The following is a 144,179-nucleotide window of genomic DNA, read 5'->3' as shown; positions in this document are numbered from 1 at the left end:
ACTTTAGAAATGGGGTTTTAACCACCTCCAACTTTAATGTTGCACAGGAAAACTGAGGTTTAGAAAGATCAGATTACATAACCGAGGCTGTCAAATTATATATGAAAAATTGTCAACATTGTGTGAAAATATATCATCATGTGGAAACATTATGTGAAAGCTAAGTCATGAGAATATTAGGAATGTACACACACGCATATGCTCACACGCGCGCACGCGCACACAGTGATGAGTTGAAAACACTGACTACTAGATAGTTTTAAACATCCTGAAAAAGTTTTTTCTCCTATGATTCACTTCAAATTCCTCTGCCTGGAACCACCATTATCCTCATCATTAAAACATGGTAAGGAATGCACAGTGAGGAGTGTCTTTATAGCACTCTTAAATATTTTCATAGCAGTCCTAATATGTTAATGCACTTATCCCTAAATTTAGCACTACTAAGAGATGGTATTATAGTCACATTAAGATGCAAAGTGTCTGAATAAAAGCAGGATCTCTGGAGCCTAGCCAAGACATTTTATATTAGAACTACTGAGAAACACCTCCCAAAACACAGAAGTCCTAATAATGGATCTTACTGCTTATGAAGAGAAAATGGAAACCTCACGAGGTATTGTTGTTGCTGTGGGGGGTGTGTGTGTGTGTATAATACATATTTATTTATTTTTAAGAGAAAAGACGGGGAAAAGGAGAAGACCTGAATATTTTCTTAAAGTGATATTCAAGGTTTTCCTTTTTTTTTTCTTATTCAATTACTTTGCTAAATTATAAATCAATTGCAGGGGGAATGAGTGCTCTCATAGTCTCTATTTCTCTTCATGAGCAAGATAATTCTTGGTCTAATTAATCAATGAAACACCACAGCATATGACTGTTTTGTAAGGGTGAATTAAAAAGCCTGCTCTACATATCACTCTTTGAGATTAATCCTACAATTGCAAAGAATGGAGATAGCAGTGGCTAATAGTTATTATTTGATTTTTGAGTTTAAAGATGAACGTGTTCCTAAATGTACTATAAGAAATAGATATACCCGACAGAATTTATATTGGAATATGCTAAACTCACTACAGTTTATGTATTATTAATAGAGTATCCAACGCATAATGGACTTTTCCTTCATATTTACTTGAAACAGGATGTTAGGGAAGTCATAAAAAACAAGGGACAATATTTATAGGAAGGAAGTATAATAAGGATGACAACAATGTATAGCATAACAATGTGTAATCTAAGCAAATAAACACCAATAGTTCACTTCCTATGATAAAAGACATCATTTAAATCATACTGCTTTTATAAACTAGGCCATCAATCCTAAAAGTTTTCAAAGGGGGTTTTCCCCCAGACAAGTAATTTCTTTATCATCTATTTTTTTCTACCAAACAGGTTAAATAATTTAATGTAATTGCACAAAATATTTTTCAAAATATTCACATTTATGTGTTATAAATACTTCACAATGCAAAGAATATATCAGAAATCTAAGAAACTCAAATCTCTTTTTCACTCTTTTAAGCCACAGATGAAACACTGGAGAAAACTTACAGGACAAATTACAAAGTAACATCTACATATCTATATCTTCAGGTATTTATCTATACATCTGCATCCATACGTATTTCTGTATATCTGTATCTACAGGTAGATCTGTAAGTGTGTGTATGTACCCAAAAAATATATATGGAAAATAGAAAGGAATAACACAATCAATTATTTCAATGTATAAATTAATTATAGCCTTTAAATTGTTACAATGGTGTAACATTAGACACTAAGAATCTATTTTGTCAGGCAGTTATGGATATTATATTATGAACAAATAGCAATTAAAACTATTTTTAAATTTTGGAAAAATTTAAACTCAAAGTTCGTGTGTTATGGCTGATTTGGATAATTTTTTGAATAGGGAGAATTAGACTTGCATTTTTTAAAAGTGTAACTAGAAATAATCATTCTCCATTGAATGTCTAAAAGTCTTGACCTCATAAAATTATAATCTCTTTACCCACTCTTATGGTGGGTGGGAAAGTAAAGTAGGAATCATAATGCTATCTCAAACCATATTAGGTAAAAATTAGATTATTATTATCAGAAAATAAGATCTTTATTATTTTTTATTTGTTATATAAAATACAGAGAGAGCACATTACATGATGGAATTTTATTTATTTGGTCATTTTCCATAGCCGAGGGTCAGTCAATAGGCATTTTATATTTCTTGTATTGTTGGGTAAGTTAATTATTTGCTTAATTCCAAATTTTCTTTATATTAAAAATATACTAAGATTAAATAGCATTGCTTTATGTCTAATAACATATATATAATAATTTAATAAAACAGTCAAGGATAAATATTTGTATTACTTCCACGCACCAGGTAAATGTTATAACTTATTAGTACATTATAAATCAACTATGCATGTACTGAGAGGGATTGAAATAGGTTTAACTATTAGAAGAGAAATAATATTTTTTCTTCTCCCCCTAATCGTGCCAGTTTAACTAGATGATGTGACATTTTATATATAGTTTCAATTCAGTTATGCTTTTTGGTACAAGAGCATTAAATAAGATTCAGATTTGTATTTCTGACAATATTACTCTTCCAAGGACTAAATAATTAATACACTATTATAATAATATATATGGTTTTGTATGCAAATCATATTTGTCTGTCTTTTATGTTTAGCTTAGAATTGAGGTCCCTGATACAATCATTAACAGTGAAGAAAGTTATTATCATACCGGGAATAAATATATTTTTCTTTATAATTAAAATTAACTTTGGTCAGTTTACAATAGGGAGTTCTAATGAAATACAAATAGTGAATACCAATAATAAGCTTACAGTTTTAAATATTGCAGTTATTTTAGTTCCTTACAATGAAGACTTTTTAAACAGTGCTGTCTGTATCTATATATTTATCTCTCTATATCTATTACAGATAGACAGATATATATATATATACACATATATGTATGAGGTGTCTCAAGCTCACTACTTTGGACTTGAGACCTGTGTTAAATTTTGCTTTCAATGGATAAATAGGGAAGACTATTTTATTTAAATAAGAAAGAAACTTCCAATTTTGGAAATTTTTTTGTGATTTTAGAAAGTTAAGAGGATAATTGTTCTAATAGAATTTTTTAAAAATAAATATATATCAGGAAACTGCTTGAGTTTATAATTCCTTATACCCAAAGATGAATACTGAAACTGACAGAGACCAAATGACAGAATGGAGACTAAGAAAGTAGTGAGATTCAATTGCAGACTCAGTAGCAGAGTCACACAATAATTTAATAATAATGCTATCATGGATGTCTGGTGTCTCCCCAGATCTATGCTTCTTGTGGTTTGCTGCTGACAAATGAAGCATTGCTTTGGGATCACTGCAACCCTTTATTTAAACACAAGCATGGAGATTGCGCTCCATTTTACCCAAGACTAAACTGTGTTTATCGAAGTCTTACATTGAAATTGAGCTTTAAACATATTCAGGGAGGAATAAAATTTTATTTCAGGATAAATATGTCACTTGTATATGTCTTGCATTATATTTCAATGACCATATTTTTAAATTGCACTCTTCTAAAATTACAAGAAAATGTAGGTAAACAGCCCCTATGGAAAGAGCGTTGAGGAAATTCTACCCCAGAATGAAAATTTTATTTAGATTGTGGGTTTGGACAAACATATCCTTAAGTGTTTATAAATAACGTTTTGTTATATAAAATATGGAACTGAAAGCAGATTTTAGAAAATAAGTAATCATTATAGAGTTCTATACATAGTCATACATTACAGTGGCTTTCTACAAATAAGAGATGTTTTATAAACTATCAGGGATATATATTTTATTAAAATTACAGTTTTATATCATTTTTCTAAATGTAATTATTTGATGTTTTTATTACCTTTCATCCAGTATTTTTACGTATGTCAACAGGAACCCATTTGAAACTAATCTTTATCTCCATGGTGAGAAAAATTTTTAAGTATTAAATAGTCAATTTGCTAAAAGTAGATTTTTAACCAATTTACTATCTAAGAAAGTAAGCATACAGTAAGATTATGGAAGGAATTTTTAGTCTTTAACATGTGATTAAAAAGTTCTCAATAACAAATATACTGATAAGATATATCAAATGATATACTAATAAGTATATAACTGTATATAATTCATTAATAAGTTACTATTTCTAATATGCTAGGTGACATGTATTGTGCTGAAAGTGTTAAATGTTATTTTCTCCTTTAACTATAACTATAATCTACGAGGAAAGAAATTATCCACATCCATCTTCTTTTATCCTTTCCCTTCTGCTTGAATTCTGAATTGTTTGGTGGCTAAAACAGACCTAAGTTATACGTTGCCCACTGACTTCTACCAAATTGAATGTAAATCTATAGTGATTCACAGAAAGCAGATTTTTTTCCCATGCAATGAACTGTGATAATTTATTTCTCTTGCTACTTTTAACTACTTGTGCTTTCTTACCTTCACTGCAGCTTTAGCTTTGCTGCTACTTCTGTTTCCATACTTATGGCTTTGCTTCTAACTCCTTATCAGTTTTCCCTACCCCCACTCCTCCTCTACATCCAAGACAGAATATATTTAAATACAAGTGCTTTTCCTCCTTAATTTGGCTTGCACTTTGGGGAGATGATTCAGTGAACTGTAATAAAAAGTAGCTTTTCTAACATGAGAAACTCCTTAGATGAGGCGCTAATAAAAATTGGTCAATATATTCGTGGGCGATTTTAGAAACTCTTCGCCTCTGTTCCACCTCTCCCAACTTTTACTTCCTAATTGACTGAAAATGGGCCTTATAGGGAGTTGAATATTACCAAGGTCACAATTCATTAAGAAGAGATAAGTAGAACAAGGAGACGTGGTACTACTGACAAGTGGGTTTGACTGCAGGTCCAGGAATGGAGCCCTGCCATGTATACAGCTGCATGAGGATTTTGGAGAATCGTTAAGAAAAAGCGGAACTTGAAAATCTAAGGCTATCCTTGTATCCTTGTATGTTAATACTCATAAGGTGTGTGTGTGAGGGGACAAGCTGGCAGAGTGTTTTGATATTGACTGCTTGGCCTCAGGAATCCCAAAATCGATGCACACAAACTTTTTACATTAAGAAGCTGATTTTGTGTTCCATTTTCATGTAGTAGAAACGACAGTCCATCTTACAGTTTGCAGGTGTTGGTAGAAGCAGTGCTTCTCATAACATCAGTAGCATAATGTAGTGTCCTAAATGTGTGCAGGTTTATTGAGAAGTCTGTTCAGAATCCTATATGCACTCTTTGTATTCTTTTCTTTTAAGCTCACTATCAGGAAAAAGATCTTCAGATTATTTGTAGTAGTTAATTAATTTATCCGTTGGCTGATTATTTCATTTTCTTACCTTTGAATTTACTCATTATTGAACACCTGCTACACGTCCTAGGCTCTACGCTGTTGTGGAACATGTGCTGAGAAGACCTTCACGTGGAAACCACTCTTATTTCCAAACAGCTTCAGTTGTTAGAGATTCTCCTTTTGCCATAAGTGACAACATTTATCTGTTTGTAAGTTCTCTATTTTGTCTTAGTTTTGCTTGGTACTAATCTTTATTTCACCCCTATGTAATAGTATTAAAAGAAAAGCATTCAAAGAAAACTTTGTCCAGCCTATATTTTTTCTTCAGTACAAACAACCCTCATTACTTCAATTTTAAAATAAGTAACATTTTACAGACTGCTCTACCATTCTAGTTGCCCTGTGTGAACTGAACTCTTGTTTGATATTGTCCCTAAAATTGAAATCAATAATCCTAATATGAAACAGGGAGCACACAATAAGTAGGACTATAACTCCCTTTTAAAAGCTACTTTTCAAATTAATCCAAGACCGTTTTTCTATTCCTCTTCACTGCTTCCAAAAGACATACATAGAAAAAAAAAAAGTCTTTATGATTTGTAATTCTGTCTTATAAGATAAAATGCCAAATCCTGACAGATATAACACTAGTCACATCTTACATTGGTCTTTTACTATCTAGTCCTTCAACCACTCTTCTTATAAAAACCTTAATATCTCTTTGCTGTATTGTTATAATAACCTTTTAGTTGCTCACCTAGCCAACAGTATACTTAATTAATAATACATTCCACAAAGTATAATTTTATAAATTAAGAATACACCTCAGTAACACTTTCTCCCGTATCTCACCTAGCCAACAGTATACTTAATTAATAATACATTCCACAAAGTATAATTTTATAAATTAAGAATACACCTCAGTAACACTTTCTCCCGTATCTCCAATCCAACACATCTAGAAATACATCAGTACATCTCAGCCTTGGATCCAAGTCTTCAGCCATTGGTTTTTATCTTATATTTTAATGTTTTCCTGCTAAATTATGAATCTTAAAAATATGACCACATACTTAAAGGGCCCAAAGTATACATTTCATGATCAAAACTATCCTGAAATCTTTTTTTTTTTTAAACATCTTTATTGGAGTATAATTGCTTTACAATGGTGTGTTAGTTTCTGCTTTATAACAAAGTGAATTAGCTATACATATACACATATCCCCATATCTCTTCCCTCTTGCGTCTCCCTCTCTCCCACTCTCCCTTTCCCACCCCTCTGGGTGGTCACAAAGCGCCGAGCTGATCTCCCTGTGCTATGTGGCTGCTTCCCACTAGCTATTGGTTTTACATTTGGTAGTGTATATATGTCCATTCCACTCTCTCACTTTGTCCCAGCTTACTCTTCCCCCTTCCCATGTCCTCAGTCCATTCTCTAGTAGGTCTGCGTCTTTATTCCTGTCCTGCCCATAGGTTCTTCAGAACCATTTTTTTTTTTAGATTCCATATGTATGTGTTAGCATATGGTATTTGTTTTTCTCTTTCTGACTTACTTCACTCTGTATGACAGACTCTAGGTCCATCCACATCACTACAAATAACTCAATTTCGTTTCTTTTTATGGCTGAGTAATATTCCATTGTATATATGTGCCCCATCTTCTTTATCCATTCATCTGTTGATGGACACTCAGGTTGCTTCCATGTCCTGGCTATTGTAAATAGAGCTGCAGTGAACATTGTGGTACATGACTCTTTTTGAATTATGGTTTTCTCAGGGTATATGCCCAGTAGTGGGATTGCTGGGTCGTATGGTAGTTCTATTTTTAGTTCTTTAAGGAAGCTCCATACTGTTCCCCATAGTGGCTGTATCAATTTACATTCCCACCAAGAGTGCAAAAGGGTTCCCTTTTCTCCACAACCTCTCCAGCATTTATTGTTTGTAGATTTTTTGATGATGGCCATTCTGACTGGTGTGAGATGATATCTCATTGTAGTTCTGATTTGCATTTCTCTAATGATTAATGATGTTGAGCATTCTTTCATGTGTTTGCTGGCAATCTATATATCTTCTTTGCAGAAATGTCTATTTAGGTCTTCTGCCCATTTTTGGATTGGGTTGTTTGTTTCTTTGATATTGAGCTGCATGAGCTGCTTGTAAATTTTGGAGATTAATCCTTTGTCAGTTGCTTCATTTGCAAATATTTTCTCCCATTCTGAGGGTTGTCTTTTATCTTGTTTTTGGTTTCATTTGCTGTGCAAAAGCTTTGAAGTTTCATTAGGTCCCATTTGTTTATTTTTGTTTTTATTTCCATTTCTCTAGGAGGTGGGTCAAAAAGGATCTTGCTGTGATTTATGTCACAGAGTGTTCTGCTTATGTTTTCCTCTAAGAGTTTGATAGTGTCTGGCCTTACATTTAGGTCTTTAATCCATTTTGAGTTTATTTTTGTGTATGGTGTTAGGGAGTGTTCTAACTTCATTCTTTTACATGTAGCTGTCCAGTTTTCCCAGCACCGCTTATTGAAGAGGCTGTCTTTTCTCCATTGTATATTCTTGCCTCCTTTATCAAACATAAGGTGACCATATGTGTGTGGGTTTATCTCTGGGCTTTCTATCCTATTCCATTGATCTATATTTCTGTTTTTGTGCCAGTACCATACTGTCTTGATTACTGTAGCTTTGTAGTATAGCCTGAAGTCCGGGAGCCTGATTCCTCCAGCTCCATTTTTCTTTCTCAAGATTGCTTTGGCTATTCGGGGTCTTCTGTGTTGCCATCCAAATTGTGAAATTATTTTTTCTACTTCTGTGAAAAATGCCATTGGTAGTTTGATAGGGATTGCATTGAATCTGTAGATTGCTTTGGGTAGTATAGTCATTTTCACAATGTTGATTCTTCCAATCCAAGAACATGGTATATCTCTCCATCTGTTTGTATCATCTTTAATTTCTTTCATCAGTGTCTTATAGTTTTCTGCACACAGGTCCTTTGTCTCCTTAGGTAGGTTTATTCCTAGGTATTTTACTCTTTTTGTTGCAATGGTAAATGGGAGTGTTTCCTTAATTTCACTTTCAGATTTTTTCATCATTAGTGTATAGGAATGCAAGAGATTTCTGTGCATTAATTTTGTATCATGCTACTTCACCAAATTCATTGATTAGCTCTAGTAGTTTTCTGGTAGCATCCTTAGGATTCTCTATGTGTAGTATCATGTCATCTGCAAACAGTTACAGCTTTACTTCTTCTTTTCCAATTTGGAGTCCTTTTCTCTCTTTTTCTTCTCTGACTGCTGTGGCTAAAACTTCCAAAACAATGTTGAATAATAGTGGTGAGAGTGGGCAACCTTGTCTTGTTCCTGGTCTTAGTGGAAATGGTTTCAGTTTTTCACCATTGAGGACAATGTTGGCTGTGGGTTTATCATATATGCCCTTTATTATGTTGAGGTAGGTTCCCTCTCTGCCTACTTTCTGGAGGGTTTTTACCATAAATGAGTGTTGAATTTTGTCAAAAGCTTTTCTGCATCTATTGAGATATCATATGGTTTTTATTCTCCAATTTGTTAATATAGTGTATCACATTGATTGATTTGCGTATATTGAAGAATCCTTGCATTCCTGGGATAAACCCCACTTGATCATGGTGTATGATCCTTTTAATGTGTTGTTGGATTCTGTTTGCTATATTTTGTTGAGGATTTTTGCATCTATGTTGATCAGTGATATTGGCCTGTAAAAACTATCCTGAAATCTTTATAAAAATATTTTAGTTATGATTTAGTGTAAGTTCCCTGGAAGAAAGGCCAAAGCTTTCATGATATTTATGGAGTTTTCGTATCATCCTGAAAAAGTATGGACTGCTTAACAGTTTATAAGTTGAAATATTTGTACTTAAGTATATCAAAATAATAGTAAAAATGCACATGGCTGGTGGTGTCAGTAGACATACAATCTCTTCCCAGCTCTATATACTAGCTGTCTTATTAGTAGTTTATCTTCATTTCTGGGTGCAAATTGTCTCATGTATAATAAAATGCAATGAACAGGAAGCTTAGATAGGTAATATTTTATGGTTGTAAGGACAAGCAAAGTCCTGGAGTCATACATTCAAAGTAGAAAAGCCGGTTTTACTATCTACTTCATGTATGAGTTTGAGAAAGTCTTTTAATGCTTCAGAGCTCTTGAAGCTTCCTGAGAAACGATATGAACAATATCTACATTATAGTGTATTATGAAGAGACACTTCTGATCCTATAATAACTGCTCTTATTATTATTAAGAATGTTATTGCTCAGGTTCATTATAACTAGGTAAAGTGCATTGAAACTTTTCATGTAGCATAAGAGACACTTAGCTTAATTTGATGACTATTTCATTGTTCTTGAAACTAGATAAAGTAAATCTGGAAGTCAGTTACAACATTATGAATATAAATATTCATACATATCATGTGGTTCCTTAAGTTGACATAGCATACAATGAAAATATTTTATATTTTGAAAAATTTTGTGGTGTAAATTTATACCATATTGAAATTAATATAGAATATTTACAATCATAGATAGAATACTATAAAGTTTATTGCTTTAAGTTAGAATGAGTACATTACACATGGATCTTGGAGATATGAATGAGTTATGAAAGTCTTTTAAATCAATGGTAATAAAATGTCATAGTATCTCATATCATCACATATTTTAATGTCGGGTATTTAACTTTCCTTTTCTATCATTTTTATGGTTTTTTCCCTTTTATTTTTTGAATTACATTAATAACTAAAGTGAATGATATTCTTGAACTTAAAGTGAATAGAGCTTATAAAGATGGTTTATTTGTACAAGAATTTTACTGTGGTTTGAAAAATGTAGTTCAAACAAAAATGGTAATAATGATTGCATGCTTTTAACATTCACTAAAATTAACTTGGAAGTTATATTTGTGGTGAATGTTAATGATTTGATTGTTTATTCCTAATCTTTGTAAAATGGAGTTAGTATTCATAAAATATAGAAACTATTTTAAGTTATATTTAGTAAATATTTACTATGCATATAGCATTTTTCTGGGTGCTGAGGTTATAGCAGTGAACATGATACAAAGTGTTTCTAATCACCAGAAGATACTTTCTCGGGGAGTAATACAAATAACAAATAAGATAAATATGGTACTGATGAATGCTGAGAAAATAGGTGGTGGGGTGGAGAGTTTCTGAAGGGGTGGGTGGAACTTTATCAAGGTAGTTGGGGGGGTTTTTTGAGAAGGTGATATTTAAATTGGTTCTGAATGGAGAGAGGGAAATATCATCAAAAGCATCATTTTAGGTAGAAGAAATAGCAAGTTCAAAAGCTCTGGCATGTTAATAAATTTTGTTCTTTTTCTATATAATATTCTAATTAAAAGTAATTTAATTTATAAAAACTAGATTGTTATATTATGCTTACTTACTTATAAACTTATTAATAAAAATGTGAACTGGACACTTTCCATTTCTCACCTTAATGTTAACAACAATATGCATTCTTGCATTTTTTCTTGCTTCATGAAACAAGTGGTTCTAATATAATATTCATCTTTGTACGTATATAAAGTTAGCCTTTTATTAAATGTTACTGTTTATATAGCGGTGGGAATTTCAGACAGCTACTATAGAATATTTAGATATTAACTCTTAGTGTCCAAGATTTTTAGTTTTCTAGTTTCTCCTGGTTATAAGTTGAAGACTCACTGAAGCTAAGGCAGGAAAAGAGTATCTTATTGTAAGGAGGACATATATACCTGTATATATCTCTGTATATTTCTGTATCATTATCTATAATGATTAAGGGACAGTTAGTCTTACAACCCTCCAAAGGAAAAAATGAAAAAGAATTCCTCCTTTATCCTGAATGTTGAGGGAGGTTCTATCCTTCTTGAAGGCACTAGGGACAGCAGGATCTGTTCTAGAATTGTCTCTAATGTCTCCAAATGTTGATTCCTTCCTATCTGTGTGATTATATTTTGAACATAATTTTCATACTTTTTTATAGTTTCCAAAAGGAGGAGTCTAATTACGTGATTGCAGTTCTTCTCTACTTCTGAGGATCTGCTGTCCTACCAGTTCCACTTTCATCATTTTGTCTGTCATGCCTACCTTTATCTTCTGGCACTTTTACGGCTTCTCTTTCTTTTTTATGGATTTCCTCTTTTCGATGATCTTTGGTTAAATTTTCAGAGACATTTGTATTAGTCTAACTGTTATCTCTTTGTCCCAGGACTGTAGACAGTCTTTTTGTTGGTGTTCAATATTTTCCTTACCATATCTGAATTAGGTGACCCTAGTCATATTCTCTTAGGTCCTTATATACAATGTATTTGCTGGAAAAGTGACCTTTGACCTCACAAGGACTGGTTGGACACCCTTCTTTAAAAGCACCTGTCAGCACAGTACTCAATGTACATTGATAGGACTACACCATTTGTGCAAAATAAACAATTATAATGACAATTTTCTCACCCCAAGTAACATGTAGATAATATGCTTCTTATCCTACCAAATTGTGTTCATTTTGGCTAAAATGTAATTTACAGTTATAAAACAAAAATGAAAATATGCCCAATTTGGAGTTTTAAGATTATATCATAAATAGTTATTGGTTATTGGATGTTTTCAATAAGGAAACACAATGGTCTAAGTGTTTTGGGTGAATCATGCTTTGGTAAATAATTCTTTCAGTAAGTTCTACACTGCTTAATTGTGAAACTGATTCATACACCACATTGGAAGATGTGGTGTTTATAACTTTTGATCTGATGCTAACTCTGTATCTCCTAACTCCCTCCTTCTCCCCTTCCCAGTGTTAAATCTGCCTGCCGTTCTTTTGAGCTACAGAGAAGGGAAGAAATCATGTTTACTTAAATACTAACTGTAATGGTTAAAAGCTTGGATTCTTGAGCCAGAAACACCAGCTTTATCTCTTGCCTCCAGTGTGGTCTCAATGAATTTATTTCATCTTCCTAAATTTCTATTTCCTGAAAATGTGGATAATTGTAATATTAGGGTTGTTGCAAGATTGATTATGATAATACATATATCAAAGTGCTTATTATAATAGCCATTTAATAAATACTAATTTTGCAACTATTCTTATTATATTCAGAATGTACTCAAACTGTCAGTTTCTAATACTGTTTTTAGGGAATTTTACCAGGAATTTTACCAGTGTATTTGGGAAAAAGTAGTTATAATATTCTGTACATGTTTCAGGACTTTTCTTTGTCTAAACTTTTTTTTTTTTAACTCATTATTTATTTTTGGCTGCATTTTGGTCTTTGTTTCTGCGGGTGGGCTTTCTCTAGTTGCGGCGAGCGGGGGCTACTCTTCGTTGCAGTGCACGGGCTTCTCATTGTGGTGGCTTCTCTTGTTGCAGAGCACGGGCTCTAGGTGCACAGGCTTCAGTAGTTGTGACACACGGGCTCAGTAGTTGTGGCTCGCGGGCTTACTTGCTCCGCGGCATGTGGGATCCTCCCGGACCAGGGCTCGAACCCATGTCCCCTGCATTGGCAAGCAGATTCTTAACCACTGCACCACCAGGGAAGTCCCCTGTCTAAGCTTTTAAAAGAAGGCAGAAAATGAAATATAATTATACTTCCAAATAATTGATTGAAAAAGATGTTTTTGCTCAATGCTAGGATTTTACTTGATTAGGCAACATATTTTCTCCAAAGAAATCTTCACTGGCTTTTAAAAATACCATATGATCAATCATGAATGCAGAGAGTAGGAGTAACAATAAGAACATATTGGAAACATTAAAGAAATGTTGTTTAAAATTATGTAAACAATCACACTTTGAAAAGGCACAGAGCACTAAAAAAGCTCCCAATTATCAGAGGATGAAAAATATGTTTGAAAATTTATGAAAAATACATTGATCTTAGAAAAACATTTGCCCAGTTTTCATTATTAATAAAAATAGGGCCAAGTTGTCATAATGATTTCTAATGCTATTTTTAAATGAAAAAGTTTACCTTTAAAGTGTGATCTCTCTCTTGGATGGAAGATTTTAAATTAAGAAAAGGATGATTCAATGCAATCAGGGATTATTACAGCAAGAAGGAACCTAACTGACATTTCATTTAACTGACTGATTTTTTACAGGTAGGGATACCAAGACCCTGAAAAATTTCCTTAAACTGATCCTAGAGGAGAAAACCAAGAGTAGAAGCTAGGTCTCCAGGAATAAGTTATGTGATTAAGAATGCCTTATCAATGTAAATCATTATATTTTTTAAAATCGGTTTTGATTCATACCTTTGCATGGAAAAAACAGCATCATAGTAAGCATGAATAGCCAGAGGCAAAAAATGACTGCCATTTAATTCACCACTGTGACTGGGCCTGGCTTTCTCTACAACCCTTACAGAAAGAATAAGATGAACCAACTCAACTCTGCATGTAGAGAAGGAAAAATAGCTTTATGCCAAAAATAGCTTTATGCTATCTGAAAGAACGCAAGTGGAGTTAACTAATTATTTCCAAAAATTTACATGGTGGAATTACATTCCAATCTGGTTTAGTAAAGAGAACAAGTGATGGGACTAAAAGACTAGACATAGGGGCTTTGTATTCATTTACCACTCTGGGATTTCATTTCTTCATTTTAAAAATGATGGAGGGATATAAGCAGACATCTAAGGGCTTTTTCAGTTCTGAGGTCAATTAAGTTTGTGAAAATAGTTATATTAAACTATTGTTTCCATTGTTTCTCTAACAAGCTTCCATCTTGTGAGGAAAAAACAGAAAAATGGAAATAAAACAATTTGGAAGTATCCAAAGACCTGGATTATGCTCTTATACCTGGTCTTTTTGAAGGCCTTTTCTGAGATGTGGATCCCTGCCTGTTGATGTCCACTCTAGTATTAGATCAATTGCATCTGTTCAATTGACCTTCTCCATATTGCCTAAATTTCCTGCATTGATATCAGAATTTCTGTGCATTACAAAATATATGAGTTTGAATTTTATTATTGTCACAAATATTCAGAAATGTATTAATTTATCATGTTTACAGCACCAAGCATTCTGTTCTGTTTCACACATTCTGTTGGCATATTCACAACAATTATAACACATTTAAACATCAACCACTTAAAAGAAATACAGTTTTCTAAAGAAATGATTTATCTTAAATCGTTTTTTGTTCAGATAATTCAAATTGTGTAATCTCATTTGACTGAATTTATATATATATATATATTTCTGCAGTTATAAAACTGTGCTCTTTAACACTATTTATGTGTATAAATAATTTCTATATTATAGCAAAGATTGCATGAAATGGAACAATTTGCTAATACAACTGCTCAGTCTTTGGGGAAAAAAAAGTATGTCAGTTTGCCAGTTTTAAAGACAACAACTGGATTCATTTGAAGAATGCATAATTCTAATATCAAATGAATTCCTAAAAAACACTCAATTTGTAGTAGACTAGATTTTTTTTTAAAAAGAGGAATATAGGTTAGTTATTTCTTTGAGACATTTATATATTGGTGTCTTTCAATAATTCTGTCCTTGGATATCATGTCACTGGTTTATGTCAAAAAATAATCTCTCAGGTACTTCAGGTGTTAGAGCCCTCAGTTAAACCTAGAAGAAATTACTATCCCTAACCATGTTTTTTCTATAGTGTTATGAGAGTAATAAATGTATGAGTGTGTAAGATAAGTTCTCCCAGATCACAAAAGAGCAACACCCTCTGTTTCAATGTAATGTCTTGAGGAAACATAACAATACAAGTATCTGGCAGTCAATTAAATATTTTGTTTTCACAATCTATTTACGTGAAAATTAATTATTTATAGGTAAATTATCTCCTCTCCTTTAGATTTCCTACTGGAGTTATAGATTTCCTTACGATGTTTTGAAGAAGGAAATTAAACTATTCACTAATTAAATTAATCTCATTGTAGAATAACATTTTGTAATAAGGAACTACAGATTCTATTTTTCTTTGGCAATGAACCTTTATTTATAATGGTATCTTGCCCAAGTCTACAGGGAAAATGGGTAGCAGCTGTGCTGGATAAACCACACATAATTATCACATAGGATCTCTTTGCCAATGATATCGCTGGTTATGTAAAATATACATTCTTGGTGTGTATTTTATAAATGCGTCATATTTCATATTACTTTAATTGTATTTATGTACATGGAAACAGCCTCAATATTATTAGCCCTATTTACACAAGTGTAGAGAAAAATTATGTGATTCAAGTTACTTGAGGCTTATGTGATTCCTCTCCTTCCTTCCTTTGTAAGACTCAATTTTAAGAGATTTTACTTAATATTCCTTCTGTCTTTTGTACTTTATTTTTATAATTTTATGATGCCTGAAAAAATAATTTTCTTTTGGGGGAATATACAGTTTTAAGACCATAAGTTAAGTATTGTCCATAATATGTCAATGTTAATAAGTCAATATCAGACACAGTTAAATTTACATCTTAACACATTGTGCAATTCATATGTGAAATCGATCCATTTATAAAATCAAGCTACCTAGTACAATACTTTAGCTCCCTCTTTTGGTTGGCCCAGATTGTAATATGAAAATACAAGGAAATGCCCTAAAATGCTTTCATTTCTACTGGCATTTTATGATATTTGAGACAATATTTATTTCATTATTACTGCATAAAATTAATCTAAATCACTTTTCTAATAAAAATAAGTCAAATCTACATCTGGACTTTTTTTTACCAGTTGAATGCTAAATTACTGAACACTTCATTTTAAAGTTAAAGATGTATTTTGACACAGTTTTACTACATATTATTTAAAATAAATTAGTATTTACTTAATTTTATGAGGATTTTCAAATATGATTTCTCCAAATAAAGTATGAGCATATATGTCACATATATCTGTTTCTCACACTCTATCAATATCTGTATCTCTGAATCTATATTCTCAACTGTAGTAGCAGATTTTTCCAGCCTAATTTTTCCAGTCTTCAAATTTGTTCTTTCCTTTCGTAACCAAATACTTAATCCTAGTTCCAGTTTGCATGATAAAACAAACTAAGTCCACCCCTCCAAATATTTTGTTAAAATTTCTAGGAGTGTTTCCAAAATTCTGGGTTTCACCTGTTACTACTTGCTTAGGATTCCTCTGCAAGTTTCTCAATTGTTCTCAGTGCTCAACCGTAATAGGTTCCTGCTTGTTTCCCTGAGCCCTACTAACTCTAGGACAGAATAGCAGTTAATAATAATAATAATAATAACATTGAACACCCTTTACAGAAGGATAAAAGAATACAAATGATGTTAGGGAACAGAAGACATCAGGAAAGAAATTTACAATACAGTATTTCACTGCTAAATCTAAATAGTCCAGGCAGTTTCCCAGGACTTGACTCTTGGATATCTCCATCCTTTGCTCTCAGCTTGCTGCCATGAAGCTGGAGGGCTCTTCCCTAACCAACAGGTGTTACCTTGACACTAATTGTTATTTGGGAGCCCAGAATCCTCAATTTTTCTCAGACTATAGGAAGAGATTAACAAAAAATAAAATAATTTACTCTGATAACATTATCCCAGAGATGCCAACATTTAAAAAAATTTACATTATTAAAGAGGAAGCTTAATATACCTGCATGACACATGAGCACTTGGATTTTTCCATTAGAAATCACAAGACCATTACTTAACCTATATCTACATGATTTATAGGGCCCCCTGAGAACAGAAAGCGCTTTCATGAGGACAAATCACACCTTCTAATTATAGAATCTAAAATATAATTCTATTAACTTTGTCAATAATATTTTGTCACTAATAACTACCCATGGGTCAGAAATATTTTATACTATCTCTTCTAATTTTGGGTAGATATAAAAATACTTAACTTTTTTTATGTTTAATATGTAGTTAAGTGAAGGTGATACATATCTGATAAATTTTCTATGTATAATATGTGAAAACCGAATTTCTTTTGTTCTTCCTGTAAATAAACAAAAGCCCAAATCAGTCTGAATAGCTTCCCTTTCTTTTTCGGTTACCCCTGTTTATGAAATATTCCATTTGTAACACAGGAATTGATTCAAATAATTTTGAGAAAGATAATGGGTCTTAAACTGTTTCTTTTAAAAAATGAATAAAAATTAGAATTAGGGGCTTCCCAGGTGGCCAGAGGCTAGTCTAGCAAGTAAATGAGAATTTACAAAAATGTGCTCTGAAATGAGATCATATGGTTTCATATTCCAACCTAGTCATGTTCTAACTCCAGTCCTAGAGGAGTGATTTGATCCTTCTGAGCCCTAATTTATTTCTCTATAAGAGACCCATACTAATTTTTCATATATGTTCATTTGTGAGGCTCAATGAAATATTCCTAAAAAAGTGTCTATTATGATAAAAGAAATATTAGGCAGAAAAATATTTTAAGAAAAGTACTTTGACATATGTATGTCAGAAATCAAAGAAAAAAGGAAGAATAGAAAGAAGACATGAACAGTTTTGAGGTAATGAGTTCCTGTATTTATTAAGCTTGAAGCTTCTCATGTTGAAGAACAGGAGACAAAGAAAAAAAAAATAATGAAAGAACTTGATAACACCCTGGTACTCAAACTCCAAATGATCTTAATGCAACCCTTTCAAAAACTATCAGGGATTAATTTAAATGAATAAAAATATGTCTTTTCTCTCCGTGGATTAAGGAATGATGTGTTCTTTGTAACTTTCTGCTTCCTTAATTTTCTCTCAATTTCACCAAAAATTTCGTAAATAAAAGTTATCATATCCTAAGTTTTATACTCTTAAAAGCATTTTTAACAGTTGGTTGAAGAAAACAGAATTTTATTTCATGAGTAATTTCCACATTGGACTTAATTTACTCTTGGATTTAAAACTACTACTCAGGAGAAAATTATGTGGCCAATCATGACACACAAACTTTCTCCCAAAATGGATAGAACCAAATCCTCAGATTTTTTAATGCAACCACTGAAAAATTCAAAGTTCATAAATGGCTAAACCTTAGATAAGCATTCTTATAAGGTAAATAGCATATAGGTTTTAAGTCTCCTGGCCAAATGAATTCCCTTTCTGAATTGATGGCAGACTCAGAAATGCACAATGATTATACTTTTTGTATACAAATCCTCTAATTGTTTGTGTTCACATAGTGGCATTTTGTGATGAGTGCTGTATTTTTTCATCGAACAACAATCTTTCTCACCTGCATCCCTCTCCTCAGCCTAGTACAGTCTACTGATTTCAGCACTGTATTGTAGAAATGACTTGTGAATGCATGGCCAAAACCCATACCTGATATTCTATCAGTGTTCTGGAAAATCCAAGATAAAGTTTGTAAATAATGGGTACTCATATGCCAGTACTGTCTGTTAGAGATATATTGAAATGTTACAGTATCAATTTCTGAGGATGGTTATAATTAAGGAAAAATTAAACTGTTCAAAACCAGTAAGATATGTAGAAATGTTAAAGGATAGATTATCTCACTAATAAAAATTATATAAAATGTCAGTACACATTGCATTTGTCTTTATCTATTCAGTCCCTCTATTTACCTACGTTAGTTCTGATGATGATGATGTCTTGTTAGATCAGGATGACAAAATCATGAACTAGAAATATTTGTTGACTAAGTTATTATTAGGAGATAATGACATACTGGATGTTCTGAGTTGCAGCGTTGACACAGGTGACCCTTATATGCTTAATGAGCAGAATCCTTTTAGAAAAGACATCTGTGTCAAGTGTTTGGCAGGGAATATGGTTATAATATTATGCAATGGAAACATGAATTAAAGAATTCTGGGAATCACTATTAATGTTTAGGAAACCAGAGCATATATTCTAGAATTTATGTGTAAATTCTAAATGTGTAAGAGGTATCTTCCTAAGAAGCAAACATTTGAGGGTTTTTTGGCTTTAATATATTACATTTAGTATTTTGTATCTCTGATGCTTAATGATGCTAGTTAAGCAGCAATCATCTGTTCCCTTGGCAAATATATAGAGAAAAAAATTAAAATTAACTGATCTTATCCTATTGCAGACTTAAAAGAGTTTCCTACAGAGAAGGATCCATAGCAAGAGGTGTAAGGAACCTCAATAAGGCCTGATTTTAGAAGGTTAATTATGATGCATTTTTACTTCTTAGATTTCCTCTTACAGCAAAGAAGAGATATCCTAATGAAGATTAATAGTGAGAGCATGATAATTTAAAATGAAAATAGTAAATACTCTCCCTTTGGAATTCAGTGGGTTAATAGAGATATTTCAAACCTTTATTAATCTCGTTGGCTGTGCAGTATTTCTAACTAAATTTTAAGCATTTTTAATGTTACAGTTCCTTAAAAAAGAGATCCGATTATGTGTAATATGTGTAAAGTGAAAGATAACATGTTCAAATGTTTGAAACTGTCTGCTACACTTAGGTGTTCCATTATGTCCCATATTTTAATGCACAGACAGTGTAATGAGTCCTTTGATCTCTTGGTCCTTTAGTCCTCCTCCAAATCAGACCATAATTCTATACTAACCTCTGGGTACATGATGCAGATAATTAATTTTATTGTAAAACACTTTTGATTCACAGGTTCTTATTTATTGAAAAATCCTTAGGAAAACTGGGGGACCTGAGAGTGGCAGATGGGGATAAAATAAAAATAAATCAAGAAACAAGAGAAGGTCCTTTTATGACCCAACAATTATTACAACCCATGAGCTGGGAGTATAATTGATTCAACCCTCTGCACATGAGGTTGGGCAGTGGGGTGGGAACTGCGCCTATTCCTTAACAAATTTCCTTATAAATTCATAAGTGTGTGTTCACACACAGACACACACACTCACACACACACCAATAAGTCATATCAGTGCCAATTTTACTACAGTTCTTTGACATATTGTTTAAATCATATCCCTTGTTTTGTTCAGTAAAAACTGTCTATCATGGAATTACTTTAAGAAAGGAACTAATTTATGTTAACTAATCTTATTAATTCTCGAAATTCACACTGCTTTATTTGGATTACAGTATAGTGGTTGTATTATCACTGAAAAAGCCCAATGCCCAAAAGATGACCAAGAACACAGTTTTAGTCAAAGTTAGGTGTATTAACTTCCTGCAACAAGGCATACTGCCCATCATGGGGAAATTGGAGATATTTTGGTTGGAGGGAGTTAAGATAGGTTTATTATAGAGTTTGGGAATATGCTGGGGCATTTGGGAAGTGCTTCTAAGAGCAGGACTCAGCACTTGATTGGGTAATATCAGGAAATTGGGGCAATTCTGTACAGGTATGTTAATTTCTATATGGAAGCTGGAAAAACAGTTTGAAGTTGTCTTTGATAAAGACATAGTAAGAGAGGAAGATATTTGGTCACTTTGGGGGTGCCTAGTGGCCATGATTTTTGCCTTGTTCACTCATAGAGGGAGCTCGTCTAATGACGATATTCTGTTAAATTGTTTGTGCTCAGCAGAAGAAACAATAACCTAGCTCTTAGTTGCCAGGCCAGGTACCAGCTGTCAGCTCTCAGAGCTGATTTTTATTTTCTCCCTTATCACCTAATGGATGCTTATCTTGGGCAATTTATTTAAGCACTCTAAACTTTCATTTTTTTTTTTTGTATATAAAATGGGAATAATATAGCATTTCATCAAGAGGATGTTGACACTGTTATGTGATTTAAGGTAGATACATCAGTCCTAAAGGACTAGGGTGTTCAGGGAGCTTAAAACAAACCAACAAAAAGTTTAATTTCCTCTCCCCCTATATATTCATTATGGAAGCCTAGTGGGGGTATCAGGGAGCTTCTTGTGGTCTTCATTTTGGGTCTTTGGGAAGACTTGATACTTGGTATGGCAAAGGGAAAAAAGATAGTGGCAGGATTATTTAGCAGTTTGTAAGTCTTCTTCCCCAAAAGAACACAGATCACATCCACTCAAACTTCACTGGCTAAATAGCTATAGGGAACTTCAAGATGGCAGTGAAGCACAATCCCAGTAGGCTAGAAGAGGGATACATGGGCTGTTTGTGAACAGAACAGATGATTACCAAAACTGCAAGGCACTTAGAACAGTGCTTGGTCTGTAAGATGTGCTTCATAAATGCTAGCTATAACAATAATAAATGACATTATTATCATCTCCATTTTCCTTCCCTCCATAAGATTTAATAATAATGACTTATCTATCATATGTGAGCTTATTTGCAGATGAACTTTCCAGATGAAATAAACACTGGATTTTTAATATCTGTTAATGAGATATGAAGCAATTTCTTTGTAACTGTGTTGTGTTTGAATAGGTGATTTGCAAAGGTAACCATGCTAATATATTCTTACACTAGACTATTTGTAAAGTTTAGATAGAGAGTATTTGAAATTTAAAACTAAGGATAGTTCATGGTTGATGCTTTTTTCATTTTTTGGGCTAGTTTAGATTTTATTTGATTGGTAAAATTAAATAATCTGTAGATCCATTATGAAATTGCCAAATGGTACACTAGACTCACATTATGCTGTGACTGTGAACACTAATTGAAAGCATTACCATGGTGATTGCTATAGTAACATTTAAATTGGCATCAGTGCCAAGAAATCTTTATTATTGATCTGATAGAGATTTTTTCACAGTAAATTTCAAGAATACAAATGAAATTTTGCTGGTATTTTCATTTGTATAGACTGAAAAAAGGAGCAAGTATATATGTTTTAAAGTAATAATAGATTTTTAATAAAAATTCATTAAATGCAAATGTTCATGCTTTATATATGATTTTAATGATATCAGAGTACCTCATGCAGTTTTCTTCCATATCACATTATATTTTCAGCTTGAATTCTACAAGAAATTAAGATATATACTATGTAATTCAATATACTAAATATTAAGTATTTAAGTCTATTAAGTTATTTAGTCCCTCAATGTATATTTCTAATCTGCTCTGTGCAAGATGATTTAATATAAAGACAAAAAAAAAAAGCTTATTCTGATTTTGAATAATAGTCTGGAAAAGAGAGAGTCATAAGTAATTTAAAGATAGCTAACCTTAATTGAGCATTTTTCTAAGCCTTTTATGAGAATTAGCAACAAGCTCATGAGTATTATTATTATTGTAAGTTTTACAAATTAAGCAACTAAGAAATAGAGAGAGGTTAGTGTCTTGCCCAAAGTTATACAACTAGTAGAGAGCACAGCTTTCTGAAACATTTCCAAGTTTGTGGTCTTAAAAATACTTCATGTTAACTCCCTGACCTAAATATTATGTAGTCAATGATGCTGAAGCATGAAAAAGAATCTCTTATCTTTACCAGGTACAGTCAAGAAAATATTACAAATTGGTAATAAATATTAATATTTAATTAGCACTGTATTAGTTTCCTAGGGCTGCTATAACAAAGTACAGCAAACTGGGTGGCTTAAAACAACTGAAATTTATTATCTTACAGTTATGGAGCCTAGCTGTCTGAAATCAAGGTGTTGGCAGGTCGCTGGTCTCTCCATAGACTCTTCCAGCTTCTGGGAGGTTAATTTGTGGCAGCATAACTCCAGTCTGTACATCCGCCTTCACATGGCTGTCTTCACTCTACATTTGTTTCTTTTCTTCTTATAATCCAGTAATATCAGATTAAGGCCCACACTAATTCAGAATGACTTCATCTTAACCTGATTACATCTTCACAGACCCTATTTCCAAATAAACTCACATTCATATGTACCAGGGGTGAGGAGTTCAATATATCTTTTGGGGGACACAATTCAACACGTAACAAGTACTCTCATATACTAATTAAGTAATCATCCAAACTGTTGACTGAATATTTCTGGATTTCTTTCTTCCAAATATATCATAAGACTGTTTATCCTTCTTCCCAACATCTGAATTTAGACATAACCATGGGATGTGCTTTGCACATTAAAATATGAGTGCAAATGAGTATGTCTCTTCTGTGTGGACAGCATAAGGGCCAGCCTGAGGTGCTCCATGTTCCTTCTGTCTTCTCTTGACAATCCTGGGAGCACAAAGATGGGATTTAACTTGCCTTGGGTTCCTGGTGATAAGATTTATCACAGCCTCCCAGGAAAACCACAGTGGTTATATACCCTGAGCAAGAATAAGCATTTGTTTCCAAAGCCACTGAGAATTTGAGAGTTTTATGTTACCATGGAACAATGTGACTGGTGCATAAATATCTACTAGAAGTCATATGCTGTCCTAACAACAACAACAAAATCCACAAAATTTGTAGCATTGACTTAAGGCCTGGCCATCCAGCAGTCAAGAAAGCCTTGTCAGAATCTCAAAAGATGGAAATTCATTTCATACAGGGGTGTAATATTTGGTAAAATTATCACCTGTGATAACTTGGAAGGCAGATTCTGGGACCAATGAGCTTGTAGCTGTAGGGGAAAATGTGGAAAAACAGACTATCAGTAGGGTGTACTTGTCACTATGGCTGTGTCATCAAAGTACTATAAAAAAGATAAATTCAGAGAGCTATTGCCCGTTTGTTAGCAGGAATATAAGGAAAAGGAGATGGCATGAATGGGGTACCGGCAGGGTGAGAGGAAGAGGCAACTTTTTTGATGCTTTTTCATAAAAGAGAAATAATATCTGGTGTGAAAATGTCTGATTAAAACTTTTGCAGCAAAAAGCAAATCAAGAGAATGGTCATCACTTCTATTTTTAAACTTCTGAATGGATTATATCAGCAAGTGTTGGGCTGCACCCTGCAGGCCTACAAGGCCTGTACATGCCCAGCTTCAACACCAAAGAAAGAGCCCGGAGTCAGCAACAGAGACATCAATGGTTTAATGGATGAGGGATCTTACATGTCTGAAGCAAGGTCCTGGAGGACACCACGTGTTGCAGAAGGCGGGCAGGACACTACTGCATGCTATCCCCCTTGTACAATCCCTCAATTTGAACTTGATGACAAGTCTGCATGTGACCTGTGAGTTGTATTTTGGTATATTTTTCTCCAGGAGGAAGAATCAGCCTTATATTTGGTAGCTAGGGCTTTAATTATAATGATCATCCTTGTTATTTACCAAATATTTCTGAGTGTTTTGTAGGAAGGTGCTTCACCAATACCTTTGAAGTTAGACAGAGCAACCTGATTTGGTCAATGAAAAGTTAATGGAATTGACCGAATGCCAAAGTTATTTTTTTCCTGCCTTGGCAAAGGTAGAAGCAGAGATTGGAGCATGTCTCCCTCAGCCTGAAATTCTGATAAAGATGAGGTAGAACAACCTTCACTAGCTGACCTATGATAAACTTGCTGTGTGTGTGAGAAATATACATTATTGTTTTAATATAATGTTATCATTGTATTAACTAACCCATTCAAACTAGTATAGTCAGGCACTATTCCATTTAGTTTATGTGTATCAACCAGTTTAACTCAAAACACTAAAAAAAGCAACAATAATACAACAGGCACATCAAGGCAACCAGGGAACCAAAGATTAAATAACACGTTCAGGGTCACCTAGCTAGGACTTGAAACCAGGCATCTGGGAGCCAGAGGTCATGCCTCAAACAATGACCTGTAAGAATCCGAATCTTAATATTTGAACAGTTTTCAAGGCTGACTCTACAGAAAAATGAAATCATGACAGATATTAGAACATTTGCAAATGTATTCGTCACTAAGAGAGACTGTGGCATCTTCTAGGAATTAAAAGCTAGACCATTTGATTTTTTGAACATTTAGAGACCACTTGAATAATCCAGGTAAAAGACAGTCTATATTTGTTCATAAAAGCATTGCAATATATTAATTACATAGTGAAGGTTATGGTTTCAATCCAATGGTCAACTTCCAGTCCCCATAGTTTTGATCACTTGGCTTGATGTCACTACCTCCTCCTTCACACACTTTCCTCTCTGGGCTACAAGAACCCTCCCCACCCCCAACTCCTTCAGTTGCTCTGTCCTGCTTCTCCTATACTCTCTCCCTCACTTACTTCTATCAGATAGACACAACTGAAACAAACCAGGCACTCTACTGCTGTAGGACCCTTGATCTAGCTTTTACTATGACTGAAAGAACATCCCCCACATATCTAATTGGATGGCTCCCCTTTCTTCACGTATTTGCTCAACGCTTTCTCAATGAGACCAACCTGGGATTTCACTTCCCTTCCCCTGCCCAGCCCCTATATTCATATCCCACTGTATCGCTCTGTTTTTTTCCAATAGCACTGAATACTTTCTACTATATGTTCTTCATATTTATTGTGTTTATTGGATAGTGTTTCTCTTTCTGCATGTTTTGTTTGTATCCCAAGCGCCTAAAGTGTGCTATATGCCTGGCAATAGTAGGCACCAGACAAATATTTGAAGAATAGGTGAATGGCTCCCTTCTAACAGACCAAATGCTCATTCGGACCATATAGATAATCTTAGGTAGTTCCCTAGAATCAGTCTGAGACTTGGATTTAAGTACAGGTGATTGATTGAAAACGTGCTTCTCAGGAGGAAACTGTAAATAGGGAATGAATCAGGAGAGAGAAAGAGGAAGAAAACACCCTAGTTTAGTGGTTCTCATCAGTCCAGAAAAATTCTCAGAAGGGAGAGGCTGTAGGCACTCAGCAGGCAAACCTCAGAGCAGCTGGCTGGTAAGTAGATTGACATGGTAAATGAGATCAGCATGGAACACAATAGAGTCTACTACTACAGATTCCAGATTAGCACTTAGGGTAAACCAAGGATGTGCTTATGCCTGTAAAATGGTTAATGTAATAGTTTACAACCCTCTCAAATCTCACTTACAGTTTTCTAGGCAAATGCATAATGTTTTATTGCACATTAATAGAATATAATTATATAATGACCTAATCAATAGGTTAGTTTGAAGGAAAGGAAGACTTTAATTATGTGTCATGGATCTACTATATTTCAAATTCTTTTTATACACATGATTTTATTTAATTATTATATCTCCTGTTAAGGTAAGCTTATGATTCCCATTCTAGATACGATGAAAATAAAGTCTAGTTAATAAACTCACCTAAGCTCATTAAAACAGTGACACACTCAGGATATTAACCCCTATCCTCTCTCCATATTTACTGTTCATTCCACTCTTCTGTCTACATCTACAATGTCAATGTAAATACATTTTTTTTTTCAAATTTTAAGTCCCTTTTATTTTGAAACATGGAGTCCATAAATTTAAACTGAGAAACATTACATTAATATCTGTACTAATCTCTAATTGAAGTTTAACATATCCCCAAATTATGTTTATGGGTATCCATCTACAGAAGTATTAGAGCTATCTGTGACTTTATCATTAGCAGAAATAAAATATCATACTCAATATCTTGTTTGCTCATTTTTTCTTTGCAATTTTGGAACTAATCAGATCTGCTACTAGGTCTTGTTATTTATTGCATTACTTAAGAAGCATAGGTATTATTTTATAACAACCAGTTTCTAAAAATAATTTGATAGCTATATTTTAATAAAATTGATTTCCTTTTTAATACTATACATCTTATTTCTTAATTCATGCATTAAAAATATTATTCTGTCATCAGACTGACAGAAAGGTTCATGAAACAAAAAAGTTAAAATTCTTGTTTAAAATCCATAATACTCTCTTGATTTTTGATAATAATATTAACTTGTCATCTGGACTGTGGTAATTATTATAAATGCTTATGTATTTGTTTTGTAATTTGATCTTTCATAGCTATTTAATTTACCCTCCGCTCCTCGGTACTGCCAAGCACATCCTACAACCCACCCACTTGTTCCCATTCTCTCCTGCTCCACCCTAAGACATAAGCTGGCCAACAGTTTGGTCTGAACTATTGCTTTCTAGAGCTAACTCAGGAAAAAAGCTATGTCAAATCAAATACAGTTTTAAATATGGACTATTTTTAGCACTATGTGCTCTCTGTTAAATGAGAAACAGTGTAGGCTGATGCATGTGGGACACTCATTAAGTTGCATCTGACAGGCTCTGATGCTCATTTTTGACACTGGAAGCTGACATGAAACCACAGGTAGAAAATCCATTTACACCTTTCTCCACTGATTAAAAATTTGAAATATAAATTTTTCTTTCATTTTCCTGATAGATTAAATATTATTCAATAAATGACTTCTAATGTCAGTAACCTATTCAGGGATGTGGCATAAACACACTCTCTCTTGTTATACATGTAGAACATATTCCTAGAATATAAACTCCTTAAGGAAACTGCTATTCTGTTCACCTAGAAAAATGTCTAGAAAAAGAGTAGGCACTTTATATATATCTGGTGAAAGAATTACTACATGGATTTTTTTGTTGACTTCATGATATGTCCTCATATTACATGTAAATTGCATGATTTATTTACCCTTTTCCTAGTCTTAGACATTTAGTTCATTTTTACCTTTTCCCTAGTGTTTCTGTCAGGATATTTTCAGGAAACAGATGACATACTGAATGATTGGGAAGGACTTAATGGAGAGTGTGGGCAGGGTTAAAGGGATGGTGTAGTGTTTTAGGGGTGTGTGTGTGTGTGTGTGTGTGTGTGTGTGTGTGAGTTAAGCACTGCTTCACTGCTTCTGGCACTATAAGATGCTACTGCCTCATCTTGTATATTTCCTGCTCTAGTTCTAGAATCAGACATTTCTCCAAGGAGCCCTGGTTCCTTTCATTAGAAAATGGTATTAGAAACAAAGATCTGGACGCTAGGTGAGTTCACTCGTACTGGATGGTATTGCTGCTAGGCCATCTCAGCTAAAAGAGCAAGAAATACACATGTGTGTAGACTACCTTGTACGTATACACATATCTATAAATATTTCAATATATAGCCATCTGTAATAATATTAAAGTACATGAGTTTTCATTGACTTCTCCAACTCTAATCCATTACCACATGGATCAGGCTGTCTTCCTCCCCTTGCTTATCTGTAAATTCTCACAACAGTAAGAAATGTAACTCCCAATATCTGCCATCCATTTACTTAATTATTCAATTTCAGTATAAATGTAGAACAGCATAATTGTTAACCTATACCCTCAGAAGAAACAACTTTATTAACTAGAATGCAGTGCATATATGTAATTTCTTCCCATTTAGTCTTAGAGACTTGACTCATTTCCAGAGTTATTTAGGGCAGTACCTTTCCCTCCCCCTCCTTTCACTCAGGTTGTGTCATACAATTTTAAAGTTAGATTATCTTGTAGTAGTCTGCACTCCTTCTTGGACCTCACCTCTCCAGTTCCCAATTCCTAAATGATTTTTTCTTTTAATGTGCATATATTAAAGTTTATTCTGTGCTGTAACGCTGTATGGGTTTTGGCAAATGTATAATGTCATGTAACTACTGTTGCAGTATCATACAGAATTCACTGCTTTAAAGTTCACCTTTGTTCACCTATTCATCCCTACTATCTTCCTCCCAAACCACTGCAACCACTGATCTTTCTATTGTCTCTATACTTTTGCCTTTTCCAGATTGTCATAGTGTTTGAATCATTCAGTATCTAGCTTTATCGAACTTGAAATATGCATTTTAGTTTTTCACTTAGCACTATGCATTTTAGTTTCCTCATTTTTGTGTGTGTGTGACTTGACAGCTCATTTCTTTTTATCGCTGAATAATATTATATAGGTATACCACAATTTGTTTACCCATTGACCTACATTTTGTGCTAGTCTGAGCCTACTGATAAGCAATGTCATGGCTAGACCAGCCCTTGTGGTTCTTATGATTGCAAAACACCCTCAGCAATAACCATCAGAAAACTCTGGGGAAAAAACCCCAAAGGTTTATTACTCACAACTCCTGGAAAGCACATGGCACACCTAGGAGCACACATGTAGGTCTTGGGGAGGAAGAGTTGGAGAGAGACAGAGAGAGAGAGAGAGAGCGATAGCTAGTGCATGGGTCTGGGGTTCTATTTTTATTGGGGTCGAGAGTGGGGGCCTAGGGTTTCTCACTCTTTATTGGTGAATTTAAAAAGAGCAGAAATTTAAGGTGCAGGAAGAGAAAAACAAGTGTCTCACAGACTGCAAGAGGTGTTGAGACTGGGAAATTTTAACTTCTATACTAGCTTAATTATTTTTTCCTGTGGAAAGCCTTCTCTTTATCTGATTTCCTACATCTTCATAGACTCTCTGCTGTGTTTCGTTTTTTGTTTTTTCCCTCAGATGAAAGTGTTATTGCATGTGCTTATGCTAATAAAATGGTGTGCAGTCCCCTTAGTTTTATTATAGCCCAATTTCATGCTGCATATTATGTCATTTTGCCACACCAACTTGAAAAACTTTTTGTCCAGTTTCCAGGGTTTAAGAACACACAGACTAAAAATATCCCCATTTGTGATAATATCAAATTCCACTTGTTCCCTACATCAATAATGCCTTGACAGCCAACCTTCTTAAAGAAATTGTGAACATAGCTCTCTCCTAAAAGTTTTTCCATCGCTGACCCTAACTAAGATGATTCACTTATAAGGCATATCTCCAAATTAAAATATGTCCAAAATAATACCCCTTAATGTGTCCCATTTTTTCTTTGTCCTGTTGTATTATAGGGGGTGCCTTAATTGTATAGATATAGTAGTATCTTGGCCAACTACAAAGGGGGCATCTTTGTAATAGAGGGTCATATGTAAGTTTTCATTCCTTGATCCCCATTCAGGGGACTGATACTGGGAAAAAACCTGCTTGCCTATCTCCTTTTGTTTGAAAGTGATATGTTTTCCATAAATCATAGAGAATCATCCACCATTATTTATTGTTTAATCTAGCTCCACTTTTCTTACAGTGTTTATTATTCTCAGATGCTCGCAATAAGTTGTTTACATGTCTTTATATTCTATAATCCTATACGTATATATTTATATCCTGTTATGTATAATGTTATTATTGTTATTTTGGTAGGATATTGGCAAAACCTGTTGTAGAGCTTCTCTTCTGACACTGGTTTATACTCTCAGATTTCTAGAGAAGACCTTAAGCTAAATTTTTAAAGTTTAGTTTAGTGATGGAAACTATTAAGGATGCTTATAGAAAGCTGGCAGCTCATATTTATTCCATTAATGTCTGTTTTTCTTGAAATAGTTTTATCACATTTAGTTAGATAAAGATAGAATCCCAAATTATAATGGGATAATAATTGGACATGAAATTCTTCCAAAAAATCAGTGAATTATTTTAGCAAACATATATAAATTAAATAAATATAACAAAAAATGATCAATTTCATATATATACACATATATTTATATAATAAATGTAAGAATTATCAATTACTATGAAAAATAGATATGTTAAAACATATATCCCTAAATAGTTCCTTGATTACAAGACTTAAAAGACTTGTAATTTTGGTGTCTGTTCATATTCACAGAATTGATTCTTTGTATATGTGTCATTTAACTAGCTGAAATTTCAGACTTATCTTACCAAATAGTATAAAAAAATACAATAGTGTGTTGGAAAGATCAAACAACATATGTACGCCTTTTGCCAAATCCACAAAATAACTGCGTAATCACAAATAGCTTTCTTTATCTCTCCAAACCTTATATATCTCATCTGGAAAAGGATTCAGAAAATATGCCTATAGCCCAGAAGTTTTTTTTTTTTTTTTTGATAAATACGTTAATGTATGTGGAAGTACTTTGTTGACTACAAATCTTAAAATGATAATATACTAAAATCAATCACATACACTTGTTTTGTATGTACATTTTATCTGAGAAACTTTGCCTGAAAAACATGATTGGGGTAATGAAAATACTTTATCTGAGTTTAAATTATAGTGATAAGAAATAATGATATAATTCAATTTTGGATGTGGATTTTATATATGCTGAACATCCTATTTAATTACAATAATTTACATTTTTTTCTTGGTTCACAAATAGCCAACAGCCATTTTTCACAAATGCAATTGAAATATAATTAAGAGAACAAGGGAATTATAATAAAATAATTTTCAGTTTTTAAAGTTAACAAGATTCAAGTGAATTCCCTGATTACAAAATCAAAATTAAACCAAACTTAAAATATTATACTTCATAATGCATCTGATGGTATTTATTTATCAACAAAAAATGTGATTAAAATGCAGAGCATTTAAGGCTGATAGAGATAATTAACCGTAGAAAAATTTAGTAATCAGCTTGTTGCTATTGAATAAATAAAGGATATGAAGAATTTTTAATAAACCCTATGGGATAAGAGCTTGCTAACTTTAAAAACAAATGCAACAAAAATCCTTTATAATGTGCACTTTTGTCTAAGAGCTGAGGAATGTATAGGTGTTAAATTGGCCCAGGAGGGGTACACTAATTTTTCCTAAAGGTGAAAGAATTATGCCTAGAATTATGAGGAAAATGAAGAAGGTATTTAATAAAAGGGCTTCACTGTTCAAACACTCTATAATTTATACCAATCACTTTGTGAAGTTCATACTTAATCCCATGTTATGCAAACTTCTATGTTTATTACTCTTACTTCACTGCAGACTGGATTTCATTTGTTAGAAAAAACATCAGAACTCTTTTAAAAGGCACATTTCCTCCCAGTTAAACTCTTTCCATATCTCTAACAGCTTGCTTTGGCAATTGAATATTGTCAATCTCATATGTGATCCCAGGCTCAAATTAGGATTATCCATTTTAGGCATGAATCAACTAACCAATTAATTTTACAAATATATTTTTAATTACCTATGGCATGTCAATAATTGTTTCATGTAGGACACAGTGATTTACAAAATATCTCACCACCATACAAGTTACATTATAACTAAAGGAAACAGTCAACAAACATAATCCACTAAATGAAAGGTATAATTAAAATCATTGTAAATTATATGAAGGAAATAAATGGATGGTATGAAATAAATCAGTAGAGACTGAAGTTGGGTAAGCTCTTTTTGAAAATGTTGTTATGGAAGACTTTGCAAGAAAGCAAAATATGATATAGAAACTGAAAATAATGAGAAGGAGTTGACTATGGATGAGCCAGGTAAGATTGTTCAAGGTCAGAGTATAAGTAAGGCAAAAAACTTGATTTGGGCAAGCACGTAAAGCTCCTGAAGGAGGCTTCCAGGTGAGTGAATATGGAGCAATATTACTTAACAGCAGTACAATTAATATCAGGAGCATTGACATCAGTCTGACAGAATTCAAATCCTGGACGCCTTTCACTTTCCCACAGGTGCCTGCCATTCTGTGATTTTAGCAAGTTACTTCAACCCCAGTTTACCCCTCTTTCTAATATGGTCATGCATTCCTTATAATATTGTTACAAGGAGTGTTAAAGAAACGGTGTCTGAAAAAAGACTTAGCACAGTGCCTACAACACAGAAGGCAAGTTAGAATAAATGTTGGTTGCCAGCATCACAGATGTTAGTAGGCTATTTCTAGAGCAGTAGAGCCCAAGTGCAAGGGAGTGCCTAGATTTAATTTTCAATCTTTCTGTTGCTATTTATATGAACTTGTGCAGTCATTTAACCTCTCTGTGCCTCAGTTTCCTTATAATAATATGAGGGATATAAGGGATTATAAAAGGGTCTATTTTAAAAGGTTGCCATAAATATATAAATTAAATTACATAAAATCAGTAGACCAGTGGATCACTTGGCTTCCTATTGTTAATTATCTGAAATGTTAGTAGTAGCAGTATAAAAATGACTTCATTTTGACCAAAAACAAGAAGAAAAATGATTCTTTATTTTTCTAATAGATCTTCTTTTCCCCTGATATAAATGACACAAAAATAACTCAATCATCTACCTAGTTCACAAACTAATAATCTAGGAGTTATATTTTATTTCTCCTTTATTTAATCCTTTATAATCAATACATGAGAAAGTAGTATTTTCTTTTCTGAATATTGACTATGAAGATCTTACTCTGGTCTTCGGTCTGGTTCCTCAGAAACAGACCTTGAGGCAAGGATTTGGGTGCAAGTGATAGGTTAACAGATTGCTTCTAGGTCAGGAAGTGAGGGAGAGAGTGGGAAAGCAAGACAGGAAGAAGAATCCAAGTGAGAGTATAGTTTCAGTCAGTTCCAGCCTCAGCATGATGTTTTTTCTTTTTTTTTTATAAATTTATTTACTTATTTACTTTATTTTTTGCTGCATTGAGTCTTCGTTGCTGCATGCGGGCTTTCTCTAGTTGCGGAGAGTGGGGGCTACTCTTCATTGCCGTGCACGGGCTTCTTATTGTGGTGGCTTCTCTTGTTGAGGAGCATGGACTCCAGGTGTGCGGGTTTCAGTAGTTGTGGCACATGGCCTCAGCAGTTGTGGCACGCGGGCTCTAGAGTGCAGGCTCAGTAGTTGTGGCACACGGGCTTAGTTGCTCCATGGCATGTGGGATCTTCCCAAACCAGGAATCGAACCCATGTCCCCTGCATTGGCAGGAGGATTCTCAATCACTGCGCCACCAGGGAAGCCCAGCATGATTCTTTAGGGGAGCTCTGGGATGCAAATAACATGTTGGTTTTAATACTTCTGTACCTGTTAGACAATGGCTCAGGGATTCCATGGGAGACAACTGTAAACCTGCAGGCATTCAGGCTCCCTGTGCCTGTGAGCAAAGTGGCTCCAGTAGCCAAGGGAAGTCCTTCAAAGAGTTGCAGGTGCAGGCCATTAGAAGCAAAGCATACAAAAATTGTAGTGCATGCAGTGTGTGTGTGTGTGTGTGTGTGTGTGTGTGTGTTGCCCATATTAAAGAATCAAAGGAAACCTGAGTAGAGTAACAGTGTCCACTTCAAACTTCTCTATGAGCCATCATCATCTCTTTCTGCACTAGAGTGATGACTTTAACTGTCTCCCCCTTAACCAAAGCCTTTCCTATCCTCTAACCTGTTTTCTAATCTGTAGCCAGATTGATCTTTTCTAAACATGGCATGTTAAAGTCTTCCAACTGCTTGCACTGGAAATGAAAACAAATTTCTTACTATATCTTATAGTGGCCTATGGGATCCTGGCCTCTGCCTAAGTCTCTGGCTCCATCTAATATACAGCTGAACTTTTCTGCTTAAAGGTTTACATTCTACCCAAAGTGGGCATCATAGAACAGGCCACAGGAAATGAAGAATGCTCTTCAATTTCTCTTCCAAGTGTCATCAGCAAGGACGATGGCCAAAGGAAATTTCCCAGTGGGAAGAAACCAGGTTACCCAGTGTAGTCAACTAAGGAATTTGTTGTATTTCATCAAAGTGAATTAACAGCTATTCTTGAGATTCTCTGGCTGCTCATTTTTTACTGCACCATCCCTGATCAATAAAATGCAGGCATATTCTAATCTACTGGGCATTAGATATTACGTTTCCATTACACTTTTTGTAAGCATTATTTGACATTGTAGTGTTCTGACATTTATTTCAGAGTTTTACAGGTTGTGGTTAAATTTACCAGTTTCCAGTAGTTTACAGGATTGGTAATAGCCACGTAAAGTTGATGGAAATAATCAATAAACAATCTAAAATAAGGATGTTGATGGAAAAATCAATAAACAATCTATAATAAGAATAAAAAGAGTTTTATTTGGGCCAAGCTGAGGACTTTAGCCCGAAAGACACAGATTCAAGAACTTGAATTGTGTTCCGCCGGACTACGAAATGAAGGAGGCTTATAAGGGCAAAAACCTTTATATGTTAAAAAATTACATAAGCTGTTTGTCAAGAATTAGGATTGGAGCTAGCAAGAAGAACAATCCTTGTTAAGCAAGGATTGGTTGGGGTCCAAAATGGTTGTATAATTTCAAGGGGAGACCTTGAGATCATAATGTTGCAGCTGCTAGGAGATGTTGTTTAGAGAATGCGGGTGGTGTCCTTGAGTCTGATACAGTTTAGGAAGTTCAAGTTCTCAGTGATGCAGGAAAGTGTCTAAAACCATGTCCTCAATGGCCACCCATCTCCATTTTGGATGACTGAACCACAATTACTCCATTTTGGTTTTTAAATGCACTCTTTTCTTAAATGGTTAAAGCAGATGTACAATGCATGTTCAATAAGCCATGGATACGCTCTTTTAGTTAGCATAAAGTTCAAGTTAAACCATGTATAAGCCAGAATGACTTCCTCATACCTCAATATGTGAAAATTTCTCCCATCAAGAATAATTATCATTGCCCAAGATTTCAGAGTAAAAGACAATAATGTGACTTTGATTTCTCTCATTCCGAATGAGAGATTTGTGGCCACATATGTGTATTTTGTTAAGTAAGAACATTTTTTTAAATAATAGGTATGGAAACTAGGGTACATATAGCTGGACAAGCTAATAGCTCTGTACCAATAGCAAGCATCCATTCTTTACTCTGCTATGCTGGTGACAGATTAATACATATATATGACTATATTGGAAGCAAACATGGCTGATAATGGCAATGATGGTGTTGCTAATGAAAACACTAACATGTTGAGAATTTGCATGCTAGCACCATGCTAACTTACTATAAGCTACATGTATTATCTTATGTAAAAAATATTGTTTAAAGCTGTGGATCTAAAAACTAGCTCCAACACTTACTATCTGTATGATCTTTGTCAAATTACTTAAATTCCTCACACCTCAGTTTTCTCATAGGTATATGCTGCTGTAAAAATTAAATAAATCTTTGTATTACAAATAACTATGACTTTGTGATAAAAGTTCAAATAAAATTAATAACAATACCTTGTGAATCAGGAACTGATTATTCTCTTTTTATACAAGTAGTTGAAACATAGTGATGTGGGTAAATATCCAAAAGTCTTAGATAATAAGGGATAAAGTCAAGCTAGATGCTTATATTTGACCTTTATGACTTGATAACTGCAACTGAATCCACAGATATATGGTCCAGCATTGGACATCTGGCCTAAGCCATGTAAATTAGAGTCCATTTCCAGAATTTTTTAAAGATAGAAAAGACCATCAGTTGCTTTCTGGATTGGATGATGTTAAATCTGAACTTCATATATTTGTATTTCATCAGGTTGAGAAGGCTTAGGTCAAAGCCAGAGAGAAAAGAGAGAGAGAGAGAGAGCTCAAGTACTCAAGCCCCTAATTCTAGTTTTCATAAGCAGGAAATGCCCAGTTGATTCTTTACTCCTTTCATTCTTTCCTTTCCACAACTTGATATTGTAATCCAATGAATTCTTTTTTTTTTTTTTTGCCTACACTAGTTGGAGATGGGTTTTTATTGCTTATCAAATCATTAGCAGCAGCAATATCTCACATCTTCTAGATTAAATCCCTTACTAATTAAACAAATTTACTAATAAATAAAATTAATTTTGAAATACCAAATGAATTATTTTTACTTCAAGAAGAATCAACTTACCATCTCAATAGAAAAACATTGTTTATTTCAAAATTCTGGATTATCCCATAGGTAAGACCTCATATCTAATTTTGCAATACCAATTTTGTATGCTCTGTTTTTTTTTATTATTTTAGGAAATATATGTGGTGTTGTCTTTAATTATCAGATAAAATGTTCCTGAACATGAGGAGAGCATGTTCTCCTCAGTCTCAAATAAATTTGAGTGACTTACTCAACTGATTTTTGGGAAAAAAAGTTATTGATTGTAAAGGATCAACATGGTACAGTGCTAGGTAATGCTAGACACAATCCAAAGTATATTTGTTATCATTTAATTTGCCTTGAGGCAACATCTCAACGTATTAGAGAAGAGTAAGGAGGAGGAGAAGAAGAGGAAGAGGTGGAGGAGGAGAACAGCTTGTAAAAGTTGGTAGATTGTGAACAGAAAACAGTGTTCTTATCCATATATATGTATATATTAATAAATATTCTACTTTTATTAGCCTTGAGGACTTTAGGAACACTTGATATGATCTTTGGTGTATTATGGAGCTTATCTTTTCAAAATAATGAATATTTAAATTACTAATATATTCACATTTACATGCTGTAATACAGTGGTAGTAAAGTCAGCTGTTAAATTCCTATTTATTTGTATTATATATGTCTCCCTACTTATCTGTATGATATATGAGTTTTTAATGACAGTTCACTTATGTAACATGGAAAAATAATGTATTAATGATATATTATTTATAACATTTAAATAACATTCAGAAAAGTTTTATAGTTTACAGGTTATGTGAAAATGAAACACAACCTAATAAACCATTTTTCTCCCACTACTTTTCAGGGGAAACAGACAGTACATTGAATTTGATTTCCTGCTGAAGCTGCAGATAATGAGGACTTATCATTGCCTACCGCTATTCATCTGGACCTGTATGTTTCATACAATTGATGCTATCCCATTTCAAGAAAAAGCTAACAGTGAAAGGATAGTGGGTCTGACACAAGATGATGGTAAAACGCTACATCGCACCAAGCGTGGCTGGATGTGGAATCAATTCTTCTTGTTGGAAGAGTACACAGGTACAGACACACAATATGTAGGCAAGGTAAGAATTTTTATATAAGTCTAGAAGCTGAAAGTGATAGTTTTTTTTTACAGCAGCTTTCCACATCACTAATGATTATTTTAAAATATTTGACAAATGGCGATGTGCAGAAGGCATCATGTTGTAAATTCTTTCTGTAGGATAGTGTGGGGAATGTGATTTATTCAGGTAGTTAGTTTAGGTCAGTATCCATAGTAAGCCTCAAAATAAAATAACTAATTTGTGGACTTAATTCCTTATTAATCAGTTAGATATGAGTTAATATTATGTGTGTGCATCTAAACGATTAAAAAAAACTTTCTTTGAAATTTAAAGTTATGGGTAAATAATAACTCAGTGTGTTATATGAAGCAAAGCAAAATGCAATTGCAATATACCAAAAGTTACTAAAATGTATTGGTCTCTGCTGATGAATAATTTATCAAAAAAGTTAAATTAAAATGTCATTAAGATTTCTTAACTCCATATTTCTGATATTTTCTAGGATTGTGGAGGGAGCTGGGTCTGTAGATAGGAAGTGCTAGTAAAAAAGTTAAAAATTGTACGTGGATAAATCCAAGGTGGTAGGATTGCATATGGCAAGATAAAAGAAACACAAACACACATGCGAACACACATGCACACATCTACACAAACGTTAGTCTAATGGGATGAAGTTAGACCACTACTATGAAACGCCCAAACACATGTGTGTTTTTACACACAGCATGGGATGTGAATCTGTGTTAAACTATCTTGTACAAATTCACTGTGGGTGGAGCACAAATCTGGGATGATCAATTTGCTTTCAGTGTCAGGGTGTACCAAAGGACCAAGAGGATGAATTATGAGGATTTTTTATAAGGAAATACTGTAGAATATTTTATGTCATTTCAGATGTTTGCAATATAAGAGAGAAAAGTCAGAAGTGTTGAAATTAAGAGCAACTTTTGTTTTCACAATAATGCAAACTGAAGTTTACTAATTCTGTTTTCTATAATAAGGGACACCTTTGGTTCTTACTCAGGAAGATTACAAAGTAATAACAATTGCCATGTAGTTTCACTGTAATTTGAATAGACACATGTGACTGAATTACTTGGGCAGAATAGAATACTGCTCAAGAGAAGAATTAAATTTAACAAGAAGCATAGCAAAGTCTCCTACTATTCTGTTAGAGAAACTTCATATGCAATTGATTTTTTACACATTAGATCTAGATCTTGAAAAATCCATAGCTATCATGGATTAATAATCAATTGCTCACTTGTTTATAATTATTGAGAACTGAGCAGATTTAAGTATTTTAATATCTGGTTGTTAAAACATATTTATTGCATGAAGAGATAAACTTAAGGAGATAGTATTTATTATTTCTAAAGGAAACAGTATTCATACAATAATTCTGAAATATCAACTTAATTGACCAATACATTTTAGTTAAAAGATATGTATTTTTTTAAAATTATTTGGCCGCTCCGCGCGGCATGTGGGATCTTAGTTCCCTGACCAGGGATCAAACCTGCGCCCCCTGCTTTGAAAGCACAGAATCTTAACCACTGGACCGCGAGGGAAGTCCCAGAGATATGTATTTGTACTTGATTTGCTAAGTGTAATTGTCGAACTGCCTATAAATAGTCACCATTTAAATTCAATAAGGTATCTTTTTTACAGAATTAGCTCTCATTTTTTCATAGTTTTAATTCCAAAACGTTTACTATTCCATAGCTGAAATTATCCAAAGTATAATCATAGAATTCTGAACTGGAAGGGAATTCTAACATTCATGAAACTCTTGGTTACAACTGGATACTACTGGTGTAGGTGTTAACTAAAATGATGAGAAACAGAAACACCAGCTGTCAAATCGTTAGGAGTCTGGTTTATATTCGACTGAGTATCAAACGGTGGGATGACTCTCTCTCTTGCACTTTCATATGTTAATGTGTGCACTAAATATGGATATTTTCCCCAAGCATATATAAAATGATGTTCTTGGATAGGCGATTTTCTCTTAGGCTTTTAGAGTATGGCAGTATGATTTGTACAGAGACAGAAATAAAGTCTGAAATTTCCTGAAGGATATTTAATAAATTTTTATAGCACATTATAGTGTTTTTCAGAATCTAAATAAATGATCTTTATAAAGGTTTTAGAATGTCATTACTTATGGTGCAGTACATGTACCAGCTGCTTTATGGGCACATTGTATCCCAAAACACTCTTTACAGTTTCATTGTTTAAAACTAAGAACATATGAGAAAAATATTAAGCATTAAAGCTAGGTGCTCAGGACAGTCTACAAAAGCTTATTTCATACTGAATTCTACAAAATCTACTTTTACAATAGAGTGCTATCATTTCATTCTTACTGCCAATCCCCTCACTGCCAGTACTGTAATACCACATCTCTGCACCATTGCATCAGCACACTAAATATAGTCTTTTCACTTGACTTTAATTTTTAATTCTCAAAAATATATTACACACTGTTTCTTGAATGATATCAATCTCTTGGACAAAATGTATATAGAAAAATAACCTAAATTTACTTAGGTAGATTTCAGTGTTCAGTATCATTGTGTATTCCTGCCTATGTTCTATATTCCCATAATTAGGTAGCCTTGGCTCCTAAAAAAGTGAAAGCTTTCCTTTTCCAAATACTTGACCTCTATCTGATCATGTTCACAGGCCCTTTTCCACAGAGTATCTAACATCCTTTTCCATAATCTCATCTCTTCTCTTTGCTTTAAGTCCTACATCAAGTACATCCTCCTACATAAAGCCCATCTTCATTCTCCCCAGCTAGAATTTCCTCTCAAAGTTATGAAATCATCTATCAAAACCTTATTTATGGCACAATTTCAATTATCTTGGTCTAGTAATTTATCTCCTAGAATCTGTGACATTTGGGATTTGAATTAGTGTTAGATTTAAGGTATTTTTCTTTCTCAAAATATTTGACATAATATATTTACTCAAAATTAATATTTAGTTGATATCTCAATAGATCTTTACTGAGTATTTATTAATCTGGGTCCTGAGAGATCGACACTATAAAGCACAGAAAGAGCAAAATTAAAAGAAATATATTTCCTGTTCTTGACACATGTTACACCAAAGTTGATTCCCTTTCTATATTTCTGTTATACTCGAGGGCCCTAATTGTAACTAAGCCCCTCCCATTTTGCTCTAGGACCTCAAAACAGCACATACAGTTTAGAATCATTTCACTCCAAAATAACTACCACAGGTATTTAGAATTAAAAGTTAAATAAGTGCTGATGGAATCAGGAATTATAACTACTTCTAGAAAAATTTTCATTTAAAATATATTAGTGAGCATATTTTTTCTGGAATATAAGTAAAAAACCGTTCAAAAAATATTAGAATGTGGTAGAAAATGTTTATTAGTATGATTGCCAATTATATGTGTGATTTTTCCTGATATCTTCCACCTATTTCGCTGCTTTTGAACTGTTTCAATACTCCAACATTCTCTTCCTCTACTTCCAAACTTTCAGAGGATCAAATGCACCCTTACATACTCATCAGTGTTAAAAAAAGAAGAAAACAAAAGAAAAAAGAAAGAAATAGAAGTAGTAGATTCTTCAGGAGGGTACAGGGAGAGCGACAGGGGAAAGTATTTAAGCACAAGCATCATTAATTATAATTATTAGTAATAATTATCATTATTATCATTATCATAAAAGGAATTTGTGCTACCTACAAAAAAACAGGTCTAGAAAATTAAAAATTAATTTAAAAAATCAAAGATAACTATAAGCATACCAAGACAAGGTAAATTGTTTACATATTTCTACTTATTTACTAGTTATATTTTCTTAACATTCTTGATTTTCTATTGTTTATGAATATTTTATTATTGCCTTTCTCATTCAATGTTGTGTTTTTGGATATTGTTAAAATGTCAATATTAGTCATGTCATATTATGTCATATACACAATCATAATCATTTAAAAAATTTCCAAATGTTCTATTTAGACTGTCTGGTTTTATACGTGCATGTGCGCGCACACACACACACACACACACACACTCACGTCTCTCTGGGATAAAAATTTTGTACCTGATAATTTTTAGTGTGTTTTAAATTATCTTTAGGATGAACTGGGAGATTGGGATTGACATATATACACTAATATGTATAAAATGGATAACTAATAAGAACATGCTGTATAAAAAAATAAATAAAATAGAATTCAAAAATTCAAAAAATATTATCTTTATTTAGGATAAATTATTGAAAGTGAATTTCGCAGAATCAAAGATATGAATGAGTTTAAGGTTCTGGATGTATATTAGTCAATTGCATTTCAGAAAATTTATACGACTATGTATAAATGTAAAGTCATTTACATACGACTATGTAAACTATCCTATGTTTCAACAACATAGGATATTTGTATGTTGGATATTTATTTGTAAATTTATCACTTTATTTTAATGTGGATGTTAACCCTGTGCATTACTGTTCAATTAGCTTGAAAAACTGAACACCTACAATGTGGGACACTATGCTGAGTCCTAAAAATAGGAGTCAATAAGATGAACTGGTCCTTATCTTCGAAATAGACAGAAATAGCTTATTGTAGATAGGAAATTCTCTATCTACAGTAAGCAAAATGCTATTATTGCTGGCCTGCTAGGAGAAAGACCCAATAGAAGTCTCAATTTAGTCTCATTGTTTTTCTTACCCAATGGACTGAATTCCTAATACCTAAACTTTCACCTAAACTGGAATCATTCTCTAAATTAATAATGTTTGTTTATTTGGTAATTTAGGAACTGCCATATTTCCCTATTCCAGTGAACACAGACATTTTTACCAGATAATCACAAATATTCAAACTTTCCTCGTGCAAACATTTTGTAATTTGTCCACAATAAATCCTAATAACTCACGTTAAGGGTCTTATAGCTATGCTGGTGGTGTTCATGGGAAAGGTGTTAGAAAGTTATTCTAAAAATTGTCCAGCCTTCTTTACACTGATTTAAATCATAAAGTAATTGTGGTCACTCTAGATATGCTATTAAATTTATAATTAGTGGAATTTCCTCAGTAAATATTCTATTTCTCAGCCAGAATTTCCTAGTGATGTGATTGCTATAAATCATCATAGTTAGAACTATACATTAAAAAATAGAGGCAAAAACAAGGGTTCAAGGTTAATGAATAAGTAACTTGGCAAATCTAAGGGGAAAGAGGCCTTCTTCTCCTACAGTGGGAAGTGATATGTTTGTGTGTTGTTATTTTGTGAAAGTTTCAACTCTCTCGGTACTTTCTAACAACAAAAGTTTTTTTTTTAAATTAAAATTACATTCTCCCCCAGTGTATATTCTATTTTTCCTCTATGAATACAATCAAGATTTGTTGCTATTGTGTGTTATTGGTTTTAGAAAAAAACTTCATTTTAAAAACTATTTTGGTAAATGTGTCTTAATACTTGAAAAAACTGTGTATTGCTTAGTTACAGGGTATAGTATTCTGCAATCTTAGGTAAAGATGATGATGGTATTGTTCAGTTCTCTGTCATTACAATTTGTGTATCTCCTTTTTCCAATTCTTACTGTTAGAAGAATATTAAACAGTTCCATTTAAAAAGTTCTCTTCTTACATTTGTTGATTTTTTCATTTATTTCTATGCAAGTATTAGGTGCATGGCCAATTATCTTTTATGTTTCTGATTAATTGATGTTTCATTATTAAGAAACATCACCTTTATCTTTGATAATACTACTTGCTTGAAGTGTACTTTGCCTGATCCAAATTTATCCATGCCAACTCACTTATGTTTGTGTTTTTGTTGTTTATCTTTTTCCATCCTTTTGTTTTCAGTCTTTCTGTGTAATTATAGTAAAAATGCAGCTCTTGTAAACAGCTCAGGGTTGGTTTACGCTTTTTTATCCAGTCTGATAATCTTTAACATTTAATTGGAATGTTAAGTCCATTCATATAAAATGCAATTATTGATATACTTGGATTTGAGTCTGCCATTTTCTTATTTTCTTTTGCCCCATTTATTTTCATACCTTTGTTTCTGCTTTCCTACCATCTTTTTTGTTAATTGCATATTTTTTAAATATCTGAATTTATGTCCTTTATAATTCATCCTTAACCTATTATACTGTGAATTGAATTAACATTATATATTTTATAATTGTTTATAACATGTTTACAATTATTACAGTCATCTTTCAACAATATAATTTCTCTTGCCTGTAGGACTTCATTCTATTTTTGTCATATATTTTCCTTCCGTATATATTAATAAAGTGCATCATACATTGCTAATGTTTATTATTTAGGCATTTTATTATTTATTTAAAAGCAAAAAATTTAAAAAAATATTATGTTATATTACATGATTACCACTTCCAGTCATGCTTTTCATTCTTTCATGTACATCTTAATTTCTGTATGCTATCATTTCCCTTCAAACTGAAGACTTCCTTTAGCATTACTTGTAGTGTGAGTTTGCTGGAAGCAAATTTTCTTAGCTCTTTTTAATCTGAAAATATCACTATTTGACTTTTAATTTTGAAAAATATTTTAATTGGTTATAGAAATACATACTGATTTGACAGTTTTTTTTTTTTTTCCTTTCAGCACTTTAAATTTTTGTTACATTGCATTGTGGATTCTATTACTTTTAATAAGTCAGTCATTATTCTTACCATTGTTGCTCTGTATATAATGAGTATTTGTCTCTGGTTGCTTTTAAAGTTCTGCCTATATCATCGGCTCTCAACAGTTTGTCTTAGCAAGTATCTTACTTTGATACCTAAATGTGTTTTATTAATCCTGCTTGGTATTCACTGGCCTTCTTAGACCAGCAGATCTTTTTTCACTAAATTTTAAAATGTACGATCATTTTATTTTTGTGGCCAGTTCTACAAAATTAATAAACAGCATGGACATGTAGATTTAAACCACTCAAACACCAGAAAGACCAAGAGTAAAAAGACAGAAAATCCCAAGTGAATGTGATATGAACAAGCTGGAACTCTCATGAATTCAAGTTGAACTATGAATGCTAGAAACATTAAAGGAGACCAAAATGGAGAAATACAATATGCTTAGGGATTAGAAGATTAAAAAATAATCTAAAGATTAAATGCCATCATAATCAATATCCCCGTGTATTTCTTTTATTTTGAATTAATTTCAAACATTCTGAGGGTCGTTCAAATTGTACAAAGAACTATACAGCATTCAGCAAGATTTACCAATTATCAACATCTCACCCATTTTGTTTTATCACTCTTTTTATTTATACAGATTTTATATTGTGGCTGAACCATTTCAGTTTTGTCATTACTTCTAGGACTTGTCTCTTTCTGAGCTCTATAGGAGTAGTTGCAAACCCACAATAACTTGGCAAGATTGAACTCTAATTTCTGTTTCCTGCTGATGAAATCCACAACTGCTTAGCCTTCTTGCTGACATTTTCTACTAAGTTTCCTGGAGTCAGATATTGTGCATGTGAAGTTTAGACATCAACCTGGAGATGTTGACGGAGACTTGAGGGTTCCATTCTCTGTGACCCTCTCCTCCCTAAGATTGTGCTCTCCAGTTTCTATCTACCCTGGCAAACCCAAACTCCAATCAGTGTCTCCTCAGCCCAGTAATACTGCTTCTTCCTGCTTGGGCTCTAATTATATGTTCCTAACTGTATCTGGAAAGTACCCTTAGAGGAAAAGTCTGGTAATGATATTAGGCCACAAAAATTTAACTCAAGGTCATAGGCTTTGCAACACCGCCTCTTTTGATTGGTGTTCCGTGTCATCAAGCAGTTTTGTCTGTCTGTATATCCTTTGTTTGGGTCATGCTTTCATAATTATTCTCAGTGGATATATTTGTCCGGTGAAATTACCTGTGAGGATAAAAACCTAAATATCAAAATTGCTTTTGAGAAAACACATCATGATGTGACTATGCACATTTCATGAATCAGTAAGGCTTATTATAATATTGTAAGATTTAAAAATGTTTCAAATGTGCTAAGTCAAAATAAGCTCTATTTTTTTCCCCAAAGGTATACTTATTATTTCTGTTTCATGGTTTATTATATTAGGTAGGACTTTCAGAGTGTTTTATATCATAAGTGGTAGTGTGAGTTAGTTCCTTACTGTGATATGTTACTCTAAACAATACGATCCTTGGTATTTTAAGGTTCTCTGGCATGTTAAGAAACATGATGGCTCACTGTTTTCTTCCTGGCAAAGAACTCAGACCTTCAAATGGAAATTTGCTGTGGCCATTTGTAAATGTTTTCTATTCACTTCTTGTCTGGACCAGCAAGCATATTTTAGAGTCACATTTCTGCTTTTCCATTCTTATCTCAAATGCCCAGTGAGAACAATGATAGATGTCCCTTCTTTCCAGGGCAGTTTTGAACACCACCACTCAATCTACCAGTACATCAGTGAGAGCATGAGGGCAGAAGTCAGGTGTCACTAGTTAGCCTGCCTGTTTTGAACTATCTACTCTTCTACTGTGTACATAACAGGGTTATATAAAATAAAGAACATTTTGTAAAAATACTTCCGTTATGTCCATTGAGACTGGCTTATTCTTTGAAAATATAGATTTTCCCCCCTAGTTCAGTGTCTGGCATTTATTAGCACTCAATTCAATGTTGAAAAGTAATCTAGGTTTTTGAGCACAGGAGTGTGATGTTATCATCACTATTATAATCACTGCACTGATTAAGCACAAGATAGAAGTGAAAATGAACAGGCGGATGGCTTCCAAACTCACTGAACTGCTTTAATGGAGTTTTGCAAAAGGAAAGAAATATCACATATCATGATGTTTTACTTATTAATTTTCATAAGTACAAAAATCATTATTTTGCTCATTAAAGATGGCCTTTTTTTAACATCAAGACGTGATTTTAACAAAATGGAGCAGAAGAGGGAAAAACTGTCTTAAAATATATTATGCAAAATAAGTTGGTAAAATTGAGCCACATTAAATATTATAAACAATACATGTTACTTTGTTAATTTTTAATGTGATTTAAAAAGTAAAGATGCATTATAAACACTGTTTTAACCTTAAATTCATTCATGATATTAAAGCAGAAAATGAAATCACAGTACAAAAATGAAAGTCCATACAAAGAAATATTTATTAACACATGTTTCTGAAGATATATTATGGTAGAGAGACAGACACTCAAATCAGTGAAACTTTTTGCTGTTGGTGTTGCTGTTAGAATTACTTGAAAAGCCTTGGTCATGGAAGGAGTTGCAATTGGATATTGTTTTACAGTTATATGTTTGTGATAAATTTAAATTCAGTCTCAAATGTATATCAATAGTTAATATGATTTGCACTGCTAATCTTCAAGGAAACTTTGAAGTAAAGAATACAAACTAAAATAGAGGCCATAAAGGTGACTGCAAGCTAAAGTACAAAAGCAAGTGATGTAATTATGTAATCAGATATCTAGCAGGACTTTCCACAGGCTACACTGAACTTAGTAACTTAGGTTTTCCAATTTCTTAGGCCATTAACTGAAGTCATAGTATAGAACTAATATGGAAAGCACATCGAGTAATTAATCTTAAAGCCCCATCTCATTATTAGGTATCACTTCAAAGATAGATAAAAATATAAACTTTTTTTAACTTAAAAAAAAAATTTTAACATCTTTATTGGAGTATAATTGCTTTACAATGGTGTGTTACCCTCTGCTGTATAACAAAGTGAATCAGCTATATGTATACGTATATCCCCATTTCCCCTACCTCTTGCGTCTCCCTCCCACCCTCCCTATCCCACCCCTCTAGGTGGTCACAAAGCACCGAGCTGATCTCCCTGTGCTATGTAGCTGCTTCCCATTAGCTATCTATTTTACATTTGGTAGTGTATATATGTCAAAGCTACTCTCTTACTTCGTCCCAGCTTACCCTTCCCCCTCCCCGTGTCCTCAAGTCCATTCTCTACGTCTGTGTCTTTATTCTTCTTCTGCCACTAGGTACATCAGAAACATTGTTTTGTTTTTTAAGATTCCATATATATGTGTTAGCATACGGTATTTGTTTTTCTCTTTCTGACTTACTTCACTCTGTATGACAGACTCTAGGTCTATCCACCAAACTACAAATAACTCAATTTTGTTTCTTTTTATGGCTGAGTAATATTCCATTGTATATATGTAACACATCTTCTTTATCCATTCATCTGTTGATGGACACCTAGGTTGCTTCCATGTTCTGGCTATTGTAAATAGAGCTGCAATGAACATTGTGTGACATGACCAGTTTTGAATTATGGTTTTCTCAGGGTATATGCCCAGTAGTGGGATTGCTGGGTCATATGGTAGTTCTATTTTTAGTTTTTCAAGGAGTCTCCATACTGTTCTCCATGGTGGCTGTATCAATTTACATTCCCATTAACAGTGCAAGACAGTTCCCTTTTCTCCACACCCTCTCCAGCATTTATTGTTTGTAGATTTTTTGATGATGGCCATTCTGACTGGTGTGAGGTGATACCTCATTGTAGTTTTGATTTGCCTTTCTCTAATGATTAGTGATGTTGAGCATCTTTTCATGTGTTTGTTGGCAATCTGTATATCTTCTTTGGAGAAATGTCTATTTAGTTCTTTGGGCCATTTTCGGATTGGGTTGTTTGTTTTTTGATATTGAGCTGCATGAGCTGATTGTATATTTTGGAGATTAACCCTTTGTCAGTTGCTTCGTTTGCAAATATTTTCTCCCATTCTGAGGGTAGTCTTTTTGTCTTTTTTATGGCTTCCTTTTCTGTGCAAAAGCTTTTAAGTTTCATTAGGTCCCATTTGTTTATTTCTGTTTTTATTTCCATTTCTCTAGGAGGTGGGTCAAAAAGGATCTTACTGTGATTTATGACAAAGAGTGTTCTTCCTATGTTTTCCTCTAAGAGTTTTACAGTGTCCGGTCTTACATTTAGGTCTTTAATCCATTTTGAGTTTATATTTGTATATGGTGTTAGGGAATGTTCTAATTTCATTCTTTTACATGAAGCTGTCCAGTTTTCCCAGCAACACTTACTGAAGAGACTGTCTTTTCTCCATTGTATATCCTTGCCTCCTTTGTGATAGATTAGTTGACAATAGGTGCGTGGGTTTATCTCTGGACTTTCTATCCTGTTCCATCAATCTATATTTCTGTGTTTGTGCCACTACCATATTGTCTTGATTACTGTAGCTTTGTACTATACTCTGAAGTCAGTGAGTCTGATTCTTCCAGCTCTGTTTTTTACCCTCAATTTTGCTTTGGCTATTTGGGGTCTTTTGTGTCTCATACAAATTTTAAGATTTTTGTCCTAGTTCTGTAAAAAATGCTACTGGTAATTTGACAGGGATTGCATTTAATCTGTAGATTGCTTTGGGTACTAGAGTCATTTTGACAGTATTGAGTCTTCCAATGTAAGAACATGGTATATCCCTCCATCTGTTGTGTTACCTTTGATTTCTTTCATCAGTGTCTTATAGTTTTCTGAGTACAGGTCTTTTAGGTAGTTTTATTCCTAGGTATTTTATTCTTTTTTGTTGCAGTGGTGAATGGGATTGTTCCCTTAATTTCTCTTTCTGATATTATGTTGTTAGTCTATAGGAATGCAAGAGATTTCTTTGCATTAACTTTGTATCCTGCAACTTTACCAAAATCACTGATTAGCTCTAGTAGTTTTCTGGTGGCATCTTTAGAATTACGTATGTATAGTATCATGTCATCTGCAAACAGTGACATTTTTACGTCTTTTCCAATTTGTATTCATTTTATTTCTTTTTCTTCTCTGATTGCCATGGCTGGGATTTCCAAAACTATGTTGCAAAATAGTGGCGAGAGTGGACATCTTTGTCTCATTCCTGATCTTAGAGGAATGCTTTCAGTTTTTCACCACTGAGAATGATGTTTGCTGTGGGTTTGTTGTATATGGCCTTTATTATGTTGAGGTAGGGTCCCTCTATGCCCACTTTCTGGAGAGTTTTTATCATAAAGGGGTGCTAAATTTTTTCAAAGGCTTTTTCTGCATCTATTAAGATGATCATATGGTTTTTATTCTTCAATTTATTAATATGGTGTATCACATTGATTGATTTGCATATGTTGAAGTATCCTTGAATCCCTGGGATAAATCCCACTTGATCATGGTGTATGATCCTTTTAATGTGTTGATGGATTCTGTTTGTTAGTATTTTGTTCAGAATTTTTGCATCTATGTTTTTCAGTGATACTAGTCTGTAATTTTCTTTTTTTGTAATATCTATGTCTGGTTTTGGTATCAGGGTGATGGTGGCCTCATGGAATGAGTTTGGGAGTTTCCCTTCCCCTACAATTTTCTGGAAGAGTTTAAGAAGGATGGGTGTTAGCTCTTCTCTAAATGTTTGATAGAATTCACCTGTGAACCCATCGGGTCCTGGACTTTTGTTTGTTGGAAGATTTTTAATCACAGTTTCAATTTTGTTACTTGTGATTGGTCTGTTCATATTTTCTTTCTTCCTGGTTCAGTCTTGGAAGGTTATACCTTTCTAAGAATTTGTCCATTTCTTCCAGGTTGTCCAATTTATTGGCACAGAGTTGCTTGCAGTAGTCTTTTATGATGCTTTGTATTTCTGCGGTGTCCGTTGTAAGTTTTCCTTTTTCATTTCTAATTTTATTGATTTGAGTCCTCTCCCTCTTTTTCTAGATGAGTCTGACTAAAGGTTTATCAATCTCTCTTATCTTCTCAAAGAACCAGCTTTTAGTTTTATTGATCTCTGCCATTGTTTTCTTTGTTTCTATTTCATTTATTTCTGCTCTGATCTTTATGATTTCTTTACTTCTACTAACTTTGGGTTTTGTTTGTTCTTCTTTCTCTAGTTCCTTTAGGTGTAAGCCTAGATTGTTTATTTGAGATTTTTCTTGTTTCTTGAGGTAGGATTGTATTGCTATAAACTTCCCTCTTAGAACTGCTTTTGCTGTATCCCATAGGTTTTGGATCATCATGTTTTCATTGTCATTTGTTTCTAGGTATTTTTTGATTTCCTCCTTGATTTCTTCAGTGATGTCTTGATTATTTAGTAACGTATTGTTTAGCCTCCATGTGTTTGTGTTTTTTACATTTTTTTCCCTGTAATTGATTTCTAATCTCATAGGATTGTGGTCAGAAAAGATGCTTGATATGATTTCAGTTTTCTTAAATTTACAGAGGCTTAATTTGCGACCCAAGATGTGATCTATCCTGGAGAATGTTCTGTGTGCACTTGTGAACAAAGTGTAATCTGCTGTTTTCAGATGGAATGTCCTATAAATATCAATTAAATCTATCTGGTCTATTGTGTCATTTAAAGCTTGTGTTTCCTTATTAATTTTCTGTCTGGATGATCTGTCCATTGGTATAAGTGAGGTGTTAAAGTCCCCCACTGTTATTGTGTTACTGTTGATTTCCTCTTTTATAGCTGTTAGCATTTGCCTTATATATTGAGGTGTTCCTATGTTGGGTGCATATATATTTATAATTGTTATATCTTCTTCTTGGATTGCTCCCTTGATCATTATGTAGTGTCCTTCCTTGTCCCTTATAACATTCTTTATTTAAAGTCTATTTTATCTGATATGAGTATTGCTACTCCAGCTTTATTTTGATTTCCATTTGCATGGAATATTTTTTTCCATCCCCTCACTTTCAGTCTGTGTGTGTCCCTAGGTCTGAAGTGGGTCTATTGTAGACAGCATATATATGGGTCTTGTTTTTGTATCCATTTAGCGAGCCTGTGTCTTTTGGTTGGAACTTTTAATCCATTCACACTTTAGGTAATTATCGATATGTATGTTCCTATTACCATTTTCTTCATTGTTTTGGGTTTGTTTTTGTAGATCTTTTCCTTCTCTTGTGTATTCTGCCTAGAAAAGTTCCTTTAGCATTTGTTGTAGAGCTCGTTTGTTGGTGCTGAATTCTTTTAGCTTTTGCTTGTCTGTAAAGCTTTGATTTCTCCATCAAATCTGAATCAGATCATTGCCAGGTAGAGTAATCTTGGTTGTAGATTCTTCCCTTTCATCACTTTAAGTATCGTTCCACTCCCTTCTGGCTTGTAGAGTTTCTGCTGAGAAATCAGCTGTTAACCTTATGGGAGTTCCCTTGTATGTTATTTGTCATTTTTCCCTTGTTGCTTTTAATAATTTTTCTTTGTCTTTAATTTTTGTCAATTTGATTAATGGCATGTTTCTCCTTGGGTTTATCCTGCCTTGGACTCTCTGCTCTTCCTGGAGTTGGGTGGCTATTTCCTTTCCCATGTTAGGGAAGTGTTCAACTGTACTCTCTTCAAGCATGTTCTCGGGTCCTTTCTCTCTTCTCCTTCTGGGACTCCTATAATGTGAATGTTGGTGTGTTTAATGTTGTCCCAAATGTCTCTTAGGCTGTCTTCATTTCTTTTCATTCTTTTTTCTTTATTCTGTTCCGCAGCAGTGAATTCCACCATTCTATCTTCCAGGTCACTTATCCATTCTTCTGCCTCAGTTATTCTGCTATTGATTCCTTCTAGTGTATTTTTCATGTCAGTTATTGTATTGTTCATCTCTGTTTGTTTGTTCTTTAATTCTTCTAGGTCTTTTATAAACATTTCTTGCATCTTCTTGATCTTTGCCTACATTCTTTTTCTGAGGTCCTGGGTCACCTTCACTGTCATTATTCTGAATTCTTTTTCTAGAAGGTTGCCTATCTCAACTTCGCTTAGTTGTTTTTCTGGGGTTTTATCTTGTTCCTTCATCTGGTACATAGACCTCTGCCTTTTCGTTTTGTCTATCTTTCTGTGAATGTGGTTTTCGTTCCATAGGCTGCAGGATTGTAGTTCTTCTTGCTTCGCCTGTCTACCCTCTGGTGGATGAGGCTATCTTAGAGGCTTGCGCAAGCTTCCTGATGGGAGAGACTGGTGGTGGGTAGAGCTGGGTGTTGCTCTGCTGGGAAGAGCTCAGTAAAATTTTAATCTGCTTGTCTGCTCATGGGTGGGGTTGAGTTCCCTCCCTGTTGGTTGTTTCCCTTGAGGCGACCCCTTACTGGAGCCTTCAGGCCCTTTGGTGGTGCTAATGGCAGACTCTGGGAGGGCTAATGCCATGGAGTACTTCCCAGAACTTCTGCTGCCAGTGTCCTTGTTCCCACGGTGAGCCACAGCTGCCCCCTGCCTCTGCAGGAGACCCTCCAACACTAGCAGGTAGGTCTGGTTCAGTCTCCTATGGGGTCACTGCTCCTTCTCCCTGGGTCCTGATGTGCACACTACTTTGTGTGTGCCCTCCAAGAGTGGAGTCTCTGTTTCCCCCAGTCCTGTGGAAGTCCTGCAATCAAATCCTCCTAGCCTTCAAAGTCTGATTCTCTGAGAATTCCTCCTCCTGTTGCTGGACCCCCAGGTTGGGAAGCCTGATGTGGGGCTCAGAACCTTCACTCCAGTGGGTGGACTTCTGTGGTATAATTGTTCTCCAGTTTGTGAGTCACCCACCCAGTGGTTATGCGATTTGATTTTATTGTGACTGTGCCCCTCCTACAGTCTCATTGCAGTTTCTCCTTTGTCTTTTTCTGTGGGGTATCTTTTTTGGTGAGTTCCAGTGTCTTCCTTTTGATGACTGTTCAGCGTAAAAATATAAACTTACTATTACGTTGCTGCAGTTAGCAATCCTACGAATAAGACTCAGTGTTCTCACTCCTCAGTTTTTTCCTCCTACCTGCAACCTGCATCTCAAGCACAGTCCCAGAAGACATTTTTAAATGTTTGGCCATATGCTGCGATTCCTCATAAGAATTTTTTTTGATACTTTTCCTTACATGGATGCTGAAAAGCATCCAGTAGAAAAAGTATACAAAATAGTTTGGAGAAACACCAATGCACTGAGTTTATCTTTGATGTCATCTCTCTTTATTCCTCTTTTGTGATTGATCTTGTTCTATTGATTTATCTTCCAAATTCATAAGTGTGGTGACATATCTGTTGCTTCTGTCTGTCATCAGTGTCTCAATGTCTCTTGTCAGCTTTCTTATAGTACTGAATTCCTAACTAGCTGTATTACCCCTGATTTTATTTTCTGTTTACAAATTACTTTTCTGTACCCTATCAGAGTACTTTTTCTAAATTATGTATCACAGTGTTATCCACTCCAAACATTTTAAATGGTTCTTGCTTAGGGAAAATGCTCAAATGTTGAGATTACAATTCTTTTAAAACTCTTAACAGTTGAATATTCACTATTATTCACAGCATAATCACACTATATTTAAAGTGCCATTTAACCCCCATCTCTCCACAGTTTATTTATCCTCTCCAATCAATTCTCTGACTATTAAATCTTGTTCAATTTAAAAGGTCTACATTTAATATCACTCTTTATGATTCATTTACCCATCTGCCAGGTAGCAGTTGCTGTTTTCTCTGTGATGTTACTGTATATTTTATAGGGTTTTTAAATCTTCTTATCACACAGTTGTATCTGTGTTTGTGTGTATGCAGTTGTGTGCATGCTGTGAATTAAAACAAAAACAAAGTCCTTTTCAAATTCAATGCCCCTAGTACAGTGCAGGCATATGTACACACACACATCAGAGCAATAAGAATAGCTTTCTTTGTAAGGAGATTAAACTTTGCAAGCAAATATTCTAAGACAAATACTGTTGTTAAAGTACGTTTCAACCATGTAGTTGATTTTAGCAACATATACAAATAATATGATGCATGATAATGATTCACTCTAAACTCCCTTCTTTTTGACTTGCAGGTTTTTATATTTAATGAATTTTGTGCATTGAGATCACAATGGATAATATTATTTAAAGTTGTTCCTACTAAACAGTTATTTCTCTAAAGTTGGAATAAAATAGTGAGAGTGATAATACATTGCCGTAGTTAGCACTCACCAGAGTATAAAAATTGACTTTTTTAAATGGATGTGTTCAAGGCTATAACCTTCGTTTGTATTCTATGAGATATAATATGACTGATGAATGAATCCTAATTTTCTCTCATGTCATTTCACTCCTGGTAATATGTGCTTCATCTTGACCATTTTTATGGTGAACAATGCTGGAATCATACAGTATACATTGTCTTTTCTGACTTTTGGTCAAAGCTAGAAATAGAGGCTCCCTTTTTTAGCTTTGCATAAAGCTGAAAAGAAGCAGAGTTTGCATTTATGTTACAAGGAATTTCATAGAATAAAAGGTAGCTGAAATGTGTGAATTGTGATAAGAATGTCCTCTTCTGTGTCAGAAGCCTTTTTGAGTTTTTTACTGCTAACATTCTTTTCCTCACTATGGATCAGAAAAGTTAGAGGAAATGAAAGTTTATGTTGGTATTCAGTTTGAATTATATGTGAAGATCCCAGGACTGTTCTTACTGTATTCACAGTAGACATTTGAATTACTGTAGGACTTGCAACATTTATGAGAAATATCATCTTATTTATATGTATACAAGACAAGGTCAAATTTGCAAAGTGAGTTTTTTCTCAAATAAATAAGATCTAGTCTATGTAAATATATGGAAAAATTCAGTGAAGGCAGAGAAATGAAGATTACTAATGAAAAACCTTCAAGGTATACTCAATTATTCTGTCACACTTCTTTGGATTGTAATGATTTAGTTATTTTCTATGTTTATTTTAGCTAACTAGCCAAGTAAATATGACATAACTTGAAAAGTGAAGCTTGGTCATAAATATCCAAGCAACACAATATTGGGAAGATCATGTATATGACATGTGGAACCATGTACATCATGTATATGTATATATATTGATGTAGTGAGTTTATTTTTTCTCATATATTTCTAAGGTTAGGTAATTTGTTAGAAAAACTATAAATAAATCTATAAATATTATTCTTTACAATAAAATAATGTGCCTTATAGTCACTCACCTGGCTACTTGAAAAAGTTTAATTGATTACACAGAACAGTAATTTAAGGTCAGTAACTATATAATTTCAATTATATGTATAAAGAAAAAGTCAATGACTACTTAATTTTGTGACATTTCCATAAAAACAAAAACCTGACATCTCTCAAAATATTAGAATTCAGGATTTACTACTATATTTTAAACATTCATTTTAATTTAAAAATTCAAAGTGTCATTAAAAATGCTCAAGAACTTAAAATTGGTTTTGTTATGAAGAAAGTTTTAGACCTATGACTTACCTTGAAAAAGATATATACATAACTTCACATATATATATAAATTTTTAACCCACCCATCAGTAGAAGACAAGAAAAATAAAAATGTAGAATTGTTGATGTCAGTTAGCAATAAAACAAGAAAAAGGGAATTAAAAGAAATAATAAGCATATATATCAGGCAAAGGAAATTTTGAATTTTTAAGTATTAATACAGTATAATTAAACGCTACAACTATATATTGTTAGTTCTAGGCACTACGCTATATGACATCTAAGGTTTACAATGAATGTTTACAAAAATCTTGTAGCCCATTGGCATGGGGATCAGGAGCATACACCCAAGGGAAAAAGCTAAATTTTTTTTAACAACCCACTTAATTGGAATCTCTGCTTTTGCTTACTTCCATGCTCTAATTTATCACAATGTTATTTCCAAAATTTAAAATGATAATCATCCCGAAAATCTTTTTCTGGCCAATTAACATAAGAACAGATTCTCTACTTCACTCACAATAACAAAAATAATATCCAAACAATTATTAAATGTAGTTCTTTTCCAATGAGCCTTGTAGAAACGAAAAAGTTTGAGACTTGGCAAGGGATTTTGAAGTGTATTTTAGCTATAAGTATCCAAAAATGACAAAAGATAAAATAATAGTTAATAGTTGATACTGTGACTCTCCCACCAGAAATGTACCCATTAGATACAAGCTCAGAAATATTTGAAGATATATGTACGCGAGTATTTATTATTCAATATATCACTCTATACTATAACCAATAACAACAACAAAAACTATTTAAACAACCATTCACTGAAAATTGCTTAAATAAGAATGAACAATACCTTCACAGAGAAAAATGAGTATAGGAAACTACTTAAAATGATATGAGAAGCTATCCGAGGAAAATTATTTAGTAAAAAAAAAAGAAAAAGAAGAAAAGGAAAGAAAAAGAAAAAGTACAGGACACCAAATTTTAGTAGGACAGACAACACCAGTTAATATTGCATATATATACCTCTGATATATTAGACTGAATTTCAGGTCAATGAGGTGAGGACAGGTGGGATCTTTATATACACTTTGCTTTATATGTTCGTAGGCTATCTTAACTATCATTGTCACATATTGCTTTCATAGTAAGGAAAAGTACTAACACTTAAATTCAACTTTGCCTGGCATGAGATCCTGTCCAGACTTGGCCTCATCATTCTCTTTAAATTCTAGGCTCTTCCCCTACCAAAGGTTAGACTGCCTAATGATACCAAAATCATTATTGTCTTTAGATGGGATTATGCTTCTTATACCTCCAGCATTTTATAAATGGTTTGTTCTTTTTTAAGTGTCCTGAACCATCTCTCACCTCTTTTGTTTGCCATCAACTGGATATAACACCTATTCATCTTTCAAAATTTACCTCACGTATCACCAATTCCAGAAAAGTTACCTCAAATCTTCCCTGGGTTTCCTCTCTTCTCTGAACATATTTCTATACATACTTTAGTAACACCATTTTATATTTCCTTTGTTTGGATGTTTCACATTCCACTAAAATGTAAATCCATTAAATTAATGTTTATGTTTTTTACCTCTGCAGATATAATGCATTGCATAGTTGCTGGTACACAGTAGGGTCTATAATTTGCATCTAATGAAAAAGTAAAAGAAGACTATAAGAAATAACAAATAGAGGTTTAAACGGCTGGGTGTAATTTAAAAAAGATAGTGTACCTTTCACTGTTTCACCATTTCTCTCTATAGAATGTAAACTCCAGTCAGCAGGCATTTTCACTCATGTATTTCACTGTTATATTCCTAACGCCTAAAAAAGTGCCTGAAATATATATATATATATATATATATATATTCCAGTGATCTCTGGGGATCACTTCACAGTGTCCAGTGAAATACTATATTATTTTAAAAAGGAATAATTACCAATCTGCACTAATGTTCATATGATATATGGTTAAGGTCAACTTGCATTTGTGCCCATCACTCTAGAATAATATCTACAATAATGAAGTAAAAGCTCCTGGGTTTTTCTATTTCAGGAACTTTTAGAAGAAGGCTAATGGTGGCTATTGATTGATTGATTGGTGATTGATTTGGTGCTCATTTCACATCTTTGTAGCAAGCTATAAAGTATTAATCTGTAATGCTCTAGTTGGGCTCAAATGTCAGCAATGAACAGTTGCTGTCACCACAAACAAGGAAAGACAGAATTGACATTCTTTGTACTTTGCCTTATTTTCTCTATATATTTTGAGAGAGTCTAAGACCTAATTGGCTTATCCAAAATAGATTTAAAAGTAGTCTATCAGAGAGCACCCCAAAGTGGACTGGAGCTAGAAGCTCGATTAGCTGCTATCCTACAAAGGAATGTAAATTATTTGGGTACTGTTTTATGCTCTACATTTTCCTCTAGACAAAAGAAGCACTATTCCTTTAAAAGGACAAAAGTCTAAATGCTGTAGATTGAAGATTATATCATTACCAGTAGTTCTAAATGATCAATTCTAATATGATTTAGTGAGTTCTGATCAATTATTATTCAGTACTCATATGTATCATAGTAACTGTATTTGCAAATAATAGTAACATGGGTGGTTTTTTAATTTTTATATCCTCATGAAATCACTACAGATTAACTTGTTGAAAGAGAATAGATTTTTTTTTTGTAGGAAAATATATTGTCTTAGTTTTTAGGAGGGTTATTTATATTAAGAAAATAATTCTTATTTAGAAAAAAACTGTTAAACAGATTAGACAGTGAGCTCTTTAGAGCAAAATCAAACCCAACACAAAAAATAGTAAAATGAGAAAGTCTAGGGCTTTTTGCTCCTATTGGTGGGTAGTACAACGGAAGAGGACATAGGTAAGTAGACTACTGGCGACAGGAGGCTAACTGCTTTGATGAAAGGTCAATAAAAGTTAGTAATAACACCATGCATTTGATAGCAGAAGGGCTCTAAGATAAAGAACACATAATGCTAAATTTCTGTATAGTGGTCAAGGTGATGCTGTGCTAGGGCTTTCATATAATAAATAAAATCTCCTACAACAAAATTAAAATTATGTATGGATCCATTAGTAGTTATGTTGGTTGGTTCATTGATTAGCTTGGATAGAAATTAAGTCGATTAAATTTCTTTTTTCTCGTTTTCTTTACTTAAAAAATATTATAAATGGGATGTTCTGGAAAACAAACAGGAGAAGAAGAGTCAAAGTGATAGAATATAGGCATCCTTGATAATTGTTCAGCTAAATGGAGAGGACTCTGAATTTTAGTAGGACATTAAAAGGGGTTAGTGCAGTTCTATCTAAAATTTCAAAAGGTCAGAATATGCCAAATGATACCCCAGTTTACAACTGGGAGCTATAATGTATGTTTGAAAATTAATGTCACTTAAATGACAAATGAAAATACGCAAAGCTTCAAGATCATATGAATTTTCTCCTCAATGTCTACTAGTCATTAAAATCATGCTACTCTTTAGTTTCTTTGTTTCTTAATTAAACTATTGATATTTTACAGAGAATTTATTTTTTTGAGGTAACTGGTTGTCTTTTTTATGTTGACAAAATGTATGAATACCATTCTCAACAGAAAGCCTCCAGTGCCATAACAATATTATTAATTGGAAAGTCTAATGTGATGTCTAAACTCTTCAGTTGTTTGATAATGGCATATGGAAGGTAAACTCTGTGTCCATGAATGAATTGTCTTGATTTTATTCTCACGTTTAACTAATAACTTTACTGAGTATAGAATTAATTTTCAAAATTATTTCAACATGAACATGAGTGGCACTGATCACTCCTTTGTCTTTTAATGTCCAAAGCTGTTGATGAGAATATTCCTGGGCTGGTGATCTCCTCATTGGAAGCATCTAGGATGCCTTCTCTTTATGTAGTGTTGTAAAACTTCATGATAACAGGAGAGAAAGAAACTCAAAAGTAAAAGGATCAAAATTCTTATGTTTCATCACTTTATCATTTTTTAAACTGTTTTTGAAATATTACTAATATAAAATTAATCATTTTGAAGTATATAATTCAATGGAATTTCATACATTTTCAGTGTGCAACCATCACTCCTAGTTCCAAAACATTTTATCACTCCTCATATAAACCCTATATTCACTAAGCAATCATTACCCAGTCCCCCTACCTCCAGCCCTGTCAACTACTAACCTTTTTTCTATCTTTAAGTATTTACGTATTTTGGATATTTCATATAAATGGAATCTATACAGTATCATCTTTTATTTCTGGCTTCTTTAATTTAGCATAATATTTCTGATGTTCATACACACTGTAGCATATATCTGTCCTTAGTTTCTTTTTATAGTTGAGTAATATTCATTATATGAATACACCACATTTTGTTTATCCATTTATCCAGTAATGGATCTCTGGTTCCACTTTTTTGCTATTGTGAATAGTGTTGCTATGAACATTCAGGTACAAGTATTTGTTTCAATACATGTTTTCAATTTTGGAGGGTATACAATTAGGAGTGAAAATGCTGGGGCATATGATAATTATATTTTTCACTTATTGATGTTGCAAAAACCTTTTCATGTTTTATTGATCTTTTGTATATCATCTTTGGGAAAAAACTATTCAAGTCCTTTAACCAATTTTTAATTGTATTGTCTTTGGTGTTAAGTTGTAAGAATTCTTTATGTATTCTAGATACTGGACACTTATCAGATATATGTTTTGAAAATATTTCCTCCCATTATTTAGGTTACTTTTTTACTTTCCTGATAGTGTCTTTTGATGCACAACAGTTTTTGTTTGTTTGTTTTTGTTATTTCTATGACATCCAATTTATCTAAGTCTTCTTTTGTTACTTGTAAGTTTGGTGTCATATGTAAGAATCCACTGCCAAATCCAAGGTCATGGAGATTTACCTTTATGTTTTCTTCTAAGAGTTTTATATTTTTTAGCTCTTAAACTTAGGTCATTGATCTATCTTAATTTTTGACACCATGTTATTTTTATCCCTACTTTCGACCAGTCACTCTTATTAATATTTTTGCATAGGTTCTTATTACATAGGTTCCTTCTGGATTTCTAATTGCCCTTCTTTTAGAGTGAAATATTTACTAGGGTGAATGTAAGTTCTTCCTGGATATAATAAACATACAATTTAGAAATTTTTTAAAGTAAATTTGCCTTCACTGTACTGATGCGCTATCTTCTGGGTGCAGTTTTTTAATTTTAACTTACTTACTTTCAAGTCACCAGTTTTCTTCAAACCAATCATAAGCATTTTTGTCTGTTCATATCTATGTCTATTATTATACCCCCTATTCCATAATTTGTAGGTCACCTTTCCCTTTGTGCATATGAGCGATCTCTACAGAATAACAGACTTTATCTCAGGAAGCACATATGGGAATCATGCAGGCAAACAAGGAGGACATTCTTTCCTTAAATAAACAAGGGAGACTAGCGTAAGAAAGATTTCTGATTTTTTAGAGAGCCTCGTTTCAATCTCTTGTTTAGATCTCTTGTTTCAATCTGAAGGTAAACTGCCTCTTTCCCCCATGTTGGTTAGGGAAAAAGGGTAACAAAAATCAATCAACCAATGATGTGATTGCTTAAACCATTCTTGGATTAACTTCTTCAATGTTCATCTTTCTTCTCATTTTCACTTTCCTTTTCTGTTAATCTCAGGATTTAGTATGTAAAAAATAAACAAAACAAACTTCTCCATTCCTCTCTAGAGTATTCTTCGTTGTTGCTCTCTGAGTTTTGTGTCTCTTTTCTCAGAATCATGTGTTAGTAAATCCCACCCATTTGCTCCACTCCAGGAATTGGCTAGAATTAATTAGTGTATTCATCTTTGTTCTCAACATTATTCTAAATTCATTCACTTGAGTTTTTTTTTTCATATTTCATTTGGCTTGAGAGAAAGAACAGAAAACTAAATTTGTTTCCTTAATCTGTCTTTTTAAATTAGAAGTCTCAATGACTCTGAGGTAAGCTTTAAATAGAATTCACATATAAAATAATGGTAATTTGCTTAAAATAAGAGAAGTGCCAGAATGCATTCATTAATTTAAAGAAAGCATAAAGTTGTATAGCATGGAATCTGCAGCATGCCTATTGTTGTGCATCAAATTTGCCACCACCAAACCTGATTACAAATTTCAGAGACGTTTATTTAATATTTGATATGTGATATTAAAATCCACTAAATATAAATAATGCAATATTAAAATTCAACTAAATAAATGGATATTTTTGAAGGAATAAGTTAATGAAATTTAAAAATCAGATGTACAGAAATTATTCAATTAATCCCACTATAATATTTTAAGGAAATATTAAAAGCTAAGTACTAAGGATAGAAAGGTCATTAAATGTCTTCAGATAAGTGAAAAAAGCACATGGAAGGACAACTTCATTGAATTATGCTAATGATTATGTCTAATGTTCATTGAGCACTAACCATGGTCTAGGAATTTTTCTAAGTTTTTTATATATTTTAACAAATTTATTCCTCAATTCTAACAATGATTGCTATTATTAGGATGATTTTATGGAGATACAAAAAGGTTAAATCACTTGCTCAGGTCACATAATATCAATTTGCAGATCTAGGATTTGGATCCAGTCAGTCTGCCTCTAAGAAACATACTTTAAAAACCACTACATTATACTGGTGCTCAGTTTAGCTTAGTGTATGGTATATAACTAGTGTATCTGCTAACTGTAGAACAATTAGTGTAAGAAACTGTATCTGAAAATATATGACAAGCAGAATGATGGTCCCAAATATGCCTACATTCTAATACCCAGAATCTGTGACTTTGGTACATTATATGGCAAAAGAAAATTGAGGTTGCTAATCAGCTAATCCCTCTGATGGCCAGAGGGAGAGGGAGAGACAAAGAGAGAGAGAGAGATGCAACCACAAAAGGAAGTTCAGAGAGATACCATGCGAAAATCATTTGACTTGCTATTGCGGGTTTTGAAGGTGGAGGAAGGGGTTTATGAGCCAAGGAATCAGGCAGTCCTTAGAAACTTAAAAAGGCAAGAAAGTGCATTCTCCCTTAAAGCTTCCAGAAAGGAAAGCACCCCTGATGAAATCTTGATTTTAGCCTAGTTAGACCTGTCAGACTTCTGACCTAGAGAACTGTAAGGACTGGAAGATAGTTACTCTGTGTCACTTTAGGCCATTAAGATTGTGGTAAATTGTTACAGCAGCAACAGAAAACTAATACAGGGTATAACTACGGGCTTCTCAATCGTGTAACGTTTAACCTGAGCCTTGAAGAACAGTCAGAAGTTAACGCTTCAAGGAAGTGGGGAGAAGACATTCCAGATAGTGGAAGCTAATGTGTGTAAAGAGAGAGCCAACAGCTAAAAAGGAACAGAATTGTGGAATGATAGACTAGTGATGTTTGGTTTTAGTTTACAGTGACTGTTTAACAGCTTGTTATGATAATATTCTAACAGTCCATTTTAAGTTGTTATTTAAATTGAAGTTTATAATGACATACATAACACAGTCAGCATTTGATTTTATGAAGCTTTGTCAAAGTTATTATAATTTGAAAATTGTCATTTCTTTCTAAATTATCATTGTATTTTTCTACCTTCACTTCAGGAGGTGGGTTTTTAAGATCCAAAGAGTGGTGATTTAGTTTTTCAAGAATGGGAAAAATTGGGTAGTTACCAAAAAGAAAACGCTCTAAATTTCTAGAAATCTAGTTAGGTAGAGAATTAAGTTCATTGATAATTAATCAGAAATGAAGGAAGCTGTGGAAAGTGTTGTTGTTAATTAGAATTTACATATTTACAAAAAGGAGTGAACAATGATGAGTCAGGAAATCTTGGTTTAAATATGTTTCTGCAATAAAATGCTAGCATGACCTTGGACACAGTAATTCATCTGTCACTCTCAATTGAAGGGGTTGTGCTCAATTATATTGAGATCCATGGTGAATAAAAAGCAAGCTAATACGGTTATAGTTTAGTGAGCAAGGAGGAAAATAATGCCTAGATAAATTTGGAGAGGTAGAAAGAATCAAGGCCACGCAGGCTCTTGGAAGCCATGGTAAGCTTTCGCCTTTGTGTGTGCATGTATGTGTGTGTGTGTGTATATGTGTGTGACTTAGCACAATGAAAAGATGAAAAGCCATGGATGTGTTTTAACCAAGTGACTTTTACATAAATTGATTCTATTTTGGAAAGAATCAGTCTGGTTGTTGTGTGGAACACAGTTTCTAAAAGTGACAGAGATTCAGGGAGACTGATTAGGAGTCCACTGATTACTTATAGGTCATCAACAGTGGTAGCTGGAACTAAGATGTTAACAGAAGAAATGTGATGATAGGACTTGCAGATAGATTGGATAAAGGTGATGAGAAAAAGAGAGGAAATACTTTTGATGTGATCAGTTGAACAATGGGTAGCACTACTGACCACAATGGAGTCTACTGGAAAAGGCAAGGTGAGGGGATGAGGAGTGGATGACTCAGAGAGAAACAGAGAATTCTTTTGGGACTATATAAAGTTTTAAATGGCTTATCTGACACATTGATGGGTATGAAAGGCAGGCATTTAAATGTCAGATTTGAAAAGACAGTGGAAAAATTAGCATGGAGATGTCACATGTGATATCATTCACAAAAAAAATTGTATGTAGACATCTGAATAGGTGAACTACTTAGAGAGAAAGTGTAAATAGAAGACAGGGATAAGGGCTCTTCTTATTGTATAATAATAAATTCTTTAAGGCAGTATCCATGGAAAAGTCTAGGAGAAAATGCTTTATGAGCACACTTGCAGTGCACTAGTGCGTAAGTTTTATTTTAAAAAATATTCTTGAAGTATAATAGAGAAAAATTTAATAGAATGATAGTCAAATTTTCAAATTCACTCTGTAATAATTGAATCAAAGTTATGTAATGTCTGTATATGTCAAATTACTGTCTCATTAGGTTTTTTAAGGAAGCATGATATATTACTAAATATGAACTTTGTTTTCCAATAAAAATGAGGAAATGTGTAGCAGAATTATAAAAGATTCTATAAACACTGAGGTTACACTGAAGTTGGTGTGAAGAATCCACCACAGGCAGTCTGTTTTATGCTGATACCACATACAATATTAATTATATAACATGTTTCCTAATTACATATTTATTTTAGTTTCCTTTACTGTTTTGAAAACAGCCTCACTGTTCAACTTTGACTATTCTTTCTTAAACTGTTTGTTCCTTAAGGAATGGAAACATTTTGGATTAATTCCATGAACATTAGTTTTAGCACAGCAAAATTCCTAAGGACAATTGTTTTCTTTTGTTTTTTTTTTTTTTTTTACTGGACCTATGTGTTGAAGATGGAAGTTTTGTAGGCACATTTGAATCAATAAAAGTGGAATCTGTGAGAACAGCATTGTGATGTCACTGATTAAGAAATGAAAAATGATTGTCCTTTCCTTCCGAGCTAAGACAAATGATAGAGAATTGTCAGATCAGACTCACATAGATCAGAGATTATTGCCCAGCAGTAGGCTTTACTAATGGTTTCAAGGACACATACAATCAATGGAAAAATAGGAAGGAGGGAGAGGTGCAGGGTATTTAGTGCAGCTTCCCAGATCCCTACTTGGTGCATCTCAAGCCCACATCTAAAGAATAGGTCTAAGTAAGAAGGGCAGTCACTTGCTTTATAAAACATGGTGTATTTAGGTTATGAAGCATCTCCATTTTATACTCATATAACTTACATGATATTTTCCAGAGAGCATGCCTCATTAATCACAGATTCTTGATTTAATTACCAAAGGCAACCCTAAACAAGGTATAGTCTACTAAAGCATTTTGAAGGTAAGTATTCTCCTCCTACTAAATACCATTAGTTTTTTTTTAGGACATCTATTCTTAGCATGTTTGCAATGAGATTCGATCATGTTCACCTGTCTTCTTTCAACCTAAGGAGTGTCTCTTCAGTAATGCAAAGAAAACATTTTATAGGTGAACTATTTCCTAGTTTATCCTCTGTCCTCAGTCCGTATTCCATACTGTATGCTTCATAGGCATATTTTCATTTTCTGTCTTATATTTTGTGTTATATTTTCTACAAAGTTTAATCTTACTAACATGATGACAATGAACTGGATTTTTTAGTCATACACTAATAGGAATTTCCTTTGCAAAACTTGTTGTACATGATGATATGTCTTCAGAGTTGTTTTAGTATTCTTTTGTCAGTGCAATTACTCTTATTCCTTCAGTGACCAAAATCATGTGAACTTTTTATATGTGTTAACGTAAGCATTTACTGAATGTTTAATTTTCATAAGGCCAACTTTACTTCCTTTTCTGGACAAACAGTTTTCAGAGGACTTTCATCAAGTGGCGGCTTCAATTCAGATCATAAAATATTTTCTCATCCTGATGAATTATCATTTACAGAAGTCTGGTTTTAATTTAATTCTATAAATCAATTTTCAAAGCATTTGTTCATTGTATAGCTTTGTCAGAGAGATTAATGTAGTAATATCCTTATGTACCATACTTTTTGACTGACTGAGATGGTAACCGAAGAACATTATACTGTGAATTCTGGGTTTCACTTGGTTTGTGAACGTAACATATTCCAGTGATAATAGGAAAAGGTTTAGGACACTGGAGTCCAGGTGTTAGTGTTTTTACACAGTCCATCTATATATACCCAGTAGGGATGACACAGTTTTGCTCCTCTATTTATTCAAACCCAATGAACTGAATCGTTGTAATTTTTTTATTTATGATATTCAGGCCATTAGAAAACAATGATAAAAGCCACACTTCTTTGCAATGATCCACTATTCCTTTAAGTTTAATATGGTATTCATACAATTGAACTTCCTTTGCTTGGCTCTCTAAGACACACAGTTACTGACCTTTAAAGCCATCAGGGATTATATCTGATTCCCTATGCTTGTAATGAATAAGCCCTCTGTCACCACTGTTGACAGCTCTGCTAAAGTTATTATTAAATTAATCCATATAATTAGAGCTTTGTTTTCTTGTAAGACCAATTTCCAGCCATTCCTAGTCTCCTGGAAAATAGCTTTTCTAATGCCTTTATTTGTGTAAAGACTTTTTCATCATCTTGACAACATTCTAGGAATATTATTTCAATCCTACTGAGAATCTCCAGACAAGTTCCTAACATACCCACAGTATATTTGAAACAATGGGGCTGGTGCTTATCAAGCCACTACATATGTTGTTGCCATGGAATAATGAGCAGGAGTTCAATATTTCTTCTGTGGGGATAACAAGTCCTGTGGTTTCTCCCTTTACTTGCCATTGGTCATCGTTAGATATGAGGGGAATAACTAAGAGTATTATTCTCTTGTGCTGAGATGCTCATTTGGAAATTGCATAGTTGCATCCCTCCCTAGTATTTTAGTCCTTTTATGAGTATCTTTTTCATTTGTTATGTCTCCCATTTCTATTTATTACTTTTTTTTCCACCCAAGAATGACTTTTAAGCTTAGCAGGCTTATGTACACATAGAGCTGGTAATAAAAGCAGCCTTATTAATACTTGACTTCTCCCACCCTTATCTCTAGACAGATGAGGGATTTGAAAGGTAGAGAATATAGGACAAGCCCTGCTGCTTGGTAATGGAACCGCATTTATAGGTAGGCATAATTAGGCCACAAGGATTGATATTATGACTCATCCCAAAATACCTTTAGAAATATGCACAGTAAATTTAATGACATCTAAATCAAGCCTTAGGCATTCTTTAGATATACAACATTTTTAAATGGGTCTGGCATCACTGGAGAAGGAATAATGGAAGAAAAGTGTTCTTAGATGGAAAGATGGGAGTGTTTCATAATTGCATTCCTCCACTCCTCAATTCCTACCTCTAGATTCTATAAACAATTCCAGTGAGGATCTCACATTACTTCCTCTCATACTCAAACTTAGGACATATTCATTTAAATGATTAAGACAAACCAGTCTTTTTAGCCACACATTTTTAATAACAAGTGTTTCTATTGTCTATTGAATAGAGTTCTCTGCGTGTAATAAGTGTTGTGATATGTTCATAAAATGTGTTTCCCTGATTCTTTCAGTATGGTAATAACAGTGTAAAAAAAATGTGTAACTTGAATAGAAGAATTATACCCATGTGGGCCACACTGACAGAAAATTGCCATTCTAAACCTCTCCATGTATTTTTTGATATATATCTACTACGTGATTAGCAAAACTGAAATAAGAATTGGTGTCAGGCCTGGATAACACATATTTGTAATCCTTAGGGCTACCAGTAGAGGTCATGTGTTATGAGCTATGTCATGTCCTAGTTCTTAGGAACTTTAGCCACAGCCATTCTCAAGCAATTCCTTTTCTGTTGATATTGGATGAACTTCTGGACACAGAAGATATTTTGCAGGGTACTAGGAGAATTTGTTATCTCTCAACCCATCAGTGATTGGCTGAGCCCCAACATGTCCTTTCATTTCATTAACCCAAATAGCTAGCTCTATAAATCTAACTAGGGCACTGCCCTAGCATTCCATTGCCTTTCTGAGCTGTCATCTGTTTTTAATGTTGTTTAAAGAACATCATTTTATAGTGACTATAAGTCACAATTTACATACAACAATAAACTATTCAACTATTCTTAAGAGCTTGATGATGTCATATATGTTTGTATGTACTCACACACACACATACACACACATTTGTGACCACTTCTCAGAACAAGGTATAGAGTCTCCATCATTTCTGAAAGTGCCATTTTGACCTTTCCAATCGATATACTGATATTGTGATTTATTATCCTCTAAATAAGTTTTGCTTGTTTTTGACCTTTATATAAATAAAATCATACAGGCTGTTCATTTGTATGTTTGATTTTTTTAGTCACTGTACTGTATTTGAAATGCATACATGTTGCTGAATGCATCAGCATTTTGTTTTATAATGCTGAGTAGTGTTTAATTGTATGGATATACATAATTTATCAATTCTCCTATTAATTGTCAGATTATTTTGCATAAAATTTATATGAACAATTTGATACAATAAAACTTAATATGAATAATTCAATATAAAATTTTTATACAGGTGTTTAAGTGTGCATTGTCATATATGGGTACATACTAAGTGCTTATAGTTGGTCTTTGGATAATTAGTATATAATTGATTTTATTAAAAACTGCAAAATAGTGTATCAGATCTGTAAAATAAGTTACCCTTCAAACTGGACAGTGTTTTGCGCAGCCTATCTTTGTCAATTTAGTTTTCAATTTCAGGTATTCTGGAAGATGTGTAGTACTTCCCATTGAGCTTTCAAGGTTGAAGCAGTTTGATGAAGAATAGCATCGTTGAGAACGTTTTTATGTTTATTGACTATTCAAGTATCTACTTCTATGAAATGCCTGTTGTTCTTTTACCCATCTTGTATTGGTTGGATTCTTTTTCTTTTGTTTACTGATTTTTCATATTTTCATATTTATAGAGATGAGGCCTGTCCTAATATGTGTACTCTGCAAATATTTTATTCCAGTCTATGGCTTGATTTTCACTTTCTTTACATTGACTTTTTTGTGATTTTGCATTTTTTGTTTTGTTTTTAATTAACAGCCTTTATTTTTTAAAGCAGTTTTATATTTACCAAAAAATGGATCTAAAAGAAGAGTTCCCTCTCCATATAGCTTCCCCTATTATTGACTCCATATAGCTTCATATAGTTTTCCCTATTATTGACAACATGCAATGGTGCCATACATTTGTTAAAATTGATGTAACAAATATTGTAACAATGTAATTAACTAAAGTTCATAGTTTAGAGTTTACTCTTTGTGTCATACAGTCCTATGGGTTTTGAAAAGTGGATAATGTCTTGGATCCACCATTACTGTGTCATACAGAGTAGTGGGCCCTAAAAATCCCATGTGCTCCCTCTATTCATCTTTCCCTTACTCCCCCCAAGGCCCTGGCACCATTGATATATTTTTATCTCTAAAGTTTTGCCTTTTCCAGAATATGGAATATATTTAAATCACACAGTGTGTAGTCTTTTCAGACTAGCTTCTTTCACTTAGTAATATGAATTTAAATTTCTTTTATGTCTCTTTTTTTAAAGAATTATAATTTATTTGCCAAGAGTAGAGAGAAAATGTAATCTAGAAAATGTTTAATAAAACCAGAAAAGGCAGAAAAAAGATTAAACAAATAAAAGAAACAAAGAACCAGGGTGATGAATAAAAATAATTACAAATATGGTAGATATTAAACCAACTATATCAATAAAGCCTTTAAGTGTGAATGGTTTAAATACACCAATGATAGAGAATGGATAAATAATACAAAACTTCACTAGATGTTGTCTAAAATGGACTCACTTTAAATATAAAGATACAGGAAGATTAAAAGTGAAGAGATAAAGATATTCCAAGCTAGGAGTAATCGAATGTTGAAGGATCTACATTAATTTCAGTCACAGCCAATATCAGATCAAGAACACTTATCAGGAATAAATAGGAACAATACATAATGATAAAAAGGTCTGTTCTCCAAAGAGGCAAAACAGCACTTAATGTGTATGCACCAAACCATATAACATCAAAATTCCTTGTCGTTTGATGAGTATATTTTAATTTTTATTAAATCAAAAATATTGTTTCATTTTCTTTATTGTTAGTGCTTACTGGTTTTGTATAAGAAATATTTGCCTACCTTTGTATCATGAAGTCATTTTTTTCCCAAAATGCTTTTTTTGTTCCTGCTATCACATTTAAGTCAGTAATACATCTCAAATTAATTTTTGTGAATGATGTGAGGTATGGATGAAGTTTCTTCATTTTTAAAATACTGATATCAAGTTGCTTCAGCAGGATTTACTAAGAATTCTTTCAAAATGAAATTGCACTGGCAGTTTTTTCTAAACTCAAGTGACTGTATACCTGTGAGTTTATTTCTAGATTTTCTGTTTGTCCTTCTTTGTGTTCCTAAGACCTCACTGGCTTCATTATTGTAGGCATACAATAAGTTTTGGAATATAGAATGTAAGTTCTCTTTGTTTTTCTTCGAGATTGTCTAGGCTACTCTAGGCCATTTGTATTTTCATGTTAATTTTAATTTTAGGTTGTCAATGTATTATTAAAAATACTTCCTGGAATTTTGATAGAGTTTGCATTGACTCCATATATGATATAAAATGTTAAATATATATTTTTGGGAAGGGAGAGGAAAGACGTAATACAGATCATATGTAAACAGGCTGTGGGCCAGATTTTTGGTCAATCCCAGCCCAATTTAGTACAGAGCACATTGTGGTGAATGTTTCATGTTTAATTGAAAAATATGTGTGTTGTGCAGATGTTAGTTTTTGTGCTATAGAAATATTATTGGGATTGATTTAGTTAATAGCATTGTCCAAATATTTTATAACTTTACTAGTATTTGTCTTTTTGTTCTATAATTATTAAAATTAGTATATTAAAATATCCAAGTATAAATATAGAATGAACTTTATATTGATACAGCTACTTTCATATAGATATATGTATATACATGGATTAGTATATATCCACATATAATTTCATGGCTCTATCAGTGAACTGCTGAGCGGTTCTAAAAGCAATACTCCAGTAGAAATTCCCAGTAGCAACCTAGCATCCAGATCTTGGTTTCTAATGCCATTCTTCCATAAAAGGAACCAAGGCTTCCTGAAGAAATGGCTGATTCTAGGACGGGGAAAGGAAATATATAAGATGGTCCTGGAATATCTCGTATTGCTAGAAATTGAGAAAATGCACACATACAAAAACACACAGTGAAGATGAGGTTGTGTCAAAAGGACACAAGAACTGACTGTGAGGGTTCCCAAAGGGCAAAGATGGAAACATTGGAGCAATAAAATAAAAATCCAAAGAGACCATACTGATATTAATACATAATCATAAATAAGTAAATGGAAGAGAATAAACAAATATTCCACGTAGAGCAAATCCAAATAATTTAGGAAGATACTCCTCCTTCAAGGAGGTGAAGCATAACTCCTCACTCCTTAAATGTTGGTAGAACATAATGACTTCCTTACAAGAATATACTAAGGGAAGGGAGAAAACAGAGTAACTTTACAGTGGAGACACTGGGCAAACACTAAATCAACTAAGTTAGCATCAACAGTAATACATCATGTTGAAAATAAATACCCTTGATATGATGTAATGAAATGGCACTTTACCCCTGTGGTCTTTCTTCCCAAAACACATAATCCTAGTATAATCTTGAGAAAGAACATCAGATAAATCCTATTAGAAGGACATACTACTAAATACACAACATACACACCTCATAACTTTGGAGGTAATAAATAACACAGAGAGTCTGAGAAACCATCACAGTATAGAGAAGCCTAAGGAATATGAGGACTAAACGTAATGTGGAACAGATAAAAGATATTAGGTTAAAAGTAAGGGACTCCAAATAAAATACAGACTTTACTTAATAATAATATTTGTCAATATTGGCCCATTAATTGTAGGAAATATGCTATAATAACGTAAGAGGTTAATAAAAGAGAAACTTTTGTGAGGTGTGTGGGAACTAACTGTAGTTATCTTTGTATTTTTCCTGTAAATCAAAAAATATTCTAAAAACATTATTAATATGCACATACAGTATTAAGTGAACCTATCTGTTTTTTGTACCTAAATTGTTAATTTGCTGTTTTAATTACATGTGGATAGTATAATGACTCACTGTGATCTATTCTAAAATCTCATAATTTCAGTTATATATCTAATGTATTAGTTTCTTATAAGAAATAAAAGCTAATCATCTCCATAATAAAATTCAACTGTGATTTGGATTTGTCTACTACTTCTTTTAGTTTTATGAAATGTGCTTCATGTATTTTAAAATTTATTATTGTTCCATCCACAATAATATCAATAATTGTTATATCTTTCTGAGATAATGCCCCTTTTATCTTTATAAAACATTCCTCTTTATCATTTCTCAAAGTTTATTTTGTCTGATATTAATATAGCCCCACATGCTTCCTTACAATTATTATTTCCTATGTTTTTTATTTCTTTACTTCAGATGTATTTGTGTTCTTGGCTATATTTAAATCATGGCTCTTGTAATCTACATGTAGTTAAGTATTTTTTAGTGTATTCTCAAAATCTCTTTATTACTTGAGGTTTTAGTCCATTAATATATACTGGACTATTTACTTGTATTACATTTGTTCTACTTATTCTTGTTTTAATCCTTTTTTTGTTTTTTGCCTTTCTTTATGGAACAGTGTTTCAATTTCCCCATTTTTCTTTCTCCCCTAATTAGTATTCCATTTTACTTTTACTATGATCTTTTCAGCTTTATCTTCCTGTAATATTTACTAGCTGTGCTAAGAATTATGGAAGGATTATAAAGATAAACATCCACACTTAATTTACTTAAGTCCAACTGGAATATGATGCCATAATTGCAAAATGTTATAACTTTGCAAGAAGTACAATCCATTTACCTTTTACACACTTGGCGATTATTGCTATATAATTTACTTTTACTGTGTTGTATAAACCTCATAATATATTGATATTATACTAGATTTAAACAGTCAATTGTCTTTAAGGAATATTTTTAAAATCTCTTATATTTAGCAACTGTTTTGCCCTTTCCATGGCTCCTCATTTCTTTCTTTATGTCAAGGATTCAATCTAGGATTATTTCTATGCAGCCTAAAGATATTCATTTAGTATTTTTTGAAATGAAAGTCCTATTACAGTGGATTCTCTCACCATTTTTTTTTTCTCAAAATGTTATTATTTCTTCATTTTTGAAGGTTATTTTACTGAACAATTCTGGGTTTTATTACTTCTAATGTGAATTCAGCGTCTTTATTGTTATATTTTTTCCCTGAATATATGTTTATTCCTTGGATGCTTTAAAGATCTCTTTGTTCACAATAGAATCAGATTGAAAACTGATCAAAAAATAACTAGAAAACATTAAAATTTTTGAAAATTAATAGTACACTTCTAGATAATCGAAGAGGAAATCACAAAAAATTAAGAAATATGAATATTTTCTCTAAATCATAGTTTTCATCGATTTGACTATGATGTGCCCAGATTTACATTTTTTGTAATTATTTTGATTGAAATTCACTAAAATTGGATATATGGCCTGATGCCCTTCACTAACTTGGAGAATGATCACCATTATCTCTTTAAAAAATTATTCTCTGCAATACTTTTTCCTCCCTTTTGTAACTACATGTATATTAATTGGTTCTCTAATTACACATACGTTTGTTAGTTCACATATCTGAGTTGTTTGCTTCCATTGAGATGTATACACACACACATAATATTATTCTCCTGATACTTTAGTAATTAATTTATATTAATATATTCTGGGGATTGTAGATGATACAATGTCCTGTTAAGCCTTGATTCTAGAAACTGTTTGAATGGGTCTATGTTAGTCTTTTTTCTTAGGATGTAGTTTTTACTCATAGAACACAGTCCTTTTTTCCTAAGGCGTGGCTTTTCTCAAGTCTTAACTTAATGCCCAGGATATTCACTTAAGACGAACTATTCTGGTTGTTTCGAAACTCCTACCTCTTCGCATTCTTTGCAATGGCTAAAATTCTGTTAAAATCTTAGATCCCCAGAAGTGTCCTATGCTGGGCCTGCCTCCCTGTACATGTATAGTATATGATTTTACTGTAAATTTTAGCAGAAATCTTACACAGCTACCTTGATTGGGCTCCTCTGTGGTTCTCTGGTTCTCTCCTCTTCGTACCCTCTCCAGCAAATTCGTGCCACAATAGCAACCCTGAATTCTGATCTCTGTTTCCTCTGCCCAGCAGAATCACTAATCTCTGTATAGGCTCCACTTCTCTGCAGTAAAACTCTTCGCAGGCAGAATGTAGAGTGAACTTATAGTTCATCTTGTTGCTTCCCCTCTGTTATTCAGTTCCTGAAAACATTGGCTTCATATATTTTGTCCAGATTTGTAGTTGCTTACTATGAGAGGGTAAGCCCAGCTAACCCAGGTTAGCCCAAACTGGAAATGTTTATGGTGTAAATATATTGCATATTAGTGGCCTTCTATTTAGGTTTTATTTACCATAAAACTCGATATTAATATAATAGTCATGAAGCCAATACCTAATATAAGTAAACTTAAAGATAATAAATTGTTTTATCTGAAACACAAAAAATATACTGTTAAGACTGACACAGAATATATTTCCAAATATATTGGAAATGCATTTTAACATTACTAAAACATCAGAAATATATTGTAATTGTTATTAATGGTTATTTTTAGCAACTGTCAGCAACAGCTCTATGGCTTTCCTCATTAAAAATTGAGCAAGATGTTAGAAAATTCCAAATATAATTTTAAGGATGTGTAATGATTGTTCATAATAAGAGTTGGGTAATGTGGCATACTTTTGCAATTAAAAACACTTTAAACAAAAATTAAAATAAGCAAACAAAAGACCCTTATTTCTAATTTTTAAAGAAAGATTGATTAGAGATGAATTTACTTTGATTTTGCAAACTTTACTCTGAGTTCTGCAGAGAAACAGAACACATATAACATGTTGAATAGGTTATATATATGTTAACATATTTATATATTTATGTACACACACACGTATATATACATGCACTGCTGAAAGTTCTGTCCACTGAGAGGATTTCTCTTCAGCACTGTCCTTCAAGGATGTCCCAGAAAGGGACTGTAGTATTGTAGTCCAGTTTTGAGTGATGCCTGAAAATCATGCAGAACTCTTTTTAAACCAGACCCAAGACTTTTCTTCTTCCATCACCTGAAGAAGAAACTCCTCATGAGGCTACAGGTGCAGACTGGGGAGAGAGGGCAGTGTAGCAGGAGTGGGGACCATGGGCATTTGGGCCACTACTTCCTGTAACTTAACTTGTGTTTTCAGGGCATGTCCAGGCCTGATCACATATGTACCAGTTCCATTTGACGATGGAATGCTGTTGTGCACACTCAACTTTATGGCTTGATAGGTCAGATAACATGCAGTTCATGAGGAGCATCTCAGGCTGCATGGTAACTTGGTACCCACGGTTAAGCAATCAGTTTGTAGGCCAAGAGGTTTTTCTCAGAAGGAGATTAGTTATCCACAAAGGATATCAGGGCTTTGCTCCAGAATTAGGAGGGTCTGCACTGCAATTCACCTATAGGGACCTGTCACAGGCTCCAACCAGCATCTCTATCTGCCACTGACACTTTAAGCACCTCTGGATCTGTTGGATTATATGGTCAAAGTGATACAGTAGCTCGTATACCAGCCCAGACTTGTTGCAGAGACTTCTCAAGTTCTGAGTCCAGCTCAAAGCCAGAAGCTTTTCAGGTGACGTGGTAAATGGAGAGGGATAAAACACCCAAATGAGGAATATGCTGCCTCCAAAGTCCAAAGAGGCCCACTAGCCATTGTGCCTGTTTTTTGGTTGTAGGATGGGCCAGAAGTGACAATTTATTATTTACCACAGGATGGGTTTAGGGACCCACTGAGCCCAGTATGAGATGAACCTCAGGTAAAACTCCATCTGTCACCTGACTTTCATATGCCTCTACTCGGGTAGGCAGATCACATTGATATTTTAGATCTTCTGGAATCAATATTAGTTCAGAGTCAGTGTCCAGTAATACCAAAATGTCCAATTATTTTCTTTTCCCCACTGCACAGTTATCCTGGTAAAAGGCATAGGTTTTTTGGGGAATGCTGGGAAAAAGACTAAGAGTACAAATTTTTGGTGTGTACTGGGGTCCTTCCTCAAGAGGACTTGGCATCCTCTTTATTCAAGAGATTCTGAGTCTGTAAACTGGCTCAGGCCTGGGAACTGATTGACTCTGTTTTTATGATTTATGTTGGTGTTTTGCTCTCTTGACCTTGAACTTTTCTGCTTTTACGGGTTAAGTATGAATTTAGTAGCCTTCCTATCTACTTCTAGGAACACCGTAATCAATTAGCCAATGCCATAGGTCTGTGTGAGTCAGACTATTCTGACTGCTGCTTTGACTCTGCTGTCCATTATGATAATCCTGCCACCTATCTTTTGGCAGGTGAGTGCTGAACTTAGCCTCTGTCACTCTGGGATCCAATTACTCCCATTGCATATAGGTTTCCCAATTCATTGATAGCAGTTCCCACTATAAGATCTGGCCTACAGAAAAGAGTGATCACAAAGCTCTTCAAGGATGCCTGGGCTCTCTCACTATTTGTTTCTCACCATAGTGGTGAAAGATGTCTTCTGGACCCTCTCAGTGTGGGTGAGTAGATCTTAAACGACAAAGCTACTCTAACATTCCAATCTCCCTAAAGACTATTGGTTTTCTTTCTCTGGAAAACCCAGACTAATACAGATTTTATTTTGATAAATTATAATATATATCTATATATCTATATATCTATATATATATATCTATATATATATATATAGATATTTATTTATATATACATTATGTATATATATTATAGATACACACAAAATTAATTCTGTTTCTCTGGAAAATATATATACATATCCATTACATTATTATATACCAATATACATTTATATTATATTATTATATAAACATATATATGTAAAGAATTGGCTCCCATGATTATGGAGACGGGAAAGTCCTAAGATCTGCAGTTGGCAAGCTGGAGACCCAGAATGCTGATGCAATAGTTCAAGTCCAAGTCCAAATGCTTGAGAACCAGAGAGTCAGTGGTGTAACTTCCAGTCTGAATCACAGACAGCAGGCAGAAAGAGTGAATTCTCCCATTTTCAGTCTTTTTGTATTCTGGCCTTTAAAGGATTAGATGAGGCCCACCCACTTTAGGAAAGGACAATCTACTTTACACAGTCTACAGACTGAGTTGTGAATCTCTTCCAGAAGTATCCCCATAGACACATTCAAAATAACATTTAACCAAATATTTGGACATTCTGTGGCCCAGTTAAATTGACATATAAAATTAACCATCACAGTTTAAATTTTTAGCCTATTTTGCATGTACATATTTACTTTTTCAAAATTTCTAAAAACAAAAAAAACTGTAGCAGAGTAAAACTAAAAATGTAATGTTGGAAAATAACAGTTAGCATTTAAAATATTTATCCATGATTTATTTTGCTTTCAGTGTATTTATTCAAGTTCAGAAGAGGCAACTAAGTTATGACCAGGAGGTGAAGACTATTTGGTTTATTGATGTCTGAAGAAAATAATTACTTTTTGGTACTCTTATTTCTTAAGGGATTTTATGTGGCTTTCTTCTATAATAGATAAACAATATTTTCAAGATTTCTAATTTTTTATGATCTTACAAAATGTTGAATTTTGGGTTTATTTTTAAGACTTTTGTTTATATTTAAGTTAATGTATAGTAGGTTTTACTATCAATTTCTATCAATTCTAAATGTATAATTCAAAATTAATAATGTACATAATAGAGAAATTTAGTATTTTAAGATAGTAGTTTTCATTTTTGTTATATTGCACCAGAAAGTAACTATTGGGAGCTTTTGTTCTTAAAATTAAATTGTGAATTAAAGACAATGCTTTAAAATGTGTTTGATTTTGTGTAAAATAATACTTTTAAAATGGCATTTTAAATTAACAGAATAAAGAATATATATGAAATATTGGGACAGGGTTTAAAACAGGTAGAAATAGAATAATAAATCTAAATTACAATGATTTCAATATATGAATGACTAAAATAATATTACTGTTTTGTTGCAAAGATTTATTTAGTAACTAAAATTTCATATATTCAGACAACATACTTATTCTGAAAGTCTTGTAATTCCATAAATATTTTAATTTCCCTTTGGACATCATCCTCAGTCCAAACAGCATGATATTATAATACTGAATTTTCCTTGAAACTTTAAATATTGAATATAAAACCATTCAGAGGAAAGTATAGTTACTAGGATTATTATTATGTTTGACTAAATACTTTTGTAGACTTCAACATATTTTGAATGAGTAGAAAATCTCTGAGAAGTAAATTGTTTCCATAAGTGTTTGAATCCAACATGTAGAATCGTATATAATTTAGTGTGATAGACACAGATTCAGTTTCCTGCACATTTTAATAATCACAATAGAATGTTAAATCTTTATTAAATGCAAAAAATAAAGATATAACACAATATTTATTACAATGTTATTATGTTAAATATATGGAAAGATAGTGGGGAAGGATATAGAAAATTTAAAACTAATTTTCATTTGTGTATACATACGTAAATTTCCACAGAAATTCTATAACAGTATAAACTCGTTCCTGCCTTTTATTTTGGCTACTTATTAATAATTTCCATAATATAAGCATGGGATAGGGATCCCTGACAATACACAATCTTTACCCCACCATATTTAATATTCCACAATTTTCAGTAAATTGCAGCATTATCCCTGGATTATATTTGTTTCAGTCTGACAATATATTTGACAATATTGATAACTGATTAATCTCTCATGTTTCTTTTTCTGTGTATAAATGTGAGAACACTAGAGTACACGCTGTGGGAGACATCATATAGTTTATTTCCTATATCTCTCCAGACAACTTTTATTTAGTTTTCCTTTATTTTATGGAGAAATTAATACAAATTTATTCATAAAAATGTATAAAACATGTACAACTTAAAAACAAAGGAAAACATTTTAAAACTATACAACTACTTGCAATATTATGTATATGTTAAGAGTATTTTTATGAAAAAAAAGATATAAAAAGTTGAAATTATACTCTATACATTGTATTTTAACATAATATCTCATTTAAATATTTACATCCAACAGTATATATGCAGACCATAATTTTAATGACTATAAATAATAGCATTGTACACATTCTAACCACATTAATAAGGTGAACATTTTAGTTGTCTCAACATTTTTTGCCAAATTAAATAGAGCTTCTAATACATATAAATAATCTATCTATACATCTATCTTTTTCATCTTTTCCTAATTATTTCCTTTCATTAAAAGTATCTTCTTTTTCTCCTCTCAGAATAAAAGTACTAGCAATACAAAGATAAATGTACAAAAATATTTATTATAAAGTAGCTTGAAAAAACTATTTGAAAAATGCAATCATTAAAATAATTTTATTTACATACAGAGATTTCTAAGATGTAATTTTAGTAAAAAAAAGGCAAGTTTTATGTTATTTATAATCTGATTTTTCTGATAATCACTGACAACTAAACCTGTTTTATATATGTAAAAACATATTGTTAAAAAAAGAGGAAATATTTGGTTTTTAAGAAATATGTGTTGAGGTCCTAGAAATTTTTTATATATATATCAATCTTTCTTTTTTGGATTTTACAGTTTAGTGGGCACAACAAACAATTTTACCAAATGGGGTGAGTATCATGATAGGAAAGTGAAATGTGCTTTATAATTACAGAGCAGGCATATTTATTCTAGTCTAGAGGGTTAGGGAAAGCATCCTTAAGAAAAAAAATTTTTAATGAGATTTGATAAATATTTAGTTAGGGGAAAATACAGAGAAGAGAAAGGGTGTTAAAGGGTGAGAGAAACATCTGCAAACATCAGGTATGAAAGCTGGAACAGGCCTTCTGAGAAATGAAGAAAACAAAACAGGCAAAACAAAACAATTGGTATGTACAGAGTGTATAGCAAAGTGGATAAAGGTGACAGAAACACATCTGGAGATGAGAACAAGATTATGGATAATGCATAAATAAGGCTATAGAGTCCAAGGAAATAGAATAACAATAAAAGTAATGATTCTTTTAAAAAAGAATATTATCCTCTTTTAATAGAAGTGGCTTAGATTAAACACACACACACACACACAATTTGCCCAATATAACAGAAATTTGCATGAGACCAGGCCTGGTTTATAAGACTTTAGATTCATGGTTCTTATGCACTGTACCTGGTTGAAGATTTTTAAGCTAAGAAGTAATATGACTCGATTTGTGATGTAGAAAAAATCAGCTTCTTTAGTATGGAAAATTGTTTGGAGTAGAACAAGAGGGAGGTAGGCATCAATTAGAAGATTGTTGCAGTGGTACAGATAAGATATGATGAACAAAACCCGGGTGGTAGCCATAGAGATGGAGACAGATGGATGGGTGGGGGAGATATTTCAGAGAAGAAAAGGCTACATATGGTTATTTTAACATTGGGTAAAGGAGGAGTAAAGTATGAATCTCAAGTCTGTAATTCTGGCTACCATAAAAAATAGATTCAAATAGTCAAATTGTTCAAAGATGGAATGGGACACTAAAGAAATAGATGGAGTAAGAATGTATTGGGAATTGTGAAGTATATGATGGAAGACAACAGAGCAGGCATAGGCTAGTAAAGACTCAAGTTTCAGAATAGTGTTAGGTTTGCAAAAACATTAGGATTTTTTCCAACTCAAAATTTCTGTAAATACATGATCCATTTGTCTGTTTTAAATACTCAGTGAAAAATCTTCTATACTAAGAAGTTTACTTTTAAGATGGGAATGAATAGAAGGAAGATAATTTATGAAAAAAATCCTAATATTTTCATCAAATTATTTATATGACCAATGGAAAAGCCCTGTGTGTTTTATATCACTTGAAATTTCAAATGTCTATAAAATACACCAATTTCCAAAAAGTGAGAACATCCTGGTTGAAAGAGTACTCTCCCAAAGTCATGTAGAGAATAATCTATGAGATTAATATTCTGTCTCTGGTTGGTCTCTGATGACAGAGCCTGTGCATCTGCAAGCGATATTATACTGAAGGGAGGTTAAAATCATTTAAAATTATGGTATATATCCTAAACTTATCATCATAATAAGGTCAGAAATTTCTCACATCACCTCTTGAGTTTAGCAATTTTAGATGTAATCGAGTATATTAATATTTTACACTTAAGGTTTATTAGACCAATGGATTTTTTTCTTGTTAATGTACTAGACATTTAAATATTGGTAGCATTCTATTCAAAAATGTCTTGGAAACACTGTGTTTTGAGAAATATATATATATATATTTTATTTTATTTTAAATGTACTCTCTTATATAAATATATGTTTAAAAATTTTGAGAATGATAAAACTAAAATGTTTAATCTCTCCACAGTGAAAATTAAGATAACCATTGCAATCATTGTTCCAGTGATGTCATGTAGAGATAAATTAATATTTACCAAAATTATTTTTTCTGTAATAACAATGCATATATTTATAGAACTCTTCTTTTCTACCTCTCTGAAGCTTCACACTGACCAAGATAAAGGAGATGGAAATTTAAAATACATATTAACAGGAGATGGGGCTGGCAGTCTGTTCGTAATAGATGAAAACACAGGAGATATTCATGCGGCAAAGAAATTAGACAGAGAAGAAAAGTCCCTGTACGTTCTTCGTGCCAAGGCTATAGACAGAAAGACCGGGCGGCAGGTGGAGCCTGAATCTGAATTTATAATTAAAATCCATGATATCAATGACAATGAACCAAAATTCACAAAAGACTTGTACACTGCCAGTGTTCCTGAAATGTCTGGAGTCGGTAGGTATATGTTAATCCATGTAAACTAAGTTTTTTATTTTATTTTATTTTTTGCTAAGGTAGTTATTATGGACATACAGTTATGAGATGTGATCTCTTTCAAGATAAGAACTATAACTGAAACTACTATTTAGTGTTAGCTATCTCACTTCTTATGATTTTCGGTTGTATGTTTCTTAATGTTTCCTGCTATTTTGTAACTGACATCTAAGATGATTACTGAGAACAATTATTCCATTGCATTTCAACAAACGTCTTTACCTTTACTCAAATGCCATTCAAATGGCAGTCAAGTTAAATGTATTTTGGCCTGAAATGAAAGGAATATCAAATAGTGTCAGAAGTTTTAGACAGTTTTGTTTGCATTATTTTGCATTAAAACAATGAATGCTTGCATTTGACAAATTTCTTTTGATCATCTCATTTGATCATTGAAACAACTTGATGCAGGCATGGGAAACAGAACTTTAAATCCCCATTCTGTTAATTAGGAACCCTGGATTCAGAAAGATTAAGTAACTGAATTAAGATCAAATAACCTGGTAGCATAACAACAATATTCCAAGTCTTTTTAATGTTATTTTAGCTATGTTCCATCCAGCAATGGTTTATCCTGAAAACTGAAAATAATCATTTCATTTTTTAAGGCTGCCCATAATTTTAAATGCCATTTGTTATTATGCAATGTTTTTATCTGTATATGTAACTACATTTAGCTATAATTATATGAAAGGTTTAGATTTGTTACTGAGATGATAAGAGCTGACTGTTAAATCATATTTCTAAAAAAATAAGTGATATAAACTTATTATAATATCCCAAACATGTAACTGATTTTGAAAAATTGATATTTAGTTGAATATTATTTCAAAATCAGTTATAAGTATATAACTTTGACATTATTGTAATTAATACATGGGTAAGTCTAAAATAATTTCTTAAAGAAGAAAAACAAACATATCCACCTTTACTGAGTGATTGATATTAAATATTTCTTAACTGTGTGTACCATCTAGCTAGAATGGCATTTTTGGTTATTTTCTAGAATAACCAAAAATTTGTAAAGAAGTTATTTTCTCTAAACTCAGATGAAATCTCATCTGAGAAAAGTGCAGTTCTTCTGCCTTTTCAGGTATTCATTCCAATAATATGAAAAGCACTTATCAAATTAGACAAGACTCCTATGAAATCTTAAAGCCTAGGATGAAATATGAGTGCTTGCGTTTTCTTTAATATTTTAAAATATGTGTTAGCCTGGTACAGTTCCATGGAAAGTACTGGATTGGTCCATATAGGTCGACCAGTGGGCTAATGTAGATATACATCATGTCTCTTTGTGGGCTTAGATTTGAGATAAAGATACATCTAAAATTATGCTCTCCATTGCAGCTTCCTATTCTTGAGCATTCTATAGTTTGGCTTTCCAATTAACACCTTTTAACCATTGTAAAACATATATTTTTTTTCTTGTATGCATGTTATTTTGCCAGATATTTTAACACTTAATAGTACAAAGACTTTCATTTATCCTTCTCCAAAAAGATTTGACATACCTATAAGAGTAAAAAGTATAATTAAGATGACAGAGATAGTTGAATATGATAAATTTGGATAATTGATTTAAATTTGAATAACTTTTTAAATTTTCAAAGCATTACCTCATTTTTAAGAACAGAATATTTATCAGAGACTTTATATTTAACGTCAAATTACTTGTATTTTCTCCTATATTATTTTGGGTTATTTAATGGGATATTATCTTCCACTCAGTATAGTCTTATAATTTATCTACCTAATTCAAATATAGTCTTTCTCTGACTATATCTGATTATATTAGTATTTATCTGAAATACTAATATAATCTAGATTCTTTTAATATTTATCAAGTGTGTAATAAGATCAGAACTAGACTAAGTACTTCTCTATTTTATTTTTTAAAAACTTTTCACTTGTTCAATACCTATATTAAAATATAGAATATATAAGTTTATACATAGGAGAAGCCTTGCAGATTATCTTGTCCAAAAAGCCCTTTATGTAAGGCAATATGTATTTCGTTTATATAAGCTTTAAATTGTGGGCAGTACAATTTCTGATTACTGTAGACCTTAAATATGAGAATTTGGGTCAATGCCAATTACATTTCCTGCATGTCTACAATTACAAAAAAAACAAGAAAAGCGTATAGGAGACAGCTGTATGGCTCCAGCTGCAGATTTTGGTACTAATAAACAAATATTTAAGAACTACAGGTAAATCTTGATCCTATTTATAGAGGATAGTTATTATTCTTTATTACTAATATTGACATTACTGCACTAATTGATCCCTCCTTAGCCCACTCATATACTTTGTACGTATACCTATTTTTAAACAGAAACGCACATATTATAAATACTGGGTTGGCCAAAAAGTTCATTTGGTTAGTGAATACATTGTTCAATAAAGTTCTTAGTGAAAATGAAAAATGTGTCTTTTATTTCTACTTAAAACTGAATGAACTTCTTGGCCAACCCAATACTATATGCATATGTGGAAGATACTATACTTGGTTTAATTACCTCTTTTAATAAATAAGTAAAAATGAGCCCAAAAGCGTTAAACTGGCTTGCTCAAAAACATACAGAGATGACTTATTACTATACTAGATTTAAAAAGAAAAAAAGTTAATAAAATGCAGAGATAGCTGGATAATTTTAATACCTTACTATTTTTCTCCACTGTAAAATAGTTATGGTTATTATGCAAAATGTAGTTTGGAAAACTTCTAATTTTATTAGATTCTTAGTGACTCCTTGAGTGTAGAATTTTTCTTATTTTCTTATTTTAATTCAAATTTCTCAATAAAAGTAAATCCAAATAAGTGTAAGGAAAGAGGAAACTGCATTTTATAATAAGATTTTATATATATGTGTACATATATATGTATATACATAAAATATATGCCTAAATAAAAAGTATATGTATTTATATCCTGAAAATGTATTGTTCTTTTATAACTCTCCTACCTGATTTAAAGGAAAATAAACTTATTATAGTTTTATAGATGTGATTGTCTCTGCTTTTACCTATACAAATAACCATTTACATAGAAATGTAAAGGGTGATACTTGGGAACTTTATCAGGCTATGTGTAACCCACATATTAACAGCTAAAGCCTGGGCATAATCACATAATAAAGAATGCCTCCTCTCTAAATGAAGTAATGCACAATTATGGAATTCTAATCTTATTTTCATTATATTAGTGATTTTAATTTAAATCAAACACTTGAAAAACTACTATTATTAAGTTTGAGGGTAAATGAAGTCTAATGGAATAAAATATAAAAATTCTTTATTCTCATTTTATCCTTCTTTCCAACACTGTAGTCCAATGTTCTCCTTTATACTATCCCCCCTACGTGATTATTTTTGTCTTAATATATTTGTCTCTTCTTTTTCTCTCTCACCAAATCCTCGCCTTGCTTTTTCCCTCTGCCTTTGCTTCTTTCTATCAAATATGCCATATTTCATTTTGGTTCTCAGACTTGTGCCTCCCCATCCCTTTTACTGGTAGTTAAAATCAAATGACTCCAATTGACTCTTTAAATCTGAAATACATTAGCATATTCTGATCAGAGCACTTAATCTGGATGATACATGAGGATATATAGTGAAAGAAAATGAGATACACTTTGAATTAGGTATTTGTAGCAGATTCCTACATTTTGTTTTCCATTTTTTGTGGTCATTATACTTTGATTAAAGATTATCTATTATTTTTCTATATTTGCATGCATTCATCTCCCTCAAGGCAAATTCCTATTGTGCAATTTTGGAGGTTTCTCATTGACTGGGTAGGTCGCTCAAAAACTGATCCAGTTCCCCTCCCACACTGTCCGCCCAACAAGGAATCTATCTGTAGTTTTTCACAGATCACACAAGTAACTCATCATTGAATGCTTCATGTCCTAAACTAGGCCCTTTCTTAGAGGTACACTGCCTGTAGATTCAAATATGTGTCTAATCATATGTCTAGACAGGCCATTTAATACAGTATTTAGAATGAAGCTTCTTCATACTGGCTAGATCGAATCCCATCCTATCACCTATACTAGCTGTGTAATCATCAGCAACCTCTATATGCTCCAAGGCCTGCATCCCATGTTTATCATGAGGATAAAATAATAATACAAATCAAGTGCTGAGAACTCTGCCTAGTCTACGTTAAGCAATTTGTAAATGTTAGATCTTGTTATGACTTTGAACTAGAAACTCTGCTGGGCTTTAGAGATAAAATGTTGAACAAAAGCAGACATAGCCCTTTCCTTTGGAGAGTTTACATCACACAAAACCTACATATAACAAATGACATAAATTTGTCATTCAGGCTTCACTATATTTTACTTAATATTTGTTTAATAAAAAAGTAAATATTTTAAATTATTTGAGAATAAATGAAGCATATATAGCTCAGAAAATTTAGAGGGATATAAAAATCAAAGCAGTGTATTTCCTTTTATTTTGTCTTTATAAGCAAATATTTATAAAATTAGTACAAAACACATCAACCACTTTCTATCTAATTTTATTACTAAATAGTATGAGCTGTAAAATGTCCTTATATTTACGGAAAAACAAAAATCTATCCATTCCCTAGAGTTCAACACACTACATAGTTTTCTTTTTCTCATTTTGCTATTATAAATAACGTATCAGTGATATGCTACCAGTGTTTATTAGTGTTTAACAACATTCTAATTATTACCATGATTCTGAGAGGGGGAACAGCATTTTATATGGATGTTTGTAGCATTTTAGCCACATTATAGGATTGATTTCCATTCTTTAATTTCTTTATTATTTTTAGGTCAAGTATTTTCAGGTAGGTTCAAAGATCATATATCCATGATAAAGAGCAAATGATCAAAACCAAATTTAACAAAAATATTATTAAAAGTGTCAAAAAAGTATAAAGGTGTGTTTTTACCTGTGCCCATTATGAAATGACAGCCACAGCCAAAGAAAAATGAGTCTGGTAGCAAAAGAAATATCATGAAATCAATGAATTAACTACTTGCATTTAGCATCTTGGTTATGCTTAATAATTCATATTTCAAATAACCCTCAAGTATGAAAACAATTATTAATCTAACATATGTTCACATAGGGTTATATAAAAATAAATATAAATCTGAAAACCACTCTAGTTGAACATTTGAACATTATTGTGGGATGGAAATCTCTTTATGATTTCTGCTTTGGTCTAACTCGGACATGAGTGGATGTTTTTTAAATGATAAAAGAGTACACCTGAGAATGACTAAGTAAATTGTACTGTGTCCTCTCACAGGACATATCAATTCCATTGCAGCTGAGGAAACAGAGGCTTCAAGAGGAAGAGCTCAAGTTCTCACCTTACGCTAATTAATTTTGAGAATACATAAAAATACTTCCTAAATTCATATATTAAAATATACTGATGGAAAATAAAGCTGTTAGTTTAATCTTAATGCTCAATATATTAATTTCTAGAATCTGCATAAGCAAATATATGCAAATTTTGAGAAACATTCACTACAACTCAATTAGACAAGCTATGCGTGTGTAAGGTATGCTGGATATTAAAGTAGGTTACAGAGCCAATGTGGAACTCACTTTTTCTAAAGAATTTTAAAATCTATGTAAGTATCAGAGTCAACATTTTGAAAAGTTGCATGTAATATACTAGAAAATGTCCTACAAACTCATTTTGCTCAAGGAATACATGGTAGGCTTTAGTTAATGGTAGTTTTAGAATCATGCCTTGAATCTTTATAGAGTTCTAGAAAATATAAGAAAAGTCTATCAATATATTACATTATCTTTAGCCCCTAAAACTAGCTCCTTTAAAGCTCTTTTATCTTTTAAAACATAATTATGTGTGACAAAGTTAAGAGAAAATAATTTAATTTTTGTAAAATAAAATTAAACTGAGAGTATTGGTAAATTATATGCATGTGAGACAATTATACACTTCCTTAACTCTGGAGGGGTATATCTGCTGATTTACATATGTGTAGCAAATAATACATAGCATATCAATAGGTATAATTATATATGACTATGTTAACTACATTACAAAGAGAGGCACAGACAATAATCATATATATCTTGCATACCAAAAATTTTGGCAATTTTACGTCTTTTGTGTCTTGATAAAAACAGGGCCTCTTTATTTTCAATTTACAATATTTAGTTAATTTATCAGAATAAAAAGCAGCAGGAGTGCTTTCAATGTTGGATTTATCTTTAAATTCACATTTCCAGTTAGCAATAAATGTATTAATTGAAAATTGTATGTGCACTGTATTCAGTGAAAACTTGTTTTCTGTCACAGTATTTTCAATCAATTAGTGCACATTCATCTTTATGATAAATTTTGCTTTTGACTTTTTTAGATAGCTCAATAATAGTAACAATATTATTAAGGAATATTTAAATTTAAAAAATGAAAGATAAGTGATTTTTTTTTTAGCAGCATAATTCAAACAAATTTCTTGAAACATGTACCATGGTCTAACACACCACATTCCCAGTAATATGGTTTCATAAACATAGCTTCAAATTTCTAAGTACTTAAGTGTCTGTGTTTGGGTGGGGATTCATGTAGGTACATCTGTTATACAAGTGACTGCAACAGATGCAGATGACGCCAACTATGGAAATAGTGCCAAAGTGGTCTATAGCATATTGCAAGGACAGCCATATTTTTCAGTGGACCCAGAATCAGGTAACAACATCTAATACTTGGTCTCTTTCTCATTATGCAATAACATCTGGATGCACATTTATAGATTTTTCTATACTTAAAAAGCTATTAAGTGTCATGTTTTTATTTATTCCTTATATTGATAGTTATTCCATGGATACAGAAGCAGAATTCCTATTATTTAAAAAGATTTGAATCCTTAGCCCTTTAGACTAGTATTTATTGAGCTTAAATTTATTACATTAAATACAAAATTTCACAGAGATTCAACACATTACATGTCTTAGGAAATACTCAAAACCAAAAAAAATGTGACAATCATCAAAATTAAGCTTATTCATCTAAAGACTTTTGACTAAAGTTAGTTTTTCTAGTCAAAAGGATAATTAAATTGATTAGCAAAAATTTCTTCCTGAACAACAGCCCATGAAAGAATTTTTTTCTGTTCTGTGAATTATGTTAAATTGGTTATGTATGGATTGAAAGACTTATCTAGGTACACTGACATCTTATCATCTGTTTGTTTTGATTAATGTCTGTAAAATGGATCTTGCATGGCTTAATTTTAAAACACAGTGATTGAATTGCAAAATATTTGTCTATTTTTTCCAAAAGGCATAATAAAAACTGCATTACCAGACATGAGCAGAGAAAATAGAGAGCAGTACCAAGTGGTTATACAAGCCAAAGACATGGGTGGCCAGATGGGAGGCCTTTCTGGAACCACCACAGTGAACATCACTCTGACAGACGTCAACAACAATCCTCCTCGATTTCCCCAGAGTAAGAGAGGTTTCAGTGATACCATGTGGAAAGTTTCTCAAACACACTATGAACAGTTCACTACTAGTTTATGGATAAAGATGAATCCACAACCCCTCCTCCCACAGAATATCATGATTTCCCACAAATTAATTAAAAGTGACTAGGATCATTTCATCATTGAGTAGGTAATGGAGAAAACAAGGAAATGAGGTTCTTTTTGGCAACTTTAATTATCTTCTTCTACCTTTTGAAGAGTTATAAAATTTTCTGGACTACCTTTCCCAACATTTCCTATGATCATCTAGTTCTTTTTCTTATCTATTTCCTGGTTATGAGCGTGGACTCTCAAGTCTGACCACCAGGCTGCAAATCCCATGTCTATCACTTGTCTTGCCTCAGTTCTCTTGTTTGTATGTAAGAATTATAATCCCTTATTTAATCAATTCTAAAACACAGGTATGTTGATGTTTTAACATCTCTGAAATCAGATACTATATTAAAATCAATGCAAGTTAGTTTAATTGGCCATATTTTTCTTTCTTATTGGCCCACAGTCTCATGAAATAACCTTGGTTGTGATGGCATCTGAGATATGTTAGAGTTTGCTGGTATCTGTTACCTACTTGTGAAGATTAAATCAGTTAATAGCCTTTCAGTTGTCACGATTTCTATGTTAAACCATGGATTCTTTGCAAGCCATGAGGTCCTACAAAAACAGACTCATTCTCTGCTGAAAATATTTCTATGTTGCAGCAAATAAAATTATAAGAGGTCCTATCTTGAAACGTTCTGTTAAGGGCCCTGAAATTTCAATTTATAACATTGATTCCAATAGAGTAAAGCATTTTTTTCAAGCTAATCAAATTTGAAATACTTGATGATACAGCTCTGGATGGTGGACATATACAAATGATAAATATTAAAAAATAAACTTTGCTAAGAATATGAATAATAAGACTAATTAACATAAATCTAAACTTTGCATTCAGGTTCCTTAAACATAAACTGAAAAAGTATGATGTGATGACTTCTCAAATGACTTGCCACTCTATAATTTTATTATCTATTATAATCTCAGCAGAAGGTTTGGAACTCGTAATAGTAAAACTGTTCTTGAACTAAGAACTGGGCTAAGCATGTTAAAGACGTCATTTCATGGAATCTTCATAACAAACCTATGAGTGAATAGCTATCATCATCTCTATTTTACAGATGTGTAAATTAAGGGTTAGAGAATTTAACTAACTTGCCTAGTGATGAAAATTCAAATCCAGGGCCGTTGGATTTAGAAGTCCCTCTTCTTAACCACCAAGCAAATTGGAAAGAGAACAGACTTTGAAGTCAGGGAGACTTAGTTTTGCCTTCTGCTTTTCCCAGCTTTACAGGATGATTTCCTTGAGCCTTATCTGAGGATAATACACCTGCCTTCATTCTATAAGGACTAATGTTAGAATTAAATAAATTAACATAGAGGGCCTTTGGCCTTATATAGATTTCAACACATATTAAATGTTTAAAAACATTTCTAACTTTCATTAACATTTTTTGTGATATTTTCTTATTATCTCTTAAATAAATCCTCACAAACTAAAATGCTTTCATGAACAGCACAGTGTAATGGCTGAAACTGCAGGAGACAGAAACGCTCATATCCCACTTAAAGACATTAACAAGCAAAAAAAAAAAAAAAAAAAAAAGAAGTAACTTGCTGTGTATGGATTTATTTTTTCTATCCCTGAGTTAGAATATAAGAATAAATGCATGTTCTAAATCACTTAATATAAGTAAAAATGTGTAATGACAATGTTGAATGCTTCAGATAAGCAGTAAATAATTGTTTTCCTTGCCCTCTTAAGTCAAAAGTTCTGGATTCTAGTATCAGGACTACCATCTATTATCTAAATAACCTTGAGACATTCACTTAATCTTTCTGGAACATATATTTCTCATTTACAAAATGAGAGTACTCTGTCTTTATAAATTATTTTTCTAACTTAATAAATCTATAATTTTTGACAGCTTACAATTCAATATGATGAAAAACTCTCCTAATTTGAAATTAATTTATTTAAGTAAAAAAGGCAGAGGAAATGAAAGATTTTTGTTATCTAAAGATGAAACAGCTTTGATTTAATTTTCAGGTACGTATCAATTTTATTCTCCTGAGTCTGTGCCTCTTGGAACTCATCTTGGAAGGATAAAAGCCAATGACCCTGATGTGGGGGAAAATGCTGAGATGGAATACAGCATTGCTGAAGGAGACGGAGCAGACATGTTTGATGTCGTCACTGACAAGGATACACAGGAAGGGATTATAACTGTCAAACAGGTTTCTTCTTGCTGTCTTCATTTCCTCATTGAGTGCTTTATAGTTTATTTTTGCTTTTCAAGGAAGAAAAGCCTAGGATTTATTTTTCCCATCCTTTACATGCTTCTATCCTTCATATAAGTGGGAATAGTTGCGATTTCACTTCAAATAAGTTAAGCATCTTTATCATTGACACTTAAAAACTGATATAAAACCTCAACAGCTTGTGCTTATAGTAGACAACAATCAAACAAGGATTAGATACTCTCAAAAGTCTTTGTTTTATATTGCACCATGGTATTATTTCATTCACTGTTTAAAATATTTAAATTGTTAAGTGTGATGGCTTATTAAAATAGATGAAGCCTGAAGATGCTTGATTTTTAAAGCAGTGGAGAACATTATAAAGCGTTACACAGAATAATCAAGCTAAATATTGATTACTTTATATCACCCTAATTTCCCTGCTTTCATTCACATCTTTTTTCCACAGTGTTCAGATTAATAATTTTTTTTTTCTTTTTAAAACACAGTTTTAGAACTGTAGGACTTAAGGAAGCAACTTATGTGAATGGTTTGTTAAATCTCAATTTTATGTTTCTGCTGATTTTAAATTTTTATAACTTTAATAATAATAATATAGTAATAAATAGCCTATGTATTAGATAATACTTCATTTACCTATGACTACCAAAATGTAAAATGCATTACTAAGTGTGAATCAATCTTAATGTGTATACTATTATATTGAATTACTCCTTATAAATGTGTAAGGCAAAAAAAAAATTTCCTAATTTATTTGTTATACCCATGAAGCAATAATTGGGAAAGTTATTTAACCAGAATTACTGGGACTATTAAGAGAGGTGGTTATTAAATTTTGAAATTGTCTTCCATTTTTATGTCTGCTATATTATACTAATTTTTCTTATTTTATTTAACTTCAGAATTTAGATTATGAAAACAAAATGCTGTACACTTTAAAAGTGGATGCAAGTAACACTCACCCTGATCCACGATTCCTGTACCTGGGACCTTTCAAAGACACAGCTGTGGTCAAAATATCTGTGGAAGATATGGATGAGCCACCTGTGTTCAGTAAAATTTTTTACTTGATAGAAGTAGATGAAGATGTAAAGGAAGGCAGCATCATTGGACAGGTTACAGCATATGACCCAGATGCCATGAACAATTTAATAAAGTAAGTATTTTGAGAAAACTTAAGTTTGAAGAAAAATGATAATCTCACTATTTATAAGCTGTGTGAAAAAAAAATGTACCATGTATGATCAAGTACAGTAATACAACCAAACACTTCCATAGCACAGACTTTTAGCTGGGCTGTCTTCTAAGTGCTCTGGATATATTATTTCATTTGACTCTTATCACATATTACAAGGTAGCTCTTATTATTATATCTTTCTGTAGACGAGATAAGACTAAGGTACCGAACATTTAAATAACTTGCCAAATAATTAGTCACTGGCAAAGCTGGGTTTGAGGTTCAGGCTGTCTGGCTCCAGTGTCCGTGATTCTAATCCCTTAGTTATTGACGTAATTCTTGTCTCATTGCCCTTCTTAGATAAATCATAGTTCGAATAATAAGATACCTAAACAAATACATTAGAAAAGAAGTTCTTCTAGAAAAGCTTAAGAGATACCTTGAAAATTGATGAAAAACGTCTTTTGAAAATAGTCCCTAGGCACATTTTACATCAAAACTTTTGAGAAGCAAAATATCAATTATATTCTATTAATAAAACAGAGAATTGGTAAAACGAGTAATGATATTTGAGAACAGTAAAACTATTAAAAATTGGTATAGTATAGTGCAGAATAGTGTAATACTTTCCCAAAATTTGAATATTGTATTAACCATTTAAAAGTTTTCAAATATGCCAGAAACTATGCTTAAGGAGAATATAAATATAGTTGTGACACAGATGGATGAATAGGATGGGTGGATGAAGATGGGTAGGTATGTTGATGAAGACAAAAGAGACAGACAAATAATATATTGTCTGTTAATATGTGGCTAGTAAAATGCCTAAAATTATGCTTTGTTTAAAATTTAATTTTTTATACAACAAGGACCGACTGTATAGCACATGGAACTGTACTAAATATCTTGTAATAACCTGTAATGGAAGGGAATGTAAAAAAAAGAATATATATATTTATATGTATATATAACTGAATCATTTTGCTATATACCTAAAACTAACACAATATTGTAGTAAATAAACTATATTTCAATAAATTTTTGGATCAAATTTAATTTTTAATTAAGGAAAATAAATGGTTAAATATTTATTGGGAATGCCCAGATTTCCTGGAATTCATGTCATACCATCATACATAGAAAATCAGTGAGCACAATACTAAGTATATAAGTATTAAATTTAGTTTAAGATGTAATAACCATTCATGTTAATTTACAAAGCCACGTTTGTTGCACTAAATATACCCTAATTTATATTTAATTTGTTGGTCAATTAATATATTTTTAAAATAAAGAAAGTTTGTGAAATTTTAATCTGTAGTTAGTACTCAGAGTTTAGCTTGAAATATTTGGTTAGTTTTAGGTTAATTAGAATAGAATTCACTTAACTTTCTCTTTTAAAAAATGTTCAAGTTCAAATTATATATTTTGTATATTGTTAATTAATTTAAAAACATGACTTATAATGATACCAATGCATAAAAGATTATTTTACTCTGACACTTTTGTATCAGTATACATGAAATGGATTAATTTAAAATCTTCGTATTATATAAAACAAAACTCCTAAAATGAAATGAATAAGTAATCTAGTTTTCCAGTGGTCTACACATATGTTCCAACATTTTTATATCCAAAATGTTTATTTATTTTTTACTGAAATTGAGTGTGGCTGATTGGTTTTGGCATTTCTTATATGTGCATTTATTTTTGTAAGTAACAAAAAGAAGTTTAAAGTGTTTTTGTGTTCTTTGCAATATTGAAATAGAAATAAATCACCACTTATATTAAAAATGGATAAGGGATTGTCCATACCAATAGCTATAAATGCTCAGTAAGTATCTGTTCTTGATAGATTTTGCAATTTCCAAAAAATAGTAGTCAATGTCTTTTCTACTTCAATTGTGGCACCAGATTCATGACATGAGACAAATATTTTGCCTATCCTTTCCTCTATAAAATAATTGTTATCATTTATTGAGCCCTTGCTATGAGCTGGAAACTATCCAAAGAGCTTTATATTTATTAGATCATTTAAACCTCATCACAACATTATAAGGTGAGTACAACTGTCATCACCTACATTTTTAAAAAAATTTATTTTATATTGGAGCAAAGTTGATTAACAATGTTGTGTTAGTTTCAGTTGCACAGCAAAGTGATTCAGTTACACATATTTATGTATCTATTATTTTTTCAAATTCTTTTCCCATTTTGGTTATTACAGAACACTGAGCCGAGTTCCCTGTGCTGTACAGTAGGTCCCTGTTGATTATCTAATTTTAAATACAGTAGTCAGGCTCACAGACTTAGAGAACGAACTTATGGTTAACAGGGGGGAAGGGGGAGGGAGAGGGATAGATTGGCAGTTTGGAATTGACACATACACCTACATTTTAAAAAAACACAAATTGAGATGCAAAGAGTTTAAGAAACTTTACTAAGGACACTGTACAAATAATTAGCAGACTGAGGTTCAAACTACTGATGATCTGAATGCACAACCAATTCTTTAGCAGATATATTCTGCGTTCTTACTGACCTAATTATTAATTAGAGATAATTAATATTGTTTCACATTCATAAACTGCTTTGACCGACCTCAGGGGTACAAAGCAAAGCCTCAAGGACAAAATTATACAAAAAGCAAAATATGGCTTTTGTCCCTCAGAATTTGGTCTAGTTTTTCATCATTTTTTCCATTTCCCACAATAGAAAATTTCTTTTTTTTCTTCCAGTTTTATTGAGATATAATTGACATATAGCACTGTAAAAGTTTAAGGTGTACAGCATAACGATTTGATGTGCATACATCATGAAATGATTACCGCAATAAGTTTAGTGAGCATCTATCATCTCATATAGATACAAAGTTAAAGAAACAGAAATTTTTTTTTCCTTCTGAAGAGAACACTTAGGATTTACTCTTTAACAACTTCCATATGTAACATACAGCAGTGTTAATTATATGTATTATGTTGTATATTATATCAATATCACTAGTACTTACATATAACTGAAAATTTGTACCTTTTGGCTGCCTTCATCCAATTCTCCCTCCACCTACCCTCCCCTCTGGTAACCACAAATATGATCTTTCTTTATGAGTTTGTTTTTGAAGTATAATTTTCTTACAACACTATGTTTTTTCCTGTTGCACAACATAGTAATTCAAAATGTCTATACATTTCAAAATGATCACCATGATAAGTCTAGTTCCATCTGCCACCTTACAAAGGTATTACATACTTATTAACTATATTCCCCACACTATACATTTCATACCTATGGCTCATTTATTTGCCAAGTAGAAGTTTGTACCTCTTAATCTCCCTCACCTATTTCTTTCCTTCCCTATACCTTCCCCTCTGGAAATTATCTGTTCTCTGTATCTATAACTGTTTCTGTTTTGTTATATTTGATCATTTGTTTTGCTTTTTAGATTTCACGTACAAGCGAAATCATACAGCATGTGACTTTCTCTGACTTATTTTATTTATTTACTCTAGATCCATCCATGCTGTCACAAATGGCATAATTTCATTCTTTTGATGGCTAAGTAATATTCCATTGTGTATATATGCATATATACCACATCTTCTTTATCCATTCATTTATCACTGGGCACTTACGTTGCTTCCATATCTTGTATATTGTAAATAATACTGCAATAAACGTAGGGGTGCATATATCTTTTCTAATGAGTGGTTTCTTTTTCTTTGGATAAATACCCAGGTGGAATTGCTGGATCATATGGTAGTTTGGTTTTAATAGTTTTGATGAATCTCCATACTGTTTTCCATATCGGCTGCACCAATTTATATTCCCACCAACAGTGCATGAAGGTTCCCTTTTGTACACATCCTGTCAACCTTCGTTGTTTGTTGTTTTTTGATAATAGCATTATGACAGTTGTGAGGTGATATATCATTGTGGTTTTGATTTGCATTTCCCTGATGATGAGTGATGTTGAGCATCTTTTCATGTGCCTGTTCACCATCTATATGTCTTTGAAAACACGTCTATTCAGAACCTCTGCCCATTTTTTAAACAGGCTGTTTGGTTTTTGTATATTTTGGTTATTAACCACTTATTGGATCTATTTTCGCTATTAACCACTTATTGGATCTATCATTTGCAAATATCTTCTCCCGTTCAGTAGGCAGCCATTTCATTTTGTTGATTGTTCCTTTCACTGGGCAAAAACTTTTTAGTTTGATTAAGTCCCATTTATTTATTTTTGCTTTTGTTTCCCTTGCCTGAGTAGATATATCCAAAAAATATTACTAAGACCAATGTCAAAGAGCTTATTGCCCATGTTTTCTTTTAGAACTTTTATGGTTGCAGTTCTTACATTTAAGTCTTTAATCCATTTTGAATTTATTTTTATGCATGGTGTGAAAAAGTAGTCCAGTGTGATTCTTCTACATGTATCTGTCCAGTTTTCCCAGAACCACTCATTGAAGAGACTATCTTTTCTCCATTGTATATTCTTGCCTCCTTTGTGGTAGATTAATTGCCATGTAAGTGCAGGTTCACTTCTGGGCTCTCTATTCTGTTCCAATGATTTATGTGTCTGTTTTTGTACGAGTACCATACTGTTTTGATTACTGTAGCTTTGTAGTATAGTTTGAAATCAGAGCTCATGATACCTCCAGCTTCGTTCTTCTTTCTCAAGATTGTTTTGGCTATTCAGGGTCTTTCGAGTTTCATACAAATTTTAGAATTATTTGTTCTAGTTCTGTGAGAAATGACTTTGGTATTTTGATAGGGATTGCATTGATTCTGTAGGTTGCCTTAGGGAATATGGATATTTTATATACATTATACACAAAACTGATTCTTATAATCCATGAACATGGTATATCTTTCCATCTGCTTGTGTATTCTTCAATTTCTTTCATCAGTGTTGCATAGTTTAGCAAGTACAGGTCCTTAACCTCTTTAGTTAGATTTATTCCTATGTATTTTATTCTTTTTGATGTGATTGTAAATGGTATTTTCTTAATTTCTCTTTCCGATAGTTCATTTTTAGTGTCTAGAAATACAACAGATTTCTGTATATTATCAATAATTTTGTATCTTCCAACTTTACCAAATTATTGATGAGTTCTAGTATTTTTTTGGTGGCATCTTTAGGATTTTCTAAGTGTAGTATCATGTCATCTGCAAACAGTGACAGTTCTTATTCTTCCTTTCTAATTTGGATGACTTTTATTTCTTTTTCTTGTCTGACTGCTGTGGCTAGGACTTCCAAAACTATGTTGAATAAAAGTGGTGAAAGTGTGTATCCAGGTCTTGTTACTGATTTTAGAAAAACTCTTTCAGCTTTTCAACACTGAGTATGATTTTAGCTGTGGGCTTGTAATATATGGCCTTTATTATGTTGAGGTATATTCCATCTATACCCACTTTGTGGAGAGTTTTTTTAATCATAAATTAATGTTGAATTTTGTCAAAAGCTTTTTCTGCATCTATTGAAAGGTCATATGATTTTTATTCTTCAATTTGCTAATGTGGTATATCACATTGATTTGCAAATATTGAACCATCCTTTCTTCCCTGGGATAAACCCCATTTGATCATGGGGTATGAACCTTTTAATGTATTGTTGAATTCATTTTGCTAACATTTTGTTATGGATTCTTGCATCTACGTTCATCAGTGGTATAGGCTTGTCATTTTTTTGTGTGATCTTCATCTGGTTTTGGTATCAGGATGATGCTGACCTCTTAGTACGAGTTTGGAAGCATTCATTCCTTTTTAATTTTTTGGAATATAGTTTGAGAGATTGGTGTTAACTTTTCTATAAATGTTTGGTAGCATTCATCTGGGAAAATATCTGGTCCTGGATTTTTGTTTGTTGGGAATTTTTTTTTAAATTACTGATTCAATTTTATTACTGATAATAAAATAATAATTTTCTATTTCTTCCTGGTTCAATCTTGGGAGGTTGCACATTTCTAAGAATTTGTCCATTTCTCCTAGGTTGTCCATTTTCTTGGTGTATAATTGTTCATAGTAATCTCTTATGATCTTTTGTATTTCTGTGGTGTAGGTTGTAACTTCTCTTTTTTCATTTCTGATTTTGTTAATTTGGGCCCTCTCTCTTTCTTCTTAATGAGTCTGGCTAAAAGTTTATCAATTTTGTTTATCTTTACCAAGAACGAGCTCCTAGTTTTAGTGATCTTTCCTGTTGTGTTTTTTGGTTTTTTGGTCTCTATTTCATTTATTTCTGCTCTTATCTTTATAACTGCTTTCCTTCTAACTTTGGATTTTATTTTTTCTTCTTTTCCTAGTTCCTTTAGATGTAAAGTTAGGTTGTTTCTTTGAGGTTTTTCTTGTTTCCTGAGATAGGCTTTTCTTGCTATAAACTTCCCTCTTAGACCTGTTTTTGCTGTATCCCAAAGGTTTTGGGTCATTACGTTTCTTTCACTTAGTCCATTTACATTTAAAGTAATTGTTGATAGGTAAGTACCCATTGCCATTTTGTTAATTGTTTAGGGGTGGTTTTATAGTTCTTTTTTGTTCCTTTCTTCTTCTTTTTCTCTTCTCCCTTTTCATTTGATGGCTGCCTTTAGTGTTTTGCTTGGATTCCTTTCTCATTTGCATGTATGTATCTGCTATAGATGTTTGAGTGGTATCAGGATGATGCTGGCCTCTTCATATGAGTTTGGAATTATTCATTCTTCTTTAATTTTTTGGAATAATTTGAGAAGGATAGGTATTAACTCTTCTATAAATGTTTGGTAGAATTCATCTGTGAAGACATCTGGTCCTGAACTTTTGTTTGTTGAGAGTTACCATGAGGTTGTTGTTACCATGAGGTTTATATATAGCCATCCATATACACATGATTATTTTAAGTTTCAGATCTCTTAAACTCAAACAGATTTTAACAACCCTGCATTTTTACTCCCCAGCCCCACTCCACAGTTACTGTTTTGACATCATATTTTACATCTTTTTGTTTTGTGTATCCCTTAGTTATTTATTGTATATATAGATGATTTTACTACTTTGGTCTTTTAACCTTCCTAGTAGCTTCATGCATCGTTGATTTACCACCTTTACTGTATACTTGTCTTTACAAATGAGATTTTTCCTTTTGTAATTTTCTATTTCTAGTTCTGCTTTTCTTTTTCCTCAGAGAAATCCTTTAATTTTTCTTTAAATTTGGTTTGGTGGTGCTGAACTCTTTAGTTTTGGCTTGTCTGTAAAACTTTGATATCTCCATCAAATCTGAATGAAACCTTGCCCGGGAGAGTATTATTGCTTGTAGGTTTTTCCCTTTTCATCACTTTAAATATACTGTGTCACTCCCTTCTGGCCTGTGTAGTAACTGCTGAAAAGTTGACTGATAGCCTTATGGGAATTCCCTTGTACATAATTTGTGGCTTTTCCCTTGCTGCTTCTAATATTCTCTAATTTTTGTAATTTAGTTACAATATGTCTTGGTGTGGTCCTCTTTGGGTTGATCCTGTTTTGGACTCTGCTTCTTGGCCTGAATGCCTGTTTCCTTTCTCAGGTTAGGGAAGTTTTCTGCTATAATGTCTTCAAATATGTTCTCTGCCCCTTTCTCTCTCTTCTCCTTCTGGACCCCAAAATGTGAATCTTAGTATGCTTAATGTTGTACTAGAGGTCTCTTAAGTTGTCATCCTTTATTTTTATTATTTTTTTTTCTTTTTGCTGTTCAGCTTCAGTGATTTCCACTACTCTTTCTTCCAGCTTGCTGATCTGTTCTTCTGTATCATCTAATCTGTTGATTCATTCTGGTCTATTTTTTATTTCAGTTATTGTATTCTTCATGTATTTTGGTTCTTCTTTATATTTTCTTAACTCTTTGTTAAAATCTTCTAACTTGTCACTTTGTTCATGCAATCTTCTCCTAAGTTCTTTGAACATTTTTATGATCATTACCTTGAACTCTTTATTGTGTTGATTGCTTCTCTCCACTTCACTTACTCTTTCTTGTGGGGTATTATCTTGTTCCTTCATTTGGAACGTATTGCTCTGTCACCTCATTTTGCTGAATTTGCTGTTTTTATTCCTATGTATTTGGTAGGTTGGTTACATTTCCTGACCCTGGAAGTGACCTTTTGTAGTAGATGTCCCATGTGCCCCAGGAGTGCACTCCCCTCTGGTCACCAGAGCTATATCCTCTAGGGGTGCCCTCATGTGGCCTGCACGGTTCTTCTGTTGAGGCAGATTGAGTATTGCAGATGGTCTGGTAGGAGTGGCTGGCCCCAGGTCTAGTTGGTTACCAGGCCCTGCCTTGTGTGGAGGCTGCAGGCTGCTGGGTCTCAAGGGGCAGGGTGACATGGTAGCTGGCTCTGGGGCCCCAGATATCCCGGGGCTATTACTGGCCCACAGGTGGGCAGAGTTGGTGACTGTGGTGATTGTGGGGCCAGGGTTCATGAATTTCATGTCAGCCTGTTGTTGGACAGGGCTAGGTCCCAGAGGATCCCTGGACTGGTGTCTGCCTACGAGTGGGTGATGTTGGTTACTGTGGCTAGTTCTGGCCACTACTGGCAGAGCTGGGTCTTGGAGTCTCTGGTTTCAGGGACCAGGGGCCCCAGAGTTGGTGCCAGCCTTCTGGGGGGTAGGGATGGGGCCCAGGGGGTTCTGGGGCTTGTGTCTGCCCACTGGTTGATGAGGCTGGTCCCAGGGCAAGTGCCAGCCCACTGGTGGGTGGAGCATATTAGTACACCTATTAAAATATCCCCAAAATCTTCCCCTAAAGTTTCCTAATTCCCCTTTGTAATACTTCCCTCCCAAACATCCTGGAACCAAACCCTGTTCCCAGGCAAACACTGAACTACTTTATGGCAATATAGATTAAATTTGATTGGATTTTCTTGACTTTATACAAATGAAATCATACAGTATTTATTCTCTTCTGTCCAACTTCTTTCTTTTAGCATAACTATCTTGAGATTTTCCATATCGTTGTGTGCATTAATAGTTTAATTTTCTAATTGCTGAATAGTATTCCAAAGTGTGGAAATACCACAATTTGCTTATCTGTTCACTTATTCATTGATATTTTGAGTTGTTTCAAATACTTGGATATTGTAATACGTTTATACACATTTGTATATAAGTACACATACAAATATTTGTGTATCAGTATTTGTATAGTTACATGCGTTCACTTTTCTAGAGTAAATATCTAGGAGGGTTATGATTGGAACATGTGGTGGTTACATGTTTAACTTTTAAAGTGGTTATACAATTTTACATTCCTATCAGCATGTGTGATGGTTCCAATTTCTCTACATCCTCACCAACCCTTGGTACTGTCAAATATTTTAATTTTAGCCATTCTAATAGATATATAATAATATCTCCATTACCTTTATAGCTAATGATGTTGAGCATTTTTTTCATATGTTTATATGTCACCAATATATGTTTTTTGATGAAGTGTCTATTCAAAATTTGCCTAAATTTTACTGGGTTATGTCTTTGTTATCGATTTGAAGACACACACACACACACACAATGGATACAAGTCCTTTATCAGTTTTATGATTTGCAAATATATTCTCCCCAAGTCAGTGGATTGTATATCCATTCCCTTAAAGTGACTTTCAAAAAGCAAAACTTCTCAATTTTAATAAAATCCAGTTTATTAACTTTTAAATTTATGGATGAAGCTTTTAGTGTCTTATATAGGAAGCATCTGCCTAATCTCAAAATTCTCATTCTATTTTTTTTCAGGTAGGAGATTTATTGCTTTTAGTCATATTCTCATTCTATTTTTTTTCATGTAGGAGATTTATTGCTTTTGGTCATATTTATATCTATGATTCATTTTAAGTTAATTTTTATATGGTGTGAGTTATGGATCAAAGTTTTTTCTTTTTTGTATATGGATGTTTACATTGGAAATGCAATGTTTCCTGCACCATTGGTTGAAAAGACTATAATTTTCACTGAATAAATTTTGTACATTTGTCAAAACTAACTCTGGACTCTCTCTTCTATTCCAATTATATATTTATCTATGTTTACAAAAATGGCACATTGTTGTATAGCTTTATAAAAAAAGTCTTTAAATTAGGTAGTATTCCTCATTTAACTTTTTTTTTTCCTACCTGAAGTTGCTTGGTAATTCTAGGCCCTTTACATTTTCATTTATCAAGTGCTATAAAAGAGCCTCCTGAAATTTTCATTGGGATTGTGTTGAGTCCATTGATCAATGTAGGCAGAATTGATAATACCTTAATAATATTGAATATATTAATCCATATACAATGTGCATTTCTCCACTCATGGAGGGTGTTTTCAGCCATGTTTTGTGGTTTTACGTCTACATATCAAGAACATATTTTATATTTTTTGTTGCTTTATTGCACTGGCAAGAACCTCCAGGACAATGCTAAACAGAAGTGATAAGAACAGAAGTCCTTTCCTTCCTCCTTGTCTTATGAAGAAATTAGTTTTTCATTATTAAGTATGATGCTGTTAGTCTATTTCTGCTTTTGTATTTAAAATATGTTCCTTATAGAATCATATAGCTGTGTTTTGCTTTATTGCACAATGTAACATTCTGTTCCTTTTAATTGTGATGTTTAGACCATGTATATTTAATGTGACTACTGATACTATTAAGTTTAATTTATCATCTTGCTATTTGTTTTCTTATTGCTCTATCTTTTCTTTGTTTCACCTTTCTTATTTTCTGCTTTCTTTGGATTAATACTGTATTTTATTTTGCATTCCTTTTTATTTCCTTTTTTTATGTTATCACTTTCTTTTTTTTTTTTTTTTTTTGCTGGGTATAGAATTTTAGATTGAGGGTAGTTTTTTTTTTTTTTCCCCCTAGCTCTATAATAAAGACTTTTCACTGCCTTTATGTTTATTTTTCTCTTTGTAACTTAGTTGTTCCTTAGGATGCAGTTAAATTTTGTCACTGGTTTTAAGCAATTTGATTACGATGTGATTTTCTATAACATGCTTCATATATTTTGTACTTGAAGTTTATTAAGCTTCTTGGATCTGTGAGTTTACGACTTTTCTCAAACTTGGAAAACTTTTCAACCACTGTTTCTTCAATAATTTTACCCTACCCTCCTCTCTTTCAGATCATTTAATTTTAATTATGTTAGGTGTCTTGAAAGTGTAACACAGCTCACTGGTGCTCTATTTTTTAATCTCCCCACCTTAATCATTTTAAATATTTCCCATTCATCTTCATTTACAAGTTTACTATTTTTTTTCCTGCAATATCTAACCTGCTTTAATTCCATCAGAGTATAATTTTCAACTCACAGACTGTAGTTTCTCCTCTAGAAGTTCTATGAAAGACATATACCTATATCTATCTATCTATATCTATATTATTTCCTTAAACTTTCCTCTAGTTAAATATATAGAATGCATTTAAAATAACTTTTTAAATATCACTGTCAGCTAATTCTGTCAACAGTGTCATTTCTGGGTTAGTTTCAATTGACAGATTTTTCTTTGCAGTCACATTTCCCATTTTTGCTTACCTGTGATTTTTGATTGCATGACAAATATTGTGTTTATGCTGTGTTAATTGTGTGATAGCTTTGCATTTCTATAAATACTATTGAGCTGTGTTCAGATGTGTGGCTAAGTTACCTGAAACAGCTTAAACCTTCTGGCCCTTGCTTTAGCAGCCCTTTGTCTAGATCTAATTTTGCCCCATAAATCAAGTAAGAGATTTCTGAGATTCTACCAAAGCCCCATGAGTTATGAGTTTTCTACTTTGGCTGATGGGAATTAGACTATTTCCAGACACATGCCAGTTCAATTTTGCTCCCTCTGGCCCTTATAATTGGTTACATCTATGGCTTCATTTTATCTGCTCTCATGCATGTTCTGATTAGCACTCAGCTGAAGAGTTGAACAGGATCCTCTTCATATTTCTGTGGCTCTCTCTCTGTGAAGCTCTATCCTATGAAGTCTTCTGCCCAGCAAATTCTACCCACCTTGGTCTCCCTGGACTCTCAGCATTATCTCCTGAATTCAAGGGACTGACAAGCTCCATCTGGGCTCCCACTTCCCGCATTATTGTTTAGAAACCCTCCCAGGCAGCAGCCAGTTTTGAGGATCACATCATTTCTTCCTCTTTTCTCAGGAATTACCCTCTCTGTCTCCTGGTATCTAATGCTTCAAAAATAATTGTTTCATATATTTATTTGGATTTTAGTGGGTTTTGGCAGGGTGTGTGTGTGTGTGGTAAATCCAGCCCCTGTCATTTTATATTTGAAGAGGACATCCAAAATATCATTTTGAACATGTTTTTGATAATATAATTGTAGCCATTCATTTTAGAAAAAATGGATTGCATAGGTAATTTTGTAGCAAATAAGACATCTATAATTCTCCCCTCAGTAGATACTCCAGTGCTATTTATTCTACTTCCATCAAGTATTTCATCTTTTAAAGTTTATCAATCTATTTTTTTAATTAAGTATAGCTTATATAATATATATGGGTTTATATATTTTACTAATTGTGAATATTTGCTAATGTCATTACAGTTCTTGATAAACTTCTATTGTATAGATAACATACTATCATGTAGGTAATGCATCACTAATGAAAATTTAGATTGTCTGGAGATTTATAACTGATAATTTCCTCATGATACAATTTTAGGAGAAAAATTTCTTGATCAGAGACTGATAGTAAAACTTGCAACCTTGCTTTATGGTATATAAAAGTGGCTGATACCTTTTTAAGTCCATAGCTCTTCCAGAAATATTTACTTTTTATAGGGTACTCAAGTCTTGAAAAAACAATGAGCAGTAGTTTTACCTGTAAAATCTCAAGAATTTTGACAAAGGGAAGAAAAATATTTGGAGAACAGATGAATCTGAAATTATGTTCCTAAAATTATACTGTCAAGTCTGACAAAATGTAAGGCCATGCCTGAAAATATAACATTAGGCTGATTCCTGTTAGCATAAAAATGTATGCAAAAAAAGCTTTAGATATTCAATTATAGTGTAAAAAACCAGCAATAATTCAACAAGGAGACAACATTATAATATTTAACTCTTTCGTTTGCTCTGATAGCATTTAGAAGGATGACTGATCCCCAGAGCAGAAATAGGCTATGATAAACATCATGGAACATTTTCCAGGGAAAGTTTGGGAAGTAATTCTCACCCACCGGTAAATCTGTTCATCAAACATATTTTCTGAAATACATCTGCCACTTGCAACATAAGATTATGGTTACAATTAGCAGCTGTTGTCAGCTCCGCTTCACCTCATTAGTAATCATGGATTTCCTAAGTTATAGGGTTGATTATAGCTTTACAGGTTCTGAAAGAACATGTTGTCTCATTTCACACCAATTTTATGCTCAACAAATTTAAAGGTTCAACGAATTTTAGAAGAAATCAGTTCTACCGCAGTCAAATAGAGAAGTAAATAAAAAACAAACTTGCTGATGAGAAATTTAGTTATGTCACCATAAAATGTACATGATTCCACCATAAACTGGAATAAGTGCCTTCATATATACCAGTACTTCTTTAATATTTGCTTGATTTTATTACAGAGAGTAAAATAATAGTAATTTTAAAATCATGTCAATAATATATGGAAAAAAATAAAGGTTTGAACTATTTGTTAAAGCAGTATAGCCATTCTCAAGGAAATTTCATAGTTTGTAGCTAGAAAACACATTTCTGGAAAGGAATAAGCAAACTCATAGCCTAATTATATTGACTTAGTGGAAGATGTACCTGGAATTCAGGAAAGGAAAAGGAATACTATCTTTGATGTATTCCTACATATTACTGATTCGTTCTGGTGTCTGTAATTTAATTTACATGTTTTTTTGTAGTAGGTGAAAATATAGGGATCTGCTATGTGTTTGATTCTTAATTGTAGAGCTTAAAAAACAAACTAACAAACAAACTAGAACCAGAGTTCAGCTTCCACAGTGTCAGCTCGCCTGTGATCTTTTTACCTTGTTATTTTTGCTGCCTATGTGATTGGCTCCTGTTTCTGCAAAAGGTATTCATTCAAAAAATTATGCCAATGATCTTTTTTAAAACTTATTGTTATAAATTCAATATATGAGATCAATAAAGTATCATTTTAATAAGCCATCTGCTGGGACATAGAGACAGTTTTGTCTCGCGTTATGTGTTTATCAGCCTCTTTTTGGTCATTTGCTGTAATCCAGTGTACTTATTATTAATAGGTAAACCAGAACATCCTATTCTGTGTTGAAAATAGAGCACTGGCTGCTAAATAAATGAAAATTATCTCTGGGCTTTGAAAAACTGCAAGACATCATTTGCAGTCGGGCAAATTTATAAATACAGATTCGGAAGTTTGCAGTGTTAATGTTAAAATGAACTATTTATAAATCATCAAAGTGACTCTCCTTCATGAATTCATAACTTGAGAACAGTGCTTTTCAAGGTTGAACCTAAGAGTAGGGCAGCCAGAAACACAGACCTATTTTGATCCCACATAAGCTCAAAGTGAGTCAAAGCTAGATTTGTATAATGTTAGAATTGTTAACTATTCCTCAATCATAGAAATCCCCATGCTAATCTCTAGGGCATGTAGCAATGGGCAAAAAGCGATTTTTATTTTACTTCTGATCTTTGATGCAAGTGATAGGAAGGAATCCAAGATCTATTCAGCGATAAGCAGATAATGGTTAACTATTGACCTTTCCAACAATGGAGATAAATATATACAGGTGAATATTATGAATTGAGATTCATTCAACACATAGATGTGGTTATGTGGTTATGCTCTTTTATTCGCTTTCTTTGTGTTCCTTTTAGGATTGTTTGTATTCATAAGCAGAATTTGGTGTAAGTACTTTAGGAAAAAAACCCATTTTTTAAATGTTCCAATGACTTTCTCAGGCCACATTAGGAACTAAACTGTAGGAGGATTGAAACCTAGACATAGGAAACACTCTATTTTCTTTTGTCTTAGCACTATTTAAGCAATAAAAATTAAAAAGAGAAAATTTCATATGACTTTTATTCTTGATCTTAGTACATTAATGAGTATTTTAAAAAATAAGAACTATCTCAGATCCTTGTCTGACAATGAATGCTTAGTTAAAACTCAATGTAACTTGTGCTTCTAGGAAATATATACACTACTATGCATTTTTATATAATTATTTTTATATTTAGGTTTAAAATTTTTCTCTATTTACTTAGGATTTCCCACCCCAGAAGGATAGTTACTCTTGGGCAGCGACCATATGTCACATGAGTTTTTTTTTTTTTTTTAAATCCCCAAATTCTTTTTATAGCAACCATGTAGAAAAATTACAATCATAATTATTGCAAAAATAAGGGAATACTACCATTTCCATGTAGCTCTATTGTACACTGCACAACACTTCCAAAGGATAACAAGGTGACTGTCCTGGTTTCATATTTTGGGAGTGAGGTACAGGAAGAAATCTGAGACCAACTATGCAAAGATTTTAGCTATTTTATCTTTGAGATGAAATCTAATATATATATATATAATATGTATATTTTCCACATGCCCAAATACTCACTTTGAAGCAGTATTTGTGAGTTTGAAACAATAATTTTACAAAATTTAGCAGAAAGTAAATTAGGTAAGCACCATCATATACTATATTAAGCTGTTAAAATTTTTGAAATCTGAGTTTACTAATGGATCCCTTAAGTTAAGCATAGTCCTTATAATAATGGACTAAGTCACATGTTCTTTATTAAAATAACCCAAAGAAATCATCGAATTTAGATAAATGTATTTTTATCCAATATTTTAAAAATTGCCAATGTTTCACAATGTTTAGAAACCTAAATGTCTATTTTTTGTCAAAGTCAGTGCCAGACAGTGGATATATTATGGATTTATAATGGGAGTTGTTAATTCCCTAATTCACCAGATTAAAAGGGAGTTCATTTGCTAAGTGTCTTTAATGGAGACCTAGAAAAATGAGGATGCCACCAGATGCTGATTAGCTTGTTAGTTCTCTGTCATTGTTGCTCCTTTGGCTGTCCTTATTCTAACCAGTTTATCCCATGGTCTTAACCTTGCTATACAAAGCCTTATCTATGGACTTTACAACATGGGATTCACCTAAGAGTTTTTTAGAAATGCAGAATAACAGTTCCCACACTAGACTTACTGAATCAGAATCTGTTTTTACCAAGATCCCCATGTGATTCATATGAACATTAATGTTTGAGACACACTTAGATTCCTACATGGCTCAAACACTCAGCAGCAGAAATCTCAAACATGCAAAAATGGTAGCTAGTACATCTGTGGTTCCTTGTCATTTCAGTTTTTATTTGGAAAAGGCTAAAGGGAGAGACTGGAGGAAGACCTTTGATTCAGCTGAAATAATCTTTGAATAGAGAACCATTGAAGAGCCATGTATTTTACAACAGCCTCTGCATATTCACTTATAAGGACTCTGTGGACACGTTTTTATGTGTTATTTTCAACATAATTTCAATTTATCCAATGCAATTGACTCTATAAACTTTAATATGACTTTAATATGTCTCAAGCACTGCAATAGGTCTATGATAGGATAAATTAATCAAGTGACAATTAAAAACTCACTTAAAAGCTGCCACAAGGATTCATGAGTATAACTAAGGACTCTGAAGTACACATAATCATAGAATAGTAATAATGAAAACAGCCAACTACATCAAATTATCTAAATGACAATTACATTAAATAAAAATTCAAGAAAATTATCGGTATTTTACTTGTCGTATTTATCAGACCATCGTGTGAACTGCCTATAACTTTAAGAAATGGTAGATGAATTAATAATTTTAAAACAATGCCTGGAATTATGAGTCTCTTTTCTGCTAGATACTCTGTTGATCGGCATTCGGATATGGACCGGATTTTCAGTATTCACTCAGAAAATGGTTCTATTTTCACTTTGAAGCCTCTTGACCGGGAGTCAACCCCTTGGCATAACATCACCATTACAGCCACAGAGATAAGTAAGTTGGAAATACATCCACCTGAACACATTATTTTTCACCAAAGTAGTAAAATAATAGCATTAAGTAGACTCTTTTACTTGAGTGGAATGAATTTCCACTCTTGCTGAATGAATTCTCTCAGCAAGAGCTGAGAGAAATGATTTAGAGTGTGTTGGATTTTTAAATTATTTTAATGATTATCAAATATTCATTTTATTTTAAACTTGACTTTCTTTTACATCTTACTGTAGGATAAAAATATAATCTAACCTCATAAAAATAATTAATCAGTCTAAGAAAATTATCTCTTACAAATAATATTCACTCTCAATTATATTCTCCTCTTTCTATCATGCTCTTCATCTGAACCGTGTAAGAAAGCTGAGATATCCATCAGCAATCCAATCAAGAAGTGAACACCCCAGAAATGATCTGTTGCTAAGTTACAAATGGGGCAAACAATATCACTACTACTCTGTAAATGAGACTGAAATCTTACACATGTTCTCATTGCAGATAACTCAAAACAAAGTAGCCGCATTCCTGTTTTCATCAGAATTCTAGATATAAATGACCATGCTCCAGAATTTGCCATGTACTATGAAACATTTGTCTGTGAAAATGCAAAACCTGGGCAGGTAAGTTATTATAAACTTAAAAAAAATATCCTCTTCACGAAGGCAGATGACACTGCATTAATTTACTTGCACATTTTTTTTTTCATGCAAACTATTGTCAGTCCTCCTTGTCACTTGTTTTATCTCTCCTTACCAAAAAAATCACAATAATCTTAAAAAGATGACTTTTAAAATATTCTTATACAATCCATGATATAATAGGAAAAATTATAATATATGCTTTAATTTATAGACTAGGTACATAATGAATATCACATATATAAAAATTTCCTACCTGGATTCATAATCATACTCATACTGAGCTATAATCACGAATAGAATGAACATACATTATTAAATAAAACATCAAGTATGAAAATAAAATTGTTCTGTGTTAATATAAAGGAAATCATAATAATTGTCTTGTTGATTATATTTTGTTACTTTGAGTTGCTCAATCAGGACATTTTGGTTTGAGACAAGTTATATTTTGTTTGTGATTTTTCGACTTTAATATTAGTGCGATAAAAAAGAGTGTACAAGAGTTACAAAGTCCTCATATAAAGTAATATTTCAGGTATCTCTAAAGTAATTTTAAGAAAATGCAGAATATGTTCATGTTTTACACTAATACAGTATTTTACAAATACAAATACTGTATTTTACAAGTACAAACTGCATAAATGTTATTGAAAGAAATTTTAACGAGTTATTTAGATATTTCCTTGAGGAAAAAGTAGGTAGATGGTAAGAATCATATATAATTCTATCATGTCCTTTTAATATAGAAAATAAAGTGAAATATAGTCTTTCTTCTATTCTAGTAGAGATTATAATGAACTGAATATTTCTGCCCCCTCAAAATTCATATGCTGAAGCCCAATCCCCCAGTGTGGCTGTATCATCTGAAGATGGGGTCTCTAAGGAAGGAATCAAGGTTAAATGAGGTCATAAAGTGGGGCTCTGATCTGACAGTATTAGTGTCCCTTAAAGAAGAGACACCAGAGAGATCACCCTCTATTGTCATACACACGATCAAAGGAAAGGCCATGTGAAGATGTAGCAAGAAGGCAGCTGTCTGAAAGCCAGAAGAGACCTCTCACTAAAAGCCCACTATGCTGATACCCTGATCTCGGACTTCCAACCTCCAGAATTGTGAGAAAATAAATTTCTGCTATTTAAGCCATTCAGTATATGGTGTTTTGTTATGGCAGCTCAAGCAGACTAAGAAAGAGGTACATACCACATTCCACTTTTATACACAGAAATACAAATGAAGTTTTTATTTTCTTTTCACCAGCAAAGAATCATTACACAGTTATTCAGATTAAAAATTGTTTTCCTTTTTTCACTTCGTAACAAGTAATGGGCATATTCTCAGTTCGATGAATGATTATTTTTAATTTGCTGCTTACTTTTCAGAGCATAGCTACACATTAGTTAGCTTATTCAACTACCCATTTATTAATGGAAATTTGGTTTACCAACAAAATGTTACTCTAGCAGACAGCACTACAGTGAGCATTATAATACATGTATAGTTGTATACTACCTGGAATCATTTTTCTTTGATGAAATCCTCAAAGAAGAAATAAATTTTATCTATAAATACTCATCAGTGCTTCCAAATAGTGCTCAGAATATGTTATATACCTCGTAATAACTTCCACCAAATGTGGATAATTGCTCATGTATTGGGCAACACTAGATTTTAAATACTATCTACCAATATGTAAAATCTCATAATAATTTTAACATGAATTCCTCCAAAATTATTGAGGCTGAACATTTTATAGCTATGTTAGTTTCCCAAGGCTACCATGACAAATTTACACAAACTAGATAGCTTGAAATAACAGAAATGTATACTTTGACACAGTTCTGTAGGCTAGAAGTCCAGAATCAATGTGTCAGCAGGTTCATGCTCTCTCAGAAGGCTTTAGGGGAGGATCCTTCCTTGCCACTTCCTAGCCTCTGTGTTTGCTGGTGATTCTTAGCGTTCCTTGGTTTGTGGACCCAAATTACTCCAACCTCTGTCTCCACTGTTATATGATATTATTTCTGTATCTCTATTTGTGTCCATATTTCCCTCTTTTTGTGAGAACTCCATTCACTGGATTAGGGTCCACCCTAATTCAGTATGACCTCATCTTAACTTGATTACACCTGCAAAGAGCCTATTCCAAATAAAGTCACATCACAGGTACTGGGGATTAGGTCTTAAACATATAATTTGAAGGGACACAAGTCAACTGATAATAGCCTGTAGATATTCTTTACTTATTTATCTATTAGTATGCTTTTTTATTGTTTCATGTGAGTTATTTATATATTACAAAATTAATATTTGATAATGATAAAGTATAATTGATATTAACTAATTACAATTCTTTTAATATATACTACTGCTATTAACATGTCTATGTCATTGTTCATATAATTGGTGGAAAACAATTTTCCTGTTAAAATTAACAAGGTTAAAAATAAAACATAATATAGATGTCAAGCTACTGATATATAGTCTCTCTCAAAATATGTTTAAACAATGGCTCATCTAATCATTTCAAGAACTCAGAGTCATACAATGAAAGGATCAATGATTTTTATGATTAAAATATTACTAAATATTAGTTACATTATTGCTATTCTGGAACAGAAGTTTGAGCAAGAATATTAGATCTTATATAAATTTTTCTATGTCATGCGCCAATCTTGTAAGGAGAAAAATCATATCAAGTTTATATTAATAATTATGCACTTTCAGAAGTATTGTATAAAGAAACCTAAGATTACATGTGTTTCTGTCAATAAAATGAACAAAATTATAATTAATATCAAAGAGGAAAAAGTATTAACTAGTGAGTATGCAGGTTGGTATGGCCATAGAAGGTACACAATAACCAAAACAATGGATACATTAAACTACTGTGAAATTCTAATAATTCTTCATCACAGAATGTTGGACTATTATACCTGGCAGTGGTGCCACTATTTGTTTTTGTAGAAGAGAAGTTTGAAAGTAATGGTAATTAAGTGACTGTAATTACAAATCACACAGACGGCAGACCCAGGACTGGAAAACAGGCACCCTGATGTGTAGCTTTGTGTTTTATCCACAATAAAATGCTCAATGGAATTTTTCTGCCCAACCTGTCATTTACTGCTCCATCTTCACACTGTGGTACCCCTCTGACCTACAGGGAGCACAGCTGAGAGGTGTTATAATTTCTCAAATTCAACAATGATTTTACAAAACTTTAGAAGCATTTATTTGTATATTCTTCTAAATTTTGCAAATACCATTAAGAAGAAGAGTAAACAGTTTGAATAAAGTATGCAATATGATTGTAATTATGGTGCTCCATAGCTTTAAAATCTTCTCCTTTCTGGTATTATATGGCATATTGCTCATATTCCCAAAACTATATTTATAGTTTCCTTAATCTCTAGGAGTGGTTGTGCTAAGCACTTTTGTTTTTTTAAAAAAACACATCTGTTATGTCCTTTGCCTTTGAAACAATCATTATCTCGTGGAGGCAACATATTGGTAACCAATTCATAATAAAATGGGCTGGTAGTATATATTAACAATGTTAAAAGACAAAAGATTGGCGTGATCAAATTTTTCTTTTCTTTTCTTGGATACTATAGTGGCCAGGAATCAGATAATGATCCATAGAGGTGCTCTACAAACTGATACTTGATGGGCATTTTTCATTCTTCATTAAATAAGTTACATGAGACAGAACTACAAAAAAATCTTGGCAAAATTTTCTGAAAATGGAATTTTTTGTTTAATTTCAGTATTTAATTTCAGTGATATATTTAAAGCTCAAACACTGATGTAAAATGTCTTGTAATAACAAGAGTTGCTTTGTGTGCTCTATTCAATTAATTTTTCTTTGGTTTTAGTTGATTCAGACTGTCAGTGTCATGGACAAAGATGACCCTCCCCGAGGCCACAAATTCTTCTTTGAACCAGTGCCAGAATTTCCCCTCAATCCAAACTTCACCATTGTAGATAATAAAGGTACAGAACATTTTTGAAGACAAATATTATGAAACCTTAAGAGGCAAAATTTTAAAACTTGTCTGACTTTTTGTTTTTTCAGATAATACAGCAGGAATCATGACTCGAAAAGATGGGTATAGCCGCAACAAAATGAGCACGTATCTGCTGCCAATTTTAATCTTTGACAATGATTATCCAATCCAAAGCAGCACTGGCACACTCACCATTCGTGTGTGTGCCTGTGATAATCAAGGTAACATGCAGTCCTGCAATGCCGAGGCCTTGGTCCTCTCTGCTGGCCTGAGCACGGGAGCTCTCATCGCTATCCTTCTCTGTGTCGTCATACTACTTGGTAAACTATGCCCCTGAAAGATATGCCCCTGAGATATGCTCATTCAACTCAAGGAATTCTCTCCCTCATTACCCAGTGATTGCACACTGAAAAGCACTCTTCTTTAGAGCTAAAGGCTGAAAATTTTAACTTGTTATTAAAATTGTTCTTCCAATTGAAAAACAATTGAGTTTTTGACTGTGGATAGTTCTAGCTTTAAAGAGACCGAAAGCAAGGATATAATAGCTAGTGATATATACGTATATTTTAAAATATGTTTTATATTTATAGTGTTTAGTGTTAACTAAGATGATCCCATTTCTAAGGACATTTCATTTAATAATTGATTTAATTTTCATATCAACTCTATAAGGTAAATACTTTTATTCTTCTACAGAAAGGTTAGATAACTTACACAAAGTCACTCATTCAGAAAGTGTTTTAACTAGCATTAAAACGCAGATTATTCTATTTCAGAATCCACCTTTCTAAGCATTATCCTTAAAACAAAAGACTACTTTACAAATAATATTCCTAACAAATACTAAGTTATGTATATCATAAATGGAATTGGCCAGTGCATTTAACTTGTCACAGTAAGATAAACTTTTTTTTTTTCATAAAATGTGTTAAATGTAGGCGCAACACACCAAATTAAATTTTAAGCTCATTTCTTAAAATATCACTATGGCATTGTGGTCATACCTACTCCAGCAATATTTTCTAAATAAAGTCATGCTTCCAAGTGCAAATGCTTTCTTTGAGCATGCCCTAACAGGACAATGATTTAATTCAATTAAACAGTTGTTCCACTGTAACACATTCCCCAAAACATGTTTCCATCAAATATTCATCCAAAATGAATGCTTAGGGCAGGAGAGCTAGCCAAATTTATGTCCCAATGTTCATATGTGCTGGCTCCTTTTCACTGCAAATCCTCTCAGGCTATCTGGATAAAATCCCTTTGGCCAGATATTCTTGCAGGACTTCAGTGGGGAACTGATGAAAGTGAGGGGAAAACATTTGTCTCAGTTATGATGATCCAACTGTTTAGAAAAACATTTTCGTAGGATGGTTTAGAACTTAACACACTACTACCATCAGCAGCAGCAGCAGTCCACATCACCACCTGCTGCTAGAAAGTTCAACTCCTCCATAAAATATTTTTGTATCCTCATGGAGATTAAATGTTGGCTTACGCTTTTAGCTAAGTGCTACTGATATCATATTGCTTTATTTGCTCAAATAGTTCTAATTTCCTAATTTAGGACAATATGGAAATATGTATATTTCAAATTTGATTTTTTAATTTCAATATTAATATAACACATACTAACACATAAAGACATGCATGCCTACATGAGGGAACATAATCCACCCCAAAAAATAGGTTTAGATATTATAACATTATCCAACTAAATTGGATAATATTTTTCTCTACGCAGAAATCCTAGAAGGCTTCTTTTATTCTGAAAAGTCTGCCATCTTTCTGCCCTGGGAAATATAGAAGGCACACAATTCTTGTATTTTACCTTCTCAATTTATTGCCTAAATGTGGAATGATTTTCTATTATTTTAGTTAAAATGGGTTCTAACTCATAAGGTTCCATTATAAAAGTTCTTTAAGCATCCTTGCTGTTATTTCAGGTCTTTATACTAATGGCTGGACATAGTTACTATATTTCTGAAGTTAGAAGAGTCTGCTTTTTGCAAAATGGTGATATAGCATGGACAATAATATTTTAGACCTATCCTGCTACAGTTTGAAGAAATGTAATTCATAGTTTATATCCATGTTACAAGGCAAAGTAGGGGGTTAAAACCTAGGGCAGGGCTTTTTAATCTTTTTGGTCCCTTGGACACCTTTCGTAGTGAAGATGAAGCTATGGACCTATTTAGAATAATAATTTAAATTTATAAAAATAAGACATGTAACACAAAAGGAAATACATTTATCCAAATTAAACAAAAAACGAAAAAGCAAAACGTGTTTAATTATTGTCATATGTGTTTTGTTCTAGAACAAGTCTAATGATTATTTATAATATATCCTAACTATAATACAATATAAAGTATCTGTGATTTCTATTGGTTTAAAAGTCACACGTACTGTTACTATCACTACAGTTTATGCTGATATCCATAATAGAAAAAAATGCTAAATTCAAGTTATAGTGAAAATATAACTTTCTATATTATAGAATATAGCATTTTGTTCTACTCCTTACCTTAGTCTCTTTGAATTCCGTTCATATACCCCAGATTAAAAACCTCAGTCGAGGGAAAAGAAGCAGATAATTTTGGCCTGACAAAGCAGAAAACCCTCAGAGCAGATTCTGAGGACCATTTGTGAAAGTTCGTAAACATTATATTAGTTAAGAAACCCTTAAAACTATTTGACTATATGGTTGTTCTTCTATGCATAGAGAATTTATAAATTAATTCATTCAGTATTAAACTTAGAAAGAACGCTGTTTTTCTACTGCATGATTCACTAGATTTGTGGATTTCAGGTCTATGTTGGACTTAATTTATGATCATCCTTTAACAGAAGAGAGTTTAGACATGTCTCATTATTAATGAAAAGTTTTTTAAAATGTCTTCAACATGATTCTGAATATAGCTCAGCACCCAAAGCCTGATCTGTAGAGGTTCTTTTGTTTTCTTCTTACCAATTAGTATGAGCTGAGGAAAGTGTATTGGCCAATATGACAATAGCATTGTATGGGCCTTAAGTGTAGTTACAGGGGCCTCAAGGGCCATGGTGAAGTGCAGTCTCAGTGGAAATGAGTTTATGTAATCTCAAAACAAAGACTGAGAAAATGAATGGTAGGTTTCTGAGGCAACATGTTCTTATTTTTCAGTAAGACATCAGTAGTATTGACAAAACATTTAACTTCCATAAAGTAAGGAAAACCTGGTTTTTATTTCTCCCCAGCAATGTATAAGTATGCTTTTGGAAAATGTTCTTTATTTAATTCTTAACTTTCTTATGTATAAAATTATGTACTTGGTTCATTTTCTATGGAAACATATTTTGTTGGAAATCATGTGATCTTTCTTATGTTTTAAAATGTAATTTTTAATTTCAAAATGTATTTATCTTTCAAATGTTCATTGTCAAATATATGCATAATAATTTAAATTCCAGTAGTATAACAAGAAATAAGGAAGTATGTCATATGTGGGGAAGTTCATAGTTAACTTGATAACATAAGCATGTAAATAATAATACAGCATATAGAGGGAGCACAATTAACATTTCAGCCCCAAAGTTTGAATGCAACTATATATCAAGGAAGTCCTCAGAAAGAAGGTAATATGTGTAAGATGAGAACAAGGTAAGGATGAGTTTGAGTTTTAATTTTATATTGTAGCTTATAGAGTTATATTTCAGATTTTAAGCAGGCTTTCAAAACCAGGTCAATAAAAATAATTAACTAAACAGATGTGACATATGGGAATAGATGAGATTAGTAGCATATATATATGTGTGTGTGTGTACATATGTATGATATATATACACATAACATATATTATACATACATATACACATGACATATGCATATATTTGAGCAATACTTTGCCTGTATTCCCTTGAGTCATTAATATTAAATTGGTACTCAATTTCTCTTGGGATAATAATGATTGTAGCTTTAGAATTTTAGTATTTTGAAACAAACATGCATTGGGGAAGAATGAGGTATTACATACTTATAGTTGGCTAAATGCATTCGCCATAATTGAACATTTTCAATGCCAGAGCCCCATAGGAGATTGAGTCTTGAAAGTAAATATATGGCATTGTAATATCTGTTTCTTTATCAATATAGTACATCCAGTCATTGGCCCAAATCATCCTGTATTTGTGTAGGATAGTTACTCTTTATATCCAAATGAACTTAACACTTCTTACACCACACCAAGGTCACAAATACAAAAGTGAGCTATGTTAATTTAAACCCGAATCATGGAATCTCACAATTTTCTCTCTTTGATTTTTTCTTCTTGTTGTTGCTGTATTTGTTTTTGTTTGTTTTTGGTTAATAGTTTTAGTTGTGCTGTTTGCTGCATTGAAGAGGCAAAGAAAAAAGGAACCTTTGATAATTTCAAAAGACGATGTCCGGGACAACATTGTGACCTACAATGATGAAGGTGGCGGGGAAGAAGATACCCAAGCTTTTGACATTGGCACATTAAGGAATCCAGAAGCAAGAGAAGATAGTAAATTTAGAAGGGATGTAATGCCTGAAACAATTTTTCAGATAAGGAGGACTGTACCTCTGTGGGAAAATATTGATGTGCAAGATTTTATCCATCGAAGATTAAAAGAAAATGACTCAGACCCAAGTGCACCTCCTTATGATTCACTGGCAACATACGCCTATGAAGGGAATGATTCCATAGCAGATTCACTCAGTTCTTTGGAATCTCCCACAGTAGATTGTAACCAAGATTACGGTTACCTCAGCGACTGGGGGCCTCGTTTTAAAAAACTTGCTGATATGTATGGGGGTGATGATAGTGACCGAGATTAAGAGTATGGTATGACTTCATGGACATCAGTGTGGAAGTACTCTCTTTGTTACTAGATGGAGTGGCCTGCATTCTCTTCCTTGGAGGAAAATTTTTAAAAAATCAAAATTACAAACAATACTTAGGTGTTGTCTTAGTAAGAGTTTGCTCAATCAGTAAGTTTCTGTGAATGAACATGAATGACCTAGATTTTAAAAAGTAATAATAACCAGTTCACCCTCTTTGACTAACAATCTCTGAAGGAAAGTATATCACATCAATAACCAATAAAAAGTACATAAAAGGCTTTGTGTGCCTTTGCTTAGATATAAGAACTTTATAAATAATGTTTTCTTAACTGACTTACAGTCACCTTTACTATTAAATGAAACATTGTGCAAATGCTTTGTAAATTAATATGAAAAAATATATCTCTAAAGAAATAGGAATGACTATTACTGCCATATTTATTTAGTTGAAGAATGTCTTTCTGTTAATTCATTCATATTTTTATATATGTATATTTATATTTTTGTATTTTTATGAAATAAAATAGTATTTATAAAAATAAATTTCACTTTATTTAATTCCTAGAAGCAGTTCTGATCTCACTTATAACATTTTTTAAACATCTTTAAAGGTAAAACATGATTTACTCAGGGAAAAAGCAGCTAAATTATTGCATGTAATTTGGAAATAGAAAGTGGTAGGACTATAGTGAGCTTTGGTACAAGTTGTGATTTTCTCCTGCAACCACTCGAATATGGACAAGTGTTTATTGAATCACTGATGTCTACCCACCGATAAGGATGTGAGACACATTTACAATATAAAATATTATAAATATACTTGTGAACAATTAACTTTAATTTTTTTGTACAATTCTTTCCTATGGGATCAACCAGTAAATTTTATTGAGAGTAAATGAACTATGTGTCAGTAATGTGTAGATGAAGAAAAAAATCTAAACCACTCTTCCTTCATCAACAGTATAGTTTCAGAATGAGAAATGATACTTCCAACTTTTCTCTTTATGATTAGATAATTGATGGAATATAATTTGGGTAACATTTAAAATGTGTATTAACAAATTAGTGGAGTTTTTTTTAATTGATAATTTTGTTGAGGATGTTGGAAGCCACTGTATTTGAAGAAATCTTGAAAAAACTAGTGACAGGTAGACTGGAGATAAGGAACCTTAAGGAATGTAAAGTTTTATTAATGATTGGGATTGCCCAGAAAACAGAATATAGACACCCTAAGACATAGGAAATAAGAATAGAGAGGGATAATTGTGCATAGTAATCATTTGCAAATTTTGAAAGACTGCAATGTAGACTTGCCCTGGATTAGCCTGGAGAATAAAAAACTTGCCCTGGATTAGCCTGGAGAATAAAACCTAAACTGAAAGACAGAAACTTCACAGGGAGATTACATGATATCCATTTTCTATGTCATGAATTATCCTCTTTTTCTCCTGTATTATTGCTCCTTTGAGGAACAAATATCTTGCCCAGGGTAATTTCTAGGTGGAATTTATATAGAAATTTGTCTTTGACTAGTCTGTTAGCAAGCCTTTTAAAATAGCAACTACGTATTAACTTATAAATAGGCACTTATATATTCTGCTACTATGTTATAAAATATTTAAAGACCATTTCAATAACTTTACCACCAGTAGCTAACACGTATTAAAGGTTTAATTTAATGCTAAGAAAATAAAAACATACTGGGTATTTAAAAAATAATTGAAAATTTCTTATCATTGGAATTGCCCAGAAAACAGAAAATTTTCAGTTTTAGTTCAGAAAGCATTAGTTTTTACCTTAATAAGTAATTAGTTTCTCCATTGCTAGAAATCTTTCTGCATAAATCAGACAAATATTTGAGGAGGATTATATAGAGTGGCTTAAGGTAGTAAGAAAAATGAATTAGATGCCCATTAATGCCTCTTATAATCATTTATGCTATAATCACCAGAGGGAGAAGTGACAATAAGTAAACACATTCTAAGAAGGCCCATAATTACTGTATGAGTAGCAACTATTTATAAAAGAAGAGATTATGTCAAATCAGAAATGGGGGAATTGGTAGTTGCATTGCCTGCCTGAGTTCACCATGCTGTAAATACTAAGAGCACCGCAACAAACCAAGCTTCAGTTGTAGACCTGTAATTGCTATGAGAAAATCATATTGATACCAGAGAAGGCATATTAAGTTTTTAAGCTCGATTATGAAGAATTGTTAATTTGACTACCATTTTTTGGCAATTAAATATTGAAATTAATTTCAGAGTTATTCCTTTCCTTCATCTGGAAATCAATGATGTACTACTGGAGTCTTCATAAGGGCAGAGTTAACAGATTTCATACTTAATAGGTACGTGATTGCTTCTGCTATAAATTGGAGGGTCAGATTTGATCAAATAAATTACCAGATCTGTGTAATACTGATACTTCCCATAATTTTCCAGTAATGCTTGAAATTCCTTCAGTGGAAAAATGCATTTAGGAGTCAGATGAGATTTTATTATTTCCTTACTGGCAAGTAAAAAAATTACCTAACTTCTCCAGAAAAATAGACTTGAAAATATTTACCCTATTGGGTTTGGTTAATTTTACTTCACTAAATGCACACAATACACTCGATAATATTAGTTTCAATTACTTGATTCTCTTGGACTGTGGAGTTGGTAATATCTGAGGAAAATTAATACTTAATGTGTGCTTACTTTTCAAACAAAATAACTTAATTAGCTTTGACTGCTTACACTTGAGATAGAATTAAATTAAAGCCATTTGAGTAACCATTGTTCCAAATATAATTAAAACAATCATTGTTTTATTTTGAATGTTCAATAATTTTCAGAAAATATAGTATCTGTCTATATTCATATCTGAATATTTTTCATTGAGAGGAAGCTACCTACATTATTAGAACTTTAACACACAACCTGAATGTTATTACATTCAATCCTGCTCTCAGACATATGAAATAGATTCCCAGTGACTTAAAAATCAAACTTAGTAAAGAAAACTAAAGAGCATTAACAACAAAAACAAGCCAACAAATAAGAAAAAAAAAAGTAACAACATCTTACCTTAGCCAGTGGTTGAACTGACCTCAGTTGATTATTCCTTTTATCCTGGCAAAAGCACCACAATTGGCTTCCAGGATTCTTCATTCTTTTGGTTTTTCTTTTATTTTACTCAGTCTCCTTTACTGGTTCCTTTTCTTCTTCCTAACTCTGTATTTTGGAGTTATCCAGGCTCTAATCTGTTTTTTTCTCTATTTAAATCCTGGCCCTTGATGATCTTACTTATTCTTTCAGTTACTATACGTATCTATATCTGTATCTTGATATAGATGTAGCAATAATTACAGACATAAACTGAAAATTTTGAAATTTAGACCTCCCATCTTTACCCCTTTCTTAAAATCCAAACATATATACAACTAACTATTCTAAATTTCTACTTGCATGTCTAATTAAGTGGGATATGTCCAGATTTTAACTTTTAATTTTCACCCCAAATTTATCCTATTCTCCACCTGTTTTATGTAGGTTGATGACAAATCGATCTTTTACTTTCCCAGGCCAAAAACCTTACAGTCATCCTTCATTCCTCTCATTCATATCCAGTATTTTAGAAAATCCTGTTGACTGTACCTTCAAATTTATCTGACATACAATGACTTTTCATCACGTCTCCTGCTACAATCCTGGTCTAAAAGTATTACCTGGATAACTGCAATATGCTTCTAAGTGTTCTTTCTTACTGGCCTTTGCCCCTGCCATCTATTTGAACACCAAATACAGAGCAGGTTGCATTTCTTTTTTCTTTTGTTTATTTTGTTTTAATTAGATAAAGGTGAGCATCTCATTTCTCGACTCAAAACTTATCAACTGTTCTTCAAAATAAGAGTCAGTCCTCCCAAATGATCTACTAGATCCCGATCATATTATCTCTTTGATCTTATTTGCCTCTATATCCTTAACTCATGTCACTTCAGTTATTCTGGGTTTCTTGTTGTTCCTTAAAGATGCTAACATTTTCCCCTTTGAACTGACTGATCACTCTCCTTGGAACAATCTTTCCCCAGATATCCATGAACTTAACTGTGTAACTTCCTGTAAGTCCTGGGTCAGATGCCACTTTCGAGATGAGGACTATATTAAACAATCTATTTAAAACTGCAATCCTCCAAACCCATTTCTCCTTTCCACATTTATTTTAAAATATTTTCTCAGCAAATATCACCATCCAACATTATACACAATTTGTTGGTCATCTAATTGTTGTCTGCCCACTTCTACTAGAATTCTTTTTGGTTCGTAAACTGGACCTTGTACACATAGGACGAGGAGAGAACAAAGAAAGAGGCAGGCTGCTCCAGATTAATATGTGGCAGTTTTAATAACCAAGGAATCTTACATGTGAGACCTGCCTTTGTGGCCTTAAGACAAGTAGATCTCTTCAATCTCCCACCAAAATCTTAAAGGTTTATATAGAAGCCTTACCTGGGTCCAGTCAAATATTCAATCCAGACGGTCTCAACATACCTTACTCTCTCAAGGCTGTGTCTTTAAAACAACTCCTTGGTGTGGGAATGGTGGGCAGAAGGTGCTTCCCAAGGGCAGAGAGTGGGTGTGGAGCCTCCAATTGTCCGGGTCCAGTGTGCAGGTTAACCAGCAGTCACATCCTCTTGATAACTTCCTCCAGCAATGACTGGTACCTTTGGTTGACAATTTTCAGATATTATAATCTTTTCATATGTTATATTAACTAAAATATCCCATGTGTCTAGATTAGTGCCTCATACCTTGTTGAAAAGCAGCAAATATTTTACAAATGGGGAATAGAATGTGCAATATTTAGATACAATAATTAATTTGGTAAAATATTATGAATACATAGGAGATTAAAACAAAACAAATGTAAACAAAAATAATTATACTCAAATTTATAAGTGTGCATGCCTTCAATATGATATTGATTACAACCTAGATTTTAAATCAAAATAATGTTTACTGAATTTTGGTTGATCATCATTAAGTCACTATTTGAAAAGACCTTTTCAAAATTACAAAAAAAGCATGAATAATTTTTGCAGTTTTTTTTTAAAGCTTCACACTGAACTAAAATTACACTCAATGATCTTTGCTTCTCAAAGAATATAGTAGTGAGATTTACTAGATTTCAGGCCATCAGTTCCAAATGTGAGAATCAAAACAGAAGCCAACACAAAGGAGGAATAAAATAAGTATCTTGTGCTTCTGCTGTTTTAATTATTTTTACAATCTTCTAATCATTAAACTGTTCTCAGCCCACAATTTTCTGGGACTTGGGTAGTAGAGTAAGGGTGAAGGTAACTGACCAAATCTAAGAAAACATTTTCTTACTTAAATATGTTTAAATAAATTTCAGTAATAATATGTGCTTATTTTTAAAGAATAAATATTATTTGACGATAATTTATATGAAATAGAAACACCCATTATTTAAATCTATACATTCAAAATAGCAATGCACCAACATTATCTGATTTGCAGTCTTTGTTGCTGTTGTTTGATGGGATATTGTTAGCTAACTTAGGGTTAATAACATGCATAAAAATCACCATATTATTGTCAGCATTTAAAATTCAAGATATTTTACTTATAAATTATTTCCTCTAGATTTTCTTGAAGAATTTACTAGTGAAATTAAGCATTTTTTTCTTATGTTTATGTGTCACTCAGTTAATTTCACAAATTGCCAATTCATGTCTGGAACAGTTTTCTTTTAGATATTTTTATTTTCTTATTGTTTCTAAACACATAATTATATAATTTTGATAGCAATAATTTTTAAGTGATGTATATTATAAGTATCTTTCACAAATATGTGGCTTGTTTTCACTGTAATTTATTTCAATGTAACCAAAATGATATATGCTATGGTTTATGGTTTCCCTGCTATTTTTGGCTTGGTTTTCTGTGTGTCCTTATTGCTAGTTTAACTCCAAACTCTGTGTCAATTGTCTAAATTTTCTCTCTAGAAATTTAGAAACACAAAAATGTAGGGAACCAATTTCACTCCTTGAAGAAATCTTTCCTTCAGTCACTAAACCACTCAACTGAGACATTAATTACCCTGTATGCCAAGTGTATCCAGGTACCTCCTCCCCTGATCAACCTGGGCTTTCCCTGGATCTCTCCTTCAGAGTTAAGTCCTGATTCCCGTATGTCATGTCAGTTTGCTTTCCTTGCTCCTTCTCCCCATCACATTTAAAATAATTTGATCTATATATCTACCTAGTGATGGCATTGCTTATTTGTGTCTAATATTATAGTCCATTATATTTTTTCTTCCAATTTTATTGAGATATAATTGATATATAGCACTATATGAGTTTAAGATATATAGAATAATGATTTGACTTACATACATCATGAAATAATTACCACAATAAATTTAGTGAACATCTGTCATCTCATATAGATACAGAATTAAAGAAATAGAAAAATTTTTTTTTCCTTGTGATGAGGACTCAAAATTTACTCTCTTAACTTTCATGAATAATGTACAGCAGTGTTCATTATATTTATCATGTTGTATATTATATCACTAGTACTTTTTTATGTTATAACTGGAAGTGTGTACCTTTTGACTACCTTCATCCAATTCCCCAACCCCCTACCTTCCGCCTCTGGTAACTACAGTCTGATCTCTTTTTCTATGAGCTTATTTGTTGGTTTGTTTGTTTTTGAAGTATAAATTGACCTGCAACACTATGTTAGTTCCTATAACACAACACAGTGATTCAATATTTCAGAATGATCACCTTGATAAGTCTAGTTACCGTCTATCACCGTACAAAGATATTACATAATTATTGACTATACTCCCCACAGTGTAGATTTCACACTCATGACTCATTTATTTTGCAACTGGAAATTTGTACCTCAATCTCCCTCAACTATGTCTTTCCTTCCCCCCCCAAACCCCTCCCATCTGGCAATGACCTCTTTGTTCTCTGTATCTATGATCTGTTTCTGTTAAGTTGTATTTATTCCTTTGCTTTCTTAGATTCCAGATAAAAGTGAAATTATACAGTATTTGTCTTTCTCTGTCTGACCTTTCACTTAGCCCGTGGGTCCCCAGTCCACGGCCTGTTAGGAACCTGGCTGCAGAGCAGGTGGTGAGTGGCAGGCGAGCGAGGGAAGCTTCATCTGCCGCTCCCTATCTCTCCCCATCGCTCGCATTAGAACCCCCCACCCCGACCCCACCACTGGTCTGTGGAAAAATTTTCTTCCACGAAACTGGTCCCTGGTGCCAAAAAGGTTGGGGACCACAGACTTTGCTTAATACCCTCTAGGTCCATCCATTTGTTGCAAATGGCCAGATTTCATTCCTTTATGGCTGAGTAATATTCCATTATATGTATATGTATGCATGCATATATATATATATACATATATATATTTATATATATATACATATATATTCAAAGTGGTCTTTCAAAGGTTTTGAAAAGTTCTACCCGCAACACAGTGAGGTGTCTGATTACAGAAATAAGTTTTAGATAATGATAATATCTGAAACTGAAGCCATCTAATATCTAATAATAAATAGCAAAGTCTAACAGAACTACAATATATTAAAACAAAGTATTAAAAATGTATACTCTGCTATAGTATAAAACAAGCCGTTCAGGGGAGCACATACAACAAAGATTTATTGTGTTCTTATAGTGAGCCAGGGACTGAGTGCTTCATTACCATTCTTTAAGGGCATGAACATCAAGAATAGGCTGGATGGAGCAATGGAAACTTTCATCATTGAAATGCTTACTATTAAATAACAACATATATAATAATCTCTACATTATAGAAAAGAATCCAACGAGTCAATACATATTTTTTATTATTTAAACATAGTAAAATGTTAGGATAGTGTCCAAACAATATCACTGACAGCAAAACTAAGATGCAACAAAATGAACAATATTTCTGTTGGTTATGTTTCCTTAGGTGGGAAAATTACCTGTGATTGGAGAAATTCCCATAGAATTATGTATATTATTACTTTGCCTTGAAAAATAAGTAATATGGAAATACGTATAGAATTAAATGTCTACTTTTCTTTAAAAGCTAAAGTAGAGTTGAGTTTATTTTGAATCTTCTGTTAAAACTAACAACAATAGGTATTCACACCTTGAAGGTGGATAACAGTGGAAAGCTTGCCCTGTTTCCTAGCACAGAATTGGACAGAGAAAGCACAATGAAAGAGCAGGGATTTGAGGTCAGAAGTGAGACCTTACATTTTGAATTTCCACACGATACTTTAAAACTTTTGAAAGACCACTTTGAGTTAGTCTGTGGAGCAAGCAAATGAAGATGGGGCCTAGCAGCAATTAAATCTAATTCCAAGAAGGGTTATTGTACATTATACCTGTCATTAGCCATAGTAATTCTAAAGAGGACAATCTGGAACTTGGGCATCTCTTACAAGGATGAAAGAAGGGAAATGGGCAATGGTGACAGTAGTCCCATTACCTCTTTCTCTGGTCACTGAATAAAATATATGTATTTATTTATTTATTTTTTTGCCATGTGTATTCAATTAAATCAAATCACAGGTAAGCCAAGGTAGCATTTTGATGGCCCTCCCCTCTGCCCCACACACACCCATTCCCCAGCATGATTTTAAATTTGTCTAAATCCACATATTTCTGAGGTGCTGAGACAACTTTTCAATGATGAAAAATTCGAAACATTGCCAAGGGTAAAACTAATACTGTGCTAAACAGGTTCATATACTGATTCCTAGTCATTGTTGGCACCTATACAATGAAATATTTTGAAAATGTACAGGACAGTTCATATGTTATCTGAGTGTGTTTTTATACTCGATTTTAACATTTATAGGAAAAAAACATACTTTGAATTACAACTATCCAAACAATAGAGAAAAACTATCTGTGAAGCTTAGAGTATTCTAAATATCCCCTTGTTTTCCTGTATTGATGCCATCATGCTAATAAACTACATAACTTATAAAAAATGGAGCTAACAGATTCACACTTATTCCAGCTTCATAATTGTTGATATTTGCTTAATGAAATAAGGCATCTTATCAAGAAATAATCATGTAATATGATCTGGTTCTTACTTGGGTATTATTTATTGAATTATATTAACCTAATGAACTGATGGAAATGTCGATCTAGTGTCACTAAATAAGAGAAGAGACATGCTCTGAACAGGGGAGTTGATTATACTTATCTAAGCATTGGTTAATAAAATAGTGGGGAAGTTATTTCCATTTCATGGTCTGTAAAATTAATTCCTTAACCTTCCAGCTATAATGAAAGATCATATTCTGCATTTTTCATTAATAATCTACTCTCATACATATTATCATGAAATTATATTAAATATTCTCAACCTTTATTCATTAAAACTTTAATGCAATAACCATCAGTTTTGCTCACTGAATAACAATTTAGAAACAATGTTAAAAGATATTTAAATGCAAATCTATGTTAAATGGAAGAGTGATCTGAATTCCTAAAAATTTTTATTTAAAAACTGACTTTAATTCAGTTGAAACGAATAGAGTTAAACTGCTTGCTGTTAGTTCATATATGACAAATTAATTAATTAGCATGATTTGTTATTTTCAGCAGCTTAACAAAAAATGTTCTATTTATTCTCTAAATACTATATTCACCTTCCTTTTAAGAATAAATATGCATGCCACCAGGCAACAGAAGCCTATAAATAAAATAATATTTCAGAAGAAAAACAAATGTGTACTTAACAATTTTGGGCATCTATTGTTGATAGATTTCTGCATATGCGGTAAAAACACCTTTGTGAATTGGGATCAAGGATGTGAATTTAAGATTAAGAGGAAATTCTACTCATCTTTGAGGGAAAATCTCTTTTTACAGATTCATATGAGGGTCCAAGAGGAAAAGCAGTGAAATATAAGTGAACAATAAAGAAAAGCCCCAAGCTAAAAAATATGTTCAAACCTCAAAAGGTAGTTGCATTTTCAGAATTTTTCTAAAAGGAGAATACTGTTCTGAGAAAAAGGGGAGAAAGTTTATCCTTATTCTTCAATTATGAGGGAAAGGAAATTACCTCATTAAATTTTAACTTAAAATTAAATCCCAAATAAAATAAAATCAATCATAGAAAAATGAGTTAAGTTCTAATCCACTGAGAACCAAGATGACAATGATTTAAGCAATAATATGCTCATATGAAAGTTTTCATGTTCTCTTATAGCATTCATCATCTTTCTAGACAAATGTTCTTTACGAATACAAGCCTATCAATGCATATTGACAGGAGAAAAATAAGTGGCCAGGGAGACAGTAAATAAGAAGGCCATAAAGCTTCCCCTGGTTTATCTTGCTTATCTTATTTAAATTATGTTTTTTACCATTTCCATTTTAGGATTTGTTAAGTGTCCATCATCATTAGCTTACTCAGTAATATACATTGCCAAAGGAGAAACCTTCAGCTCTGAAACTGTTTATAATGAATAGGAACATGCATATGAGTATATTATGACTCTGTCAAGTACAAAGGGGCAAAATAAATTCTGGAATCAAAATCTGGATAAAAATTCTTAGAAAACTTACTTCCTTGGAGCAAGTATAAAATTTCAAATGGGAAAAGAATCAAGTGTAAACATACAAATATATATATATATATGTACCTCAGAACATGCATTTTATTATATTCTGATTAGCATCTCATAGGTAGTTTCAAGGGAAAATAAAAACAAATGCTTGCAAACATAAGCATTACAAAAATTATTAAGGTCATTACACTAAAATCTGTTCTATACTAAGCTGCAGACTTTTGCATGGACACAACATTTAATCGCTTTGTTGTGTACATGTGTTTTAGACCCAGGCACTGTGCTAGAAATTAATTGAGCACAAATGACAATAGGGTTTGAACCTCTGTAGCTTAATGTCTGATACAAAAGTATATTCCCACTAGGACAATGATGGTCAAATTTTTGTGCTAATAACACAATTTTAAATATTAAAATTTTGATAGCACACCTAAAGGAATTAAAAAACTCAAGACAACACAAAGACAACATAAAAATTTTTACCATCAAATTCTAACAGTATCTGTAAAAAAGTCACCTCCTTGCCATTAGGCAATTCTGTATAGTACTATTTACTGACTTGACCAACTGTCTTCCCACTCCCAAATTTAAATTTTCTTGTTTTCTAGGGATCATTAGTCATTTTACTTCAGGCAAATTCTCTGTGCTTTCTGTAGTCCTTCATATGGAATTTCAAAAGTTCTAAGATACTCCTAAGGGTCATGGAGGAAGTGGGGAAGGGGACAGGATTGAGAAATTGAGAGACAGCTTCCATCTTTTCCACAGGCAGTTATTCCTATTTTGTTCTCACCCCACCATCATGGGCTATTTCAGTATCATAGTTTTAAGAATATAAGCAGTAGTGGAAAGAGCCTCCAGAATTTTGCTCACCATTCAAAATCAGGAGATATATGTTGGATTTTCCCTAAAAGGTATTCTGGTCCATTTTCTCTATTCTGCTTTGATGACAGCACTAGAGTAAATCACCTATTCAGGAGCTTAGAAAGCATCTAATTAAGAAGAAAAAGGAAGCCAGATTCTATTTTTAACAGATATCCTTGATCTGCTTATGTGAATTATGCTTGATTCTCTTGGAGTAACACTTCACCTGACTTTGGGAGGTAGGACTATGGTAGATTGAAAAACTGGACATAGATTCTCTTCACAACTCCTCAAACCACAACAGTAATCTATTTCCCAATACCTTGAATCTGGACTGGCATTTCAACTTGTTTTAATCTAACAGAATGTGGGAGAAGTGATTTGTACAAGTTCCAAGCCTATACCTCAAGAGGGAGGACTTGGCAGCTCTGCCCATTCCCTGGGACCTATTCCTCCCTCACTTGAACAAGCCTGGCTAGCCTTCTGGAGGATAAAAGATCATACTCATATGAAGAGAGCATCTAGCTATTCCAGCAAATGCCCCAGAATTGTGATCAAGTCCAGAAAATAATATCCAGGCCAATATGAGAAGGACCACACACCTGAGCCTAGGCCAAATTGCCAACCCACTGAATGGTGACCTAAATGAAAGTGCTTTTGTTTTATAGCATTAAGTTTTAGGGTGGCTTATTATATAGAAAAAAATAGCGGAAGCACTAAGGAAGAATCATTTCCTACCCGGCACATTGAGGAGGCAAGTTAAAATGTCATTTTTCCATGAACAAGATCCTTCGTAAATCTGACGTCTCATGTTATCCTTCTGTTTCCTTGTCATCTTAAGCACATAAAATTAGATGAAGAGTAGGTGCTCGGTGATTGGAGAGCAAAGACATTTCAGGAATCTCTTAGTCAGCTTCAGAGAAGTATTTAATGACGTATTTTTGTCCTCATCTTACATTTATCAAAAAAGAAAGATGTCATATCCAACATGTTCAATGTGCTTAACTGAAGAAAGGGATTATATATGAAAGAGTGAACAGAATTAAGAGAACAAGAGAGAGTGAAGCACCCAGTGACCAATGACAATGAGAAGACTTTCCACCAATTCCAAAAAGAATACGGAGAAAAGCAATGTGACAGGAACAAAATCTGGAATAAGGTTCCTAATCAGGATCTGTATCGAGAAATCTGTCTAATACCACACTCAAAGCAAGGGGAGAGGGGCATCAATATTTTGACATCTCTCTCTTCTTAGCTACTTCTGGTGTTTTCCATTGGCTAAATGCTATAGGAAGCTAAAAGACATGGAAGCCCAGTGATGTAGTCACACACTGTTAGATTTTAGCATCCTGCAGCACAGAGCAGGTCAACACAGCAGATCAGAGAAGCTTGGAAAATTTATCTGGAGAGACAATAAAAAAGGTCTATTATGAGATCTTAGTGTAAGTCCCATCTAACATCCATTACACACATAAAACTAATGCTTCCCGAATGAACTTATGTGCCAGGCATTTTGCTAAGTGCTTTATGTCTATGTATGCACTTATTCCTCTCAAAAATACTATGAGATGTGTATTATTATTGTCCCTATTCCTCAGCTGTGGAAACCAAAGCACAGAGAGATATTTTACCAGAATCACGTAGCTAAAAGGAAGAAGACTAAGGATTCAAACAGAAGACACTCTGGCTCCAGAATATATGATTTTGTGCACTTCCCTACATTGCTTTCAAAAGATTTTATAGTATCATCACTGGCTAAATAAGTAATGTTGACAGCCCTGGAAACCTAGAGCTAAAAAGCACCATTGGAATTAATTAGCAGAAGTTAAAACAGGTTTTTCAAAAGGAACCCGAGTATCTAGAGGTATAAGTACTGTATCCCTATCATTTCCCACAAACAATGAGCAGACTCAGCCAGGAGCTACCCCTATAAACATGCTCAGTCCAATTAGAAGAGACAGTCACACTCATTCCACCCCTGGGGATTCCATAACAATTCTCCCCTAACACCTGGAAGAAAACTCTAGCATAGTGCTTTGTACTAAAACTTGTTCAATACATACCTAGTAGCTGTTCAGTCAGCAGATCAGTCAATTGGCCTAAACCTGTCTCCTACGAATCTCCTAAGGGGATTCTGAACAAGCTGAATAACTGTATGTGTCAACTCTTTCCAAAGGCCCCAACCCTGGTGAGCATTCTTATAACCCAAGGCAGACAGTATCTCCTATCAACCCGAACATGATATTACGGGATTTGCTTCAGAGACTTTAAAAGAAACTGTCATATCAGTTATAAATCAAATGATAATCTGAAGAGCAAGTGATTTCAAATTATTTTTGAAAGACAATATTACCAGAATAGTCAATCCATATTAAGTCTATGATTTCAGTTTTGATAAGAAATTTGTCAATTTAATTTATATCCAATTCTATATGTCTGGGATGGCATTACAAACTTCTATATTAGTGGTAATAACATTCCGACTAATCATAGTTTTGATTAACCTACATGTATAGAAGTCTATCATTATAAAACACTCTAAAGGTCCAACTATGATTATGCAATTATTCCATACTCCAAAAAAAATACTACACCAAAATCAAAAAGATCATTTGGAAGTATTAGATCTTAGTGTTAAAGCAATAACTTCTTGATATTAATATACTTGCAAAAATGTAAAAGATTACTGGATTCCTAAAGTCTGAAGTTAATAAATTCTCAGAAAATATTCTTTTTGATTATTTAGTGGGTTATTGTACTTTATTCATCTTAGCACTGTTTCAGCAGAAAATATGAGAATGATCTTATATGTCTAAAATAAATAATTCCTATTTCTTGATAATAGACTGTCTTAAAATATAGTAACTGACAGTAAAGTTAGGGACATTCATGAAGTTCAAAAGTTAACCCAATTAATATCCCAGGTGAGATGTATACATTTCCCTTTGTTTTTAAAAATTTAATACATTAGATCCCTTTAATATAAGCTTTAAATGCACTAGCTACATTTCTCACTTTTATTTTTCTATGACCATCTACTGTACCAGTGTGGCAGCTCCAGAATAACATAGATCAAATCCTACTTATTCACTTATCCTTAGCACATGCCAACACTCTGGAATTAGTTTACATTTATTTGTTGGTTACATGAATGAAAATATTTGGGATGAATATATCAATTACATTAAACCATATTTTGAGTTTTGAATTCTTTGTGTTAACAAATATATAAATGATGTAAGATATTTTAGTGAAATACCTTAAAATTTATTAACCCAAGAAACATTTTAGTGCTTACTCCATACCAGGCTTTTTGGGCGTTGGAGATAAAATAGTAAACAAAAGAGACAACATCTTACCTTATTCCTTACCCTACCTAAAAGTGTTTTACTATTTTAGTTGACAGTATTCAATATTACTTATTGAGTATTGACTATGGCTTTGCTACTATTCTCAGCTTTTTAAATGTATTAATTGATTCAATCTATCATTGAGGTAGGACTGTTATTACATGCATTTCTTTTTTTTTTTGAATTTTTGAATTTTATTTTATTTTTTTATACAGCAAGTTCTTATTAGTTATCTATTTTATCCATATGTGTATCTGTATGTCAATCCCAAACATGCATTTCTGATATAAGTAAATAGACACAGATTAGATAATTCGCTTAGGTTCTCACAGTTAATAAATAACAAAGTTGGACATATCCCCAGTAAGTCTGCCTCTAAATCCTGCAGATGTAACCACTATATAATAATCCAGGAGTAGTTTATCAGAGGGCTATCATAGCTTCTAAACTGCTTATTTTAGTCAACCCAAAAATCTGCTTCCTTAAGGATAAATAATGGAGTCTAAAGATGGAAAAAGTTCTTGAATAAGTTAAATATTATAGTTTATAATAGGAAGATACACAAGCCTCATATATAAGCCAGAATTCGTGAGCTGGAGATCATAGAGAACAGAGCCATGCCTGTGTGGAGCACAGCTATCAGCTGACTGTAACACTGACCTTGATTTATAACACGAAAGAGAAAGAAATTCCTATCCTTTTTAAGTAACTAAATTACTGTTGTATCTCTCTGTTACAACCTAACTTTACCATGACCAAAAAAAGATGATTATTAAATAATTTAACTCAAGTCTTCTCATTAGAAAAGGGTATAATTAACAGTACCAAGTAAGTCATGTATTTGGAAGAAAAAATTGAATTTAGCTTATCTATTTGCTGTCCTCCAAATACAGAATAGGAGCCATTTTAGATTTTCAGACATTTACTAAATATTATCCTTAGCAGCACTGGAATCCTCATGCCATTTATATGAAATGCCCCATACTTAGTAAATTCTATCTGGAAATCCAGCTTTAGTATCCTACTCGTCACATACTCACACATGCGTGCGCACACACACACACACCAACCAGTCAACAAGTGGCTGGCTTATGTTCATTTTATCTTTGTCACCTTGACAGCTATACACAACAGCTATAACACAGGAAGATTATAAGGAACAAGAGCTGGAAACAAGAGATTTTGTTTTGTTTTGTTTTTATGAGTGTGGTATCAGTAAAATAGTGTCAGCAGAACCATGTTACTGTGAATTAAAGGATGAGAGATTAAGAAAAAAAGACAAAGGCAGAAGATTTCATCTAAAAATTGGGGAATTGATAAAAGAGGGGTCTTTTATTCTATTTATTTAGTTGGTTTCTTTTCAGGTTTTCTTTTTTTTTTTTGGTACATGTTACTAGTATATTAAAGAAAGGTGCCCATGGGATATAATACAAATGCAACTGCTTCTTTAAAATTAATTTAGTAAAATATGGTAGAAATTGCTGGTTTTTGTCTAATATCTATTACTGTCTTCCTCCAAAGTAGTAATACTTTTTGATTAGCAAACGGTCATGCACAATAAATATCATACCTCAGTGTCCCTTGCAGCAAGTGTGGCCATATCACTGATACTGAATGTGAGCAGGATTCATGTGTTCAACCACTGTAGTGGTACTCTTTGCCTCTTCCATTGCCTTTAATGCAGGAAAGTTGGAAATATATGTATAAGGGTAAATTACTAGGGATAGTGGTGAAAGAAATAGATGAAGCAGAGCCAAAATACTAGCTCAGACTTTTATATGATAAAGAGATCCATTTCTAGCTTGCAAAAAATTGCCAAAAGTTATTAAATGTTGAAAACATAGTGTCTATAGGTTTTTGGAATGTTCAGTTCTTCACAATTATCGACACTGTGAACTCATTTAAATGTCAAATACTCTTAGCTAGCCAAGCCAGAAGGTTGTGGATTAATTCTTTGTTTTGGAGTTTAGTTCCATCATATCTCTTGATATTTCCTCCCTCACTGGGTAGCTAATATTCCTGACCTTTCCAGGTTTGGATCACAAAAAATTAAGAAGGGGAGGTAAGAAGGCTGCTATAAAATAGCTCAGTTCTTTCTCTGTGCAGTCCACATCTGGTACTTGTAAACAAACACGCACATATACTTGGAACTTTGTCTACAAATATTTGTTTTCCGGATGTAGCAGTGTGCTTCCTCAATACAGCTCTTTCAAAGTATCTCATCGGTATAAATCTTAAGCCCTCCAAATTTCTTAGGCAAAAATTACTTCTATTAACCAATAAGGAAGAAACAGCCTTCATGTCCCAATGGCTTAATTCAATATAAGTGATGTTTGTTTTATACTCATCCAGTAGTTCAAAGTGGTTATACTGAAGGTGATTTTCCATACAGCCATTCAAGAAATAAACTAGGCTCTTCCATTTTGCAATTCTATCAGCCTTTGTATTTGGCCAGACAGGGGAGAGAGAGAGAGAGAGAGAGAGAGAGAGAGAGAGAGAGAGAGAGAGAGAGAGAGAGAGAGAGAGAGAGAGAGAGAGAGAGGAGGGTCTTTGGGGGAAGGCTTGGAAGTATTGTATCTAACTCCTTTCCACATTGCAGTGCCCAGAATGTAAACATACAGCCACATGTAAGGGAAGTTGGCAACCGTCATCTATATATAGTCCGAGGAAGAAAGATAAATTATTTTAGTGAATCAGTAGCCAAAATAATAGCTATTCTCTGAACAAACCCCAGACTTTCTGTGTCTTGCAAACTTCAGTGATACCTCTCAAGTCTCTTCTACTGGTCCCACTGAAGTCCTTCCCTCTAGACAAAGCACCCCAAATATGTCTCCAGAAAAATCACTGCTATTAATTTTTCTTTGTAATTTTACTACTTCAGGTTTAGCGTAAGGTTTCTATCCGAGAGATTCCAGACTCATGCTACAGGGTCTAGGGCAACAATTTTGACCATTTGTCAATTTGTATTTGGGACTGATATCACAGCATTAATCATTGTGTCTCTGATAGAATTTCCATTTTAACATCTTAGAGAAGAGTAAACACTTAGAGAACAAGAGTAAAAGTAAGTAAAACTGGAGAGGTTGAAGACATAGGAAAGAATTGGGATAGAAGTGAATTCTGAGAAGATGAGAATCAATGGAGCTCAGAGAATAGTTGGAAGTGTTTCTTCAGGTAGGAGAAAATTAAACAAACTGATGCAAATACAAGCAATTCTGCTGGATTTCTCATAGAAACTTGAGTGGGTTTCTAATTATTGGCTTTTATTTTCTACTGAGTAATAGATAGGAAGTTTTGAAATGGGAAATTTGGAGAAAATGAAGAGGCTTTGAAATATCTGACTCTAGAACATCTCAAAGTATATTTCATGGAATATTTGTCTGGCAAGATGCACTATGAATAAAGAGTCTGTGGTCAAATGTAGGGAGCATTACCTGCATATTCAAAGAAGATTCTCACACTACACTAGCATATTATAGGGTCCAGATTTTGGTGCTGAGAATGGACAAGTCATTCAACATTTAATCCAGTGATTCACCAAGAAATGTAAAACTATAACTTTCTTTGAATATATCTATTTAAATACCATTGAATATAGCATTTCATGTAAGCCATATGAGAGAGTAGTCTTAATACATTTTCTCCAGTGCTAGTAATTATTATAACATTCTCAAAGTAATAAAGAAAAAATAGACTATGCTTATCCGATTTGTTCTCTCTTTAGACATATACCATCAAACACAACAATTTTAAATGATCAAGCTTAACGGTTATGCGGATGATTGTGGATTGACTCAATTTCAATTTTGCTGTCAGACCATACTGCAGGAAGAAAAAATATATAGAGGTTATGGTAAGGGCAAGATTGTTTTCCAACATCTAGGAGATACGTGTTTACTTCTGAACACTAAAAGACATAGTTGTATTTTTCCTAGATCTGACTGGAATAAATTTACTCTTTTCCCATGTGGTGAGTTTATCGGAAGCCCATGGTAAAATGATTGGCCCATTACATTTCAGAGTGAAAGAATGAGGGCCAAAAGTATGACTCTTTGAGATTCACAGGATTTTTATGGCTATTTATTGAAGTAAAAGTGCCACTGTATTCATTTAAGAAGACAAAAGAATTCTTCAAGTCTGCTGAGAGAAAAGTCTTCCCCAAAGCATGCAGAAGTTACTACATAGGTCAACTCAGTAGAATCATTTCCAATCTCATGTAAAATTAGCCTTTTTGCATAAGCCCATAAACATTTTTCATAATATCATTTAAGGCAATTTACCTTCCTCAGAAGTGAATGTGGGAACCTTTAATATTTCTCTTAATATTATCATCTGAAATTCTTATTTTCTTCTTCTGAATTCTTAGAACTATATGATATATCAACTAACACTGTAATCTTGGATCAAGTTTACAATAAAACACTTGGATCAAGTTTACAATAAAACTCCACTTTGATCTTTCCAGATGGCTCCCTGACAATCTGTGAACATAAAATAATTATTCAAAAATACTAACTTACAATTACAGAAAAATAGGGAAAAAAGCATATTAATTAATCAACAATTCCAGGGCTGAAAAATTGTACAAAACTAAACTAAGTTGTTATTCATCATAAAGGGTTTATTCCATGACAACTATGGACAATAAGGAAAATAATACAAAGTTATTTACTCAGCTTACCTCATCTGTCCTCATTTTAAGTCAATCAAAACATACTGTATTATTTACCCAATATAGAATGTGGTATAAAGAACTCAGTTTACGATTAAATGTATATTTAAATTTATTAAGTCATTACATTAAATATATATTTCACATAAGTAAAAAAAACCTATCATAGCAAAAGTGTATTCAATTTTGTGTCAAGGTATTCACTAGGTAGTTTGTAAAACTCTCTACTTTGGGATGCATTTTTAGAAATTTCTTACTTCTTTCTGAGCCGTCTTCATTCAAATTGTCTTCTTTCCCTCTACTGACTTTTACCTGTTTCAGTGTACTCTGTAAGCAAGAGATTTCTCTGAAATGATCCAATGTGTAAAAAGGATTAATTTCATTAAACTTTCATTTTACTTATTGAGAAAATTTATAAACTCTCTGTCCTTTGCTCTTTATTTTTCACACTTTTATTTTTCTCTTTGAAGATTTTGCTTCTGTCACTTATTGTGACTCTCTTCTTGTCACTCCATCTCACTACATGTAATAATAATATCAATGCAAAATAGATATTCCATTGTGTAGTGTGACCCCTTTATAACTTTATTTTGGAGGATGGTTACTTTACCACTTTTTGCACAGTAGGAACATTTTGTACTCTTAGGAGTCCATTCAATATATTTGGATTTAAAAAAATATGATCCTTGGCAAAACACCAAAAGGATGATCAGAACCTCAGGAAACAAAATTACTCACCTGCAAATGAAACTCCTGGTTAGGTCACTCTAAAGTGTCCCAATTATAGCTGCTGAGCAAGATCAAAGAAGACACTGGAGTCAGGGAAAGTAGGAAATAGAATAAGAGTGCTTTCACATTTAACTTTTTATGGTCCACCACATGTAGATTGAAATGATCCAGCAAAATTTTAGATCTGCATTGGCAGATGTCTCTACCCATCAGCCTTCAGTGGTGTTCTTCACAGTTTTTAGATAAATATAGCCATAAGCATTAAACAAAAGGCTCTTGTACTGAGTGTATGGTGATAAAATTAAAGATGTAGGCTTATCCTTAGAAAAATGTGTTTAAAGACTTGCGATCTGTGCCACTTGAAGAAACAAGACAATTGAGGCAGTCTTAAAACTTCTTGGAGGTCTTTTTAGGCATCAAAAACTTTAATAAGTTTATTTTTTTAACTGGTGTACCTGCCCAGCTGGTGCTTTAAGTAAATAGTTTATCTAATGGCTAAATCTTCAAAGCCTACAATAAAGACCATGTGAAAAGACTCTGCTAAGTGTACTTTAAAACTACTCTCTCCAATCATAGCACTTATTTTCCTATGTAGAAACTGTATGATGGTTGTTCTCCCTAGTCAATGATATCTAGTTTTCTTCATTTATTTTTGTATACCAGTTACTTACTGTGATGTCAAACACATGATAGACACTCAAAACTATTCATTTATATCAGGAAACCCTGAATAAAATTGAGTTCTAAGGTTTTATAAATGAACATAGAAAAATAGTTATTAATTGTTTATCTGGAAAAACAATGATTAGCCATGTTAATTTTTTCCTACGCAAATTCTAATTATATTCTGAAATCGTATTTTAATGTTTGCATATTTCTAGACACACTTGGGTTTTCTGTAACCTCTGAAATGTATTCATATTATGCCTTTCATTTATTCATTCATTTGTTTATTCAATCAATCAACTGTTTACTTAGAAAATAGTGTGGGATTAATATGTGCTACCCTCAGATTTCTGCATCAATACAGCTGTGAATAAAAACAGAAAACTTCACTGTAGTCATATTCTAGTGGATGCAACTTCTATTTTAGTAAAGAATAGACAGAAACAAATATATAGACATTAAACAGTATGATAGAGAGCTGATTAAGTCTATGAAGAAAATAAAGTAGGTTAAGCAAGACAAGTATTTTTTAGTAAGTCTTTATTATTTTATATAAGGGTATTAGTAAAACGCTCCCTGATGTGGTAATATTTGAGCAGACAGACACTAGGCAAAAATGGGAGAAAAAAAGTGCTTGAAAATCCCAGAGGAATATTTCCCAGGCAGAGAGAAAAAAACACAAAGTCATCAAGACAGGAATTTGCTTGGCATGATCTTTGGAACAAGAAATCCAATGTGTCAAAATGAAATTGAGAAAGAGGGAAAGAGGTAAGAGATAACGTTATAGGCATAGCAGTGGCTCAGGTAATGGTCCTAGAAGAGGACCATTATATGGAATTAAGATTTTAGTCTGAGCAGGATTGGGCAACACTGGAGAATTTCGAGCAATATGATGTGAAATATTTTAAAAGGATAAAATTTGGTGTCATAGACAAGGATGGCTGCAGTGGAGGTGGTGAGAAGTGGTCAGACAAGGTATACATTGCAGTGGAACAATCAATATTATTGACGTGTTGGTATGAAATATGATAAAGAAGGCTCAAGGATGATTCCCCAGATTCAGTCTGGGCAAGTAGAAGAAAAAGGGTCTATTTTCATTAGATTGGAGTACTGTAGAAGGTGTTGGTTAAATGGGAAATTACCAAGAGTTTCATTTTTTACACATTAAGTTTGAAGTACTTTTTAGGCATCTAAGTACAAGAACTTAGGACATACTTTTATGGAGTTAAGGAGTAGACTCTGGGCTGGGGATATGAATTTGCAGCTCATCAATGTACAGAACATTTTAAAAGTTTAGAGACTGAATGAGATTAGATAAAGATCAGTTTGTCAAATGCCGCTGATGGTTGAGAAAGATGTTTTCAAACTGTCCATTGGATTTGGCATCCAGGGTCTATTTGTGATTCCAAGAAGAGCTATGTCAATGGAGTCATGGGAAATGAATCATGACTGAAGTGTTTTTGAAGGAGAAAGGGAGGACTAGACCAGAGGATTTAAAAATTCAAATTTAAATAATTTCCTCTAAGTGACAAGCCAACAAAGTTTATGCTAATTGGAAGGGGTTCAGAGTCAAAGGAGAGTCTTGAAGTTGGGAGATATTAAAGCCAGGTATATGTTAATGAAAATGATTCAACAGAAAGAAAACATGCTGGTAGAGGAAGTAGAAAGCAGGGATAATTTCTGAAGTGATGGTAAAGAAGGGAAGGGATAAAAAGCACAAGTGGATTTTTTTGCCTTAGGAAAGAATCAAAACAGTGAGCCATTGTGATAGGAAGAAGACAAAGAACAGATTCAGATAGATTTGGTCGTAGATGCAGGTAGAAATTTTCTTCTCAATTCTTCCATTTTCTCAGTGGAAAAGAGCTAAACTTATCTTAGAACAAGGCAAGAAAAGGAAGTCTTAAATGAAAGGAAAGGAAGTCCTTTCCTTTCTTCTTAAAGGAGAGAGGAGAAGGTGTGACATAGGTATCTAAGAGAGTACATCTCTGCTATCAATTGTACTTAAATTAATTCTATCCAGAATAAGAGCACTTACTCGCTTTTACCCTTTTAAGACTCTAACCCCCAGTAGAGTAGAATTGACCCCAGGTAGAACTGACTACTCTTTCTTCTGGGTTACTACTTGACTCTGAATTTTGTTCTCCTTCTGTAACACTCTCTGGCATTTTAGTTTTATCATGGTCTCACTCTGATAGACTAAGTGGCTCAAAGATAAGAACTCTTATTTTACAGTTCAAGGTATGCCCAGTGCTTTTCACATACTATTCTCTTACTATATGTTTCATTGAAGGAACAAATGATACTTTATACACTGAAGTCTTAATTAAGAGATACAATTTGAAGCCCTCATCATAAGCTTAAATATCAGACAATTCCCACAGCATGATAAATAAGGAATATTCCAAATTGCACTATTTACACAGTCTCAGAAATCTAGGGTTTCAGCAGAAGTGCCTTCAGTAATCTACTTGGAGTACTTAAAATGTCTTTGGTGCTTCCGAAGTCTAAATCTTCACTAGTAAAGCAAATCAATCCAATGACATTGTCTTGGGTGAGGGACTTTATTTTGGCCTATACTTGAATCTGTAAGTATATAGGAGTATTCCATTCACATACCACTATTTGTTTTGTGTCTATTAGATTGTAATTTTTACTTAAAATTTAAATATGTTCCTATATAGTAGTTTAAAGATCAGCACTAATTTAAAAATAGAGGAGATATTACTCATTTGCATAACAGTCATATTTGAGAGTGGATTTTAGGGTATGATTGCATTAAATTGGGTTGGGATGAACACAATTTTAATAACTGTTCTACACTGTCAGCCAAAATTACTTTAAAAAAATTACTTCTAGCCAGGTCTGCTTCCATATATAACTCTTTATCACAAAATACTCTTAGCTGTAGACCTACAGTCCACATGCCTTCTTGAATCACTCCCTGGCTGACTCAAACGCAAGTTAAACTCAACAAGATCAAAATGAAGTCATGATCTTTCTATGCTCAAAAATGATTATCTTCCAGCATTCCCTATCTTAGTAAATGACAACTGATTCCACCCAGTAATACAAGCCAGAAACCACAATATAACACTCTCCTGCAGTCTTCCTTATCTAATCCATCATCACATTTCTGTCAATTTTTCTTCTCCTATACACTGCTTAAATGTGTCTACTTCTTTCCACATGCAAAACGACCTTGTTTCTCCAAGATACTGCCAGATCATTCCAGGATTTCAGCAACAGCCTTTTAATTTGCCTCCAAGTATCATGGCCTCTTTCAAACCATTTTATTTATTC

At 32.8% G+C, this 144,179-nt stretch overlaps 1 protein-coding gene across 2 annotated transcripts; it reads left to right on the top strand.

The window, feature by feature from the left end:
• The first annotated feature begins 37,572 nt into the window (after positions 1-37,572).
• CDH9 (cadherin 9) lies at positions 37,573-119,981 on the top strand. Of its 2 annotated transcripts, XM_061187678.1 has the most exons (11): positions 37,573-37,788; positions 82,200-82,494; positions 89,129-89,248; positions 89,843-90,010; positions 92,134-92,321; positions 93,248-93,501; positions 110,365-110,501; positions 111,000-111,121; positions 115,013-115,130; positions 115,213-115,464; positions 119,494-119,981. In XM_061187678.1, exons 1-11 carry the CDS (start codon positions 37,573-37,575, stop codon positions 119,979-119,981), a joined length of 2,358 nt encoding a protein of 785 aa, XP_061043661.1. The 2 variants fall into 2 exon arrangements, with proteins under 2 accessions (XP_061043661.1, XP_061043662.1); XM_061187679.1 differs by lacking the exon at positions 89,129-89,248 and having other exon boundaries at positions 37,720-37,788.
• Positions 119,982-144,179: the final 24,198 nt, after the last annotated feature.

Source organism: Eubalaena glacialis, chromosome 4 (genome assembly GCF_028564815.1).
Source record: "Eubalaena glacialis isolate mEubGla1 chromosome 4, mEubGla1.1.hap2.+ XY, whole genome shotgun sequence".
NCBI classification, from domain to species: domain Eukaryota; kingdom Metazoa; phylum Chordata; class Mammalia; order Artiodactyla; family Balaenidae; genus Eubalaena; species Eubalaena glacialis.
The sequence above is the reverse complement of the archived record's forward strand: the minus strand, read 5'-3'. Positions and strand labels throughout refer to the sequence as shown.

Bases quoted from the DNA above. Each gene is read 5' to 3' on its own strand.
- CDH9 (XM_061187678.1), top strand. From the start codon at position 37,573: ATGAGGACTTATCATTGCCTACCGCTATTCATCTGGACCTGTATGTTT. The intron at 92,322-93,247 runs GTTTCTTCTTGC...ATTTAACTTCAG, and splicing joins GGATTATAACTGTCAAACAG to AATTTAGATTATGAAAACAA. The intron at 115,465-119,493 runs GTAAACTATGCC...TTTGGTTAATAG, and splicing joins CTGTGTCGTCATACTACTTG to TTTTAGTTGTGCTGTTTGCT.